Here is a 121,896-nt window from a genome sequence, read left to right on the forward strand (position 1 = left end):
CAAAAAAAAAAAAAGCCCTGTCTATAACCAATGTACATGTCCTCACACGGCTCAGCTGAGTCACCACACCACTCAACACCATGCAATGTACCACACCACTCAATGTACATGTCCTCACGGCTCAGCTGAGCTCTCCCCTCGCTGTGTCACCACACCACTCAACAGGCAGTTGTTCAAATAGTTAAATCAGTAATAACAATAAGAGTTTTATACCCTGCTTTTCTCCTAGGGTTGCCAGCCTCCAGGTGGTGGCTGGAAATTTTCTGTGATTACAACTGATCTTCAGGTGACAGAGATCAGTTCAGCAGAAGGAAATGGTCACTTTGAAAAGTAGACTATGGCATTACACCCCAGGAGAGCCAGTTTGGTGTAGTGGTTAAGTGTGCGGACTCTTATCTGGGAGAACCGGGTTTGATTCCCCACTCCTCCACTTGCACCTGCTGGAATGGCCTTGGGTCAGCCATAGCCCTGGCAGAGGTTGTCCTTGAAAGGGCAGCTGCTGTGAGAGCCCTCTCCAGCCCCACCCACCTCACAGGGTGTCTGTTGTGGGGGAGGAAGGTAAAGGAGATTGTGAGCCGCTCTGAGACTCTTCGGAGTGGAGGGCGGGATATAAATCCAATACATCTTCTTCAATATCTTCATTCATGTCCCTCCTCTCCTCAAACCTCACCCTCCTCAGACTCCACCCCCAAAATCTCCAGGTATTTCCCAACTTGGACCTGGCAACCCTACTTCCTCTACCCCAAGGAGTTTCAGTGTGACTTACAATTGCCTTCTCCCCACAACAGACACCCTGTGAGGTAGGTGGGGCTGAGGGAGCTCTAAGAGAACTGTGACTGACCCAAGGTCACCAAGCTGGTTGTATGTGGAGGAGTGGTGAATCAAACCCAGTTCTCCAGATCAAAGTTTCCTGCTCTTGATCATTACACTGCACTGGCCCTGATGAGCATCCAATGGAGTTACTAGAATAGAAGAAAGAAGTAGTAGTATAGGTTTTTATACACCACTTTTTTCTACCCTAAGGGGTCTCCAAGCGGCTTACAATCGCCATCCCTTCCCTTGTAGTTGGCCTGAGAGAGTTCAGAGAAAATGGTGACTGGCCCTGCAGACTTCATGGGAACAGGAGTTTAGAATCAAACCTCGTTCTCCAGATCAGAGTCTGCCACTCTTAACCATTACTCTTCATCCTATAAGCCAGTTTTCAAAATGCTGTGTTTGAAGAGAGGGAGAAAAATCCTACTGTTCAACATTGGCTGCCCTTGGCTGTGGGCAGGGGGTGGAAGAGGTGATGCAAATCATATCCACAGGTGCTCAAGTAATTTGGTGCTGAATAGAACAACCCAGCAACCAGCTCATGTCTGACCATCACAGTCAAGCAAGGTAACTTCAGCTGTCAAACATATCACCTTGACATTCACTCCTCAGTTAGGATTGGCAGCTCTGAGCTGGGAAATTCCTGGAGATTTGGGGGGTGGAGCCTGGGGGGAGGGGTTGGAAAGGGGAGGGACTTCATAGGGTACAATTGGCTATTCGGTCCAACTTCCAAAGCATTTGTTTCCTCCGGGGGGACTGATCTCTATTACCTGGAGACCAACTGTCGTTCTGGGAGATCTGCAGCCACCACCTGGAGGATGGCAACTGCACGCCTCATTCCTTGCCTGCAGCCTGATTCTCTCTCTTGCAGCTTCCTGTTGCCCTTATAATCCCTTTCTCTGCAGCCAAGCTCTTTTTAAATACTAGTATTCTCTTTAACAGGCTACATTTTTAGGTTTTTTTCCTTTAAAAATTGGCTGGCTGGTTCATATTGTCCCTTGTGCAAGGCCTGTATCATGTTAAAAAAGAGTAAACATGAAGAATAAATCATAGTTATGATTGCATGTCCAATTTTGAAAGTGAACTATAAAAAAACAGTCGTGATGCTTGGTTGTAGAAGTCAGCGTCTTCTTAAACATAATAAATAGGGGACTGTGCTCTTTGGTCCTACCCAATAGCACCCATGTGGGGTTTTGTCTCTTTAAAACCAAGATAAGTAAAGAGCAAAATTAATAATAGCAAAGTAAATAAGTGTAATTGTGCTGATTGGTTTACTATTTTTATTCTTGCATAATGTCTGCTGCCTCTGATGTTCATACTTTGGTTGTCCCTGTTCTGGGTGGTCTCAGAGGACAGCCATGTTGGTCTGCAGCAGAACGGCTAGGTTCAAGTCCAGGAACACTTTTGAGACCAGAAAGAGTTTGGGGGAATACCCCAAAACTAGCTGTTCTGAGTAAGATTGCCAGCCTGGAGATCTCCCACTTTTACAACTGATCTCCAGCTGGCAGCGATAGCTCCCCCGGAGAAAATGGCTGCTTGAAGGGTGGACTCTATGGCATTCTACCATCCTGACGCCCAAGGCTTTTCTGAGCAGGAACTCACAAGAATGCAGTTCTGGCTGACCTGGCACCAGGGGTGTGGCCTAATATGCAAATGAGTTCCTGAAGGGCTTTTTCTACAAAAAAGGCCCGGGGCAAAACAATGGTGATGTCAGGGGATGTGGTCTAATATGCAAATGAGTTCCTGCTGATGCCTCTCCCCAAACCCCGCGCACTCCCAGATCCACCCCCAAAGTCTCCAAGTATGTTCCAACACTGACCTGGTAACCCTAGTTCTGAGTAGTGATTGATCTGTTCTATATTACAAAATAGAAACATTAAGTGTAATTCATGTTGTGCATTCAGTCATGTAGAGTTATGTTTCATTTCAGATTTTTCAGTATGCCTTCACAATTTGTGGTCTATTATTTATTTGATATCTATGCCACCCTCCCTGCAGAGCGGGCTCCAGGTTGTGTGCAACAGTCTAAAACAAAGGAATATATTAAAATACAGTCTACTAATATGCAGAAGTCATGTAATGTCACCAAACCTATATGGCACCATAATGCAAAAATTTCTAACCCTCATTATCAGGGATGGGGTGAGTGAGGAGACAAACTAATGGATCCGAATGAGCCTTTAAGAGGGTTGCCGTCTCTAAGGGCGTTTTCCCACTGACCTTACTCCGGAGCGACGTCCCTCTTCACCGTGCAGCATCTGCGCGGATTTCGCACCAACTGCTCCGCAGAACATGGAAGAGCCGCAAAGTCCCGCGGCTTTTGCGTCGCAAATGTAAACTGGTTTTTGGCGGTTTACATTTGCGACGCAAAAGCCGCGGGACTTTGCGGCTCTTCCGGGTTCTGCGGAGCAGTTGGTGCGAAATCCGCGCAGATGCTGCACGGTGAAGAGGGATGTTGCTCCAGAGTAAGGTCAGTGGGAAAACGTTCTAAGTTGAAAAATCTCAGGGATTCGAGAGGAGAGCGACCTAAACAGGATGCAACACCACAGAGTCAACCCTCGAAAGCAGCCATTTTCTCCAGAGGAACTAATCTCTATTGTCTGGAGATCAGTTGTGATAGCAGGAAATTATCAGGCCCCACCTGGAGGTTGCCAATCCCCATCATGCCGGTAAACTAAGTTCTTCAAGGGTACCCTAAAATCTGCTCCTTGAAGCCGGCCATTTCTCACCGCCCCACGACAGCGGCCATCTTGGGTCAGCAGTCGTGCTGAAACAAAACAGCTAGAAAGAACTAGCGATGCTACCTGAGCATCTCTCCCTCCAGAGTTTGGCTCTCAAGAATAGCAGGCATTCGCCAAGGCTCCCTTCAGCCCCACCCCACCTCCAACAGAGCTTGATGAGGAAGAGTTGTTTTCATCATATTGAAAGGTTACGTTCCTTTACCATCTTAACAGTTCTTCTCCCACCCACCCCCGCCTCCAGGCCTTCCCTCACAATAAACAATAGGCAATGCAGTCCAGAGGAAAATGTGATTCCCTCCCCCCCCCCCCAATTCCAGCCATATGCTGCCTCAATTCCCAATGATAACCATATGGAGGCTCTCTCAAACTTTCTGAGAGCAGGAGGAGGCTGCAAAGAAGGGGGCAATTCCCAGCATTGCCTGCAGCTCAGTCTGAGTGCCTAGAACGTGTCCATGCCCAAAAGCCCCCACTGTGTTGCTAAATCTCACAAGCTACGCGGCGCTGAGGCAGATTTCTTTTATTTATTTACAGCAGTCTTTTTTAAAAAACACAACTTTGTAATGTAAACCCCTCTGACGCTGCAATCCATCAATTTAAAGCTGTTTACAGGACATCCTTTTGGGGCAAAATTATAGAGAGGGCTGTGGCGTCGCAGTTACAGGATTTTCTGGATGATGCTTCCACATTAGATCCGTGCCAGTCCGGCTTCCGCCCGGGCCATGGGACGGAGACAGTTTTGGTCGCCCTCATGGATGACCTCCGGCAACATCTGGATGGAGGCAGCTCGGCGGTATTGCTGTCGTTAGACCTATCGGCTGCGTTCGATATGGTCGACCACCGGCTGCTGACCCACCGCCTCACCAACGCAGGAATCCGGGGACTAGCCTTACAGTGGCTCTCCTCCTTCCTCGAAGGTCGGGGTTAAAGGGTGGCAATTGGAGGAGAGCTGTCCCAGAGACACCTACTTAATTTTGGGGTGCCTCAGGGGACAGTTCTCTCCCCGATGTTGTTTAACATCTACATGCGCCCCCTTGCCCAGATTGCCCGGAGGCATGGGCTGGGTTGCCACCAGTTCGCTGATGACACCCAGCTCTATCTATTGATGGACAGCCGGACTAATGATGTCCCTATAAATCTGGACCAGGCGCTGCAAGCCGTGGCGGGTTGGCTCAGGCTGAGTGGGCTGAAGCTGAATTCAGCGAAGACAGAGGTCTTTTGCGTAGGTCGCGGCGGGCCAGGAGGGGAGATCTCCCTACCAACCTTTGACGGTGCGTCACTGATACCAGTGTGCAGGGTCAAGAGCTTGGGAGTGCTACTGGAGACAATGGAGGCCCAGATAGCTGCCACTGCTAAATCCGCCTTTTTCCACCTTAAGAGGGCGAGGCAGTTGGCCCCCTTCTTGGAACGTAGCGACCTGGCAACTGTGATCCATGCAACCGTCACCTCAAGGCTGGACTACTGTAATGCCCTCTACATGCGGCTGCCCTTATACCAAACGCGGAAACTGCAGCTAGTGCAGAATGCAGCGGCCAGGCTGTTAGTGGGACTACCTCGGTGGGAACATGTACAGCCTAGGCTGCGGGAACTGCACTGGCTGCCAATTGTGTACCAAGTTCGTTATAAGGTGCTGGTTATTACCTTTAAAGCCCTATATGGTCGAGGACCTGCCTACCTTAGGGACCGCCTCTCTCCATATGTTCCTCAGAGAGCACTGAGATCTAGTTCTCAAAATCTTTTAAAAATCCCTGGACCAAGGGAGGCCAGAGTGAAAACGACGAGGGAGCAGGCCTTCTCAACAATGGCTCCCCAATAGTGGAATCAACTACCAGAGGAGGTGCGAGCCCTGCGAGACCTAAATCAGTTTCGCAGGGCTTGCAAAAACGTCGTCTTTCAACTTGCTTTTAAGATGGAACCCGGGTAATGACATCTTGCCATCCTATACATATATTGAACCGTAGCACCTTTTATAATGGTTTTAACTGTTTTATTTAACAATTTATGAATGTAACTTAACTATATTTTAACTGTCTTTTATAATAATGATTATATTTTATTGTAATCATGGTATATACCATGTCCTGTGAGCCGCCCTGAGCCTGCCTTGGCGGGGGAGGGCGGGATATAAAAATAAATTTATTATTATTATTATTATTATTATTATTATTATTATCCTGCATTTAGGGTTGCCAAGTCAAATTCAAGAAATAGGACTTTGGGGGTGGAGCCAGGAGACATTGAGGGTGGAGCCAGGAGCAAGGGGGTGACAAGCACGACTGAACTCTGAAGAGAGTTCTGGCCATCACATTTAAAGGGGCCGCACACCTTTTGAATGCCTTCCCTTCGTTGGAAATAATGCACGATAGGGGCACATTTTGGGGGTCATAGAATTGGACCCCCTGGTCTAACCCTTTTGAAACCTGTAGGGTGTTTTGAGGAGAGGCACTGGATGCTATGCTGAAAATTTGGTGCCTCTACCCCCAAAAATAGCCCCCCAGAGCCCCAGGTACCCGTAGATCAATTTTTCATTATATCCTATGGGAATCGGTCTCCATAGGGAATAATGGAGTACCCAGCAAACATTTCCCCCCCACACTTTCTGATGACATAAAATAAATAAAGTACATAAAAATACATAAAGCCAATAGTTTTAAAATCACAAGTTAGGACTGCTTAAATCAATATGGTTCTGAATAGCACCGTCTTCAGCTGCTTCCTAAAGATCCCAGAGGAAGTGGTTCCATAATCCTGGGTTCCATAATTGCCTCTCCCAAGCCAGTTATGATGCATGGCGAAGCCTCATGGGGAATTAAGTTTGCCAAATACAATTAAAGAAATATCTGGGGATTTGGGGGTGGAGCCAAGAGATGGGGGTGAAGCAAGGAGCAAAGTTGTAGCAAGCATAATTGAACTCCAAAGGGAGTTCTGGCTATCACTTTTAAAGGAACTGCACACCTTTTAAATACCTTCCCTCCATTGGAAATAATGCAGGATAGGGGCACCTTCTTTGGGGGCTTGTAGAATTAGACCCCCTAGTCCAATCTGTTTGAAATTTGGAGAGTGTTTTGAAGAGAGGCATTGGATGCTATGCTGCAAACTTAGTGCCTCTACCTCAAAAAACAGCCCCCTCAGAGCCCCAGTTCTCCATTATACCCTAGGGCCTATAAGGAATCAGTCTCCATAGGTAATAATAGAGCGCCCATCAGACATTTCCCTCACAACCACCCCTACTTTCTGATGACCCTGAAGCAGGGGGAGGGCCTCCAAACCAAGGGATCCCCTGCTCCCACCTGGGGATTAGAACCCAAAGAAAAAACGTGACAAATAATGAATACAATCATAAATTCTCTTGTAATTATTAGTGTATGAAACTTCAAAGTATTTGATTGTCATGATCCATTTCAATAATATTGTAAGGTAAGTACATATAATGCATTTACAAAACGCATCTAAGCACAATTACATCAGAACAAACAGTTTAAAGTGCTTAGTGCTCCAAAGTGTTTGTAGGTTAAAGTGCCTGTGCAGATTTTTCTTCCAAAAGGAATATATCTGAAGATTTACCAATGAGGGACGTCGGGGAATCTTCATATATATTCCTTTTGGAAGAAAAATCTGCACTGGCACTTTGACCTACAAGCACTTTATAGCACTAAGCACTTTAAACTGCTTGTTCTGATGTAATTGTGTTTAGATGCATTTTGTAAATGAATTATATGTACTTACTTTACAATATTATTGAAATGGATCATGACAATCAAATACTTTGAAGTTTCATACACTAATAATTACAAGAGAATTTATGATTGCATTCGTTATTTGTCACGTTTTTTCTTTGGGTTCTCACCCTATTCCGTGATTCTCTTTTGTATTTTTTTTCCCACCTGGGGATTGGCAACCCTATGGGGAATGGGGGCTTCTGGTTCATCAAATGTGCAGGATACTCTACTCCATGGGTGTCAAACTCATTTGTTATGAGGGCCAGATCTGACATAGATCTTGTTGGGCCGGGCCATGTGTGTAGCTATTTAAGATTAGGTAGCAGAGATATAAACTTTATAAAGGACACAGACAAGCACAATTAAATATAATATTTTTTTTAAAAAAAAACTTAAAACATGCTTAAAAGTTAGCACTCATTGGTCTTAAAGGTGCTTTCTTTGTACCTCTCCCATAGGACCCAGGGAACTGGGCAAAGGAAACTCTGGCTCTTTCCTTCCTTCCCCAGGGGACCAGGAGGGGGAGGAGCCTTGGCCAATAGAAGGCAGAGAGGCTTGGCTCAGTAGCTCTGCTGTGCAACTGCGAGAACCTGGCAAAGCAAGTTCTGCTTCCCTCCCTTCCCCAATGGAGGAGCCTCCGCCAATGGAAAAAACAGAGGCTTTACTCTGTATCTTCTGTGCAATTAAACAAGCCTTGCAAAGCAAGCTGTTATGCAGAAGGAAGCAAGAGACAGGGAGAAGGAAGCAGATGACAGCAGTTGTTCCGGGGCCTGATAGGAACCCTCCAGGACCTGATTCTATCCCCAGGCCGCATGTTCAACACCCCTGCTCTACTCTGTTGCCTCCTTGGAGTGACCAAAGCCTGCCACAGCTGGTGGGACCTTTCCCTTCCCCTTGAGCCTTGGAGCAGTCCCACATGGCAGACAGATGACCAGGCAAGCTGCAAAGGAGCTGTCTGGCAGAGCTGGCTTCTGACAGCTGGAGGCAGGCTTGTGGGGAAGGAGATGCCCAATGACATCAGCTGGCCTTGCTACCCATCAGTAGCCCAGCAGCAGCTGGAGGCATCGTCACATAGATAGAGAGGCAAGAGCTGAGTTTGTGCAATCAAATATGGGAAGATGGTTGGAGGGGAAGTGCTCACCCTCTGGCCAATGCAAGTCAACAGAGTTTGCCAGATATTCAGGGGACAGACCACTAAGCTTTTACTGCACCTTCATTGTTATTCAAAGGCCTCCTTTGCCTGTGGGTGGAAACTTGGAGACAAAACTGCTTCAGCAGTGAGCCAGATTGAACTCAGGGAGAGACAGCAGCTGACCTATACAAATATTCATGCATTTTAAGGCTGCCAGCCTCTAGGTGGGGCCTGGGGATCCCCCAGAATCACACCTAATCTTCAGACTAGAGAGATCAGTACCCCCTGGAGGAAATGGCTGATTTGGAGGGTGGACTCTGTGGCATTGTACCCAGGGGTGGAATTCTAGCAGGAGCTCCTTTGCGTATTAGGCCATACACCCCTTGTAAGCTCTTGGAGGATTGGCTACATCAGGGGTGTGTGGCCTAATATGCAAAGGAGCTCCTGCTAGAATTCTACCCCTGATTGTAAGTTCTTGGAGGATTGGCTACATCAGGGGTGTGTGGCCTAATATGCAAAGGAGCTCCTGCTAGAATTCTACCCCTGATTGTAAGTTCTTGGAGGATTGGCTACATCAGGGGTGTGTGGCCTAATATGCAAAGGAGCTGCTGCTAGAATTCTACCCCTGATTGTACCCCACTGAGGTCCCTGTACTTCCCAGGCTCCATCCCCAAATATCCAGAATTTCCCCACCTGGATCTGGCAACCCAACACCCCCAAACCCCAAAGACGACCAGGAAGGATCTGACAATCCTCATGGCCCAAGAATATGGTCACCCAGCCAGCTTCCACGGCAAAGTGGGGGCTCGGATTTCCCAGATCCTCGTCTGAGGCTTTTCCTGGCACAAGTTCAACACTAACCACTGCTCTATGCTGGTTCCTGCTAAATTGACGTGATTTCTTTCCAACAGTTATCTTCACAAGTCGCCACCTCCATGATTCCCAGCTTTATCACGTGTTTCCTGGCTTTAAACCCCTCTCCTTAACTTTAAAAAAATTTTAGCGGCTGATTGAACATCCTTATTGTAAAAGTCAACCAAAGGGAAGAAGAGGGGGTAGCGATTGCTTCTCTTTTGCTTTTGTTTCCAAGTGCTCAGATCAATTCGCGTTGGGCTCAGCCCACAGCCCAGCATCAGCTTACTCAGACAGACGGCCATAGGAACTTGGCAGGGGTCTGCCTGGGTTTGAGAATCAACGTCCTTTTCATACATGAAAGGCCTGAAGAAAAGAGTCTTGTTTTTCAGACAAAGAGCCAGCCAACTTGGTGATTTCATCGGCAGGGCAGGCTGTGTCAAGCTGGCGGGATTCAAACATGTAGGAAATCAGCCTTGGACCTTGTTCAGGAAACAAGGGAGCATGGCAGCACATACCCAGAATGCAAAGCGAGCAGGATAGGAGGCCCGGGAGCAGCATGGCGCTCCAAAGGTTGGTCCCTCGCCCCTGGAGGATGACGCTGGCGGGTGCCTCAAATCGCATTCCTGACTCCCCCACCTCTTCTCAAGAAGCAATCTGATCTGTTCTTTTCTAGATCTGTACAAGAGGCCCACAGAAGGAAAATTCAGACAATCGTATCAGGGGATGAGCCAGTCCACAGCTCAGTAACAGAACATCTGCTTTGCACACAGGTTGTTCCAAGTTCAGTCTCTGGCATTTCCAGTTTACAGGTAGGCAATGTGACAAAAGTCAGTCCAAGACCCACCAGAGTGCTGCGGCCAGTCAGAGTGGATAATAGTAACTTTGACAAGACCAGGGGTTTGACTCCCGAGAAGGCAGCTGCATGTGTTCACTTTCATTTCCATTCATTTGTATCACACCTTTCTTCGCAGTGGGGACCCAATGTGGCTTACATCATTCTCCTCCCCTCCATTTTATCTTCACAACAACCCGGTGAGGTAGGTTAGACAGAGAAAATGTGAGATGTAGTGATAACCATGAGTTTAAATGGGGATCAAACAAGTTCATGGAGAATGGGTCCACCGCATGGTTCCCTCTAAGCTAAGTTAGTGTGAGCTAGCTCAGTTTTCTAGCCTCCAGCTCACACATTTTGGTCTTCACTCAGGTAAAATGGCTCCGGACCAAACTAATGTATGCAGTAGCTCGCAGGGGTCATTTTGTAGGAAAAAAGGTGCAGGAACTCAGTAGCATATCTCATTTGCATATGTCCCAGGATCTGTACGTAGTGGGGAGAGAACTCCCCACTGCATGCAGACCCTGGCTGGAGGTTCAGGAGCTGCGCTCCTGTGAGCTCCTGCTGAATTCAAGCCCAGGTAGCTCACAACTTTAATACCAGGAGCTCACGAAGTAGAATTTTCGTTCACAAGACTCCACAGCTTAGAGGGAACATTGGTCCATTGGTGGCCCTCAGTCATGTTAAGAGGAAGCAACCTTTGAAGAGTAGCGCTGGGGAGTAAGAACAACTTTGGTCTCCATGCATGGCTAATGGTCCTCCTGGGAGCAAAACCCTACATCGGCCATTGTATGAAATAGGATTCTGGACAATTGCTCTGTCTCTGCAACGTTGCTTTGGTTTCTACTTTGAGTGGCAGCTTCTCTCCAGAGTCTCAACCAGAGGAAGTCTTTTCCCCCAAGGCCCTTTAACTGGAGATGCTGGGGATTGAACCTGAGACCTTCTGAATGCAAAGCAGGCACTCTGCTGCTTGAGCCATAGCCCCAGTGGAAACACAGTTAAGGGTGGACTAAGACATCCGAGGCATTGCAATATGGCTGCCAGTATGCATGAGCTGCCTGCATGTATGGAAACCCCACAGCGACCTCCCTTTTCAGAGAAAGGAATCAACCATATGACAAGTGATTTAAAGGTGGAATTCTCTGGCAGAGGATGTAGTGATGGCCACAGGCGCAGACAGCATTAAAGTGAGATTAGACAGATTTATGGCAGATAAGTCTATTAGTGGCTACTCACCATGGTGACTAAAGGGAACCTCCACATTCAGAGGAAGTAAACCTCTGACAACCAGTACTAGGAGGCAACGCTAGAGGAAGGACTTGGCCTCTCTGCTCTCTTCCTGGACCTCCAGAGAAACTGGCCACTGTGGAAGACACAATGTTGGCTCTTGTGAACAAATTAGTTAATTAACATCCAGTTAAATGTGGACTTTCCCAAAATATATCTCAGTAAAGGGGGAAAAATACTTTGGAATGATTGAAATTTTGGAATCTTCATAACTTTGGATTTTGACAAGCTACATCTTGCCAAATATTTTAATGTGTTTTTATAGTTAGGCATTGTAAGCTGCCTTGTAGGTAGATTTATATGAAAAGAAGGGAGGTATGTAAATAAACCAAAATTGAACTTGAAATGTTTGGGTTTTTTTTTTTAATGTTTTTGGAAGCTTTGCCTTTGACATTTCCAGCGAACAAAACTCTACAAGCACAAGTCTTCAGAGCCAATTCACACTGGAGAAAAACCGCTCTTGACTACCCCATGAAATGCATTTTGTGGGAATCCATGGAAACATGCTGTCTCTATTATCATGGTGCCGTCAATAGGTGGAATTCTCATCATGGCAAAGGAAATAGGAGTTGATCTATAGCAGGAGTGGCCAAACTATGGTTCGGGAGCCACATGTGACTCTTTCACACATATTGCGTGGCTTTCAAAGCCCCCGCCACCCTATCAGCCAGCTTGGAGAAAGCATTTGTCTCTTTAAATCACTACCAAGCCAGCTGGTAGTTTGGAGAATGCATTTAAAGTTGCTTTCTTTCCTCCCCCCCAATCTATTTTCCTTCCTTCTCAAACATCTGATGTTCATATCTTGAGGCTCTCAAACATCTGACGTCTATTCTATGTGGCTCTTATGTTAAGCAAATTTGACCATCCCTGATCTAAAGAGTTTAATGTGAAAAAATTAACAGGGTCCTTGTGCAAGAACAAGATGCCAATTTACCAAGCGCACTGTATTTTAGGGAGCTGTGGCATGGTACTTGAGTTACCAACCTCTGTAGTTTTCCTGGAATTACAACTGATCTTCAGGCTACAGAGATTAGCCCCCCTGGAAGAAACAGCGGCTTTGGAGAGTGAACCTCATGGAAGTCCTCAGATGACATCATATCCTCAATGAGTTCCCTCCCCCGCCCAAACTCTGATCTTCCCATGCATTGTCTCTGAAACTCTGGGACAGGGGTGGCCAAACTGTGGCTTGGGAGCCGCATGTGGCTCTTTCACACATATGGTGTGGCTCTTGAAGCCTCCACCACCCCATCGGCCAGCTTGGAGAATGCACTTGTCTCTTTAAATCTCTTTTCCAAGCTGAGCCAGCCAGCAACATTTAAAGTTGCTTTCTTTCCACCTCTCCTCCCTCTTCCCATCTATTTTCCTTCCTTCTTTCCTTCCCTTGTGGCTCTCAAACATTTGATGTTCACAACTTGCGGCTCTTAAACATCTGATGTTTATTCTGTGCGGCTCTTCTGTTAAGTACGTTTGGCCACCCCTGCTCTGGGATGTCCCAAGCTGCCACTGACAAACCAAGTTAATCATGACACTTTGATTAAACCATGAGTCACTGGTATCAGTCTCATGTTCTGTCCCTCTGAAGAAGCAGGTGCCATGTCTATAGAAGAATGGAATGGAGGGATGATGGTTCAGTTGAAAAGTTTTTGCTTTGCATGTTGAAAGTCCCAGGCTCAATCTGTGGCATAAGGGATCTCAGGCAGTAGGAGGTGAGAAAAGCCCCAGAAAGCTACTGCCAGTCAAAGTAGACATGGCTCAGTTAGATGCTCTAATAGACTTTGCATAAGGCAACTATATATATACAATATGCTTCTCTGTACAATCCTTGTACCATCTATATCATCCAGTGGATCACCTGCAGCAAATGCAAAGAAATTCTTCACCTATGTGAGCCAGCCTTTACTCATGCTATTATCACAAACTGGAGCAATTATCTTAATAAAATCCATGATTACGGCATTAAAGTTTTACTGAGGTTTAACAGCTGCATTGGATCTGCTGGATTACATGTTGGTTATTCCTCAGTGAGCGGTCTTCATTTCTTCAGCTGATATTTATTTAACATATAATAAGTGTGTTAGTGAATCTATTAAATGCATATGGGGAGGCTTTAATTTGAAGCATTGCAAAAATAAAATAAGAAAAAAAGGGGGGTGGCTTCTTGATCCACGCAATCCTATTTAAACACCGCCAGGCGCCAAGTCGCTTGACTGCCAAAGCAAACTGTCATATAAACTTTGTGCCAGATGTCCCACATGGGTTTTAGCAAGATTCCAAAGAAAAGAAAGGTCAGAGGAAAACAGTGGAACTGCTCGGTCCCCACAGGCCAACCTGCGTATGCGGACTTTGATGCCATGAAGGAACGTAGCCCACTTCCCCCTCGAGCACTTCCTCCCATACCTCGGGTTTCTTGGTGAACGGAAAGCAGATCATGCAGCAGAACTTTAGGAAAAGACAGTATCAGCCTTCCCCTGCAAAGAGATCTGTCATTGCTAGGGTACCCTCAAATGACTGCACCTAGTATTGACTTAAGTTGAGTCAAACACATGGATGAATTAGGTCAGCAATCTCAGCAGAATACGAGGAAGGGGGCTACACAGGCCTTGTTTTTTTGTAGCAGGAACTCCTTTGCATATTAGGCCACACACCCCTCATGTAGCCAATCCTCCTGGAGCTTGCAGTAGGCCCTGTGCTAAGATCCCTGTAAGCTCTTAGAGGATTGGCTCCATCAGGGGTGTGTGGCCTAATATGCAAAGGAGTTCCTGCTACAAAAAAGCCCTGGGGCTACATATCACTAGCATCGTGTAGATGCCACTGAAAATGGCACTCTGGCGATATCCTAGTGTGGGGCCCCCTGACATTGTGCCCATGGGCACTGCTGACACTTCTCCAGGTGCTCACCAAATATTTTTAGAAGGTGGGTGGGGCCAAATAGATTTTTTTCCCCAGCAAGGCTTCTGATTGGTCATGCGGATTTTTAAAGACATTATGTTGTCTGCTGCTGCTACCACAGCAACAAGGATCTTCACAATGTTACTGAAGCTGCAGCAGCCATTTAATTTAATTTTTGGATTTATATGCTACCTTATCCTGTAAGAGGGCTCAGGGCAGCTTACAACTGTAAAATAAAAACAGGCATTATAAAATCAGGAGCAGCACAATAAACAATCTTACAGACATAGGTGGTAAAACCACCCAAAAGCAGGTGTTAGTGAATCTATTAAATGCATGACATAAACACCATAATGGTGAAATGCTGGGGGAAGCGATGACTTTTCAAAGGATGCCCGCTGGATTAATTAAAAGCCTGGCGAAAGAGCTTCATCTTGCAGGCCCTGTGAAACCTCAATAAGTCCCAAAGGGCCCGGATCTCCAACGGGAGCTCATTCCACCAGGTAGGGGCCCAGACCAAAAAGGCCCTGGCCCTTGTTGAAGCCAGCCAGGCGTCCTTAGGACCAGGGACTATGAGAAGATGCTGAGTAGCAGACCTCAGAACCTGGGGGAGTTCATATGGGGAAAGGTGGTCCCAAAGATATTCAGGCCCCTGACTGTAAAGGGCCTTAAAGGTGAGGACCAACACCTTGAACCAGATCTGGTACTCGAGAGGTAACCAGTGCAGTTTGCGCAGCACCAGATGTATCTGTGCCCACATAGGCCTCGATGCCAACAACCGGGCTGCACCCACTGGAATTTCCAGAATCCAATCAAGGGAAGCCCCACATAGAGTTACTAGTCTAATCTGGAGGTAACTGTTGCATGAATCACTGTGGCTAGATCATGGGAGGTAAGGTAGGGGACCAACTGCCGGGCCAGCCTCAGATGGAAAAAGACAGCCCTTGCAGTGGCGGTGACCTGGGCCTCCATACATAAAGAGGCATCCAGGAATACCTCCAGGCTCTTCACCTCTGTCGAAGGCATCAATTGGGTGTCATCAAAGGGTAGGAGCCTAATCCCACTCCCCACCCACCCTCGACCCAGACACAGGACTTCCGTCTTTGACGGATTCAGTTTCAGCTGGTTCTGACACAACCATTTGTGGCTGGTTCTGCTTCTTGTGGCAGCCATTTTGTGGCTGCTCCCACCACACTATGTCAGAATCCCAAAAGTGTCCACAGGCTCCAAACATTTGGGGACCCCTGTCCTAGCAGATAACTCAATGGCCAACCACTGCTTAGTTTCGGGGATCTGACGATCTCAGGCTAGCCTGCATCATTCAGGTCAGGGTGTTAGAAAATTGTCCTGACCCGGAGTGGCAGTCTAAGGGAAGAGAAGATCCACTAATCCACCCCATTTCTCACAATTAATAAAAACTCCTTTCCCCCAACCCACCTGGTGAAGCCTTGGCTGAATTAAACAAATTAAAAGTGTTAACTGAGGAATCTTAACTCAGTGCATACCCTGACCAGGATGGCCCAGGTTAGATGATCTAAATTAGGACTGTCAGATCCGAGTTGGGAAACTCCTGGAGTGGATTTGGGAGTGGAACCTTGAGGGGGACAGGAACCTCAGTAGGGTACAATGCCATGAGTCCACCCTTCAAAGCATCCCTTTTCTCCAGGAGAACTGATCTCTAGTCTGGAGATGAACTATAATTCCAGGGGATCCCTGGAGAGATCGGCTTCACTAAATTGGTCTTGTCAGTTCTTGGAACCTAAGCAGCAGGGATGGAATTCTAGCAGGAGCTCCTTTGCATATTAGGCCGAACCTCCCTGATGTAGCCAATCCTCCAGAAGCTTACAAAAAAGAGCCTTGTAAACTCTGGGAGGACTGGCTACATCAGGGGTGTGTGGCCTAATATGCAAAGGAGTTCCTGGTAGAAATCCAACCCTGTTAAGCAGGGTCAGTCCTGGTTAGTACTTGGATGAGAAACCACCAAGGAAGTCCAGGTCATGATGTGGCAAGCAGGCGCTGTCAAACCATCTCCGAATGCCTCCTGCCTTGAAAACCCTATGGGGTCGCCGTAATTCAGCTGTGACTTGACGAAGTTTTCCACCCACCACCAACTTGATGAGAGCAACTGCCTGCTCTTGGTTTTGGTTTTGAAAAAAAATCCTTCTGAACTGCTCTAGACACATATATCTTATTGACTGTAGCAATAAAGTCAGGGACTAAACAGATTGAAGAGAGCTTTGGCTGGGTGGAAGGCTTGGCTGAAGGCTTTGCAACCCCCCACAGGAAGACAATCGTGTATCAAAGCCACTGAATGCTTGTGCAATGAGAGCTCTTTTGGCCTCAGTTGCGTGTTTGCAACAGAAACTTGTTAAATTCTTTGCATGCTTTCAAGCCCACCCCCCCCCCCTTCATTGAGAAAAACAAGAGATTTCTTAAGTGCATCGTAGCATGGAACCGGTCAAGGGAAACACAAATGTTTTGCTTCTCCACGGTGCCCGCAGGGTCCAGCGTAGCTGCCTACTTGCTGCATCAGTGGCAAACGCTGAAAACACAAGAGTTGCTTCAAGACAGCACTTGAGGGGGGTCACACAGTTAATAAAATTTGGTGTTGTAGGCAGTGCTCCCTCTAAGCTGAGTTAGCACGAGCTAGCTCACAGATTTTTAGCCTCCAGCTCACACATTTTTGTCTCAGCTCAGGAAGGATGACCCCAGAGCACACTAATTTGTGCAGTAGCTCACAACTTTAATGCCAGGAGCTCACAAAGTAGAATTTTTGCTCACAAGACTCTGCAGCTTCGAAGGAACATTGGTTGTAGGCCTGATTCTCACTTGTGTGGTAAAGCTGAGCTGGGGTTATACCAGTTCAGGCTGCTGGTAGGGACTTTTATGACTGGATGGTTTTCCAAGCAAAATCAAAAGCCCAAGAAAACTAGCACGTCAGGGGTTCTAGCCCAACTTTGCCTTTGACAAGCTAGATTTCTGTGTCAGAACTCAGCACAATTGTGTCTTTGTGACTGACGGGTCAGGGAGACAGATGGCTGTGGTCAGTCCTAGCCTTTAATCTAGGGTGTGTGTGCGCGTGTGTGTGTGTGTGTTAAGTGCTGTCAAGTCACTTGTGACTTTTGGAGACCCTGTGAATGAATGACCTCCCACATGTCATATTGCTAACTATCTTGCTTGGGGATGGGCACAAACTGGAAAAATGTAGTTTGTGTCAGTATGTGGTCAAACCACAAACTGCACCATGAAGCAAACTGGGAGGTTCAGTTATGAGCCAAACCAGTCTGTGGTTCATGGCCCTGCAGATTCCATTGAAAGAGACTGCAGGGCCTTTACAGAACAGCTGATGCTCCACCACCGCTCAGGCAGACCACAGGCCCTTTCAGCAGGGTTTGCAGACTGCAGGCCTTTTCAATGGGGTTCATAGAAAGCCCGAAAAACAGCAAGACGCTCCCCTATTCTCCCTTTCAACTTTCCGCTCTATAGAACCACCATAAACTACCGTAAAGGTTCACAGAAGTTTGTAATTGTAAACCTGACAAGAAGTTCTTTTTGTGGACCATGAACAGGGCAAAATTTGGGACGAATTTTGCTTCATGGTTCAGTTCGTGCCCGTCACTAGTCTTGCTCAGGACTTGCAATCTGAGGGCCGTGGCTTCCTTGATTGAATCAATTCGTTTTATGTTGAGTCTTCCTCCAACTTTTTTTAGCATTATTGTCTTTTCCAGTTACTCTTGTCTAGTTGTCTTCTCAGAATGGGATCAAAGTACAATAGCCTCAGTTTAGTTATTGTTGCTTCTAGGAAGAGTTCAGGTTTGATTTGATCTAGAACCCATCTATTTGTCTTTTTGGCAGTCCACGATATCCATAAAACTCTTTCCCTGTGGCACATTTCAAATGAATCAACTTTCTTCCTATCATCTTTCTTCATTGTCCAAATTTCACACTCATGCATAATAATGGGGAATACTGCATTATGAACTGTTGGTTACCAGCAACACAACCTTAAGGATTTTTTGTGGTTCCTTCATGGCTGCCCTTCCCAATCCCCAGGGGTGGACTTCTAGCAGGAACTCCTTTGCATATTAGGCCACACACCCCTGATGTAGCCAATCCTCCAAGAGCTTACAAGGCTCTTTTTTGTAAGCTCTTGGAGGATTGGCTACAACAGGGGTGTGTGGCCTAATATGCAAAGGAGCTCCTGCTAGAAGTCCACCCCTGCCAATCACAGTCTCCTCCTTATTCTTTGGTTGATGATGGAGACAAAGAATAGAAAATCTTTAACAATTTCAGTTTATTCATCATCAGTTTTAAAGTTGTTCAATTCCCCTGAAGTCATTACTCTAAACCCACTCTTTATTTCCTGTTGGGTTTTGGTATAGCCCTCAACTGGAAGTCAGCGACTTCTTAAGACTTCTTTCTCTGCCAGCTGTCTGAACTACAACCCCACCCCCCTATTTTGATTGTTTTCTGATTTCTGCTCTTCCGTCCACAGTGCAGGTTCCCTTCTGTTGTCGTTTTCAAAGTGTCATTCATTTGTCTGTTTCACAAAGTTTCCATGAGCATGAAGTGGAGAAGAAGAGAACTGCATGTGCTGTCCTGAACTCCTTGGAGCAAGGACAAGATTTTTTTTAAAGCATCAAATAAACTAATTTACATTAATAACACTTACCTCCTACTCCCCAAAGGCAACAATAGGAAGAAAACAGAGCCGGTGGTTTTCCAGGATCAGGGATCAGAAAATTGGGACTCTCCCAGGTAGATGGGACAGTTGAAGCACTCTGCCTCTATGAAAGGAACAAATGCATGAAGTCCAGAACTATTAACAAAAGTGGAATTATCAAAACCAGTAGTCATGCTAGGAAATCCCTGAACAGAGGAACTTGAACTGAATCAAAGGAACAATCCTTGTTGGGAAAATGAATTAATTTTTGGCATAACCCCCAAAAGGGATGGGGGGGAAAGTTCACCTTCTGGCAAATCTGAATTCAACCCTGGAAAAGCAGTGGAGACTGGGAATTTAGGAGTAGTGGTTAAGATGATGCAGTGTTACTCAACTTCTTTCCACAGAAATTGTTGCTGTAAACCTGAAAATCTGGGGTTCAGTTGACATGATTATTTTTTTTCCCTGAGAAATTCTGTAAATCTCTGAGGACTGCGAGGACTTGAAGACAAAAGCTCTGCGTAGACTGCCTAACCAACTAATTGTGCCAGCTCATTAGAGATGATGATGGAGGAAGGGGGGGAGGGGTGGTGGTGGTGGTGGTATTACTGTTCCATCAACCTATTGATTCTGAACAGCTGTTCAATGAGCCATAATAATTGCAAAGAATTTGGTTACAGCCAGAATGACACTTCTTTTGTTTGCCTCTCAGAGACCACATCACCCTAGCAGGGGAGACACAGAGGACAAACCTTCAAGAGGGATAATTAGCTCATTTCTATATTCAGAATCAATACAGAGATCAAGTAGGAGATGACCTATAGTCTCTATTTTCCCACTGGCACACGGGCATGACTTTTCTGAACATGGTTGCTTTACATAACACTCACTGGTCACCGCTGAGAGAGGTCCATTTTGACATCTGGGGATAAAATATTTGGAATGGCTGACTTTTTCATATAATCCAGCATCCTTTGGGAAGGTGGAATTCCAACTGCTGGTAAGGAGCAGGTCTGGACCTCCGAGTGATACTTAAATAAACAAGGTGTTCTTTCTTCTCAATGTGTTCTTTCACTGTATTGAAAGTTGTCTTTTCACTAATAATAATAATAATAATAATAAATTTATTTTTATATCCCGCCCTCCCCCACCAAAGGCGGGCTCAGGGCGGCTTACAGGCATGGCATTCCATGATTCAGATAAAACAATATACACAACAATTTAAATATAATCAGTTACATAAATAATTAAATAAAATAGATAAAATAGATAAAATAGGTGCTATAAATACTATAAGTTATGATGTCCACAAGATGGCTAGGTAACTACACGTCAGTTTAGCCGGGTTCTATTTCAAAGGCAAGCTGGAAAAGAAATGTTTTGCAAGCCCTGAGGAATTGGTTCAGGTCCCGCAGGGCTTGTATCATCTCTGGAAGATGGTTCCACCATCGAGGGGCCATTACGGAGAAGGCTTGCTCCCTGGTAGTCTTCAGTCTAGCCTCTCTTGGCCCAGGGATTGTTAGCAGATTTTGAGAACTGGATCTTAGTGCTCTCTGGGGGATATATGGGGAGAGGCGGTCCCTTAGGTAGGCAGGTCCTCGGCCATATAGGCCTTTAAAGGTAATGACCAGCACTTTATAGCGAACACGGTACACAACCGGCAGCCAGTGCAGATCCCGCAGCCCAGGCCGCACATGTTCCCACCGTGGTAGTCCCACTAGCAGCCTGGCCGCCGCGTTCTGGACTACCTGAAGTTTCCGTGTTTGGTATAAGGGCAGCCCCATGTAGAGGGCATTGCAGTAGTCTAGTCTCGAGGTGACCGTTGCGTGGATCACAGTTGCTAGGTCGCTGCGCTCCAAGAAGGGAGCCAACTGCCTCGCCCTCTTGAGATGGAAGAAGGCGGATCTAGCAGTGGCAGCTATCTGGGCCTCCATTGATAAGGAGGATTCCAGTAGCACTCCCAGGCTCTTGACTTTGCGCACTGGTATCAGTGGCGCACCGTCAAAAGTCGGTAGGGTAATCTCCCCTCCCGGTCCACCGCGGCCCACGCAAAGGACCTCAGTCTTCGCCGGATTCAACTTCAGCCCGCTCAGCCTGAGCCAGTCAGCCACGGCTTGCAACACCCGGTCCAAATTTATAGGGACGTCGCCAGCCCGGCCGTCCATCAGTAGATAGAGCTGAGTGTCATCTGCATATTGATGACAACCCAGCCCATACCTCCGTACAATCTGGGCAAGGGGGCGCATGAAGATGTTAAACAACATCGGGGAGAGAACTGCCCCCTGAGGCACCCCACAATGAAGTGGGTGTCTCTGAGACAGCTCCCCCCCAATTGCCACCCTTTGTCCCCGGCCTTCAAGAAACGAGGAGAGCCACTGTAAGGCTAGCCCCCGAATTCCTGCGTCGGCGAGGCGGCGGGTCAGCAGCCGATGGTCGACCATATCAAACGCAGCCGATAGGTCTAGCAGCAGCAATACTGCCGAGCCCCAGCAGTTGTCGTCGGAGGTCCCCATAGTAAATCATATCTGGAGAGATCTTGAAATAGTGTCGTTTGGAGCCCAACAATTTGTCCCAGGCAATATGAAGACCCTCTGAGAGAGTACCTCTTAAAGTTTTGAGCCTCCCTTTGAGAGTTCTGCTCCAAGCTTGAGCTTCAATGGATTTCAGGCCAAAGCTGGCCCACAATGCAACCCCCAACATACATTTAAGGACCCCAGAAATCAATCACAAAGATTTCTGCAGTGTGTTGTCCAAATTTTCATTAAATGTTTCAATCCAAACAGGTGCTGCATATAAAAGTTGAGTGGCAACTTTAGCCTTAAAAGTGAAGGAGGACAGCAAGAAAGAGCTGGAAAAGAATTGAGTAATAGCACTGACAGAGTTGTTCAACAGCCTAGCAGCTTCTAGATGTGCCTTCTCAGATAGGTTTGATTGAAAACGTCGAGTTAATTAAAAGTTAATTAAAAGTGTCAACCTGCTCCAATTCCTGATCTAATATAGGCCATCTACAGTGATCCTTAGCATCGCTTCCTCTTAAAGGCAACACCTTGGACTAATGCCCAATTATCCATCAGACCTAACCACTCCAAGTCATCGCAGGGCATTTATGTTGGCTAGACTAAACGCGTTTCCCTCCAAAGTTTTACAAGGGAGATATCAGTGAGTCCCTTTAGCCGACAGACTTTGCTCTTGTGGAGCGAATACTCCTGACTCAATCCAGCATATATTGCTTGATTGTTCTTTTTACCATAACCTCCGTAAAGATTTATTTGGCAAGCTTTCTTTTTCTCCAGATTTGTCTATTCTGCCACCCTGTTATTATTTGTTGAGTGATACTGAGGGGGTGGTTAGTGAGGCTGTGGCAAAATTTCTGGCTGACATCCTTAAATTTAATTCTGACCATGTTTGAATGCATCTGTAAGCTCGGTTTTATTTTGATTTTATCTCCAATGTTCAAATTTTTATATTCTGTGTATTTTTATCTGAATCTATTATGCCATTAAAGGTTTGGTATGGTATGGACTGATTAGTAATGTTGTCAGACCAGCCGCTGAACTCCAAGATCCAGCCAGGCCTTGTTCTGACTCAACAGATTCTGCCCCAACTCAACTCGCTCTGTAAGGCTGCCAACACTCAGGTGCTAGTGACAAAATAACTATGACATATCAAGTATACATTCACAAATTGATACAATAAGTCCCTAATTAGACAACACCTTCTGTTGCAATACAAAGTCCAATATAATCCCATTCCTGACAGAATTTGCAGTGGCACATCTTTGGTGCAATCCAAACAATCCAACGCAATGTATCCACTGTGCAAATATCTCAAAATGGAATGGAATGGAAGTTCCCTGGACAGGTCGTCCACCTGTTTCAAATCCTTTTTCAATGAGGAATATTCCAGTTTCACTATAATGATAAAAGTAGATACAACCGACTGCCACAACAATAACATCTAAATGCAACAGATGGTTGAGTTGAAATGAAGAAATACTCACGGAAATAATGCATAACAATTTCTTAAACAATAAATTCCATAGGGACGCTAGGTATCCAAGTCTGCTTTCTCTATGGCGACTAACGCTCACTAATGACTCAAAGCGGTGAATGATACCATTCGCTAAGCGTTAAAAACATTAATCCATTACACCTGAATAATTCATTAAATGACCCACACCTCACATACAGAGTGGAGCAATAAGTACTTAGATCCATTAAATCCATTTCTAACATCTTTACCATCAAAAATAATAGAAAACAATTTCTCACATACAGTATCATGTCTTTACAATTGCTGTCTACACATTCATCCACAACTCATTTATAGCCCAAATAATTTGCGTCAAAAATACAGTTATAAAAAATACAATTATAAAAAACAAGACAAAGCCATACAGTTATTCAACCTATGGGGCACCACAGCATTTAGCTTGTGAATCCAGCGGCATTCTTCCTGAACTCAACCCCCTCTGTAAGGGGTTGCCAACACTCAGGTGGTGGCTAGAGATCTCCTGGGATTACACTGATTTCCAGACTACAGAGATCCGTTCCCATGCAGAAAATGGCTGCTTTGAAGGGCTGACTCTATGGCAGGGGTGGTCAACGGTAGCTCTCCAGATGTTTTTGCCTACAACTCCCATCAGCCCCAGCCAGCATGGCCAGTGGCTGGGGTTGATGAGAGTTGTAGGTAAAAAACATCTGGAGAGCTACTGTTGGCCACCCCTGCTCTACAGCATTACATCTGGCTGAGGCTCTCCCCTCCCCAAACCCTGCCATCCCCAAATCGCCAAGAATTTCCCAACCTGGAGCTGGCAACTGTACACCAACGACATGCTGTCCCCATTGAGACCAGAGAAAATTGGTGACTGCCCTAGAAGCTTTTCTACACATGGCTGGGATGATGTTTACATGACTCACTTGTAGGAGCACAGATTGATTGCAAGTGTTTTCTGTGTGGAACTGGCAAACACATGTTTAGCAGAGAGCCAATTCCATGCTTTGCAAGCAAACCAGGGCTTTTTTTAGCAGGAACGCACAGGAACACAGATCTGGTTGGCTTGGTGTCAGCAGGCGTGGCCTAATATGCAAATAGTTCCTGCTTGTGAAACAATGGGGACATAAGGGGGTTTCGCCTAGTATGAGTTCCTGCTGGGTTCCTGCTGGGGGTTTTTCTACAAAAAAAAAAAAGAAAGCCCTGCAAACAGGTGAACCTAAACAACAATTTTAAATGTCATCCAATGTTGCAGGCTACTGAAAGCTTCTGGAAATATGAAATGCAAATGCATGCTTCCCACAAAGCATATTTTCCCTATTGGCGTATTTTATTGTCACGTATCAGCATAATGTTCTAAAATTCTGATTATTTGAAAATTCAGTGCATACTCAAACTGCTGTGAAATCAAAGACCCCGAAGCCTCAGGAGGTCTTTTCTAGAGAAGCAACTGGGAGAAAAGGTTTAGGGACAAACACTGGCTAAGTTAAAGCCATCTGGCAGTTCTCCCACTCGAGTACCATTGAAATAAATTGAGATCAATGAAAAAAACAGCCCTGACCTGGATGGCCCAGGTTAGCCTGATTTTGTCAGATCTCAGAAGAAGAAGATATTGGATTTATATCCCGCCCTCCACTCCGAAGAGTCTCAGAGCGGCTCACAATCTCCTTTACCTTCCTCCCCCACAACAGACACCCTGTGAGGTGGGTGGGGCTGGAGAGGGCTCTCACAGCAGCTGCCAGAGCTATGGCTGACCCAAGGCCATGCTAGCAGGTGCAAGTGGAGGAGCGGGGAATCAAACCCGGTTCTCCCAGATAAGAGTCCGCACACTTAACCACTACACCAAACTGGTGTAGTCATGGTTGGCCGTAGTCAGTATCTAGGCAGAAGACCACCAAGTAAAGCCAGGTTTACTATGCTAGGGTTGTCAGTTCCCCACCATAGAGTTTTCCCTCAAATTGCTAGAGTGTTCCCGTGCGAAACCATAGAGGGTTTTTTCCCCCTAGAGCATCCTCATGTGTCATAACCAGCGTGATACGTCACTTCCAGATGACGTCATTGCACCCCGGCCACTGCCTGGTGATGGGACTCTGGGGGGGTAGGATCCCCCCTGCAGCCTCCTCCTTGCCAATGGGTTGGGGCCTGTCAAACCAGGAGATTCCTCACCCCCAGTGGGAACTTGGGAGCCCTATACTATGCAGAGGGAGCCAATGGCAAACCATTTCTGTTCACCTCTTGCCTTGTAAACCATATGGGGCCTGGAGATCTGCAGGAATTACAACTGATCTCCAGATAACTGAGATCAGATCCCCTGTAGAAAATGGCAGCTTTGGAGGGTGAAAGATGCATTATACCCCGCTGAAGTCCCTCCCCTCCCGAAACTCCAAATCTCCTGGAATTTCCAGCTCAGAACTGACAACCCTATAATGAATCCTCCATCTGATTAATGTGTGTTTAATTAACCCCCACTTGCTATGCCCCCAAATGGGCACCATCATATTTCTTTTCCATTTGCAGAGGCGTAAAGAGAGCAGTAAAGATGATTTGGAGAAAGCCACACAGGCCAAGCACTTGTGTAAATCTGGCGGGAAGGAACCCAGACATCTTTGTCAGATCCTTGGCAGAATTGCCCTCAGGCTCAAAAAAAAAGGTGGGGATCCCAGATGTAGGAGTTGGAGCATCAGATTAGAATTTGGAACGCCCAGGTTCAAATCCCTTCTGTGCCATGGAAGCTTGCTGGGTGACGGTGGGCCAGCCATTCTCTCTTGGCTCCAACCTATTTCACAGGGCTGCTGTTGAACAATGCAGCTGCCTGGTCCAGCTGCTGCCACTGGTCAGGCTAAAGCATGTGATGTTCATCGCTCCTGCTCTGCAGGCCTTCCTGGCTTCCGTGCAAAGACTTAACGTCACGGAAATCAGAGCTGGAAAAGACTAATAAGATGGAATAGGCGAATATCGCCTTGTCCAGCCACCCCTGGCGGCTGCAGATTCCTTCCTTTATTCAGGATTTTCCTGTGCGGCATCCAGTTTTCATTTGCTCACATCGAGAAGCTTCCATTCACCTCAGTTCCACACTCTGCCAGGCTTCACACCCGAGCAGCCAGCCCATGCTGTGCCTTCGTTTTCTAGAACATCATTAAGTTGTTCTTTTAAAAGCACCCGGAGGACGAATGTGCATGGAAAGGGCGCAACTGAGACATGTGCCTCCCAGACCTCTGGCAAATCCCCATTCCCTTTTCCAAGGACCAATTCACACTACGAATTGGACTCTCCCCAAGGACTCTCCTCAAACCCTCTTCTCCAGAGAGCTGATTCCTGCAGAATTTTTTAAAATTAAGAATAGGAATCTCCAGCCTCAAAAGTGTCCAGCGCAGCTCCCACATACAGGCTGTGATCCCAAGGCCTCCCCTACCAATGGTTGCCAGCTCTGGGTTGGTAAATGCCTGGAGATTATGAGGGTGCAGCCTGGAGAAGACGGGACTTAGGAAGAGCTCTAATACCATACAGTCCTCCTTACAAAGCAGCCATTTTCTCCAGGGGAACTGATCTCTGTAATCCGGAGACCATTTCCTCTGCAACTGGGCAAATGATTCTTCAGCCTTTCTCTCCTGCTGCAGCACAAGCAATGGGAAGTTTCATAAGAGAACATAAGAGAAGCCATGTTGGATCAGGCCAATGGCTCATCCAGTCCAACATTCTGTAATAGTGGCCAAAGCTTAAGTGCCATCTGGAGGTCCACCAGCAGGACCAGAAAACTAGAAGCCCTCTCACTGTTGCCCCCCCACCCCGCACCAAGAATTCAGAGCATCACTACCACAGACACAGGAACATAAGAGAAGCCATGTTGGATCAGGCCAATGGCCCATCCAATCCAACACTCTGCGTCAAATGGTGGCCAAAACTCAGGTGCCATCAGAAGATCCACCAGCAGGGCCAGAACACCAGAGGCCCTGCCACTGTTGCCCCCCAAGCACCAAGAATACAGCACATCACTGCCCCAGACACAGTGGCTAATAAGCACTGATGGACCTCTGCTTCATATGTTTATCCAGTTCCCTCTTGAAGCTGTCTATGCTTGTAGATGCCACCACTTCCTGTGACAGTTTCCACAATAAATGAGAGCACTGAATCTGCATATGATTGGCTCCCATTCCCACCCCCCTCCCCTTAGTCCAGAGAAAATAAAAATCTGGTTTTCTCCAGCCTAAAGAAGGATTCAAGCCAGTCTCCAATGCAATCTCCAAACCAGCACTATGCTCAATCCTGGGGAATCTCCTGCTTTGACAACTGATCTCCAGCGGGCATTGGACCAGGCTGAGGCCCCTCCCCTCCCCTCCCCAAACCCCGCCCTCTCCCAGATCCACCTCCAAAGTCTCCAGATTTTCCAACACAGACCTGGCAACCCTAGGAAAAGTGCCGGAGTTAACCTGCCATCGGTATTAATTCAAACTGGGAGGGCGGGGAGAGGGTTGCCAATGCCAGGCAGGAGATTCTGGGTGATTTGGAGGTGGGATCTGGGGAAGGGAGGGAGCTCAGCAGGGTTGGTGTGATGACAAAGAGTCCACCCTCCAAAGCAGCCACTTTCTCCAGGGGAACTTATCTCTGTAGTTCCGAGATCAGTTGTAATTCTGGGAGATCTCCAGACACCTCCTGAAGCAGTGCCGGATTAAACCCTGTGGAGGCCCCTAGGCAGTCAAAATCTCAGGGGCCCCCTTGCAAATTATCTCAGAGTCGAAGCACCTGCCCTGCCACCCACAGCTCCCACTGCAGCCTGCAGGTACCTTCAAAAAAGCCCCTTTGACAAAGCTGCGGGAGAGAAGCAGAGAGAGGCAAACTTGAAGAAGAATTGCAGATTTATACCCCGCCCTTCTCTCTGAATCAGAGACTCAGAGCGGCTTACAACCTTCTATATCTTCTCCCCCCACAACAGACACCCTGGGAGGTAGGTGGGGCTGAGAGAGCTCTCACAGCAGCTGCCCTTTTAAGGACAACTTCAAAGAGAGCTATGGCTGACCCAAGGCCATTCCAGCAGGTGCAAGTGGAGGAGTGGGAAATCAAACCTGGTTCTCCCAGATAAGAGTCCGCGCTCTTAACCACTACACCAAACTGGCAATGACGCCAGTTGCAGCTGCATCAGGCAAGTTGGGCAAAGAGTGGCAAAGTTGCTGGCTGCATGTGCAGGCGAGGAGGGCTGCCAGCAGGGGAGAAACCAGGGTGGGAGCTGGCCCGGGGCCTCTAAATGCATGGGGGCGCATAGGCCAGTGCCTATTTGGCCTGTTAACCCGACCCTGTCCTGAAGAATTACAACCCTAAGGGAATCATATTTTTGAACCTTCCTTTGCATGTGAATCTCCCTACAAGTAGAAAACTAGCAAAACCAGTACCTTTCTTCCTCAATATGCTAATCCGTGTTTGCTAACAAAAAAAAAAAATTCTTATTGGAGAACATTCAGATACAGCATTGGCCACCTGCAGCCTCAAGTGGTACAGTCCCATCCTAGCACCTCAAGTTTCTACCATGTCCTCCAACTGTATGGGTAGTGCGAGCCCTAGTTTGAAAAGGAATGGGATTCCAGTTTTATGAATTTGGGTGACCTTTTTCCTAAGTGCTTGCAGGCAGTGGAAACATCTGGTTGAACATCTGCTGTGGAACATCTGCTCAGGCCATTGGCTTCAGCCGCTGGAGAATATAATGGTCAGGAGAGAACGGATCTTCTGTTATCTCACAGTGTCCGGATCAGGTACTGGAACAATTGCAACATTTTGCGTGCAATGTGAAAGAACACACAATTTTCTTTGGATGATTATGGGGTAGGAGAGAATAAAATTTCCTATGGGGCATATGATCTGGCTACGCATGGAGAGATGAAGCCAACAAACGTGAAACAACTGCTACTTACTTCTTCTTTTTTTTAAGTCCCAGCTTGCAAGAAGCCAAATGAGTCAAGCTCTCACGACTTTCCTGCAGGAATGTTTGATAGCATAATTCGCCTCGCTGAGATCACAGCCTTGACTGCCGTCGCCTGCTCTTTTGGGGTCCTGTCATCTGCTGGGCTTTTTTGCATCCTCTTGGCGCTGAAGCATGTCTCCATGCCTGCCAGCCTCCATTCCCCAGAGAGCAAGGCCTTCTGTGCTTGGGGAAAACACGTTTCTCTTGTATCCCGATGGGAAGTTGTTTGGCATTTTGTCATTCTTCAAAGAGTTACTTATAGGCTTGCCAAGTCAAATTCAAGAAATATCTGGGGACTTTGGGGGTGGAGCCAGGAGACATTGGAGGTGGAGCCAAGAGCAAGGGTGTGACAAGCATAATTGAACTCCAAGGGAGTTCTGGCCATCACACTTAAAGGGACCACACACCTTTTAAAATGCCTTCCTTTCATAGGAAATAATGGAGGATCAGGGCACCTCCTTTTGGGGCTCATAGAACTGGACCCCCTGGTCCAATCTTTTTGAAACTTGGGGGGGTATTTTAGGGAGAGGCACTAGATGCTATACTGAAAATCTGGTGCCTCTAACTCAAAAAACAGCCCCCCCAGAGCCCCCGATACTTCCAAATCAATTCCCCATTATACCCTATAAGAATCGATCTCCACATAGGGAATAATGAAGTGCCCCGCAGACATTTCCCTCCCCACCCCCCCGTTTCTGGCGACTGTGAAGTGAGAGATCGGCCTCTCTACTCACGAGTTGCTGCCAACTTCTTCAAAGTAACACAGACACGCACCATCCCAAGAGGAAGCCTTTCAATTGGAGACTGAAGCCTCCAGAGGTGGAAAGGCACATGGTGGCTGTGGGGGAGGGGCTTCCCCCCCCCCGGCCAGCTGACTGGGGGCAGGAAGGAGCCTGGGAAAGCTGGAGAACCCCTGCTGGGACCTGTGGATTGGCAAGCCTAGTTACTTAGTAGCTGCAAAAATGGCTCTGCTGCAGCTCTAACTGGCTCCAGAGCAATCCCCTTGTGCAGGGGCTTTTTTTAGCTAAGCCAGGACTCCAGCTCAAAAAATGGTCTCCGGCAGAAGGAAGGCACTAGCCAGCCACGCACTCCGAGACCACACACTCCATCCACTCTGCCACCTCCAGCCTCCAACAGACTTGCAAAAAGAGTGAGAGATGCAGAGCCGGCCCATGAGCATCCCCTCCTGGGAGAAGCTGGGCCTACCGCTGCTTGCTCCGCTGCATGTGACTCTCTCTGACCATGTTGGGAGGAGCAAAACAAGGTCTCTCATTGGGCTGTTTGAGATCACACATTCATGAAATGCAGCTGATGGAATTGTACTGTTCTGTGTAATGGGTTATGTCATTTCTGATTATGTCAGGGAGTGTGGTCTAATATGCAAATGAGTTCCTGCTAGATTTCTCCCCCCCCTTTGCAAAAAAAGCCCTGCCCTTGTCAACTCTAGAGGAGGAATGGTAGGGGCTGCAACCTTATTTAGAGCCATCAGTGACCATAGAGGCAGCCACAGTACCTTTATACTTCGCCATACAGCCAAGTATGGTTGTGACAATGCAGCAAACAACTGGGTAAGGCATTAAATCCTCTTATGCCACAAACTGTAAATTAATTTAAGGTTTGCTTTGTGGCCCATAGACAGGTGTTTGTTGCATCCCTGCATGAGTTCTTGCTCTGGCCTTCCAGGCCAGTTATTCTTATACATCTCTGCATCAGGGGTGACTGGATTATTTGCACACATGAAACTGCCTTATACTGAATCAGACCTCTGGTCATCAAAGTCAGCATTGTCTATCAAATAGCAGGGTTTCAGACAGAGGTCTTTCCCATCACCTACTGCCAGATCTTTTAACTGAAAATGCCAGAAATTGAACCTGGGATCTTCTGCATGCCAAGTGGATGCTCTACCACTGAGCCACAGCCCCTCCTAGCTTCTACTGGGTCATTTCCATAGCAGTGTAGCAAAATGACCTACCTGTGAAGGATGTTGCCTGTTGCATCTCTGAATGAGTAAGTGTTCTAGCTGGCCTGATTTCAGAAAAAAATGCATAGTCACGGGTCAATGTGGAAACATAAGGGAAGGACTTCTCTGCAGGAATTCTTAAAAGGTAGTCTTTTTTTCCAGTTGTAAGGGTAATGTGTACTTCCTTCCGAGAAGAAATGTGCCTCAGTCACAAGATGTTTGTAAATCATCTTCCTGTGTAAGGCAATCCCATTATAACTGCCTACACAAGGCCGGGCCACACACAGCAATTACACCACTTGTTAAGTGATTGTTTCTGTGGGAGAATCTAGAACCTCAGAGTGGCCTCCAAAGATGGCCTTGTTACCACCAACTCTTGCCTAAAAGCATTTTTTTTTTCATTGAAGACTATTCCTACATTCACTGCAGAGTAACAAGCCATCAAATAATGAGACATCAAGGGAGGAATATGCATGTGTCAGTCAGCCACAAACCAATTCAGGCATGCGTTTGCTTATGTAATTAACTAAATAGTGGCCAAACCACTTCTTGGAGACCGAGAACCAACTCCAATTTGCACCTGTCTACCTATTTCCCCACCACAAGACTATGAGCACAAGTCCAATGTTATGTGGGTGCACTGATGAAGCTGTAGCGTCAACCTTCATTGATTTGCATGCACGACATTCTGGATCAGCTTGGGACATCAGTGCTGTCGTATCTTGCTGCATTTTTCAGCAGTGTTATTGCAGTTTTATAGGCATTTTTGCTGCTCTGTCTGCCCACCTTTCAGGCATAGCTGAATGCTGCTATAGTTTAAACATACAGGAGGAGCAAAGCCTCAAAGAAAAGCTAAAGCAAGATAAGATCCACAGAAGAAGATCTTATCTTGCGAAAAGGATCTAGGGGTCTTAGTGGATCATATGCTGAACATGAGTCAACAGTGTGATGCGGTGGCTAAAAAGGCAAATGCAATTTTGGGCTGTCTCAACAGAAGTCTAGTGTCCAGATCACGTGATGTGATGGTATCGCTTTACTCTGCTCTGGTAAGACCTCACCTGGAAGTCTTACCAGAGCAGTTTTGGGCACCACATTTTAAGAAGGATATAGACAAGCTGGAACTGGTCCAGAGGAGGGCGATGAAGATGGTGAGGGGTCTGGAGACCAAGTCCTATGAAGAAAGGTTGAAGGAGCTGGGGATGTTTAGCCTGGAGAGGAGGCGGCTGAGAGGTGATAGAGGATGGTGTGGAATTGTTTTCTGTGGCCCCGGAAGGTAGGACCAGAACAAATGAATTGAAATTAAATCAAAAGAGTTTCCGGCTCAACATTAGGAAGAACTTCCTGACCATTAGAGTGATTCCTCACTGGAACATGCTTCCTTGGGAGGTGATGGGTTCTCCTTCCTTGGAGGTTTTTAAACAGACAGCAATCTGTCTGACAGCAATGAAAATCCTGTGAATTTAGGGGGAAGTGTTGATGAGTTTCCTGCATTGGGCAGGGGGTTGGACTAGATGACCCTAGAGGTCCCTTCTAACTCTATGATTCTAAGAATCAGAGAGCACATGTCAAAGCAATCTTGTCAAAACACTGAGTTTGGTCAGTGCCAACATGAGCAGGGCCACCCCGCCACTGGGCAAACTAGGTGATTGCCTAGGGCGCTGGCCTTCTGAGGGCACTGAGTTGGGTGCCCCCCTTGTGAACAGTGACAACATCAGTTTTGGGGGGGGATGCGACAGAAGTTAGCCTTGCCTAGGGTGCCAGTCTAGGGCTGACTCTGCACATGGGCAACTGCCAGAGACATCAATAGACATCCAAGGAAGAAAGATGGTTATAAAATGAATAAATGAAGTATTTGGTTGCACAGGTCTCAGTTTTGCCTAGCCCTTCCAGATGGTTTCTGCAAAGAACTTGTTCCTTGTTTTAAGCCAAGAAGTCTCTGACTGTGTCCTGCTATTGCTGAAACTTGTGACATGATACAGTTATAATGTTCATAGTTCCACATATGATCTATTTATTGGCTGGAAAGATAGAATAGTAAGACTGCCATCATAAGGCGCTGCAATGCAACATGGTGCCTGAGGATGCCATAGTTACCCTCTTGTTTCTCAAATCCTGGGGCTAAAATGCAGTGTCTTGAGCAGAATCAGAAAATAACAAGGATCATGAGGTCATTCCATACCAGCTGACTAACAAAGAAAAGCACTGAGTTCATCTCAGCTTGGCCTCAGACATGGACTTCCTTATTTCGTGGGTTTGGAAACCTCTTCCTGAAGTTGCGCAGTGAACAAACTTTCTCTCTTTGAAAATGGAAACAAGGCAGCATTTTCTCCCAAAAGCAGAGGGATGATTCCTGGCATTCTACCACTTCCTTGGTGCAACAGGTTCCTCTGAACATACCAGAGTCTTCAGGGTGTGCCTATTCAAAAGCAGCTGCTTCCACCATAGGAAGATGCTTTGTTTGGAACCTCCTAACATCTGGCCCTGACTCCGTAGTAGTCATTTTGTGGTGGTGTCCGCTACCCTTCCTCAAAATTCCAAGTGTCCACAGCCCTAATAAGATCAGAGATCCTTCCTATAAAAATGCGGGGGGGCGGGGCTTAAAGAGGGGCTGTGACTCAGTGGTGTAGAGCAGGGGTGGCCAACGGTAGCTCTCCAGATGTTTTTTGCCTACAACTCCCATCAGCCCCAGCCATCAGCCATGCTGGCTGAGGCTGATGGGGAGTTGCAGGCAAAAAACATCTGGAGAGCTACTGTTGGCCACCCCTGGTGTAGGCAGAGCATTTGTTTTGTATGCAGAAGCTCCCTGACATCTCCAGTTAAAAGGACTAGGCAGTGGGTGATGTGAAAGACCTCTGCCTGAGACCCTGGAGACCTACTGCCAGTCTGAGAAGACAATACTGACCTTGATGGGCCAATGGTCTGATTCAATAAAAGGCAGCTTCACACATGGGTTTATGACAGATTGTAAGGCCCACAGGGCAAACTGCAAACGATGAATAAGTGCAACAGGCTTCTGAGGGGGAGGGGACAAAGTGAAGTGAGACACTATACCATGAAGGTAGACCAGGGTTCCCCATCCTTTTGGAGCCCGTAGGCACTTCTGGAGTTTTGAGAGGTGGTGGAGACACGGCTGCCTCAAAATGGCTGCCACATGAGGCAAAGCCAAATGCAACTTCCTCCTCACAGCTCCTGGGAGGAAAGGAAGCTGGAAGGAGGAATGAAACCACACCCTGACTAGGGGAAGCCCAGTCTTAATTCCCTGCTGTGAAAAACCCTGTCACTTGACTGAGGGCAGCCAATAACAAACTCACCTTTTGATGGCTCCATTCACTTACTGAAAAGTCAGCAGGCAATAGAAATACCAATGGGCAACATTGAGGAAGCCCAAGGTAGACTGTTTTCAAAGCGCTGGTCCGAGCATCAAAAGGCCCCTGCTTCCTAAACATCAGACTACTTGGGTGGGTGAATCCATTATGTGGTTCATGACCTGTGTACAATTGGCTCCAGGTTCAATCTGTGCTATCTGAGAGCCAGTTTGATGTAGTGGTTAAGTGTGTGGACTCTTATGTGGGAGAATGGGGTTTGATTCCCCACTCCTTCACTTGCAGCTGCTGGAATGGCCTTGGGTCAGCCATAGCTCTCGCAGAGCTGTCCTTAAAAGGGCAGCTTCTGGGAGAGCTCTCCCAGCCCCATTCATCACACAGAGTGTCGGGAGGAAGGTAAAAGGAGATTATAAGATGCTTTGAGACTCAGGCTGAGAGTGAATGGTGGGATATAAATCCAGTATCATCTTCTTCATTATCTCTAGTCAAAGAGTTGCAGGTGACTTATTTCTGGGATAGACCTTTCTCTGCATGAGATCTTGCAGAGCAACTGCTAGCCAGAGTCAGAAATGGAGAGTTCGCTGGACCAACGGTCTGATTCGGTCTAAGGCAGCTCCCCGTATTCAAGCCAGCCCTCCTCCCAAAAAGGTCACCTGACCTTCTGCACTGCTGTGGGTTTTATAACGAGATCTAACCTCTCAGTGGCACCAAGCATAAATAGGCAGACTTCTAAATTAGGCTCCATCCGCTGTTTGTAGCCTGAGGAATGCTTAATTCAACCGCACAGACCGCCTCCTGGCCTTCTCATAACCGACATGGGGCATGCATGCACACCAAAGGCAGTCTAGTTCAAGCAGGGGGTGCGAATTCAAGTCTATTTTTTCCTGGTGGGATCAGAAAACAAATTTGAGCTCCCAGCAGACCCTCGGGAGTTCTGTTGTCACCATGAAGGCAAGAAGGCTGGGGGGGGGGGGGGGGCGCGGCGGGAAGCCATCCATGCAGGAATGCACTGGAGCAGTAGTCTCTGCATTTCATCTGAATGGCTTGTAATCTCCTCTCTGGTGGCCAAGGAATGTCAGCCTGGTTGGTGATCATGTTTGGGCAAGCGGCCAGAAGTGGATGACTGCATTACAACTAAAGAGTCCTCCCATACAATGAATCTGAAGTCATCTAAAAGATTTTGGCCTTGTCCATGGGTGTTTTTACATTCAGTTTGATCCGGAGTTTTAGAGTCTTCAAATCACCTGCCACTGTTCCGCTTTAATTATTTTCCTTTCACATTTGTGGATTTGCTCTGCTCATTTTGCGTAGCCAAACTTCTATATTTCTTGCTGAAAGTGTTTCAATTTTTCTTTTTTTTGGGGGGGGGAGGGGTCTCTGATCAGAGGGCAGACAGAATACCAGCGCTTAGTTAAATGTATATGGTTGCTTGGAAATGGTGTCAACACTGCAAAAACAATTCAAATTTAAATTAAAGATGAGGCAAGCAATGATATGTAAAAAATTTCAAGTGCTGTCAGTTCTCATGCAAATTACTGCATCTTGTGGCTTTTGAAGGAGTCTTTTAAAATGCATGAAAACTTCTACAAGTTTGAAATGCTTGTAGAGAAAAGACCTGATAAAAACTAGTTTTGAGAAAAACATTGCAGCAGCACCGGAACTCATCTCAATGAAACAAATGTAGATGCTTCGGGCAGCAACGATGCAAAACAGTTATGAGAACATTAGGTAATGTAAAAGATGAGTTTCCAATGAAGTTATAGTCACAAACTGTCAGTGTAAAAACACCCTATAAAGGGAGGAACATCTCAGCACTGCCTCCCGCATGAACACTAGCCGTTCATATAATACTGGACTAGGGTTGCCAGTCTCCAGGTGGGGACTGCAGATCTCCTGGAATTGCAGCTCATCTCCAGACGACGCAAATCAGTTCCCCTGGAGAAGATGGTAGCTTTGGAGGGGCGGGATCTATGCCATTGTGCCTTGCTGAGCTCCTTTCTCTCTCCAATCCCCTTCCTTCCCGGGCTCCACACACACCCCTTTGGATTACAGCTCAGCTCCAGACTACAGAGAACAGTGCCCCTGGAGAAAATGGAATGGAAGGTGGGGTCTGTGGCATTGTCCCCCAGTAAGATCCCTGCAGGGCCTAGGTGATTGCCTAGGGTGCCGGCCTTCTATGGGCGCCGAATTGGGCATCCCCATGTGACTTAATGATGTTATCAGTGTGGTTAAACTTGCCTAGGGTGCCAAACAGTCTAGGGCTAGCCCTGGATCCCTGTCCTTTCTAAGCTCCATCCCCAAATCTCCAGGAGTTTCCCAACCTGGATCTGGCAGTGCTACCTCCACCACCACACACACACACACACTGGTGTCCAGGGCAATACTCCCTTTAAGCTGTGGAGTCTTGAGAGCAAAAATTCTACTTTGTGAGTGGCACAGAGTGGTAAGGTGCAGTACTGCAGTCCAAGCTCTGCTCACAACCTGAGTTCAATCCCAGCAGAAGCTGGGTTCAGGTAGCCTACTCAAGGTTGACTCAGTTTTCCATTCTTCCGAGGTCAGCAAAATGAGGACCTGGCTTGCTGTGGGGAAAGTGTAGATGACAGGGGAAGGCAATGACAAACCACCCCATAAAAAGTCTGCCGTGAAAACGTCATGATGCAACGTCACCCCAAAGTTGAAAACAACTGGTGCTTGCCCAGGGGACTACCTTTACCTTTTACCTTTAGCATTAAAGTTATGAGCTACTGAGTAAATTAGGTTGCTCTGGGGCTATTTTTCTCATGCTAAGACAAAATGTGTCAGCCAGAGGCTAAAACATGTGAGCTAGCTCACACTAATTCAGCTTAGAGGGAACCCTGGTGTCCAGGGAGTCCCTGGGAACCCTAACATGTGGGTTTATCCAACAGATAGTCTGGGGGGGGGGGAGGGGGCCAACCCAAACTGGGCTCCTTCTTCCAAGGAACAGCTCCAACTTCAACCTGTTATCAAGGGTAGGAACTCCAGACCCCACCTGTGTAAGATCCTGCACCCACCATTTCACAGTGGCAGCTGGGTCAGTGTGGATGTTAAGAATAAAGTTATTGAGATTATAGCTCTGACACGGGGGGGGGGGGAGGGAATCTGTAACCCAAATGCAGCTGAGGCAGCGGTGAGGGGTGGGGTTCTCTCCGAAAGTGGGCATAACTTCAGACTTGTCTCTCCTACAAAAATTATAATGGGCCCCCGACTGTTTATTATTGCACCGGTTGCCACAGAAACGGTGAGAAAAGTAAAGAGATCGGGGATGCAAAAGCAATCATCTGCCTGACCTCTAACCCCACCCCACCCCTCCAACACAGCCCACATAAATAGCAAGGTCAAAAGTTAAGAGCCAACAACATTTCAAAGTGTTGAGAATGGAGCGGAAGAAGAAGATATTGGATTTATATCCCGCCCTCCACTCCGAAGGGTCTCAGAGTGGTTCACAATCTCCTTTGCCTTCCTCCCCCACAACAGACACCCTGTGAGGTGGGTGGGGCTGGAGAGGGCTCTCACAGCAGCTGCCCTTTCAAGGACAACCTCTGCCAGAGCTATGGCTGACCCAAGACCATGCCAGCAGGTGCAAGCGGAGGAGTAGGGAATCAAACCCAGTTCTGCCAGATAAGAGTCCGCACACTTAACCACTACACCAAACTGGCTCTCCAGTTTGAACAGGGCTCGCCATAGAACAGATGCATCTGTCTCTAGAGAAGAGCCATCCCGTTAAGTAGCAGCGGCAAACCTGAGTGTACCTGTATGATAAGATACCTGCATTTCCAGACACTCATTTTTGTCATTAGTAAGTCTCACATTTCAAGGTACATTTGCAGAACTTCAGGTGTCCATCCAAAAAACCCACACTGTGTAAGGAGGTCTTAAGGATCCAGTGGAAAGGAACCTTCATGGCTTTTCGGTGCAGTGGTTAAGTGTGCAGACTCTTACATGGGAGAACTGGGCTTGATTCCCCACTCCTCCACTTGCACCTGCTGGCATGGCCTTGGGTCAGCCATGGCTCTGCAGCACTGTCCTTGAAAGGACAGCTTCTGAGAGAGATCTCTCAGCCCTACCCACCTCAAAGGGTGTCTGTTGGGCAGGAGAGGGGAAGGTAAAGGAGATTGTAAACCGCTCTGACACTCCGAGATTCAGGGTATAGGGTGGAGCATAAATTCTTCTAATTTACGAATTATTCCCAATTTCTTCTGTGTGTGTGGCACTTGCTTGCATGCCTGGCAGTCATGAGGACTTCTGGTGCCCCAAAGTGGGCAAAGACATTTCAGAGAGGTGGCTTGCTATTGCCTGCCTCTGTGTCCTGGCACTGGTATTCCTTAGAGGTCTTTTTTGTAAGTACCTGCCAAGATTGTCCCTGTTTAGCTTCCACAATCTGATGAGATCAGGCATGTCTGGGCTGTCTAGGTCAGGGTGGGCTATTCCCATTTTCTGTTGCGCTTTTTAACCCCACCATTGTCCCTTCTGAGAACTCACGATACTTTATTGGCCATCAAGGCACAGCTGACTTCCAGCTCCCTCTGGCAGAGGTTTGAAGGCCAGAGACATTCAGAAATGGTTTGCCATCCCCTGCCCTGGCCTTCCTTGGAGTTTTCCCATCCAGACACTAACCGACTCTGCTTAGCTTCCGAGTTCTGATAAGATCGAGCCGTCCTGGCCTGTCCCGATCAGGGCTGCGAAATAGATGCATTTTGTAAGAAACCAACTCGCCCTCTGCGTGTTCATGCACACCAGGGCTTTTTTGTAGCAGGAGCTCTTTTGCATAATAGGCCTCACCCCCCTGATGTAGCCAATCCTCCTGGAGCTTACAGTAGGCCCTGTACTAAGAGCCCTCTAAGCTCTTGGAGGATTGGCTGCATCAGGGGTGTGTGGCCTAACATGCAAAGGAGTTCCTGCTACAAAAAAAGCCCTGACGCACACCTCTGTCCCCCAGCTTTTATCCTCACAAATGCCTGTTGGTTGCCCTGTGAAGGACTGGTCCAAAAGTCATTCACTGAGCTTCACAGCTGAGTCAGGATCTGAACACAGATCTTAACAGATGCTGATCCAACATTCTAACCACTATACCACAGGCCCTGCCCCTCTTTTCCCAGCCAGTCTGCACAGAACAATGGATATTTCTCTCCGTGTGTGTCTCTCATACACACCCACAAGCAATTAAAACAAAGTGTGCACTTGATTAATTCCGTGGTCTCCTCTCACTGCCAGCCGTCAAAAATAAGCACCAATGTGTATTTTATTTCCTTTTATTTTGAACAAACTCTCCATTTGGAATAACTGACGCCAAACAACAACTTTCTTCTGCGGGTTGCAAAATTTCATAATTCATCGCAAAGAATTCCAGAACGCTCGGTCAGAGTTATGTTTTTCTGGCTCGGAGGGGACTGTACGCGGCCCATCTCCGCCTCGACCCCACAGCAACCTCAAACGGATTGCGAGAGATGGCAACACACACACGCTAAGGCCCCTGGAGAAATGACACACGATGAATCAAACGGAGGAAAGAACCCCACATATGTTCGAACATTTGGAAGTAATTTCCCTAGCGCTGGGAGGCGGAGATGGATACCGGCTGAGAGAGGCCGGCATTTGAATCCCTGGAATCAGAGAGTTGTCCTTTCCTGGCTAAACTGAGAAATAAGTTCCCTGGAAACCTTCCCACCCTTTCAGCAAAATACGGTACACATGTCCAACCAAGCCGATTGTTGCCTACAAAAGCCATTGCAACAATAGGAGGAGGGTAGGTTTTTATTTCCTGCTTTTCTTTACCTTAAGGAGTCTCAGAGTGGTTTATAAAATCCTTTCCCTCCCTCTCCCCACGACAGGAACCTTTTGTGAGGTCTGCAAGGCTGAGAGAGTTCTGAGAGTACTGTGACTGGCCCAAGGTCACCCAGGTGGCTTCAAGTGGAGGAGAAGTGGGGAATCATAACCCAGCTCTCCAGTCTGCTGTACTACACTGGTTCTTACCACTACACTGGCTGTCAGCATGGTGTAAATAAAGGTGTTAATGTTTACTAATAAATAAAGGGGCTCTTTGGGCAGAAGACTTGACTGCTCCAGCTCCTCTTGGGGGTGCAACGCCCCATGTTCAGCTCCCTTCTTCCCAGTCTGTGGTCTGCAGTTGCTTTTATTATTTATTTATGTACCTCATTTATCATTTGACCTTTTCTCCCCAGCGGGGACCCAAGGGGGCTTACAACATTCTCCTTTCCTCCAGGCCTTGAATTCAGCAGGAGCTCACAGGAGCACAGCTCCTGAACCTTTCTGACAGTTCCCCCTTCTCCTCCCCACCTTGTCCATTGAATAGTAGGTGCAGCTGCATAACAATCCCTGGGTGAGCTCCACCATCTATTTTTCTACAAAACGACCCCTGCTTTCCTCCATCTTATCTTTGCAACAACAACCCTGTGAGGGAGGTTAGGCTGAGAGTGTGCAACCGGCCCAAGGTCACCTGGCAAGCTTCCCATGGCTAAGTGGGGATTTGAGATTTCCCCCCCCCCCTTGGTTGACCACCATGTAGGATCTGAAACTGCTTTGGGCCCATTTTGCCCACTGGCTATGCAGGCTCTCAAGCAAAAGTCTCTCCCAGCCCTGTCATCCCACAAGCTTTCCACTAGAAACACCAGAGATTAGAACCCTCCAAGCTGGAAATACCAGAGATTAGAACCCTCCGTGCAAAGTGTGAGTTCCGCTTCTAAACTATAGCCCCTCATATAATAATAGTAATAATAATAATAAATTTTATTTATATCCCGCCCTCCCCGCTGAAGCAGGCTCAGGGCGGCTAACAGGACATGGTATATACCATGATATTATATAAAACAATTATAAAATACACTTAATAAAGACATTTAAAAAACAGTTACATAAAATTTTAAAACTACAATAAATTAAGGTGCTATATTCAATAGGTATATTCCGATGGCTAGATGTCGCTTTCAGGGTTCCTTATAAGCTTGCAGAAAGAGGGTGGTTTTGCAAGCCCTGCGGAACTGATTAAAGTCCCGCAGGGCTTGCACTTCCTCCGGTAGTTGATTCCACCAGTGGGGGGCCATTACAGAGAAGGCCTGCTCCCTCGTTACTTTCAGTTTGGCCTCCTTTGGTCCAGGGATCCTTGAATGACTTTGGGAGCTAGATCTTAGTGCTCTCTGGGGAACAAGTTATATTATACTAAGGTTGCCAACTCTTGTTTGGGAAATCCTAAGCTATTTGAGATGGTGGCAGGGAAGGGTGGGATTTGGGGAGGGGAGGGCCCTCAGTGGGGTACAATGCCCTAGAGTAGGGGTAGGGGTCCCCAACCCATGGCCTGTTAGCAACCAAGCTGTGGAGCAAGGCAGAGGTGCCGCACGCCCCTTTTGCCTGCCCAGGACCTGGGTGGATGAAAGAGGCAGCGCAGCCTTCTTCCGAAGCACCACCTCTTTTATGCGGCCGGGTCTTGGGCGGGTGGAAGGGGCAGCCCGGCAGCGGCTTTCACCTACCCCATTAACTACCCCATGGGGGGCAGAGACAGGGCGAAGGCGCAGCCTGGGCCGGCAAAAACCCCAGCAGCACCACCACCATCACCAATCCGTGGAAAAATTGTCTTCCACAAAACCGGTCCCTGGTGCCAAAAAAGGTTGGGAGCCACTGCCCTAGAGTCCACCCTCCAATGTAACTGTTTTCTCCAGGGAAACTGAACTCTGTGGACTGGAGATCATCAGCACTTCTGGTCTCCAGGCACCAGCGTTCCCTCTAAGCCAAGTTAGCGTGAGCTAGCTCACAGATTTTTAGCCTCCAGCTCACACGTTTTCGTCTTAGCTCAGGAAGGATGGCCTCAGAGCACAATAGTTTATGCAGCAGCTCACGGCTTCAATGCCAGTAGCTCACAAAGTAGAATTTTTGCTCCCAAGACTCTGCCGCTTCGAGAAAACGTTGCCAGGCACCACCCTACATGATCATACCTATCTATCCAGCACATTTTTGTCATGCTCTTCATCCAAAGGGGTCAGTGCAGCATATGTGGTTCTCCTTTCCCCATTTCTTTTTACAAAAACCCATGAGGCCCGTTAGACTGAGAGGGGGACTGGCCTAAGGTCACCTAGCAGCTTCCCACGGCAGCAGAGTGGGAACCTAGTTGGACTCTCCAATCACAATAAACACTACTTGGCCAGACAATAACTTGGGTAGATCCATCCAGTTCATTTGCCAGTGCAAGAAGAAGGAAGAGGTTGCCTCTGGCCACCAGAAGAATGTCCTGGGTTGCCTCCATCTTGACGTGTAGAGTTACCAGCACAAAGTGGAAGACTTGGGGCTGGGGGGGGGGGACTTCTCCATTGTCTTAATGATGCTGCTAGCAATGCCCTTATGTCACTCCTGGTGTGACCAGCAGTGACATCAGCACGTCTTCAGCAACACTCTAGCATTCAGACAAAACTCTATGGTTAAACTAGAATGCTAGAGCATCACTGACAGTGTGCTGACATCACTTCCTGTCATGCCAGAAGTTGACATCAGTGCATTCGGATGCTGATGATCACCTTTCCCATCTGGTCCCATTTTCCTCCCACTACCCAGCTGAGCAACAACAGCCGCAGATGTTCCTGGGCAAGTTAACTGGCAGGCCAGAAACCCTTTATAAGCTTATCCAAGGGAGACATCTAGTGGACAGCTTCAGCCATGACAGGTATCAAACAGGTGAGCAAAATCTAGGGGGATTGCCAATTACTGTGACTGAATAGTCTTTTTTATTATTAAGCTGGAGTTTTACATAATTATAGCTTGCCGTTTAAACCTAAAATTGATGGTATAGATTTGTGCGATCAAATTGAAGTTCAGGGGTAGAAAGTTTGGTTTGGATCTCAACAGCGTACAGGTGTTACTGAAAGACACAGATACCCAGCTGAGGACAGAGAAACTTACAGTGTGAAGAGAATCAAACATTGTCCCTCTTTTTCCTCCATGTGGAAAATGGCAGAAAGAGTGGAGATAGAGAGCTTTGCAGCATGATTGTGCAAAAGGCAGCTCCACCTACCTAATAGCCTGGATTAGGCTCACCTTGTCCGAATCTGGAAGCTAAGCAGGGTCAGCTGTGGCTAGTACTTGGATGGAGACCACCGACATTCCCTCTAAGCTGCAGAGCCTTGTGAGCAAAAAATCTGCTTTGTGAGCTACTGGCATTAAAGCTGTGAGCTACTGCAAAAATTATTGTGCTCTGGGGTCAATTTCCCTGAGCTAAGACAAAAATGTGTGAGCTGGAGGCTAAAAATCTGCACGCTAGCTCACGCTAACTCAGCTTAGAGGGAACACTGGAGACCACCCAGGAAGACCAGGGTTGCTGTGCAGAAAAAGGCCGTGGCAGCCCACCCCTGCTATCTCTTGCCTTGAAAACCCCAGAGTCAGATGCTGCTTGACAACATGGTTATTACTAATGATCGGTTTCAGTGGAGGGCAGAACCTAAATTTGTGAAGACAAGATCAAGCAAGAGCACAAAAGCAGACAGTAAGGAAGACCACAGTATGGAGTTGCAGAGAAGATGATACTGGATTTATACCTCACCTCTTTCTCTGAATCAGAGACTCAGAGTGGCTTACAATCTCTTATACTTTCCCCCCCCCCAACAGACACCTGTGAAGTGGGTGGGGCTGAGAGGGCTCCCACAGCAGCTGCCCTTTCAAGGACAACTCCTACAAGAGCTATTCCAGCAGCTGCAAGTGGAGGAGTGGGGGAATCAAACCCGGTTCTCCCAGGCAAGAATCCACACTTAACCATTACACCAAACTGGCTCTCGAGAGTACAGTTATACATAATAAACAGCTGAGGTTGAGCGGCAAAGGGATAAGGTGTGAGCAAGGGTCAGAATAGCCAAAACCTGGAAGGGAGGAGGTCTACACGATGACCAAGATGTTTATGGGGAGGTATGTGGAAGAAGTGGAGATTTCTAAAATGCTGGGCTCACTAGAGACTTCAGTGAAGACAAGTAGCTCAGGAGACAGAGAGGGAATGACCTGTCACGTTTTAAGTCTGCCCTTTCTCCAAAGTGTTGCATGTGTTCTGTCTTCGCATCCCCACAACAATCAGGTTACTCTGAGAGTGAGACTAGTCCCCCTGGATAAAATGGCTGCATTGGAAGGTAGATTCTATGGCATTGCACCGAGCTGGGGTCCCTCCCATCCCCAAACCCTTACCTCCCTAGGGTTCATGTCCTGATCTCCAAGAATTTCCCAACTTGAAATTGACAACCCTGAGGAGGGGAGGTATTGGTGAATTTCCTGCATTGTGCAGGGATTGGACTAGATGACCCTGGAGGTCCCTTCCAACTCTAGAGAGCCAGTTTGATGCAGTGGTTAAGTGTGCGGACTCTTATCTGGGAAAGCAGGGTTTGAATCCCCACTCCTCCACATGCACCTGCTGATGTGACCTTGAGTCATTGAGACCTTGATGGCCATCTGACAGCAATGAGGATCCTGTGAATTTAGGGGGAGGTAGTTGTGAGCCCCGTGGTGCAGAATGGTAAAGCTGCAGGCAGTCCTAAGCTCTGCTCAAGACCTGAGTTTGATCCCAGTGGAAGCTGGTTCAGGTAGCCGGCTCTAGGTTGACTCAGCCTTCCATCCTTCTGAGGTCAGTCAAATGAGGACCTAGCTTGCTGGGGGGGGGGGTGTAGCTGATTGGGGAAGGCAATGGCAAACCACCCCATTAAAAAAATCTGCCATGAAAACGTCATAATGTGACGTCACCCCAGAGTCAAGGACGACTGGTGCTTGCACAGGGGACTACCTTTACTTTTTTTATTTGTGAGTTTCCTGCATTGGGTTGGACTAGATGACCCTGGAGGTCCCTTCCAACTCTATGATTCTATGATCTATGAGTCAGTCACAAGTTCTCACAGACCTGTTCCTTTCAAGAGTAGTTTCTGTCAGAGCTCTCTCCACTCCACCTGCCTCACAGGGTGTCTGTTGTGGGGAGGGAAAGGGAATGGAGATTGTGAGCCACTCTGAGACTCCTTTGGATAGTGAAGGACAGGATATAAATCTAATCTCCTCCAGATTCTATTATTTGAAACCAGGTCTTTGTAAGCCTGGTCCAAAATTCTGTCCCCTACACCTCCCCCCTACCCATTTTGATCATGGAAGGTGGCTGCTTGCTGGGTAACATGACAAGAAGCAGGAGAAGGAGGATATGGGGGGCACACAAATGGAGATGCCTTTGGGGGATGGGGTCAGATTAATAAGTACTATATTTCCAGAAACTGAGCTGGAAATTAAAGAGCAAAGTGGTCATAAAACAGGGTTGTGCAAAGAAAGAACACTGAGAGATCTCTGATCCCCTTCCCCTTTCCTGAGGTTATTCAGAGAGAAAGAAATAGATAAACCTACCATACTTGGGAATGATTTGCAATATTAGCAGCAGCTTCTGATAATACCCAGGCCCTGCTTGTTTGACACACAAGTCAGCACAGCCCACCACCTGTAATCTCCTGGCTCCCTGGAGCCTGGACTAATCTTTAGATTTAATGTTTGTCTGTTGCTGGAATCTCAATCTTGGCATAGCAGCCCCTCCCCCCGCTTCCTCCCCCACCCCACAGCAAGCTAAAACATGCTATCAGCCACATGAAGCTCGGGGAAGGGGTGGAAATTCTTTGCTTTTCTAGAAGGCTGCAGGATTTGAGGTGGGGCCTGCACAGCAGCTCTCTTGCCAAAGAAATGGATCAAAATTCATCTCCTTGATCAAGACCTCCAGTTTCCCAGTTTTCTTCTCTAGGAATGCCAGCCTGCAGGTGGGACCTGAAAATCCCCTGGAATTCTAGCTCATCTCCAGACTAGAGAGATCAGTTCTCCTGGAGAAAATGGATGCTTTGTGTGGGGGGGGACTCTATAGCATTGTAGCCCTCTAAAGTCCCTGTCTTCCCCAGGCTCCATCCCCAAATCTGCAAGAGTTTCCCAAACTTGAACTGGCAGTCCTTCCCACTAATCCCACCCCCCACCCAAGGCCAGGGAGATGTGGAAACCCCATTCTGCCCTCAGCCCTTGTTGCATCTTTTTGCCTCCAGAAGGAGGAGGAGGAAGAAAGGAGAAGACTACAGATTTATACCCCACCCTTCTCCCTGAATCAGAGACTCAGAGCGGTTTACAATCTCCTATATCTTCTCTTCTCTGTGAGGTGGGTGGGGCTGAGAGGGCTCTCACGCAGCTGCCCCTTCAAGGACAGCTCCTGCGATAGCTATGGCTGACCCAAGGCCATTCCAGCAGCTGTAAGTGGAGGAGTGGGGAATCAAACCTGGTTCTCCCAGAAAAGAGTCTGCACACTTAACCACTACACCAAGAACCCCTGTGCTCTGGTATAGGACTTCCTGCACAGGTTCTCCCCCACCCCACCCCTAGTTGTGGTGGCCTTAGGGTTGCCAGATTCCAGGTAGGGCCTGGAGATCTCCCACTTTCACCGCTGATCTCCAGAGAGACAGATGGAGAATGAATGAAGAATGATGTCATAGGGAAGCAACAAAAACTCCTAATACCATCTCAGAGTCAGACTCAGGGGGGAACAAATCTTCTCTGTGGAAGCAGCAGTTCCGAGTCTTGGCCCAACCTCTGAACCCTTTGTTTCTTCAGTTATACACACAGCCTAACGTACGACAAGTATAAATCTATGAAAACGAACTGCCTTCTTTGTCTATCCGGTTTTCTGTTGGTAATGCAATAGGCCCAAACGTCTAACAATGCCAAAAGCAAACAAGGAATTTTCTGCCACACTAACCATACTGCCTAAACAGCCCAGGCTAGCCCGATCTTGTCAGAGCCCGGAAGCTAAGCAGAGTTGGCTCCGATTAGTATTTGGACGGGAAACCACTAACTAAGTCCAGGGTTGCTATGCAGATGAAGGTTACAGTAAACTACCTCTGGACCAGTGTTCCCTCTAAGCTGAGTTAGCATGAGCTGACTCACAGATTTTGAGCCTCCATCTTGCGCATTTTTGTCTTAGCTCAGGAAGGATGACCCCAGAGCACAGTAATTTGTGCAGGAGCTCACAACTTAAATGCCAGTAGCTCACAAGACTCTACAGCTTAGAGCAGCGGTGGGGAACCTTTTTTCTGCCGAGGGCTGTATGGATATTTATAACATCATTTGCGGGCCATAAAAAATTATCAACTTGAAAAACGGTGCTCCGCCGAGGGAGAATGATTCAGGCCAGCAAAATTAATGCAAATAATTTTTTTTATTATTTGAAGTCATGTGGAGAGAGCCTAATCTGGCACACACACACACACACACACCCGGCCCGCCGCCCTAGGCAAATGCAAAGATCCAGGGCTTTTTTGTAGAAACAGCCCAACAGGAACGCAGTAGCATATTAGACCACATCTGGGATCATCAAGTGCAAATTGAACTGTGACAGTGACTTTTCCAGGCCCCACAGCAATTCCGGCCAGCCAGCCAGGCCCCAGGGAGGCTGCTGCACAGTACATCTGGGCCCTGTGATCCCTGTCTGGCCCTGGGGAGGCTGCTGCACAGTGCGGCTGGGTCCCACGATCCTCGCTGGCCAGCCAGGCTCCAAGGAGGCTGTCACATGGCTTGGTTTCGGCCCAGCAATCCCCGAGGGCCACTTCAAGTGACCTCGAGGGCCATATATGGCCCTCGGGACAGAGGTTCCCCACCCCTGGCTTAGAGGGAACATGGCTAGTCTGGACATCTCTTGCCTTAAAGACCCCATGTGGGGGTTGCCATAAGCAGTGCCAGCCCCGAACTGTCAGGCACCCTCAGCAAGGCTAACTTGTGACACACATTGATAACGTCACGAGTCATGTGGGAGCACCCAATTCTGCACCCCCAGAAGGCTGGCGCCCTAGGCAATTGCCTAGTGGCAGGGTCGGTCCTGTTCATAGGTCGGTTGGGGCTTCATGGCACTCTTTACCCTTTAACCACTGCCGTGCATCCCACCATGTTTACAAAGTCTGCATTTCTTCTCAGGCAACAGGCCAAACTCTGTGCATTTGGCCATCACATTGCCATTCCTTTCGTGGTGCTACCTCTGATATGCATCGTAAGATAAGGTCACACGCATGACAGGAGAAGAAGGGAAATCATTTCCACAAAGAGGTTACACGAATTCCATCTCTGTGCCAAAAAGGCTTTTAACAATTCTCCCACCTCAAAGGAACGCGGAATAGATGAAATCTGATGAGAGTTAGAGATGGTCTTAAGTGACAGCTCGATCTTGTCCTTCTCTTCTCCTTGGTTGTGAAAAATTCCTCAGTCAAAGGCGACTGAGCTAGCACACCGTTAGCATGGGTATGAGACCTGCCCCTGGTGACCCCAGTTTTTTTTAGGGGGGGGGGACAGCTTTTCTTCCTTCCCAGATTTGAGAATTGCAGCTGGTTTACTTTGCCGCACAAAAATAAAGCAGAAACCATTGGGAAACAAATCTACTGTCTTTCAATAAGAACAAGGAAATCAAATAAAGGTGTGATTGTGACAGTATAATATCTGGCAAAATGTGGCTCCTACTTTGATGACGCTAGCTCAGGGCTGGCCAAACTTACTTAACGTAAGAGCCACATAGAATAAACGTCAGATGTTTGAGAGCCACAAGACATGAATGTCAGATGTTTGAGACCTGCAAGACGAGGGAGGGAGGGAGGGAGGGAGGGAGGGAGGGAGGGAAGGAAGGAAGGAAGGAAGGAAGGAAGGAAGGAAGGAAGGAAGGAAGGAAGGAAGGAAGGAAGGAAGGAAGGAAGGAAGGAAGGAAGGAAGGAAGGAAGGAAGGAAGGAAGGAAGGAAGGAAAGGTGTAAAAAAACAATCTTAACTTTAAAAGCATTCTTCAAGCCACTGACTGGCTTGGCTTGAAGAAGTTATTTAAAGAGACAACTGCCTTCTCCAAGCTCGTCGATGGGGTGGTGGGGGTTTTGAGAGCTGCACAACATGTGTGAAAGATAGGGTTGCCAATCCCCAGGTGGGGGCAGGGGATCCCCGGTTTGGAGGCCCTCCCCCCGCTTCAGGGTTGTCAGTCAGCAGGGGCGGGGGGGGGGGAGAGAAATGTCTTCTGGGAACTTTATTATTCCCTATAGAGATTTATTCCCATAGAAAATCATGGAGAATTGATCCAAGGGTATCTGGGGCTCTGGGGGGGGGCTGTTTTGGGGGGTAGAGGCACTGAATTTTCAGTATAGTATCTAGTGCCTCTCCCCAAAATACCCTCCAAGTTTCAAAAAGATTGGACCAGGGGGTCCAATTTTATGAGCCCCAAAAGAAGGTGCCCCTATCCTTCATTATTTCCTATGGAAAGAAGGAATTGAAAAGGTGTGCCGTCCCTTTAAATGTGATGGCCAGAACTCCCTTGGAGTTCCATTATGCTTGTCACAGCCTTGATCTTGGCTCCACCCCTAATGTCTCCTGGCTCCACCCCAATGTCTCCTGGCTCCACCCCCAAAGTCCCCAGCTATTTCTTGAATTGGACTTGGCAACCCTAGTGAAAGAGCCACATATGACTCCAGAGCCACAGTTTGGCCACCCCTGCTCTATCTTGTAATGGAATCCAGGAGCTAGATTTTGCATACGTAACTTAAATGGCCAAACCTCAGCTTTCTTAAGGGGTTTCCTGCAAACATTTCCTTCCCCTTGAAGTGCTTGGTGCACCATTGCTATTTAGACCCAGCTGAAGCCTGTGAGAAGCACCACTTTGACAGCAGAAGTAATAGGTTTTCCATTTGCCCTTAATTTACCTCTCCGCTTTTACATCTAGCTCTCAAGGACCTCATGGTAGTAACTCAAAGCTCTAATAGGCAGGCTTTACACAGTTCGTTGCCTACGGCTTTCATGGTTAGCCGATGACACTGATTGGAAAGGGGGTTAGGATTTAAGACCTGAGATAAAAGAGTACCAATTAATCAGACTATCCTTTCTTCCCAGCAGCTGACAGCAGCATGTTAATTTCCTGGATGAGGACACCTCCCATGCAGAGATTTTGCAAGGTTTGGAGCAGATTTAGGTCTGCCAGTCTCCAGATGGTGCCTGGAGATCTCCTGAAATTACACTCTCTCCATGCTAGAGAGATCACTTCCCCTGAAGAAAATGGCATCTTTGGAAGGCGGATTCTATGGCATTATATCCTGCTGAGATCCCGCCTCCCCACAAATCAGGGCAGGAAAGGACATTGCTACCTATCCACAGAACTGAAGTGAAAGGGAATGAGTTTCTCAGGGGACACTTTCTGGATGCACAACTCCTGGATTCCTAACGCTGTAAAGCTTTTGTTGCTAGCGTTAAGTTTTGGTAAATGTGTCTTGTTATAACTTCACTGCAAGCCCCATGCCTTGACCACCAAAGCTCTGCCAGAGAAGTATTTCAGCGCTGCTAGCAGAGCCAGGGTTTCTTCATTTCAGCAGAATTTGCCCCATGGGACTTGAAATACAAGTGAGTTCAGCCAGCTAAGAATCAACCAAGAACTAGGGTTGCCAAGTCTAATTCATGAAATATCTGGGGGACTTTGGGGTGGAGCCAGGAGACATTGGGGTGGAGCCAGGAGCAAGGGTGTGACAAGCATAATAGAACTCCAAGGGAGTTCTGGCCATCACATTTCAAGGGATGGCACACCTTTTCAATGCCTTCCTTCCATAGGAAATAATGAAGGATAGGGGCACCTTCTTTGGGGGCTCATAGAATTGGACCCCCTGGTCCAATCTTTTTGAAACTTAGGGAGTATATTGGAGAGAGTCACTGGATGCTATACTGAAAATCTGGTGCCCCTACCTCAAAAAACAGGGCCCCCAGAGCCCCAGATACCCGCAGATCAATTCTCCATTATTTTCTATGGGAATAAGCCTCCTTAGGGAATCATGAGTTCCCAGCAGACATTTCCCTCCCCTCCCCCCCCCCCCCCCCCACCCCCCGCTTTCTGATTACCCTGATTATCCTCCAAACCGGGGGATCCCCTGCCCTCACCTGGGGACTGGCAACCCTACCAAGAACACTTCATTGCAAGAAAAATGTAGTTTCCCCTTAACCATTCATTTTTTTTAAAAAAAAAAAAAAGTCCGTATACCTTTATGCTGCTGCTGTGCTCTATCCCAGACACCCCTAGGGGAAAAAAATCCTTAGTCTACACTTCCTGGCTACCCCAAAACCTGCCTGTTCCTGACCTTGGGTTGCCAACTTCCAGACAGTGGCTGGAGATCTCCTGTTTGGTATAGTGTGCGGCCTCTTATCTGGGAGGACTGGATTTGATTCCCCACTCTTCCACTTGCATCTCTTGGAATGGCCTTTGGTCAGCCATAGCTCTGGCAGAGGTTGTCCTTGAAAGGGCAGCTGCTGGGAGAGCCCTCTCAGCCCCACCCACCTCACAGGGTGTTTGTTGGTGGGGGGTGGAAGGTAAAGGAGATTGTGAGCCGATCTGAGACTCTTCAGAGTGGAGGGCGGGATATAAATCCAATATCATCATCTTCTGGTTACCTGTTCCAGGTTGGGAGATACATGGAGATTTGAAGAACAGAACCTGAGGAGGCTAGGATCTTTTGGAGGGGGGAGATTTCAGTGGGATGTAATGCCAAAGAGTCCAGTCCACCTTCCAAAGCAACCATTTTCTCCCGGGAAACCGACTGCTGTTGCCTGGAGATGAGTTGTAATCCTAAGAGATCTCCAGCCACCATCTGGAGGCTATTTACAACTGATCTCCGGGTGGCAGAGATCAGTTCAACTGGACAAAATATCCACTTTGGAAGGTGGGCTCTATGGCATTATGTGCCACTGAATCCCCAAAACCCTGCTCTCCTCAGGCTCCACCCCCCAAATTTCAGGTATTTCCCAACCCAGAGCTGGCCACTGTTCCAAACTTTCCACCAGACACAGCTCCATGTCTCAGAGGCCACATCGCACCATCCTGTGGCCTTCTGAGCAGGGCTCAGCAGCATCAGTAATCCCCTCCTGCAGTGTCAGGACCGCCATTACTCCAAACCAATTAAAGGGGGCCAGATTGTAATTGGATTTGTCTACGTTTAATTGCTGCGGTATCAGATCGGGGACTTAACTTTATCTAGGATTAGTACAGTTCCCCTGTGCCAATCATAAGGTCTGCCATTTACTTTAGGGGGACGGAGAAGAAAGTGCCAAAGTAGAGGAAAGCTCCAAAGTGTGTGTGGCGGGGGGTGGAGAAAGCCCAGTTCTCCTGGGTTCATTCCAAGCAGCTTAAAGAGTGAGATAGCTGGACTAGAAAGAAATAGGTGCTGTTTCCGTAACACCAGCAGCTACAATGGAAGGACGTTTTTCAAAGTGCCACAGTCCACCAGCCAGCGGGCTTAGACGATTCTTTTATTATTTACCTTGACCAGTTTTTATTTTATTATTTACCTTGACCAGTTCCGCAGGGCCTGCAAGACCGCCTTTTCAGACAAGCCTATGCTGATATCGACTGCTGAGTTGCTAAGAATAAAGAACCGCCATCTATAATACGATCACGGAACTATCTAAACTGGCAGAACCAGCGCCAAACAATTTTATTGCTGCCAGATATATATAATGTAATTTGAATTATGTATTTTAACTTAATCAACTGGTTTTTTTATGTCTAATTTCTTTTTAATTGTTAAATTTAAAGTTTTATCTATTTATGTTAACTGTGTGAAATGTTGTTAGCCGCCCTGAGCCGCCTAGGCGGGGAGGGCGGGATATAAATAAAATCTATTATTATTATTATTATTATTATTATTATTATTATTATTATTTTGCATCTCTCTCAGTTAATTTTCACTGTTCTCATTTTTGTCTCTAATGTGTCCCTTGGGAATGTCTTTTTAAAAACATCAGTGGCTTTCAACTTGGAGAATAAAACCTGGGCTTCTGTGTTGTACCTTTCCTTTGTAAGTATGAATGCACCGAAACACCTTAGGGGCCAAGCTATGCACAGCCAGCTGCTTCATGTGTTGCACTAGGAGAGATTCGCTCTAGACCAGTGGCCTTCAGCCCATGCATTGGGGCCCTCGAGTGGGAGGGGGTCATGCAGCTGCTTTGCTGTTAGCTGTCTGATTGGAAACTCTGGCCAGAGTTACCAACTCCCCAGGTGGCGGCTGGAGATCTCCCGCTATTACAACTGATCTCCAGTGGACAGAGACCAGTTTCCCTGGGGAAAATGGCTTATAATTCACTGAAGCCTCTATTTACATGCACTCTCAGAGAAGCAGCAGTAAGATGAGGCCACTCAGCTGTGGAGAAGCTGCCTAGACTTTTTCTGACACTGGATTTATGCTTCAGTATAACAGACCTCCTGATGACTCAGCTTGTGTTTCATATCCCCAGGGGGGTGTTTTGAGCAGGAACGCACAGGGACGCAATTCTGGCTGGCGTAGTGTCAGGGAGTGTGGCCTAATATGCAAATGAGTTCCTACTGGACCTTTTTCTACCAAAAAGCCCTATGTAAAACTATGGTGATGTCAGGGGTGTGGCCTAATATGCAGATGAGTTCCTGCTGGGCTTTTTCTACCAAAAAAAAAGCCTTGCATATCCCCAACTTTTTTGGTCTCTGCCCAAGCCTGTTCTGGGCTTGATACAGGAAAGAGACTACCTCAGGCGCCTGACATGACTTAAAAGAGTTGGGTCCAGGTTCCAATTCAGGTTCTCGGAGGCCGCACAGAATCTGCTTCAGTTTAGAACGCCAATGCAGAGGGAGAAGTACCCCCTCACACACACATTTTATCACTGCAAAATACAGCCGGGGGAGGGGGGAGTAGTTATTTCCCAATTCTGCTGTGGTGCTCTTTCAGCACAGAGGAGGAAAAGCAGGATGTTGTCCTCGCATTATGGTGGTGTACTGACCCCGACAGGCTCTCGTTTATTTTTTTTAAAAAACCACACAGCTGCTGCAGGGAACTTGGACCCAGCTCTTTAAATATCTAAAAACACTTTAAAGTCTAAATGTGTGGTTTGGCCCTTATTCTCAGAGATAAATAAGCTTCACCAGATGTATGTATCTTGCTTTGTGCACAAGCCAGAAGAGATGGCTGCAAATCGGAGTCTCGATCCTGTGTTCTGTCATGCATGGAACATGTCTGCAGGTTGGCCACAAACAAGAGCAGATCCCCAAACCCCAAGGCATTGTTAGACTCATTTCTGGGGCATGCTAGCTGACCCCACAGAACTGCTTCATTGTGGACAGCAACCACATTACTGATGCATGTTCCAGCCACATGGGGAGCCTACCCAATAAACTGTGTTAGCAAGAACTTGCTTTTAACTTGCACAGAATTTCATTAAACGCAGGAGTTTAAAGTTTGGTTTGGCCCCGCTGTTCCTTTTGGAACACTGGAGGGACAAATGCAGCAACCTGTAACCTTTTGCACTTCAAAAGACATTCATAAGCGCCAGCACAGGCTAGTGGTTAGAGCAGGGGTGGCCAAACTTGCTTAAGAGCCACATAGAATAAACATCAGATGTTGGAGAGCCTCAGACATGAACATCTGACGTTGGAGAAAAGGAAGGAAGGAAAAAAGATGAAGGGCAGGGAGGAGGGAGAGAGAGAAAAAGAAAGAAAGCAACTTTACCTTTATATGCATTGGCTTGGAGAAGTGATTTAAAGAGAGAAATTCCTTCCCCAAGCTGGTTGACAGGGCAGTGGGGGCTTCAAGAGCCACACAATATGTGTGAAAGAGCCACATGTGGCTTCCGAGCCACAGTTTGGCCACCCCTGCTTCAGACCAACCGGGTTACTTACCTGAATCTGCCTCACAGGGTTATTAAGAGGAGAAAAATGTTGTAACCTACTTGGGTCCTCAGCAGGGAGAAAAGCAGCAAATAAATAACAACAGGAGACCCGCACACCCACCCTTTCCGTGAGACACACGATACCAGCAGACGCTCAGGAGTCTGACTGCCTACACATCCAAGACAGCCATACAGTATCTACGCCATTATTTTCTCCTCTCATTCCACAACCACAGTTATGAATCCCTCCCTTCTTCTCCACTGAAACGAAGCCCCTTGTTTATGAGGGAATTCTCTTCATAAACCGTTCTCAACCCACACTTGGCTTCTAGCAGTGGCGTGACATATTCCAGGCCCAAAGATTTCTGTGACAGACTCGGAGTGACTCCTCTAATCCACTGCTGGGAGGCTTAATGGCGGCTTAGTCGGCTAAGGGGCTCAAGCCGACAGGTGGTGTCAGTGAACGGGCAGCAGGCAGAACTGCTGAGCCCAGATTTGAAAGTGAGATGACTTGCAGCCTCTGGGCACTTCTACAGAAAACATTCCAGCTTTTTCCAAACAGCAAAACATTCCAGAGGAAACTAAGGACTATTTGTTGACTAAATTAAAAAGGGGATGGTGCAGTGCCCAGTAGACCCTCTAGCCACCTCCCAGCTTCCTATGAGGAGGCCAGTCTAAGAACTTACTACCAGGACACTTTAAATCTAACAGCAAGGGGGAGGCAAGCTCTTCCACCTTCCCCCAAGGTTGCTGCCACTAGACTGGTATTTTTACAGGGCCCAATCTACCCTGGTTCCCCTGAGGGATTAACAACCGCCAGATAACCAAAAGATGCTTATAGCATTCACACCTTCTTCAGGGTAGGGCTGAGAGGCACTAGTCCCTTTGCAAGCCACTGACACCAAACAAAGGCTAACAAAAACTTATTCTTAACAGCACAGGTATATTCCCAACACCGTATAACAAAATAACAAAAAGCTGTAACAGCTATTTAGTTACCTTGACCCTCAGGCCAATTGTAGAGAGCTAAAAAAGGTTCAGAGTTCCACAGGCACTCCCTTCTGGGATGGTCCGGCCAATACCACCAGCGTTCCAAGAATACTCTTACTGACCCTCAGATCACCACAGCTCCTTGCCTAAGCAAGCAGCCAGAAGACTAAAACTAGGAGGAAAAAATATCCTCTTTTACTAGCCCACCAGCCTCTAATTGGCAATCAAGGCCTGATGCCTTGCAGCTGGTGGCTCCATCCTGGGGCTTACAACAGAAGGTGAGAAATCCTGTCGAACTTATATCAACTTAAAACTTAGTTCTGGCACCACAGATGGATTCCTAGGCAAGAGAAAAATAGTCTATTTGCCATTGCCTATCTATGTGTAGCAACTCTGGACTTCTTCAGTGGCCCCCAAACCAAGTACTACTAACCAGGGCAGACCTTGCTTAGTTTTGGGATCTGACAAGATTTGGCTAGCCTGGGCTATGGTGGTCAGGGAAATAATTTCCTACTCAATGCAAATTGGCCTCCAGCTCTGAAAAGATGACAGCCACATTTCGCTTCTGCCGACTTATGTCCCAACTAGCGCTGTGGCGGGATCTCAGGAACAACTGGCTTTTATATTCTCCAAAGAGAAGCACTCCTCACCAATGTTCCCTCTGAGCTGTGGAGTCTTGTGAGCAAAAATTCTAATTTGTGAGCTACTGGCATTAAAGCTGCATCAATTAGCTTGCTCTGGGAACATTTTTCCTGAGTTAATACAAAAATGTGTGAACCGAGGGCTAAAAAGCTGTGAGCTGGCTCAAATGAACTCAGTTTATAGGGAACACTGCTCCCCATCCCAGTAACCTCTGAGGAATCTTGGGACCATTTTCTGCCCTACTCAATATTAATCCACAGCACCTCCTGGTCTCTATTTTTAAAAGATGACAAGCCCACCATCATTAGGGTTGCCAAGTCGAATTCAAGAAATATCTGGGGACTTTGGGGGTGGAGCCAGGAGCAAGGGTGTGACAAGCAAACTTGAACTCCACAGGGAGTTCTGGCCATCACATTTAAAGGGACAGCACACCTTTTTAAATGCCTTTCTTCCATAGGAAATAATGAAGGATAGGAGCACCTTCTTTGGGGGCTCATAGAATTGGACCCCCTGTTCCAATCGTTTTGAAACTTGGGGAATAAGTCTCTATAGGGAATAATAGAGTTCCCAGCAGACATTTCCCTCCCCTCCCCCCGCTTTCTGATGACCCTGAAGCAAGGAGAGGGCTTCCAAACTAGGGGATCCCCTGCCCCCACCTGGGGATTGGCAACCCTAACCATCATGCCCTGAAATAGTTTACCCCATTTTACACTGAATGTCCAGCCTGATAAAGAACTCTGTGTAACACAAAAGCTTGCTTATTATTTGATAATTGGGGGGGGGGAGTGTTCCTTAAAAAGGTACTGTATTGTTGTTCCTTCTAGGAGTCCCCCCCCCCCATGGAACCACACTTCCAACCCTTTGGTTAAGAATAGTGTAGAACAGGGGTCTCCAACATGGCATACATGGGTGCCACGGCACTCATCAACACCTTTCCTGCCAGCCACCAAGCATTTTAAGAAAGAGCCACATGGGTCTTCTGGTCAACAATTGAAGATCTGATAGGCTGGGCAGATTAAAATAATATTGTTTTAGCAGCAGCTGCCACCATTTTATTCTCTTTCCCTCTTCCTTCCCAGTGCATTTTTCAAATTATCCCTTCTCACCCACCTGGCTTTCTCTGTGTTTGACTTCACCTCCTGCAGCAGCCATCCTGTGTAAGAATTCCAAAAATGTCAACAGGCTCAAAAAGGTTGGGTGTAGAAGATAGAATTTTGACAGGTGGAGATTTTCTTGACTCTGAACCATTGTGATGGGTCAGGCTGCTGCTTCCAGAACTCTCTCTTATGTGCAGTGCCACAATGAAGCCAATACTATAAGACACTGGCCCTGCAAGGTTGCACAAACAGCTCAGAAGGGCCAAGAAACATGCCAGAGGACATCCTGCAGCACTTGCTCACAAGTAGACCTGGTTAGAGGCACATCTATGCATTTATTTTAAAGCCAATTTTTACGGAAAGATTTGGTACTGCGTCAGCTATGTCAAAAAGGACAGTCTTAGCTTTTTTTAAAATTGCATAAGGATACACACCCTCTGCACATACCCATACACTGTGTGTTCCAATATAAACAATATCTCAAATGAGCTGAACAGAGCTCAGCTGTTATATATACAGAGAGAGAGAGAGTTTAATAAATTACATTTATCTGGAGTTGAGCTTTGGGAGAACCTATCACTTATTTACATCCAGAAAAAAAGAATTTAAGTAGGAAAGTGGGTGGTATGGAGGCTGTGCATGTAGAATAAATACTGAAAGAAATCAAAAGTGCTGAGCAGGAGAAATATTCAAGTCTTCTCAGAGGAGTCTTGTTGTGGAAGGAAGGAAGGAAGGAAGGAAGGAAGGAAGGAAGGAAGGAAGGAAGGAAGGAAGGAAGGAAGGAAGGAAGGAAGGAAGGAAGGAAGGAAGGAAGGAAGGAAGGAAGGGAGGGAGGGAGGGAGGGAGGGAGGGAGGGTGGGTGTGGGAGAAAGAAGATAATATACATCTTTTGCGACATGGATTTACATCCCCCCCCCCCCAACCAAAGACCCCTGCAATCCTGATGTTTGGTAGTGGAACTTGTTCACTTGGCGGCATTTTCAATTAATTGTATTAGCATTGCATTATTTGCTTCTTCAATATGACCCATATGTCAACTTACATCACCAGAATGGCTTTAAACAGTGCCTTCCATCCATAACACCATTCTAGCTTTGTGGAGTACTATAATGCCATCTTCTGGGAAAACAGCAGAATACAATTTTGTTTTCTTAATAGCCATTCACATAAATTTTTGGAGAACCCAAACAAGCATTTGTATGCTCAGATCAGAGCAAGGTTCTCTAGTGCAGAAGACTCTCAGACATGCAGAGCTAATGGGCCCATTTAAGATTCTGAGGTAGGGTTGCCAACCTTCAGGTACATCCTAGAGACCTTTCAGAATTACAACTGATCTCCAGATGAAAGATATCCGTCTTCCCCTTGAAAAAATGGCAGCTTTGGAAGGTGGGCGACATCATATACTCTGCTGAACTACTTCTCCTCCAGGGGTCCTCTGGAATTACTGCTTGTCTCCAGACAAGAGATCAGCTTCCCTGGAGAAAATGGATGTTCTGGAGGGTGGGCTCTATGGCATTGTACCCCACTGAGGTCCCTGTCCTCCCCAGGCTCCATTCCCAAATCTCCAGGAGTTTCACAACCCGGATCTGGCAACCCTCCCCTTCCTACCCCCACCAGTGGCCATGGGATACCTCACAACCCTAATCCCCTCCCCCAAACCCTGCCCTCCCCAAGCTCCACTCCCTACTCTTCGGGAAGCTCCCCAAGCTCCACACCCAAAATGGAGTTGGCAACCCTAGACCCCTGCAACGTTCGTAAATTGAAGGAATTCCAGTATTAACATGGTGGCAGCAGCCTTGAGAACTCTACCCTGAGGCACTTTCCCTCCTGAGAGAGTGAAGAATTGTATAAGGAAGAAGTTCCTGAGGAGAAAAACCTGTGGAGGAGAAATACAGCTGGCAGAAGAGCCGCCATCTTCTGACAATGGGCCTTTGATATGGAGTGTTTATGAGACTTCTCCTGCCATGTCTGTAGGAAAAGTGGCTTCTCAGGATGTGTGAACAACACAGACCTCACCAAACGTCCAATGAGACCTACCTGCAGTTTATGAATCAGAACCCACCAACTCTAGAGATTTGCTTCTCTTTTTCATCCTGATTTGGGGACTGCTGAACGTATCTTATTATTCACAGTATGGTTTCAAATTCCGAGTTCTATAGTCATTGTTTCCCCCACTTTTAAGTACAAGCTGTTTGTTCTAAGTGTTCAAATTGTGTAATGGTGCATGATCACTAGAACATAAGAGAAGCCATGTTGGATCAGGCCAACGGCCCATCAAGTCCAACACTCTGTGTCACACAGTGGCAAAAAATTTTATATACACACATACACTGTGGCTAATAGCCACTGATGGACCTGTGCTCCATATTTTTATCTAAACCCTTCTTGAAGATGGCTATACTTGTGGCCGCCACCACCTCCTGTGGCAGTGAATTCCACATGTTAATCACCCTTTGGGTGAAGAAGTACTTCCTTTTATCCGTTTTAACCTGTCTGCTCAGCAATTTCATCGAATGCCCACGAGTTCTTGTATTGTGAGAAAGGGAGAAAAGTACTTCTTTCTCTACTTTCTCCATCCCATGCATTATCTTGTAAACCTCTATCATGTCACCCCGCAGTCGACGTTTCTCCAAGCTAAAGAGTCCCAAGCGTTTCAACCTTTCTTCATAGGGAAAGTGCTCCAGCCCTTTAATCATTCTAGTTGCCCTTCTCTGGACTTTCTCCAATGCTATAATAACTAACCTTGCCCCTTTTAAGGCTAAAAGGATGACATATCTACTATTTTATTTATTTGGCTTATATCCTGCCCTCCCCGCTGAAGCAGGCTCAGGGTGGCTTACATTTTCATAAAATCATTCACATACTATAACAAATGAGAGAGGGTGGAGCCCCAATAAAGGGAAGAGAAGCATGGATCTGCAATCCATCTACCCTGAACTCCTTGGAGAGCTGAAGTCTTTATTATGGGAACAATTAAGAATGCCCTTCCCTCTCTGTGGGTGATTTTGAAGATGTAATTAAATTGCACACAAAAATTCTAAAAACTTCTGCTAAAAGCACCATGTAGTTGTTGTGGGCAACACAGTGAGAAATGTTATTTGGTCATACACACAGGAGTGCAAATAGTAGATGGCGTGCAGGCCTCAGATTCAGCAGGAGCCCACAGGAGCACAGCTCCTAAACCTTTCTGACGGTTCCCCCTCTTCCTCCTCACCTACTTTGTCCATTGAATAGTAGCTGCAGCTGCATAACAATCCCTGGATTAGGAGAGCGAGCAGCCAGGCAGCCACCAAGAGCTTTTCCATACCCCCAGCAGCCCTCATTAACCCTGGAGAAGCCCACACAATCCTTTCTTCACTTCTTAGGTGATTTTGGGCGGCAGGTGGCTTGCTGGCCTTTTGACTGGGGGTGGTGGCCCAGGAGAGCCCCAGGCAAGTGAGGCCTGTTTCATTTGGATTTCTAGCCAGCCCAAGGCCTCACTCACCCGGGGCTCTCTTTTCTTGCATCAGGTTGCTTTTGCCTGGGGGGCAGCATATGCTAATGAGTTGTGCTAATGAGCTTTACCACCTATTGTCAAGCATAAGAACATAAGAACATAAGAGAAGCCATGTTGGATCAGGCCAATGGCCCATCCAGTCCAACACTCTGTGTCACACAGTGGCCAAAAAACCCAGGTGCCATCAGGAGGTCCATCAGTGGGGCCAGGAATTTGGGGGAATGGTAAAATTCCATTGATAATTGATTGTTTTAGGGTCCTCCATAACACTGGTCTGTGAAGTATCTTGGAGGACCAAGGTATGTTAGCTCTGTTATTCTTTCCCCTCCCCCTTCCTGCTTTATTGCTTGCAAAGTAGAAGTAGAGAGAAACGAAACTAACTTGAGAAGAAGCAATCAGCACCTTCCCATACATTCCTGGTAGGGAGTGAGACACATTTGGGGAAAGCAAGGACAGAGTCCTGATAACGCCATGAGAATGTAGACATTTATGATAGTTTATGTGTGAGAGCTATCCCTCGCCCCACCTTTTGGAATCCTTTTGAAGTACGCCTTAAAAGTATTGTATCAATGTATTTGCAGCATTACTCTCAAGAATCTGTTACACTGAAAGTATCGGCTTATCAATAAACGTAGTTTTGTATCAACTTCGACTCGTCATTGAAACCGCATGCTTGACACCTCTTTTTCTACAAAACGACCCCTGATGGTATGAATTGTTGCAACAGAACTAGGGAAACTTATGTACATAAAAAGAGCCCTGTTGGATCAGACTGGTGGTACATCTTGTCCAGCATCGTGTCTCACACAGTGGCCAACCATTTACTCTAGAGGGGCAACAGCAAGGAACAGAGGCTGAGGCTTTCCCCTGATGTTGCCTCCTGGCACTGGGATTCAGGTTTGTTGCCTCTGAATGTGTAGGTTCCCTTAAGTCCCCAGAGTTAGTAACCACTGACAGACCTCCATGAATCTCTCTAGACCTCTATCAGGGCATTATATCTTCAATCCCTTGACTAATAATACCAAGCATAGGGTTTGCCTTTTTCACTGCTGTGGCACATTGGGTTGACGCGTCCACTGGACAATCCACTATGCCAAAAGGGTTTTTTTAGCAGGAATGCAGTTCCGGCTGGGTTGGTGTCAGGGGGTATGGCCTAATATGCAAATGAGTTCCGACTGGGCTTTTTCTACAAAAAAAGTCCTGTGTGAAACAATGGTGATGTCGGAAGGTGTGGCCCATATGTGCAAATGAGTTCCTGCTGGACCCATATGTCTAGCACTCTGTACTTACAGTGCTTCTCCTGTTACCCTTCTACTCGCGTGGGGGCAATCTATCACAACTATGCACTCACTGCAGCCCAGGGATGGGCAGCTTCTGTGCTGTCCCTCCCCTGCACCATATTTCAGATAGCAAAACCAAACAGACATGGTGTTTTTCCAGAGATCAGAAGGCATATATTGCTGTTCCTTAAGTATTTGAAAGGAGGAGGAGGGCAGGGAGCTGTTCCTGCCAGCAACAAAGGATAAGACTCACAATAATGCATTTAAATTACAGGTAGAAAGGTACCGGATGGATATTGAGGGGGGGGAGGATTACAATAAGAGTAGTTCAGCAGTGGAATCGGCTCCCCCTTACTTGAAATCTTCAAGCTGTGACTGAACAATCACTTGTCAGAGATGTATACTGACCCCGCAGTGAGTAGGGGGTTGGACTAGATGGCCTCTCAGAGCCATTTAAACCCCTGCTTTCTGCTCCCCGTCGCTTTCACGGGGAGCAGAAAGCAGGGTTTTAAACTTTACATGGCTTACAAACAATGTTCCCTCTAAACTGCAGAGTCTTGTGAGCCAAAATTCTACTTTTTGAGCTACTGGCATAAAAGTTGTGAGTTGCTGTATAAATTATTGTGCTCTGGGGTCATCCTTCCTGAGTGAAGACAAAAATGTGTGAGCTGGAAGCTAAAAATCTGTGAGCTAGCTCACGCTAACAGCTTAGTGGGAACACTGCTCACAAACCTATACGAACCGGTTCGATTTGTGAACCAGCATATCATTTTGAGTAGGCTTGTGGTTCAGCCGCAAACCAAACTGCAAAAAAAATGCAATTCATGCCCATTCCAAACTGTTTTACCACCAGACTTCATAGCCGAGGGTTTTGTACTTTTCCTCAAAAGGGATCACACCAGTTTTCCATGAAATGCTTTGATAAAATACCACAAACACTTGGTACAAAAATCCGATTTTTTTTTTTTAAAAACACAATCTCCAGATGTATCTATTTCATTCAAACTCTTAACAAAAAGGGAAAATCATGGTGGGTAAATTTCATCCATTCTAGCATATTTACAGGGTTTTGTTTTTGTTTTTTTAAAAAAGAGACAGTATATACATACACGCACACGGGGAAAGAGATGGAGGCAGTTAACTCAAAACAATTTTTCAAAATTTCTTTCTAAAAAAATAGAACAGATAAATTATTTGGGGAAGGAGGAGAACAAGTAACCCTTCCTCTCTCCGCCCTTGTCAATGCTTAATTATCCACAGAAACCGGCATACTGAAACACCCCTTAAACCTTTTAATGAAACACTCTTTTAAAACAAATAAGTACTTCACCTGTTTTGGAAATTGTTCCTTTCTTATCCCTGCATCTGTTCTCAAACCCACAATTTCAACCCAGCTGGAGCTACAGTGGCAGAGACCTGCGCAAGAACATTTCACGCACCTCTCCCGCCCCATTAGAAGAGAAAGCACCACTAGACCAATTGAAAAATCAACCAAAGCAGCCCGGAAAAGGAGTTTGTAACACCTCTGCTTGTCCATCCCTCAACCACCTATATTTTGGAGTTCTTTTAGCCAAGTATTCTCATCAATACTCTTTGTTCCATGAAATGCTTCAGTATGAGAACTCAAATATATATATTTATTTCGGGGTTTGCACACAGCAAGCCCAGAGAGTGAATAACCTTAGCATCCTCCCACCTTGGTCTCTAAACTGAAATGAAAGTTCAGCGTTACACCACTAAAAGCATCCCTGATGACCAGAAAGCAGCTTTTCTACAGCAAGAAGGCACAGCAGAAGGAGATGCCAGAGAATGGCATACATGAGGCTACATATATTAAGGCACATTGTGGCAATGCCAATCTGACCCCCAATGGGTCAGAACACATTCATTCAATTCCTACATTCATGTGCATATTCAGTCTCCACCCTTCCACACACAGAGATCTATCTACCTACCTATCTACCTACCCCTACACACAAAGTATCTACCTATATTATCCTTATATCATATATGGGGACGCAGGGAAAGAAGAGCAGGAATTAAAAGTGCAAACATTGTCTCAGGTCTGTGGTCCACAAAGCCCAGCCCTGTGATGCCTCCCTAACCCTTCACGTGGAGCGAAAGTGTCTAAATGTATCATGTCCGCTGGAACAATGGGAGGAACCCTTGGGGACTACAAATCCCAGCATGCTGTTCTTCACATACAGAAGTATGGTACATTCAAAAATGGAAGGCACAGCTGGAATCTGCTTTCAGACATGTTATGATGTGTTCCCTGGAGAGCCCTCAAGCTTCCATGGCAGCAGGGCTTTTTTCCCAAACAGGAACTCCTTTGCATATTAGGCCACACACCCCTGATGTAGCCAATCCTCCAAGAGCTTACAGGGCTCTTAGTACAAGGCCTACTGTAAACTCCAGGAGGACTGGCTACATCAGGAGGCTGTGGCCTAATAAGCAAAGGAGTTCCTGCTACAATAAAAGCCCTTCACAGCAGGCACTGTTTGAATACTCTCCTTGCTCAAGAGACTGGCAGGATGGAAAGATTCCAGCCTTAGGTATAAAACCCTGGCTTTGCAAAGGGCAACCGAGCCATTTTAACTAAGATCTGTCCTCATTCACAATAGGGCACCTACAGCATTAGCTAAAGGCCATCTGTATGTAACTGCCTGCAAGGGAACATCTCCCACTATTCCGTACTGCAGAGATTTTCAGAACAATTCTCTGCCTCCACAAACAACAGTACTACAGCTAGTTAGGCATGCATGATTCCCACAAATTTCAATGGGACTTAAATAACAGGATCACCATGATCGCATCTTTGGTACTAAACAGGCAAGGATCACCAAGGCATCCTTGGAGACTTCCACAATTGAAAACCCAGCAGGGTATTTGGAATGCTTTATGTCTGCCTTAAGAGCAACAATGATCATGGCTAAAGGCTCTGAACCCTGTGTGGGCACAGGAAGGTGCCAGCTGCAAGTCTCCTCGATCTCCATGGTCTAGCCACAAGCAAATCAGGAATGGAAGAGACCCAATTCCAAGTAATGTTAGTATATAACAAGGAAGGCAAAGTTTAGCAGCGGATGTTAAAGATTTTGTCTAAGAGGGGATCTATGGTGAAGGAACTTCTGAGGCTGCAGAAAGAATCTCTGGACACTGCATTAAAACTGGGAGAGAGCAATAACCAAGAGTCCGTTCGTTCGTTTAACTTTAAAACTGAATGAACGAACGAACTGAACAAATGAACAAGAGTCCATCACCCCTGTTGACGTGTGGTTTATCTCCAGGGATGTGTGTGTTATCTGCAAAGATTTTAAAAAATCGGCACACTTAAAAACAAAACAAAACTTGAAGTACTACAATAATGATGAAAACTTAGTCCTGCTTGAAAAACTACTTTAGCAAAACTGGATGTGCCCATTTAGCCATCCTTGGAAAACCAAGTTACTCAATTGCCCGCTACCCAACAGAAGAAAAAAGATGCACCATTTCCTTTTGACAATTCTGCACATCAACACTTGCAGATTTGGAAAAGGAGACAGAATGTGGACACTCCCTTCCATTTGACCAGTAATTCTGAAAAAAAAAAACCCACACACAATGTAGGTAACAATCACATTCACAGGGTGGAACTCTCTGGGTGTGAAGAGGAAAGCAAACAAAACAGGTCACAGGTGCCAGCTGTACAAGATTAGTCAGAAAACCACAGGGCCATTAACATTCCATCCAGTTTCCAGAAACATACACAGAAGTTGGTTTGTAATAGATGGACACAGCTCTCTTCCATTACATTCCTACTGGACACTGCAGTCTCATCTCAAAAGCACGATCCCCACCAGGCCTGGCCTTGTATGACCCGGGCAGGATCGCTTTGAGGAGTGCCAGCCTCCCCTCCCCTCCCCACCCTGTAGATTCAGACCCACTGGGAAACCAGTTCACATTCAAATAAGATTTGCTCAAACAGTCCTCAAAGACCAAAGGTGTGGAAAGCACTGCCAGGAAGGGGGCAAAAGGCCCAAAAACTGGTGACTCAGCTCACCTGATCAATAAACCCAGACTCATCATTTCTCCCCTCCCCCCCCCAAAAAAAAAATCAGGGAGGGTGCAAACAAGATACGCAGAGTTCTCTTCACATCGTTTAGGATTCTCCACAGCCACCAGCTTGACAATGGCAGACATAGGAAAATCAGATGTGTGAGGATCGTCCCATGGCTACAACCACCTACACCCCTGTGGTCTCTCGGATCCAGTCCCGAAACAGTGCAACCCGGGTGTAGGCTCCAGGCTTGTTCCGTCGGGCACATCCTTCCCCCCAGCTCACCACACCAGCCAAAAACATCTTGTTATTGATCTCGATGCTGGTAAGTGGCCCGCCGGAGTCTCCCTGTAGAAAAGAGAGAGCACAGATTGAAGAGGCCTGCTTATTAACCTTTTATATGCTCCCCGCCTCCCCCTCAGTCCTTATGTAGGTCCATATTTTCTGGTATCAGCCCCAGTACATCATCGTCTGTGTCTCATGCCTATTGTCACCCTTTTGGCTTTTTCTTGGCCAAACCTGGGGCATGCTGTGAAAAAGGTGATCCATCTTCCAAGGAGGGTTACGCGGGTGTAAAGTGCATTCCAGTTGCTTCCAATTTCTGGTGACCCTATGAAATAAACTCCTTCCAGACGTCCTATCGTTAACAGGCTTGGCTCAGCTCTTGTAAACCAAGGGCCATGGCTTCATTGATTGAGTCCATCCATCTCAAGCAGGTGGGGAGTCTGAATTCCTGAATCATAGAGCTGGAAGGGACTTTCAGGGTCATCTAGTCCAACCTCTTGCACAATGCAGGAAACTCACAAATACCTCCCCCTAAATTCACAGGATCCTCATTGCTGTCAGATGACCATCTAGCCTATATTTAAAAACCTCTAAGGAAGGAGAGCCCACCACCTCCCGAGGGAGCCTGTTCCACTGAGGAACCGCTCTAACCGTCAGGAAGTTCTTCCGAATGTTGAACTGGAAACTTTTTTGATTTAATTTCAACCCACTGGTTCTGGTCTTACCTTCTGGGGCCACAGAAAACAATTCCACACCATCCTCTAGATGACAGCCCTTCAAGTACTTGAAGATGGTGATCCTATTACCTCTCAGCCGCCTCCTCTCCAGGCTAAACATGGCCAGCTCCTTCAACTTTTCTTCATAGGAGTTGGTCTCCAGACCCCTCACCATCTTTATTGCCCTCCTCTGAACCCGTTCCAGCTTGTCTAAGGATTCAGCTGGCAAGTAAACTGTGTTTTCCTTTTGCTTTCTATGGCTGCACCCTATCAGACTCCCTCGCTACCTTGGTTGTGTTGTCTATGAATGGAATAAAATTATACTTTTTACTTCTGGCTTTGAGGAATTTTCTCGGTTAACTTTCCCCATAAGCTGGTCGCTTTGAGCTCAAAAAGACCTGAGAAGCCCTTCTTTATCTCACACTGAGGGGAGGAATGATTGACCAAGCTATTCATAAACTAAAAGTCCTCTTGGGGGTGGCAGGGAATAATCAGGAATCTCCCTTGATCCAACAGAACAATTGCATGTAAACAGATGCACAGTGGATTCAGAGGAATGAAGGGAAATTATAACCGATAACCTGGTCCCAAAAGGCAGATGTGGAACAGATGTGAAGAGACAGAAGACGGCAGAAGGGAAGGTGGGACTGAAAAAGTGTGAATTCTCTCAAGAAGTGAGGGGCATTTCTTTAACACGTGCACCGGGAAAAAGGCTTTAATCGAACATAATTTGAGAGTGACAAGGAAAGAGTACAGTTTGGGTGGGTAGCTGCATTAGTCTGTAGCAGCAGAACAAAATTTCAGTCCAGTCGCACTTTAAGGACCAACAAAACATCTCCGAGCATAAGTTTTCATGAGACAAAGCTCACAACGCCAAACACAGGGAAAAAAGAGTAAAGATTATGGTTGCTTTCAATTCAGAGAGGAGAGTTGGTTGGAATGTGTGAATAATGCTGTTCTGTGCAGTTGCAGAGCTTGTTCTTACAAGGTGAGGCCCCCAAAGCTGCAGAAGAGATGAAGAAAAGAGAAATGGCTCGATGCAGCAGCTGCTTTTATTGCACAAACTCTGCTGGCCGGGATGAGAAGTTTACATAAAGACAAGGCAGGGCAGGAACATGTAACAGCAGAGAAGGGAAAGTAAAGAGCTGCAAAACCCATCCAGGCCCCTAAAAGGCCAATGGCTTCTCACACAGAAGCAATCAGTGAAGACAGGGAGCCTTGCTCCTGTGCAGGGCTGGCCCTGCCGCTAGGCAAACTAGGTAGTTACCTAGGGTGCTGGCCTTCTGGGGGTGCCAAATTGGGCACCCCCCCATGTGACTCAGTGACATTATCAGTGCCGGGGGGGGGGGGCAGAAGTTAGCCTTGCCTAGGGTGTCAGACAGTCTAGGGTTGGCCCTGCTCCTGTGTGAGATGCTCAGTAGCTATTAGCCACAGGGTATAGATGGAACCCTCTGTCTGGGGCAGTGATGCTCTGTATTCTTAGTGCTTGGTTGGGGGGGGCAACAGTGGGAGGGCTTCTAGTGTCCTGGCCTCACTAGTGGATCTCCTGATGGCACCTGGGTGACACAGAGTGTTGGACTGGATGGGCCACAGGCCTGATCCAACATGGCTTCTCTTATGTTCACAGCCAAGCCCTTCTTGCTACCAGCATCTCCAAGACTCTTACCTGGCAGGCGTCGATTCCTCCCTCCAGGACCCCAACACATATCATGCGTGGAGTCAGTGGGCTGCTCAACAGTGGCCCACATATAGTCCGGTTGATCACTCGGATTTCTGCCTTCTGCAAAATGTTAGCGCCAGGACCTGCCAAAAACCATAGCAATGAACACATGAGATTCAGTGCAGGGAATTCTCAACTACCTCATCTTTTGAAGGGTTAACACATCATTTTCCCCAGAAGATCCACCAGGGTTTGCGACACTTGAACACCCAGAAATAATGGACCTTATATACTTGGACTTGCAAAATGCTTTTGAAAAGGTATCTCGCTAAAGACTCTTTAAGTTAGCAATCAAAGCATAAGAGGACAGATTAAAAAGTGGTTCAGTAACAGAAGCAAAGAGTAGGAATGAATGGACAGTTCTTGCAAAGGAAGGAAGTGAGAGGTGGGGTCCCACGAGGATCAGTACAGGCACGGGTGATATTTAATTTGTTCATAAATGACAGGGAGTAAGCAGCATAGTAGCCAAATTATTTAGGATGGTGAAGATTAAGGCAGGTCATGAAGAGCTTTAGAGAATCCCTCAGTTGAGTGAATAGGCAACAACATGGCAAAGAGCCAGTCTGGTGTAGTGGTTGTGTGTAGGCTCTTATCTGGGAGAACCAGGTTTGATTCCCCACTCCTTCACTTGAAGCTGCTGGAATGGCCTTGAGTCAGCCACAGCTCTTGCAGGAGTTGTCCTTGAAAGGGCAGCTGCTGTAAGAGCTCTCTCAGCCCCGCCTACCTCACAGGGTGTCTGTTGTAGGGGGGGAAAAAGGTGAAGGAAATTGTGTCCACTCTGAGATTCAGAGTATAGGGCAGGATATAAATCCAATATCATCATCTTCTTCAAATGAAGTTTTAGGTTAGTTAAGTCTAAGGGAATGATACTAGAATTTTTCTAAAAATCTTAACTTCAGCGTAGGCTGATGGTATCTGAAGTGACACAGAGGAAAACAGATCTTGGCATTGTCATGGATAGCTCAGTGAAGACTTAATGTGTAGAAGTGGTGATAAAAAAGGACAAATTCCATTCTGGGGATTATTAAGCAAAGGAACTGAAAACAAACATCGATATAGTAATGCCCCTGAATAGGTCTCATTTGGAATACTATGTGCACTTCTGGTCCCCATATCCCCAAAAGGATACTGCAGAGTGAGAAAAAGCACAGAAAAGCACAACCCAGATCGGTTGTGGAAAGCTTGAAGAACCTGGAGTTTTAGAGAAAAGACAACTGAGGCATGAGAGAGTTTTATAAAATTATGCATAGGATAGAGACATTTCCCCCCCCATCTCACTTAGAACTAGAACTCAGGGGAATGCAATGAAATCAATGGGACAGACAAAAAGAAGGAAGTTAATAACCGCTAACACCGATGGCTTTAAAAGGGGATTAGACAGATTCATGCAGGGCAGGTTCACCACTGACTACTAATCCTGGCTAAATGGAACCTCCACATTCAGGGGCAGTAAACCTCTGAAATCCAGGAGGCAACATAAAAGCAGACCTCTACACCTGCTCTTTGTTGGTCCTCCAGGGCAACTGGTTGGTCACTATGTGGGACAGACCTGATCCAGCAAGGCACCTTTCCTATGCAAAACATACAACCTGATCACAGAATCATAGAGTTGGAAAGGGACCCCCAGGGTCATCTAGTCCAACCCCCTGCACAATGGAGGAAATTCAGAAATTACCTCCCCTTAAGTTCACAGGATCAGCATTGCTGTCAGATGGCCATCTAGCCTCTGTTTAAAAACCTCCAAGGAAGGAGAGCCCACCAGCTCCCAAGGAAGCCTGTTCCACTGAGGAACCGCTCTAATTGTAAGGAAGTTCTTCCTATTGAGCCTGAAACTCTTCTGATTAAATTTCAACCCACTAGTCCTACCTTCTGGGGCAACAGAAAACAATTCTGCACCATCTTCTATATGACAGCCCTTCAAGTACTTGAAGATGGTGATCATATCACAGCCGCCTCCTTATCAGGCTAAACATACCAATCTCCCTCCTTCAATTCAACCTCTGTGTGTCCACACACACACAAAGATTAAAGGGCCATTGCCCTTGACACCAGTGCATCCCCATATATGCCCTGGAGAACATTATGATTTGGCACACAACATCTGCTGACCATCCCTGGTCCGAAGGACGTCCAACTAGCCTCAACCAGGGCTGGAGCCTTTTGGGCCTTGGCCCCAGCCTGGTAGAATCAGCTCTCTTTAGAGATCCAGGTCCTTACTGAATTGTTACGTTTTTGTAGGGCCTGCAAGACGGAGCTATTCCACCAGGCTTCTGGTTGAGGCAGCGGGCGTCCCATTCCATCGGCTGGCCCTATGCTGCAACACCGCCTCTGAAATACTGCTTTTATACTATCTGCTATCTCTCAGTATATTATGATGTACCCATTTGAGCCGCCAAACTGTACTGTTCACTTTTATTGGATTTAATATGTTGTTTTATACTGTTTTTTTAAATGTAGTTATCCACTCTGAGCCCGTTTGGGAAAGGGCAGAATATAAATGATCTAAATAAATAAACATAACTAAATAAATAAGGCCTAGATCAGGGGTGGCCAAACTGTGGCTCGGCAGCCACATGTGGCTCTTTCACACATATTGTGTGGCTCTCAAAGCCCCCACTGCCCCACTGGCTTGGAGAAAGCATTTGTCTCTTTAAATCACCTCTCCAAGCTAAGCCAGCTGTCAGCTTGGAGAATGCATTTAAAGTTAAAGTTGCTTTCTTTCCACATCTCTCTCCCTCCCCCCCCATCTATTTTCCTTCCTTCCAGTTCTCAGACTCTTGTGGCTCTCAGACATCTGACATTTATTCTAAGTGGCTCTTACATTAAGCACGTTTGGCCACCCCTGAACTAGATGCTGTCTCAAGCCTCAGTCTCCAAGGGGGGGGGGCATGGTTTGCAAACAAGTCAGTGGGACAGACAGGCAAACTGTGGGTTTTTCTTCCTGTTTACTCTCCTGTCATTGGCCCTTTGATGTAGACTGACAGATTACAGGGAGACAACTTCCTTCCTTCCATTCTGCCCTCTCACACACACGCTTCTTACACATGAAGCAACGCTACAAGAGGGAAAAGCATACTTGTTATAGGATGCATGTATATGTCAAAGCAAGCAACCTCTTTTTTTTTTTTAAGTATTCCTTTCCATGTGACAGAAATTACTTGAAAAGCACAATGCTCAGTTAAGTAGGGAGATACTGTTATGGCTTCTGCCTTTCATATGACTGGTGATTTTCAGTGTGGCTTCCATATGGTAAGAGTCTTACAGGGCAGCTCCCTTCTTTGCCACAATGGATGCCAGACACTCCTCAAGATCAGCATCCATCCAAGATAGTTTAGATTAGTTCTGTCTCTATCTCTAAGCTTTATGTTTTCTTAGAAGAGAATGTATGCAGTTCCTGAATAAAAAGAGGATAATTAGTCTTGAAACTGATAAGAGGATCTGTGCAGGGCCTTAGCAGGAACTCCTTTGCATATAGGCCACCCAATGTAGCCAATCCTCCTGGAGCTTAAAGAAGGCCCTGTAAGAAGAGCCCTGTAAGCTCTTGGCTACATCAGGGGTGTGTGGCCTAATATGCAAAGGAGTCCCTGTTACAAAAAAAACCAACCCTGGATCTGTAATTTTGTAACTCTGCTAGCTGCGAACAAAAAGCTTCTACTGTGTGTAGCCAAGTTGCTAAGTTTGAGACGGGATACTGGACTAGCTAACCAGTTACTCCCCACCCAGATTTATCTAGCCATAAATTTCATAGACTCATCTATGCAACTATGCCCAAGTTGTAAAATTTCACTACAAAACCAGCAAAACATGGCCCTATATAATGCAGAATTCTACCCTCTCCCACATACTATTGTGTAAAGCAGGCTCTCCCTCCCCAAACTCTATGATTCAGCCTCTCTGGTCAAGCTGCCACACATACCTTCTTCTGCTGTGGCTCCCCATCCAGTCACATGGATGACCTTGCCCACCGGGAATTCGTGTGTGGTATCAGGCAGACATATGGGCTGGACGTACTTGGTGAAGGTGACTGGGCTATCCAGCTCCGCCACAGAAATGTCGTTGTCGTAAATAAAATCATTGAAGTACGGGTGGACGATGATGCGCTTCAGGCCCCGTTTCTGAACATTGGGACTGTCCTTGTTCTGCTGGTCGAGAAGTCCCATGTATATAGTCCATGTCTTGGTTTCAGAGAGACTGCAGAGAGTTGATATAACATTGAAGGAGCACAGCCAGAAACAGGTCTCGGGCAGTCTTTTAGCCACATGGCCATTACAGGATATGGCTCTGAAGTCAGAATTCTGACAGTCCATCCATAATACAAATCCCTAGCCCCTAGGGGCTACACACAATACCCACATAGCATTGAGTGCCATTCAGAACTCAAGAACATGCAGATATGCCTTCTACCACTGACCCATTCAATATACGATTGTCTACACCAGGGGTCCAGGGCCTAGTGAGGCCTACAGGCTCCAGAGAAGCCTGCTTAGGAGTTACTAAAGAAAGCCTACATCTCTCAGGATCTGCTCTGATTGGGTGGCAAGGTTTTGGAGGGAAACTAGCCTAGAGAGGGGAGGGACCTGGAAGGAGAGCATAAAAGGGCCAAGCACAGATAGGGTGTGTTCTCTCTGGGAAAGGCTGCAGGAGAGAAGGCAGCAGGGAGATCCCTTACCCAAGGGGGTGAGTTTGGCATTAGAGCAGGGAATGTCTAGTTAATTGCATCAGGGCTTGTTTATTTGCACCCACCTTTACTGTATATCTAGTTCACTGTTTTTACCCACTTATTGTTTGAGCACTGTAAATAAACTGTTGTTGGGTCTTCACATCTCCTTGGTCACAGTTAAGAGGTATTTACTCATAAGGAAGACAGGGGTGGTTGGGTGCTCTGGGCCCTCCCATGCAGACCCTTACCAGAGTGGTGGCAGCCAGCAGAAGGCCCTCCTAGGCCCCTGCTGTGTGACACATGCCTTCTACCACTGACCCATTCAATACACAATTGTTTACACCAGGGTTCCCCAACTGAGGGCCATGGTGCCCACCAACACCTTTCTTGCTGTCCACTAAATATTTTCAGAAAGCGGGCGAAGCCAGGCGGGGTTTTTGCCCAGCAAGGCTTTTGACTGGTTGTGCAGATTTGTTTTATCTTATTTTTTATTTGATTCGATTTTTAGCCCACCCTTCCCATAGGACAGGCTCAGGGCGGGTTACATCATAAAAACAATCAACAATAAAAGACCAATTTAAATATATAACATCTGAAACTACAGAATGACAACAGACTAAAATGGCAGGTTCTGCCTCACAGACATGGCCTGTTGTCCAGGTCCAGTAGATCTTACAGCACTGGGATGGAATGAAGTGAGGCCGGTAACAAGTGACACCCACGGCCTCAGCTGAAAGCCTGGCGAAAGAGCTTGGTTTTACAGGCCCTGCTGAACTGGAGCAGACCCTGCAGGGCCCAGATCTCCAGGGGGAGCTCATTCCACCAGGCGGTGGCCAGGGCTGAAAAGCAGTTTTAAAAACTGCTTGGGCAGCAGCTGCTATACCACAGCATCCCTACAGGGTTTATTGTAAATACTGATGGCGTGGGATAAGCCACATGTCATCCTTATACAATCAAAGCTAGACACTTCCTCAGTTGTTTTGCCTTAACAAACTTTGGACAGCGGCTGCACACAAAGCTGGTGGCAAAAAAAACCAACAGCCAGGATTTCAGTCAAGGTGGCCCAGTTTTAACTCTGCTCTCTGTTCTCGCCGGAATAATCATGCCTCAGAGATCCATCTCTCCCGGTGCCTAAAGTAATGCTGGGAAGGGGGAGGTTTCCAGGAGCAAACTCTAAGCTAGAAGAGCAAAACCTCAACATGCATTGGACTTTAGAGATAGCAGAAGAAGGCCACAGCTTAGTGGTAGAGCATCTGCTTTGCATACAGAAGGCCCCAGATTCAAGCCCCAGCATCTCCAGTTTTAAAAAACAATCAGGCAGTAGGTGATGTGACAGACCTCTGCCCAAGACCCTGGAAAGCCACTCCTAGCAGCAAACAACAGGTAATATTGATCTAGATCAGAGGTGGCCAAACTGTGGCTCTTTCACACATATTGTGTGGCTCTTGAAGCCTTCACTGCCCTGTCAGCTGGCTTGGAGAAGACATCTCTCTCTTTAAATCACTTCTCCAAGTGCATTGGAGAATACATTTCTTTCCACCTCTCGATCCCACTCCACATCTATTTGCCTTCCTCCCTCCAACATCTGACATTCACATCTTGTGGCTCTCAAACATCTGACATTTATTCTATGCGGCACTTATATTAAGCAAGTTTGGCCACCCCAGATCTAGACAGACCAACAGTCTGTCTTAATAGAAGGAAGCATCATGCATTCAACATACTGCTAAAGCTGAAATGTATAAAGCTCATTTCAAGTGCAGGACTATCTTTCAGCAACTTAATAGCCCTGTAAGGTAAGTAAGTATTTCCCCCAGAGAGCACCTGAAGGCAGGATAATGGCTTGCAGAGTTTGAGATGCAGGGAGGACCTCTTGAGTCATGAATTATTGCCTTAACCGCTAAATATGCCAGCTCCCTATACCAGTTTGCATGAACACCAAATAAAACAGGGAGATAAAAATTATGCTAGAAGAAGCATCATAATGGCCCATAAAATACAAGAGAATCTTTGCATCTACCAACCTGGGAACTTTTGGATCATTAAAGCAGTGCGCTGCTGACACCAGCCACCTCTGTGATATCAAAGAGGCTCCGCAGACGTGACCACTGCTTTTGGTCTGCATGCTGATCTGCCACGGCCACTCGCCCTCCTCAGAATTGGTGCCACCAACAATCCGGGATTTCTTTGAGAAGCTGCGCGTGCCACAGCCTAGAAAAGACCCCAAGAACACAGAGCTTGAGCAAACTTGCCTCCACTGACTCTCTAGTCTAGAGGTTTCCCTTGTCACTCTAAGACCACACCTTACCAAGGCAGTTTCCTTCCCTTACTTTTGCAAATCATTTGATAAGCAAAAAGGATTAAATGAAAGTGCACTGCAAACTGACGTCACATATGGAGCAGAGGTCCATCAGTGGCTATTAGTTTGTTTGTATTTCTGAAGCCACTTGGATGCAGAGGGTACCAAGAACGAGAATTAGACTCGCTTTCCATCTCATCACAAAAAAGCAGTATCTGATTCTTTGTTTCTAAATTACCTCAATCCCCTTTTATCTTCTCAACTAAGAATGTACCTTACTCAAGTTTTCTGAAATGTGAAAGGACGCATAGATTATTTAAATAATATGCTGTATCAGTTAAATGCATTTAATCTGATGACACATTTTTAAAAAGTCTTAAACAAAATCCTAAACTACTTTTTTAAAAAGACACAACTGGTTATTTTAGATTCCCTGGCACTGATCCATATTTTCCAAGATGAATATAAAGCCATTTTCCTGATATAGCCAGCCACCTACTTTCCCACCTTCCCACCATGCAAACACAACATCTAGCACCCTTAACTCACTGCAGTTGTCTTCATCTGAGTTATCACCACAGTCCTGCACCCCATCACACTCTGGGTTCTTCTTGCTCACGCACAGCTTATTCCGGCATTTGTAAGTGTAATCTTGGCAGGGGACTGTGACAACTGGAAGTCAAGCAGGAAGGAAGCAGCTCAGCACCAGACAAGGATTGCATTAGGGTCACATGATGGCATGGATGCTCAGAGAGACTGTTATGGCACAAGGAAGCTGATATGGGAGGCAGCTGTAGCTCAGCAGCAGAACACCTGTTATGCATGCAGAAGGACTCAGGGTTCAGTTCCCAGCATGTCTGGTTAAAAGGATCAGATAGTAAGAGCCAGTTTGGTGAAGTGGTTAAGTATGTGGACTCTTATCTGGGAGAACCGGGTTTGATTCCCCACTCCTCCACTTGCAACTGCTGGAATGGCCTTGGGTAAGCCATAGCTCTTGCAAGAGTTGTCCTTGAAAGGGTAACTTCTGGGAGAGCTCTCTCAGCCCCCACCTACCTCACAGGGTGTTTGTTGTGGGGGAGGAAGGTAAAGGAGATTGTAAGCCGCTCTGAGACTCTGATATTTGGAGTGGAGGGGTATAAATCCAATATCATCATCATGTTCTTCTTTTTAAGCAATAACCACTGCCAGTCAAAAAAGACACTATTGGTCTTGACAGACCAATGCCCTGACTCTGTATAAAAGGCAGCTTCCTGATCCAGTGACAAAGCATCCCCTTTGAACCTGAGCCCTTCTGCAAGTCATCTCCAGCTAGAAGAGTCAAGTTAGCAAGTGATATCAAAACGATCTAGCTGACTTCCTGGAAAGTCATTGCCAATTCGAGTAGACAATACTGCCTTTGGTAGACCACACAGTGAAGTCTTCACCAGGACTCAGTACCATGACTAGAGAAATGTTCCTCTTTTCTCAAACATTTGTTCACCAGGCCTGATGAAGAGTTTTGATAAATTTAAAAGACCAAATGCTGTGCCAAGACTTTTTTGAGCAGGAACGCAGTTCTGGCTGGCTTGGCATCAGGGGGTGTGGTCTAATATGCAAATGAGCTCCTGCTGGGCTTTTTCTACAAAAAAAGCCCTGTGCAAAGCAATGGTGCTCTCAGGGGGTGTGGCCTAATATGCAAATGAATTCCTGCTGTATTTTTTTTCCTACAAAAAAAATCCCTGTGCTGTACTGTACTATTTGGCTAGTCCTAACAGAAAGATATTATGTGAACGGTGTTCTGGGGGTTTTTTGGATTTTACTTTGGAACTGACACAGCTGCTTACAACTCCTCGTTAGTCCACGTGACCAGATGGAGTGTAGATGGATTTTAGGGAAAAGAGAAGTTGAGAAGCAACAGGGTCTCCACTACTTTTAAGCCCCACCCCTCCCCTCCTGATTGGTAGGGAAGGTGGCATAGCTGTACACCACCTCTGGGTTCAAAGACAGTCAGCCAGGGCAGGTGAACAGGGGTTTGTTCCCCTGGGCACTTACCTGAGCTGCATTCCCCTTCATCACTGCCATCGCCACAGTCGTCTCTGCCATCACATTTCTTGGACTCCAAAATGCAATTGCCGTTGTTGCATTTCATGTTATTAGCTGGGCACTCTGACAAAGTGAAGGAGAGAAGAAGCTGTGTATTAGTTGTGCTAAAGAGGACATTTATACTTTGGCCTTTGGAATGGTTGAAACCAGGAGTTTCATCAAAGCCACCCTGCTGCAGAAGGCCCCGACTGCTCTCTGGCACAGGTAGATAACTCACGGCACTGGAGTTCGTCGCTCATGTCCCCACAGTCGTTGACACCATCGCAGACCCAGTATTTCGGCTTGCACCACCCGTTGTTGCATCGGAACTGCTTTGTGGTGCAGTCTGGGGAAGGGGGGGGGGAAGAGAGAGAGAGAGAGAGAGAGAGACTGATTAGGGCAGGGATGTCAAACATGTGGCCCGGGGGCCAAATCCGCCCCCCAGAGGGCTCCTATCAGGCCCCTGAGCAACTGGCTCTTGTCTGCTTCCTTCTGCATCTCCGCTTGCTTTGCCAGGCTCACTCAATCACATAGGAGCTACAGAGGAAAATCTCGATTTTCTCCCTTGGTTGAGGCTCCTCCTCCTCTTCGTCCTCTGGGGAGGGAGGGAAAGAGCCAGAGCTTCCTTTGCCCAGTTCTCTGGATCCCATGAGAAAAATACAAAGAAAGCACCTTTAAGAGCATGAAGTGGTAATGTTTTGAGCATGTTTTATTTTAAGGATGTTTAAAAAAATCGTTAGTCTTGTTTGTCTCTGCTACCTAATCTTAAATAGGTACACATGTGGCTCGGCCCGACACAGCCTGGCCCCAGCCTGACAAGGTCAGATCCAGCCCTCATAACATAAGAGTTTGACACCCCTGGATTAGGGTATCCTTGGGTGCTGTCAGCTTGCAAGCAGTGTTGCAAACAGAGCCTTGAGATGGGCTTTAAAGAGTGATGGGAAAGCTCAGTAAGCCCACAGTACTGAGAGCAGCCTGGCCTGGAAACAGGAATGCAGGAGGGTAAAGGTGGGAGGGCTGAGCAAGCAAGTTCGGCCTCACTTTTAAACCAGCACACAATTCTGAAGTGTCAAGAAGGAGGGGCCCCACCACCACCACAGGCACATAGCTAGCCTAACTCCTGTGTTACATTGTGGACTAGGGAAGCCAGCCTCTGAGGGACCTGGAGATCTCCCAGAATTACAGTTAATCTCCACATTACAGAGATCAGTCCCCCTGGAGAAAATCAAGGCTCTGGAGGGTGGGCTCTGTGGCAATGTATCCCACTGAGGTCCCTGCCCTCCTCAGGCTCCATCCCCAAATCTTCAGGACTTTCCCAAGCTGGATCTGGCAACCCTACCCACCCATCCCCCTCACCAGTGGACAGGGGGCACCTGACAATTCTACTATCATGGGCAGTTGTGAATTTGCTGATACCTTATTGTATGGTATAATTGTTTTAACATGATCCCTTAAAGGGGAAAGTCTTTGTTTTAGTTTCACCTTTTTATTTGTGTTGTGCTGTTGGCTGTTTATGGCCTAGCAGGGTGCTGTGGAGTTATTACACATAACATGGAGGTATTGGTCATAATCCCCTCATAACTTCTAATGTCGCTGTTTCCTTCAGTTCACAATTCGAACCAGGGAAGCTATTAACTGATGTACTTTGTTTATTGTTCGCTTTGTTCTTCCATTCTATTTTAAACTCTTAATGTGCTTTTGTCTATGATATGCCAATAAAGGTTGTCTGCCTGTCTTACAAAAGACAAATATACAAGTTCTCGCCTCTCCTCTCCACATGACCAACACTGGAAAAGAAGAGCGACGGTAGAGGTCACTTACTGCAGTTTGATTCGTCGCTGCCGTCTGTGCAGTCGTTCCAGCCATCACAGTGTCTCTTGAGCTCAATACAACGGCCAGTCTTGCAAGTGAATTGGCCTGGGCAAGCTTCAAGGGGCAAGAGAAGAAAAGGAGAGAGGCAAACCACCTTAAGTGTATTTAGAGAATCAAGCTAGTAAACCTTCTAGGTACATTTTTAAAAGGGGGAGAAAGAAAGAAAAGAATTGTCCTTCCCTAGGGTTGCCAAGTCCTCTGCGGGCTCTGGCGGGGGGGACTTACTGCGCATGTGCTTTGTGCATGTTGCGCAATAACATCACTTGGACATGATGTCATTGCGCTGGCGATGTCACGCACCAGCCGCTCTAGGCATTTCCAGGAAAACTCTATGGTTTCCCGGACGCTCTAGTGATTTGGGAGGGGAAAACTCTATGATACCTATTGTGCCATAGAGTTTTCCCAGAAATGCCTAGAGTGGCCAGTGAGCAACCTCACTGGCACAATGACGTCACATCAGGTTGATGTCATTGCGCCGGCAACATTGGGGGAGGTTCGCCCCGCCGCCCCAATGTGAGCCAGTGTGTTGGTAACCTCCAGGGCAGGAGAACCCCAACCCAGGCCAGGGGTTTGGCAGCCCTATCCTTCCCTCAATCCAGATATAATAATGTCAAAAACTGTTACCATGACTCCTTGCCCCTACTGTTTTCTTTTCCACAGACTAAAAGGGCCAAATGCTTTAGCCTTTTCCTCATGAGGAAGGCGTTCCCTCCCCTTCCACTACAGTTTATATGCAGCACTTCTACTTACGGTCATGAGAATTATACGCCAGGAACTCTGCCAAGAAGCCATTGTCCACAAACGAAAAGTCTGAATGGAAACGGACCACAATTTTGTTGGAGTTGCTCGATACCACAAACATCTTTTTTGACGAACAGTGCCTGCATGGACCACAAAAAGAAAAGGATCAGAAGGCAAGCAAACACCCGAGGGCATGCGGCAGGGTGGGGGCGAGACTAGGAGTAGAAATCCCAGATCACCCTTGAGATTAAAAAAAAAATTCTAAAAGTTTTGAAACCATGGCAAACACAAAGTTTAAATTCAGTGGCACCTTTAAGACCGACAAAGTTTTATTCAAGGAATAAGCTTTTCATCTTAAAGGTGCCACCGAATCCAAACTTTGTTCCAGTGCTTCAGATCGACATGGTTGCCCAGCTGGATCTATCTATCTTCATGGAAAACACAATTTTTCTTTCCCCCCACTTCCCTGGAAAAAATGAAGTGTTTGCTATATTTAGTATCCTACTGGAGGGAAGGTGGGATGCTATACCCCGATTCTGTCACACCTTGGAAACTAAACTGGGTCAGAACTGGAAGGGAGAGCACAACTCGTGAGAAAGGCGATGTCAAGCCACCTCTGCTTCTCACTTGCCATGAAAGCCCCTTGCTGGGGTCACCATGAATTGGCTGTCACTAGATGGCACTTTAGACACACATACAGTATCCTACACTGACTAACCTATTTCATGGAACAAAATTTCATGAAACATAAAATGAATCATTTATTACTCAAGTTAGCGCATGACATTGTATTAACTGTCAAGTTCATGGAATTTAAAAGCATAAACGCCCTACTTTTCTACAAATATGAAATACACAGGAGAGATACGAGCTGCAAACTGTTGTAGCCTATGCTATTTTAGCGCATTTTACTAGTTCCAAAACATTTTTCAATTTTCATATTGAAAAAAAGTCATAAAAAACAGGGGCAGCCATTTCCTCACAATTTCTCTCTATGCCACTACATATCTAGGTCACACCATGGGAGCCACCTCTGAAGGATAGGGTTGCCAACTCCAGGCTGTGAAATTCCTGGATATTTTGGGGGTGGAGCCTGAGGAGGGCAGGGTTTCGGGAAAGTTGGGACCTCAGCAGGGTAAAATATCTAAGAGTCCACCTCCAAAAGCAGCCATTTTCTCCAGGTGAACTGATCTGTCTCCTGGAGATTAACTGTAATAGCCAGAGATCTCCAACCACCACCTGAAGTTGACAACTCTACAGGAGGACAATAGCAACACACCTGTGGCTGAGTCAAACATCTTGCTCATACTATGAATATGAAGAGAGGAAAAGAGGATATCTTGGTCTGCAGCCCGTGGGGGCTCTTAGACCCCCTGAAGGAGATACATCCCTTTCAAAACCTCAGCGGCTCAATGGCTTTATGAAGGAGGCCTACAGGCTACATGTTCCAGCCAAAACTTCTCCAATAAAGTTTCTTTGAAACGCTGTACTACTGGTTCATCTGTATTTTCAAACTGGGTGGTAAAGTACTTTGAAAAAGGGAATTGAGAAATACATCATCACGGTGTTACATAATAGCGTTCTTTCCAAAATGCAATGATAGGGTTTGTTTTTTTTAAAGAGCCTGAAGCGTTACAGTCTTCAAGAGAGGAACCACCTCAGTCAATCACAAATGTTTCCAAATGAGAGGCAACCGCTCTGCAATGTGTAAGTGCTTAAAGTGCACAGTTAGGATCTGGGAAACCCAGGCTCAAGTACCCACTTGGCCACAGAAGCTGGCTCAGTGACTTTGGGCCTGCCACACGCTCTCAGCCTAATCTACCTCACAAGGTTGTTGTGAGAAAAAAGTGTAGGAGAGGAGAATAATATAAGCTGTTTTGGGTTCCCTCAGAGGAGAATGGCAGGTTATAAATGAAATAAATAAAACCTGAAGGTTTTTTAGATCTTCAAAAGACCGCCTCAGTCAGTCACCCAATTACAGGCAAGCAACTACAGTCTCAGCCCAATTATAATATTTTCAGACTGTGATCACTTGAAGTTTCCAAATGGAGTCTTACTTTACATTGTTGACTTCCACATAGTCCTTGGTGCAGGAAACCATTGGGATACCAGGCTCTGTAAGGAAGAAACTGTGGAAACGCACCTTCACATTCTGGTTGCTGGGAACCTAAGAACAATGTTCCAAGGGAGGGGCAGGGGGAAGAAACAGAGAGCTGGGTCATCACAAATGGAGGTTTTTCTGCCATCACACCCTGACGAGTTCAGCAGCAACAATAGTAACCAGCCAATCTTGCTCTACTTCCATTTATTGGGGGTTTTGTGGATTCCCCAGTAAATCAATTGCTTTCACTCCTAGGAATCAATTGCTTTTGTTTGTATTTTGAGTAAAAAATATCATTAATTGTGTTTGCCCATGTCATTTATAAAGTTTATATCTCCAATACCTCACATGTCATTTTGTGGCAGACATTGCCTGGCCCGACAAAGTAACTTTTGTGTCAGATCTGGCCCTCATAACAAATGAGTTTGACACCTCTGCTCTAAGTGGCCTAGACCCCGCATATCTTAAGAGCAGGGATATCAAACTCATTTGTTATGAGGGCCAGATCTGACATAAATAAGACCTTGTTGGGCCGGGCCATGTGTGTTCCTATTTAAGATTAGGTAACAGAGATATGAACTTTATAAAGAACACAGACAAACACAATTAAAGATTTTTTAAAAAAAGTAACATAAACCATGATTAAAACATTAACACTCAGTGGTCTTAAAGGTGCTTTCTGTGTATTTCTCCCATGGAATTCAGGGAACTGGGCAAGGGAAACTCTGGCTCTTTCCTCCCTTCCCCAGGGGATCAGGAGTGGGGGGCTCAGCCAATAGAAGGAAGAGAGGTTTGGCTCAGTAGCTCCGTTGTGCAATTGAGAGAGCCTGGCAAAGCAAGCTCTGCCTCTCCCCCTTTCCTCCCCAAGGGAGAAGCCTCAGCCAATGGAGAAAATAGAGGTTTTGCTCTATAGTTCTTGGGTAATTGAGCAAGCCTTGCAAAGCAACCTGTGATGCAGAAGGGAGCAAGAGAGAGGGAGAAGGAAGCAGATGACAGCCAGTTGCTCGGGGGCCTGATTTGGCCCCTGAGCTGCGTATTTGACATTCCTGTCTTAAGAGGCTAACTTCCCCAGTTTTATAGTAATAATGCAGAATTCTGGTAGGCTCTTACACTGCACCCTAAAGGTCAGCATATACCAGATATTTAATTCCCAGTTTGGCCAGCCAGGGACAGGGCACATGTTTCTACAATCCTGGAGGAACCTCTCTCTAAAACAACTTGCAACGCTTCTGCCATGCACAGATATTGCAAAAATTTGTTTCATTCCTTCATTTATAGTCTGCTTTTCTCTGAGAAACTCAACGCAGATGTGCAAAAGTGCAAGAACTGTTGTTTTTTTAAGGTAGTAATTATCCATGGGGAGAGAAATATGACTGGGAAGACTGAGGTGGGGAGAAAGCATGCAACTGCGAGGGCTGAGGAAGAGGCTAAGCAAGAGGGGAAGAATCTGGAGGGACTTCCCTATCCAATGATTCTTCATGGGTCCCCTGTCTTGATAAAACTAATTCTTGAGAGTCAAGAACATCCCTCCCTGAAGCTCCCAGGTGCAATCAATGGAGCCATCAGAGAGAGGCAAGGAAGCAGGCATGCTTCGCAGCCTCATATCTAAACCCAGTTCAGTAAAAAATCCTTTTCACAAGGAAAAAGTTCAATCCAAAATTATCACGCATATTAGATTCCAATTCCTGTAAGCCTCTTTTAATGGAAAACCAGGGGGGAACATAAGTAAACGACCAACATGAAAGCCAGAAACATTTTTTAAAAAATTAAAGCTGGGGTTCACAGGCTTACACCCAAATGCATTGGGAATGCTTTGCATTGTGTACCTTTGAGGTAAAATTTTACCAGCTTTACAACCCCTCCTTTCCCCTCTTCGGTACTGTCACCATGACTTAGAAGTCAAACCTCCATCTGTAACCTAGCATGGAAAGCTCAAAGATAAAACTAAGAAGCCATGTTTCCTGGCTGCTTACCTCTATGTTCCATGTGCAATTCATATTGGGAGGATAATGGCCTGGGAAATACGGAGTGGTGAAGTTTCCTGATATTCCTCTCAGGGTTCCACCACAGGCTAGAATACGAAGAGGGACAAAAATCAGGCTTATTCGCCTCCAGAACATCCAAGGAAGAAGACAACTGCAGAGGCAGCCTTTAATGAAGCTAATGGAAGTTAAGCTGGCCTCTGGAGGGACCAGATTTGTTTCAAGACACAGAGTGAACCTCAGGAGACTAATTAAATGTAATCTCTTCCCCTCAGGCTTCCCAACATAATTCCTGTCCATCTCTCATTAAGAAGCATCACTGGAGAAGCTGAGAGATGCTGTTTATCACTTGGGTGGGGAGGGGATTTAAGGTTGAAAAATATCTGCCCAAGGTTGTTTCCAATTTAAGCATGTATTTATCTTCAAACAGGAGTTGCTTAGATGCCCCCAGGCCCCAGATTCAGCAGAAGCTCACAGAAGCACAGCTCCTGAACCTTTCTGAGGGTTCCCCCTCTTCCTCCCCACCTACCTTGTCCATTGAATAGTAGGTGCAGCTGCATAACAATCCCTGGATTAGGAGAGCAGGCAGCCAGCCAGCCACCAAGGGCTTTGCTACGCCTCCAGGAGCCCTCATTAACCCCTGCAGAAGCTCGTGCCACCCTTTCTCCACTTCTTATGTGATATTGGATAGGGGGGGCTTGCTGGCCTTTTGACGGGTGGGTGGCTCAGGAGAGCCCCAAGTGAGCAAGGCCTGCTTTGGCTGGCTGGATCTCAAGCTAGCCCAACCAGGCCTCGCTCACCCAGGCCTCTCCTTTCTTGCATCAGGTTGCTTTTGGCTGGGGTGGTGGTGCCTAAAGATGGAGCTGATGTTATGTTAATGAACTCAGGAGAGCCCCAAGCGAGCAAGGCCTGCTTTGGCTGGCTGGATCTCAAGCTAGCCCAACCAGGCCTCGCTCACCCAGGCCTCTCCTTTCTTGCATCGGGTTGCTTTTGGCTGGGGTGGTGGTGCCTAAAGATGGAGCTGATGTTATGTTAATGAACTCCGCCACCTATTTTTCTATAAAATGACCCCTGGATGCCTCCCATTATTCTTGTCCTCTCTCTCCACAATTGGCCCAGCCTTCACCTCCAAAAAAAGAGCAGATAATGAATCGTCTCCTTACTTTGCATCTTTGGCATCTGGAAGAACTCCGCCCTGAAGCCGGGGTTTCGCCCCTCGCTGTTTGTGATCAGCATGACCAGCATCACATTTTGCGAGGAGACGAAGGTCAGGTTGTAGGATAGACTGTAGCTGCCACACAGCCTGGGGAAGAGAGAAGCGCAAAAGAGAGTGAATGCCCCAAATGCTTTTTGCAATTCTTCTTCTACAGATGCTGCAAAAATCAAGGACCCATCTACTAGGGAGACGAATCACAGTTGGGAACAGCCATGCCACTGAGCATGGAAAAGTGATCTCTGTTCACAGCTCAAATTGTTCAAAATCATAATAATAATAATAATAATTTTTATTTATATCCCGCCCTCCCCGCCGAGGCAGGCTCAGGGAGGCATGGATGCCCCCACAAATCCAACCAGTGCTGTACTCTCAGATTTCCAAAGTTGGAAGAATTTGGCACGAGATAATAGTTTTGTAGCTCTCTAGTTAGCAACACATTTTACTGGATGTGTATTTTGAAGATGGAGGTCGAGGTGGAGAAAGGCTGCCCCGAGTACCATGACCAAAACTCTCTTGGATACATATTAAGCTGCTTTTTATTGAATCAGATCATGGGTCCATCATTGTCAGTACTGCCTACTTAAACTTGCAGCAGCCTGCCAGGGTCTCAGGCTGAGGACTTTCATGCTACCTACAGCCTAGCCTTTTTAATGGGAGACACCGGTGATTGAACCTGGGACCTTCTGCATGCAAAACAGAAAGACTTCCATTGACCACAGCCCCTCCCACACTCTTTGAGGCACCTGACTTGCTTAAGAATCACAACTTCCCTACTGTATCTGGCTGAGCTATATAGCCCTGAAGAATGGTGTCAGTTGTGGCTTTATTTCAGAAGAGCTAGACACCTTTGCCTCCAAAGATGAAGCAACACTAAATTTAAAAAATCAGTGCCATTTTCAAATTTGTCTAGAAATCACAGTTCATCTAGTTTATTCTTTTGTTCTGCCTTTCATACTCTCTGCCTCACAAATGCAATGGTGAACCAAGTGCAAAGGGAAATAGAAAAGGGCATTTTTAGCTGCTTTGGCCTCTTTAAAATTCAGCAGCAAGAACTGGGCTGCCTTCTTCCTTTAGTATCACACTGTTGACAAAGGAACTAAAGGACAGATCAGAGGGTGAAGACATTAGAACATCACTTCCTCCAAGAGTGGGAAATTGCTTGGGCAGGGTGTTAGTGTTTGATAACAGTGTCTTTTGTGCAACTGCAGGTATGGCGAGGGTCCCCAACGCCAGTACCCATGGGTACCACAGTGCTTACCAACACCTTTCCTGATGCCCACCATGTCTTTTGGAAAGTGGGCGGGACCAAGAAAGGCTTTGGACCAGCTACTGGAGATTTTTAAAAAAATGTTGTTTCTACAACAGCTGCCAACATAGCACCAAAGTTTTTCACTGTTTGTAAACTGCAGCAACCATTGTTTGGCTGTCTCTGTCTCCTTGGGCAGCCATTTTGTGGTTTGGCCCACTAATCTGTGTCAGAAATCCAAAGGTGTTTGCAAGTTCAAAAAGGTTGAGGACCCTGGTGTGTGGGGTAAAACCTAAATCTCAGTTCAGCCATGACCTTACTGGAAAGCCACAGGTAAGCTACAGATCTCTTATCGTCAGCTCTCTTCAGCGGGGCTGAAGGCGATTCTGCCCTACTTACTCTACAAGTCTAGCTTATGCAAGAAGTGTGCTCCAAAATATGCTTCTGCCGGAAATCTCTAAAGTTAAAATTCAGAGCTATGTCAATAAAACCAGAATCCTGCACCAAGGAAGGTGGGGTGTGAGGACAAAGGTCATAATTCACTATGGGTTACGCTTGTGAATATTTTACATGCGTTTTATAAGTAGCTTGGTTTATTGCTTTCCTGATGAGAACACTCAAGTTCTAAACAGATGGTATGTGGAACATCCTCCATTTCAGGAGAACTTTCAGAATTCTCTCTTCTTTTTTCCACAGTCATTGCAAATTAGAAGATTCTGTCAATCATTTTGGGGAATAAAATCCTGGTACCACATTTTTAGCCCAGGCTAGCCGAATCTTATCAGGTCTCAAAAGCTAAGCAGGATCAGCTCTCATCACTATTTGAGTGGGAGATCACCAAGAAAAACCAGAATTGCTATGTAGAGGCAGGCAACGGTAAACCACCCCTGGACATCTCTTGCCTTGAAAACCCTGTGGGGTTCACCATAAATCACCTGTGATTTGATGGAGGGGAGAGGGTAGGAGAGAGGGGAAGGAGAAAAGCAGGGGGGAGGGGAGGAGAGGAGAGGGGTTCTTTGCAAGTACCTCCCCACCCCCAATATTCAACATAAACTTCACCCCACTCCTGTAACTCCTACTGTTCCACCCCAGCCATTCCTCTCCTCTGGAGTTTTCCAACCAGTGGTGGCCAAATATTTTGGCAACTGTGCCATACATAAAGTACAAAGTGAGAAGCTGGCAAAATTCAAAAGCTTACACCCTGGAAATCTTGTTGGTTGTTAAGGTGTTCCTGGACTTGAATCTTGGTCTTCTATTGCAGACATACTCAGACAGCTAAAGTAGGGGACTGGTGCCACTCTAGTCCTTATAAAACCCCTTGAACCTTAGGGCATCACGTTATCATAACAGTATTGGAGAAACAGGCTACAGGACGGCTGTCACACTGTCACATCTAGGCCACAGCTTTCTCTCAGCCCTCCCTCAGATTGGCCAGCTACATCACAGACTAGTTGTTCTCCACATTTAATCTACTACCGCCAACTAAGCATACATTGTCGTCAAACACCACATCTCTTAACAATCGGGACATAAGTGGTCCCAAATATGGTTCCCACTGGAGCCACATTGCCCATGGACCCCTTTCCTGATGCCTGCTTAGTGTTTTCAGAAGATAGGTGGGGCCAGATGAGGCTTTTCTCCAGCAAGGCTTCTGATTGGCTGTGCAATTTTTATAAAAATGTGCTGTAGTAGCAGCTGCTGCCAATGCAACAAGGCTCTTCACTGTGTGACTGAGGGTGAACTGCAGCAGCCATTTGTGGCTGGTTCTGCCTCCTATGAGAGCCATTTTGTGGCAGGTTCCACCTCCTGCGGCAGCCATTTGTGGCAGGTTCCGCTTCCTGCAGCAGCCATTTGTGGCAAGTTCCGCCTCCTGCGGCAGCCATTTGTGGCTGGTTCTGCCTCCTGTGGCAGCCATTTTGTGGCAGGTTCCGCCTCCTCTGGCAGCCATTTGTGGCAGGTTCCGCTTCCTGCAGCAGCCATTTGTGGCTGGTTCTGCCTCCTATGGCAGCCATTTGTGGCTGGTTCTGCCTCCTGCGGCAGCCATTTATGGCAGGTTCCGCCTCCTGCGGCAGCCATTTGTGGCTGGTTCTGCCTCCTATGGCAGCCATTTTGTGGCAGGTTCCGCCTCCTCTGGCAGCCATTTGTGGCTGGTTCTAATCCTATGGCAGCCATTTGTGGCAGGTTCCACCTCCTGCGGCAGCCATTTTGTGGCTGCATCCACCATACTGTGTCAGAATTCCAAAGGTGCCCACCAGCTCAAAAAGGTTGGGGACCCCGGATTTCTATTGTTATACATTTATGATATTCACATTCTATATACAGATCTCCAGCAATGAGATCCTTGTTCCTATCTGCCATCAGCCAACTTCCTGACATTGTTTGAATCCTTTTGCTATGAGGCTTGGGAGAAAAATCTAGGATCTCATCACCTTGGGCAGGTAGCAGAGCATATAGGATACAAATCTTTTTAAATAAACAAATAATAGAGAGATAGAATCTGGGACCAGTTCTTCGCTAGCCTTTGTCCCGGTCTCGTGCTCCTTTTTCTTGTAGCTCTTCTGCCCGATTTTGCACACGCTGCCACAGAGCCACAACTTGCCCCACCTCATTCCCAAGTTCCCTCTGCCACTTCAAGATCCTGGTTTTCAGAGAATCCTGAAGCCGCGGGGGAACTTGGGAAAGAGGCAAGGCGAGTCACAGCCCTGCAGCAGCATGCGCAAAATCAGATAGAAGAGTCGCAGGAAAAAGGAACACGGAATTGGAACAAAAGCTAGTGAGGAGTCAGTCACTGATTTCATCCTCACAGTGGGCTGTATAAAACAGCTCTTCTCATCTGGCTGTCAGAAGCTATCGCAAGTGGAGAGAAGGGGCTCCTTACTATCCTGGATGCCCCCTCCATTTCCCTCCAACCAGGGCTTTTTTTGAAGCAAGAACTCCTTTGCATATTAGGCCACACCCCTCTGATGTAGCCAATCCTCCAAGAGCTTACAGTAGGCCCTGTACTAAGAGCCCTCTAAGCCCTTGGAGGATTGGCTACATCAGGGGTGTGTGGCCTAATATGCAAAGGAGGTCCTGCTACAAAAAAAGCCCTGCCTCCCACACTTGTTTAGTATGCCCAGGGAGGTCTGGGTCCTGCCCCACTAGCATTAATAGGGAGACAGACTTACCTGACCATCTCGCGGGGTTCCAAGGCACTAAGCGAGTCATACACCACAACTGTGTCACTCCCTGTTTTGCATGGTTCCAGGTCCACCGTCGTGAAGGTCAGGCTGATGACCAAGTCTGCATCTGCTCTCAGCTCCCATTGGCACCGTGCGTTAGACGGATACGGGCTGTTGGGAAATCCTGGTGAGGTGAAGCTGGTGACCAGTCCTTCTTTTGCATGCAAGGCATACTTGCAGCTGCCTACCCAGGAGACGAGGAGGAGAGAAGAGAACGCTAAGACATCTTCGACTCAGTAGCCACCCAACAAAGGAGGAAGGAATGCCCTATTGAAAGCAGTAATGGACTCTGAGATTTGCAGTGAAAACCAGGGCCAGGACCAGGTGTTGGTGGTGGAGGTGGAAAGCGCTGTCAAGTCACAGCCAACTTATGGGGACTCCATAGGGTTTTCAAGGCAAGAGAAGTTCAGAGGAAGTTTGCCATTGCCTGCCTCTGAACATCCCTGGATTTCCTTAGGGGTCTCCCAGCCGGGGTGGAATTCTAGCAGAAGCTCCTTTGCATATTAGGCCACATGCCTCTGATGTAGCCAATCCTCCAACAGCTTACAAGGCTCTTTTTTGTAAGCTCTTGGAGGATTGGCTACATCAGGGGTGTGTGGCCTCATATGCAAAGGAGCTCCTGCTAGAATTCCACCCCTGCTCCCATCCAAATATTAGCCAGGGTCAACCCTGCTTAGCTTCTGAGATCAAACAAGACCGGGCTAGCCTGGGCCATCCAGGTCAGGAGAGAGAAATCAAAGCGAGAGCTTCTCCACCGTTTCAGGATGCAAAGAATTCAGCAGAACTGCGCTTTAGGAATTTTTGTCCTCAATTTCAGTGCTAGGGGAAGTGTATTGGGTGGCTGCTGTTTAAAAATATTAGTACTTCCCCCCTCTGATGGATGGACACCACCACTCCAACGGACAGAAGGAACACACCCCACTGTTTACTGGGTGTGCCCTTATTTTTTTAGGGGGAGGGGTTGCTATTGCTCTTAAAAAGCATCTACATTCTACTTACTGTCCCGGGAAGCCTTAATTGTGTCAGGATTGGTAGCTACGAGAGAGAGAGAGAGAGAATAAGCCATTACTAACATGTTGATTTCATCTACATCATGTAGGGGAATCCCACACAGTCAAAATACTTTGTAAACAAACCGAATGCAAAGGGTGACGTATAGCTACTTCTCTTTCCTTTTTACACTAGTCTGTGAAAAACCCAGCCAACACACTCAGCAGAAGCAAGGGAGTCAGCGTGACTCTAATCTACAAATATTTCACTATCAGAGCTTTCCCCCTCATTCATCCAACAGCTATTAACAATGTTAAGTCAGACAATCCCCTCCCACCTCCTTAGTTAGCAACTTTACTAGATGAAGATTTTGAACAAGGAGGTTGGTGGGTCAGGATTCCAGCCACAGCTTCCCAAACTTGTGCAGCCAAAACCTATCCCCTCTCCTGCTTCTTAACAGAAGACCAGGTGGTAACCAGTCAGATCCTGCCAGTTGCCAATTCCTATTTATTTCAGGTGAACCCTCAATAACTATACTTGATGAGGTTTCATTCCACATTAATGGGTGCAGCTCTAGTGAAAAGCTCACTGCAGCAGTGAAACCCAGTGCATCCCCCCCTGATATGCTTTTTGGCTCCCACCTGAATTTCCCCCAAAGCAAAGAGCCACACCTGGATTTCTTCCACTTCACCAGAACAAGAGACACATCAGAAGACCCCAGGAATCATCACCTTTGGGTCTGTAGGGAGCCCCCATTTGGTAACAGCTGCTCTCACTATGGGGTTATGATTGACTTGGAACCACCCAACATTCTAAGGCTGCCAGCCTACAGGTGAGGCCTGGAGATCTCCTATTAACAACTAATCTCCAGACTACAAAGTTCAATTTCCCTGGACAAAATTGCTGCTTTGGAGAGTGGACTCTATGGTATTATACCTTGTTGAGGTTCTTCTCCCCACCCCCAATCCTGTCCTTCCTAGGCTCCAAACCTAAAATCTCCCAGTATTTATAGAATCAGAGTTGGAAGGGACCTCCAGGGTCATCTAGTCCAATCTCTTGCACAATGCAGGAAACTCACAAATAACTCCTTAACATAACATAAATAATCTTTTAGCTGCCACAATGTCTTTTTTTTCCATTTGCTGCAACTCAATGAACCCTCTTGAATTTTCAAACATAAAACAAACGCCATAAAAACTGAACAGAATTGATCTTCAATGCAGCATGATTTCCACATTCATCTCCAATAAATCCCATATAATTAGCGTTCTTGTTTGCTATTGGTACTCTCTAATTTATACTGGTATTGTTAAAACAATCAGAAAGGAGAAGAGACGACCACCAAACTAAACCAATTTTAATTTCCTGCTATCTTTTTCAGATCCAACGCGGTGTAACTGAGAACGTCAGCACTTGCACAAAGGATACACAGGTTCAAATCTTCACTCAGCTTTCTCAGCCTAGCCTCTCTCAAAGGATTGTGATCATCCAGGAAAACCATGCAGACAAATCCCAGATGTAAAACGTGATTAACGAAAGATCTTGTCTTCCAAAGGGCTGAAAAGAAACACAGCCCCGAGCAGTGTCTCTGGACAAAGCCTCAAATTTTGTTAATAAAATCCATCTCTCCAAGGGTTTTTGTGATCAAGGAAGAAAGCACCCAAGGGACCATTCATTACAGCAGATGGCAAAATCTTTGCTATAATTATCCGGAGCAAAAGAAATACACGACAGAACAAGCCTGCGGGTTCTGAACTGTAAAACTTACAAGACTGACTAGTTTTTGATGTGTTTTTTTTAAGGGGGGGGCAGAATAGACTCAGATTCATTAAGTCTGGAGAATCAATGTGGCCATATCTTTTGGCCTTTTCCTTCCACAGAATGTCCGTTATTGGACAATACACTACCTGTAAGTTCCTATTTCAGGGTCAAGCAATCAGCTCTGAGAAACTGTAAGAGTCACACCCTCATGCTAACAATATACAACCTGGAATTACACAAGATAATGAGGAAACATCTTCTCTCCCATTTAAATGTTCCCCCTGGCTAAAATGTTTATTTCATGCACATCATCAGAAATCTCCCACACTTCTCAAGATCCATAAGCTGCAGGATTTGGCTTCCTACAAAACTTTTATTTTAAAAATACTAACAGTTTATAGATCTAATGATGGGTGATGGAAAATGCTGGAAATCACTTGAATGACCTAGAAGATCACATAGAAGATCATATTCAGCCTCGACTTCCTCTGTCCTTCATTTCCCTTCCCCCATTGTGGTCTGCACCATTTCCACAGAAACAAAAGATTTTGAATTAGAGAATAACTGTGAACAAAATCCATTTTGCACTACTTATTCTGAACAGATATTTTGAATCCATCAGCCACTCCAATCCCTATCACCTCAAGGGTTGCTTCAAATGGAAAGAAAGGAACCTCTGGGGCTGGTTTTAAATCTAAGGGCCAACCAGAAGAACTTCCGGGAGATCAGCCAGGAAGCATCCGATGACCAACACTTTTCCTTTACAAATAGCGCTCTCCCTACCCACCTTCCTTGACCAACCAGTCTTGGCAATTCTGCCTGATATATCGTGGAGAGCTTTAGAGCTTTCTGTACTGCATAGTTATTTTTAACTCTTAAGTAAAAAGCCTTTGCTTTAGTTTCACATTGCACATGTTTAGGGTTGCCAAGTCTCTCCACTGTGATTCCTAGAGCATCACACTGGGGACGCTCTAGGATTTGTAATAAAACTCTATGGTACAATAGAGTTTTATCTCAAATCCTAGAGCGTTCCTGGCACAATGATGTCACTTCCAGGTGACATCATCGTGTCAGGGATGGTGCATGGCGACAGGGCTCTTCAGGGGCAGGGATCTCTCCGGTGGCCTGCTGCTTGCCAGCAGGTTGGGGCCCTCCAGAGATCTCCCGCCCCTGGCAGGAGCTTGGCAGCCCTAGTTATGTTGTTTGTTACAGTTGGTTATGATCCAGCAGGGGGCAGACATGGCCTTGGCCTCTGTTCCAATAAAGTTCAGAACTATTTTGGTACTGAATGCTGTATTGGAATTATTACACTGCCCTTCTGTAAAAGTTAGGAATCAAAGTATGGATGAGATTTTGCCCTCCAAATTGCAGCCGAAGCTGGATATAGGAAGTCATGCTTCAATTCATCAATTCCTAATGGATGGATAACTCTGCCTCCCTGCAAGAAATTCGCCTCTTATTTGCTACTGCCAATTATATACATTTTGCCTGGCTCCTCTCCCTAGCTAGGCCAAGACGGAGGAGATGGATGGAGAGGGGATGTATAAAGGTGGGAAAAAAACTCACAGAAAGCAACGATTGTATCGACTCTCAAATCAGGGTTTCTCAACTTGTGCATCTGTGCTTGATTCGACGCCTGGATGTTTGCCATGGCCTTGTCAAGGGCATCTGCTTGAAGTTTAGGTACACTGAACTCTGACCAGTAGTAAGCAATAATGCTGCCCTCGCTGCATGGAGGAAAACAAGTTGGCAGATAAGTTAGAGCTGGGGCCAAACACTAGACAGAAGTCACCCAACAGAGTGAGACAGAGTTGCCAACCTCCAGATCGGGGCTGGAGATCTGGGATAACAGCTGATCTCCAGACCACACAGAACAGTTCCCCTGGAGAAAGCGCCTGTTTGGAAAGGTGGACTCTATGGCATTATGCCCCACACTGAGATCCCTCCCCAAACCCTGCCCTTCCTAGACGCCACCCCCAAAATCTCCAAGCGTTTCCTAAGTGGGAGTTGGCAAACCTAAGTGGAACCCATCTTCCACTATATTTTAATATATTTTTCTCCTAAAGGCAAACAATATGTATGTTACATATTAGAAGTAAATTAGTTGGATGGGAATAACTTCTAAGAAAGAAATGCCCTCTTTTTGGCCCAGGCTTATAACAATAGAGTGATTAACAGACATTCTCACATTTTGACATATTACTGCTTTATTGTTTTCTCATGCTCATGCTACCCAGATCAATTTGTTAACTTTACTATTCTGCCCTTTACTAATCTGTACCCTTTTGTATTGTAAACCAGCTGTATGTAGGTCTGCTCACTGTACCTGATTCCTTGTCTGATGAAGTGTGCTTAGAGCACACAAAAGCTTACATTCTGAATAAAACTCGGTTGTCTTAAAGGTGAAACTTGACTCCTACTTTGTTCTAAGTGGAACAGGCACTTACTGGGCAGCAAAGCACCAAATCTATGATGATCAGTTATGACGGAGCACAGTAGCGTCTGCAATTTTCTTAAGTTAGCGTGGTTTTTGAGAACAAGGGCAGGAATCACGTTTGGTCTCTGAAGAGGTCAGGCACACAACTATTAAGGGCCATTTGCTCCTTTGCTCCCTTCCAGTTTTCATTTACTCCACTAACAGTTTACACCACTAACATTCTACCCACTTCAACAGACCTCAGGAATGCATTACCCACCTGAATGAGGTGATCACTGTTTCCTTGTGGAACTGGCCAACATCTGGATTATTTTTATAGATATCTATAATCTATTTTGGAGAAAAAAGGAAATTTAAAAAAAAATGGAAATCAGATCAACATCTAGAAAATTCAGGTGTTAGAAGGGATAGGACCATTCTGACTGTACAGATTTTTGTGTGTGTATCAGTTGCAGGGGTGTTACAAATGCGCTCTGTAATACTAGACTGCAACATCCACATTGTATATGCACCCATCAGTATTCTGACCTTCTCACAACTAACACAGAAGATGTTACTTAAAATATTTGTACCAAATAGGTACCCTTGGGGCAGCTAACAATCAAGAGTAGTTTTTACATCCCCGCCACAGGTATTTTAAAAGTTTTATATCTATATTTTTAATTGTGTTTTCAGTTTGGTGCGGTGGTTAGAATGTTGGAATAGGATCCGGGACACCCAGACTCAAATCCCTACTCTGTCATGGAAGCTGAGTGATTTTGGGCCAGTCACAAACATTCAGCCTAACCTACCTCACAGGGTTGTTGGGAGGATAAAATGGAGGACAGGAGAATGATGTAAGCCACCTTTGATCAAGCAAAAGAACAAACAAACAGAGCTTTTCTGATTAGTGCCTGGAACAAACTGAAAGCTAGTGCAATTAAAGAAAAAGTGCAGCCATATTGTCCAGGGTGGCTGCATTCTGGACCAACTGCAGTACCAAAGGATCCTTGAAAGGAAACCCCATGTAGAGTGTGTTGCAGTAATCCAGTCATTAAAGCGTGCATAACGAAGGCCAGACCTCCACTGTCTAGGAAATGGCACAGCAGCTGTACCAGCCAGCAAGACGGTGGCTCAGCGGTAGAGCATCTGCTTGGTAAGCAGAAGGCCCCAGGTTCAATCCCCGGCATCTCCAAAAAAGGGTCCAGGCAAATAGGTGTGAAAAACCTCAGCTTGAGACCCTGGAGAGCCGCTGCCAGTCTGAGAAGACAATACTGACTTTGATGGACCAAAGGTCTGATTCAGTATAAGGCAGCTTCATATGTTCATATATGTTCATAAGCCTGTGTTTGAAGGGAAAGCGGAACCCCATCCAACACAGGTAACATGCTTATGTCCAGACTACCTATGTTTCCAATGTCCACCTTGTCTGAATTAGGCTTTGGCTTGTTTGTCATCCATCAGTTCATCACTGGTTTCAGGCACTGGGCCGAACCTTCTGCTTCCACCTCCACCACCCATCTCCCTCCTGAGGATTTGATGACAATGAAAAGAACTGAGGGTCATCACCATACTGAAGACACTTCAGCCTTATTCTCTGGAAATTCACACAAATGTCAAATATCCAGTGGGGAGTGGGAACTTATCACAGATGTCCAAGGCCACCCAACCTTTCTGAGTCTATGGCCACCTTTGTAATTCTGACACAGGATGGTGGGCGCCATGGCACCCACTAGTACCTTCCCTGATGCCTACAAAGTGTTTTTAGAAAGTGAGCAGGGCCAGGCAGAGGCTTGTGCCCAGCAGGACTTCTGATTGGCTGTGCACTTTAAAAAACATCCTGTCAAACAGCACTTCTGCCCAGTTGCAAGAGTTGCTGTAAGAGTTATGCATCACCTCGGTCCCTGACATTTTGAGGTAGGTTCTGTCTCGTGGGACAGCCATTTTACTGCCGGCTGACCATCAAGAGTCAGAATTCCTGTGGTGCCTAAAGGTTCTAAAAAACTGGGTACCCTGGTCTAAATTCATCCAGTATTTTGTTTCCCACAGCTGCCCTTCAGATGCCTCAGGAAGCCCACAGCCTTTCCCTACTATTTCCTCACTCAGTACCACATGTGGGACAGACCTCCTGGTGTACAGCCAACACCAACCAGAGTTGGCAACAGCGTCCCAGGCAAACCAAGCTGTATAAGGCAGACTGCTCGGTTTACGTCAATTCTGATATCCACTACAACACAGCTGGGGGGTGGGCTTGTGCTGCAATCCATGTGCTCCCCTGTAGCTCTGCCTGAGGAGTTCAGAAATCCTTACCATCTTCTTTACTTTCCCGGCAAGGGTAGCAAATTCTGAGGAGCTGGAGTTCTCAAGAGCGTCTATGAAGCGAGAGCCAGTGAGCCTCAGGTGGCCGTTGTACAGTTTCTGCACAGGGGCATTCTTGTCTGAAAGAACCCAAGAAGAAGACATGAAAACGTTGAATAGAACATGACCTACACTGCAGGGCTAGAAGAGGCTCCATCTCTCAGGCTGAGCTTCAGAAAACGAGCACTGCCTATTTCCATCCTACAAGCAGTTAACTGAAGCTTAAACGAGGCATTCTCAACAAATCCAAAAGGGATGGACCTCATACAATTTAATTACCTTCAGGCTGAGTCCCGCGCTTTTGGGTCTACTTTTCCAAAAGATCTTCTAAGCAGAACCACTGAGCATTCTAGCATGTCATTTTTTCATCCCTAATATCTGCATAGCTCTAACAAAGGCGATCCAGAACCCTACTTACATGTCTCTCTCACTGTAAAAAGAACCCTTCAAACACATAGCTCTGTTTTCTCACATTCAGCCCATATTACTTTTGCCTTTGCTTCTACTTGTGAGCAAAGGTTCTGCTGATTTAGGTTCTCTCCTAGTTCTTTCGCTATTTAAAAAGGAACCTACTCAGATAAGAACATAAGAGAAGCCATGTTGGATCAGGCCAACGGCCCATCAACGGCCCAACACTCTGTGTCACACAGTGGCAAAAATTTTTATATACACACATACACTGTGGCTAATAGCCACCGATGGACCTGTGCTCCATATTTCTATCTAAACCCCTCTTGAAGGTGGCCATACTTGTGGCCGCCACCACCTCCTGTGGCAGTGAATTCCACATGTTAATCACCCTTTGGGTGAAGAAGTACTTCCTTTTATCCGTTTTAACCTGTCTGCTCAGCAATTTCATCGAATGCCCACGAGTTCTCGTATTGTGAGAAAGGGAGAAAAGTACTTCTTTCTCTACTTTCTCCATCCCATGCATTATCTTGTAAACCTCTATCATGTCACCCCGCAGTCGACGTTTCTCCAAGCTAAAGAGTCCCAAGCGTTTCAACCTTTCTTCATAGGGAAAGTGCTCCAGCCCTTTAATCATTCTAGTTGCCCTTCTCTGGACTTTCTCCAATGCTATAATATCCTTTTTGAGGTGCGGCGACCAGAACTGCACACAGTACTCCAAATGAGACCGCACCATCGATTTATACAGGGGCATTATGATACTGGCTGATTTGTTTTCAATTCCCTTCCTAATAATTCCCAGCATGGCGTTGGCCTTTTTTATTGCAAACGCACACTGTCTTGACATTTTCAGTGAGTTATCTACCACGACCCCAAGATCTCTCTCTTGGTCAGTCTCTGCCAGTTCACACCCCATCAACTTGTATTTGTAGCTGGGATTCTTGGCCCCAATGTGCATTACTTTGCACTTGGCCACATTGAACTGCATCTGCCACGTTGACGCCCACTCACCCAGCCTCAACAGATCCCTTTGGAGTTCCTCACAATCCTCTCTGGTTCTCACCACCCTGAACAATTTAGTGCCATCCGCAAACTTGGCCACTTCACTGCTCACTCCCAACTCTAAATCATTTATGAACAAGTTAAAGAGCATGGGACCCAGTACCGAGCCCTGCGGCACCCCACTGCTTACCGTCCTCCACTGCGAAGACTGCCCATTTATACTGTCAGAACACAAAGACGCTGAGACCATCATCAGATTGATCAATTGCATATCCTTCAGCAATTCACAGAAGGAAAAAGGGACACGCTTTCCAAACACTCCTCACTGGAAGGAGCACTACTGTATAATTTTTCCCCTTCCTTATTGGCAGATCAGCCCCAAAATATAGCCATTCAGGGCCACCTATTGCTACAGTCTCCCACCACTTACATTTGAAGTGCCAGACCAGGAATCCCACCAATAAGGAGACAGCCAGGCAGACCACAACGATGCCTGCCATCATCATATACCACTTTGGGTCACGCTTCTCCAGCTTCTTGGCATTCATGGTGGGGAGGAACTCCACACCTTCTTCCAAACCATTCATGTCCTAGAAGTGACAGGGAGAGAAGAGACACAATCAGGCTACAGTACATATTCTTTTACTCATTTACATTCACCTGAGACTCAAGGCGGATTACTCAGAGTAAGTCAAGCACTATCAACGGGATAGGTCGTCCAATGAACAGTGCAAAAATAGTTGGATGCAGAAGACAAGAGAGAGAGAGAGATGGCTGCCAACCTCCAGGCAGGCCTTGAAGTTCTCCCAGGATTACAACTGCTCTCTATTTCCCCATCTTTGGAGGGAAGACTTTGATTGCACATCATAGTTACTAAGAGAAACTGAAGCCCTAGAATAGCAAGACATACCTTGTGAGCTTCCTCCCTTTCCCAGGCCCTGCCCTGAAACTCCAGGATTTTCCACACTGTAAAGGGGAATTCTAAGCTCTGGAGAGCCCCACCTATGTGAAAGATCCTCAGAACCTAAGTCCCTTGGATCCTAAGACCTGGGCATTGGAACTAGGGTTGCCAGCTTCCAAGTGGGGCCCAGAGATCTCCTGGAAGTACAAGTGATCTCCAGACTGCAGAGATCAGTTCTCCTGGAGCTTTGGAGGGTGGACTCTATGGCAGCACATCCCACGGACGTCGGACTCTATGGCAGCACTTCCATGGACGTCGGACTCTATGGCAGCACATCCCACGGACGTCGGACTCTATGGCAGCACATCCCACGGACGTCGGACTCTATGGCAGCACATCCCACGGACGTCGGACTCTATGGCAGCACATCCCATGTACGTCGGACTCTATGGCAGCACATCCCACGGACGTCCCTCCTGTCCCCAAGATCTCCATGAATTTCACAATTCGGAGTCGGCAACACAACAGGAACTCACCTCAAGAACAATCCCATCACAGGACTCAGATGATTTCCTATCTTGGAGAGTCTACCATCTGTTAATCATACAGAGCCAGTCCTTGAGCTGACAACGCCCCCATCCCATGTTCCCTCTAAGCTGAGTGAGTGCGAGCTAGCTCAGTTTTCTAGCTTCCTGCTCACACATTTTTGTCTTAGCTCAGGAAAAATGGCTCCAGACCAAACTAATTTATGCAGTAGAGCTCACCACTGTAATGCCAGTAACTCCCAAAGTAGAATTTTTGCTCACAAGCTTAGAGGGAGTATTGCAGTACTTGGCTTGAGGGCTACACTCCCGCAATCAAGAAAGACAGCTGCTCCTGCATTCACAACTTCTTACAGGATCAAGGCCCTAAAGGCACCGGATGTTGGATTAACTGTTTTTGGATGACTGGATGATTATAGGATGCAGTATTGAACAGTTTTAATGCATTTTTTTCCAGATAAAAAGGAATTTTATTGAACAAATAATTTCATTACAGTCAACATTAAAAATATATCAGATTATGATACACGGGATTTTGCGGTAAAATATCATTATTCATAAGATACGTCATGCATTTTAATATGATTTTAATCATACTATGTATGTGTTTCTGAGGTAAGCCGCCCTGAGCCCTGCTTCTAGGGAAGGGAGGCCTAGTGTAAAAATTTTTTTTAAAAGCCCTGGCCTTATTCATATCCCACTCAGAGGAAAGCACACACACAGACACACACAGCATGAAAGCATCATTTCTTGTTCGTTCCTGGTGTTCAGCCATCTGAGGTAAACCTCTCCTGTACATGGATGGCAGTTCCATTCAGCTATCATGGTTAATCGCAGCCAACAGGCCTTCCTTCCATTGATTTGTCAGACTCTTTACGGGAAAGTCTGTGGTGCAAAAGATGGAACCCGCCCATCGAACTATTCCCTCCGCTGAAGCCCTAATGCTAACAAAGAGAGAAGAAGAAACAAGACATAACTGGCAGATAGGGAAGCCAGAGAACAAACAAATATTAGTATGTTATTGTTCAACATCTCATCTATGAGAGGCTCTGTTCTCTCTGACTGCAAGCTATCAGAGCCTTTTCCATAGCCATCCAAACTAGCAGCTGTTTCCGTAAGGCCATACCCTTGATTTGAGACAGTATGAAGAAGAATTTCGTTTAAACACATGTGATTCCCACCCTACCCCTAGAATTACAAGAAGAGGAAGAGTTCTTGCCATCTGCTTTCCTATAGGGGAAGTTGTCTGTACACCAGACAGATGATCCTGTTTTAGCAACATTCACATGAAGATGACAGCAGAACAGTACTGAGTCTGTGTGTCTGGCCCTCACTTAGAGGGCAATTCCTGGGATGACAGCAGCACTCACTGGAGCCATCAGGCTCACAGAAACTGCAGCAGAAGAAGTGTTCCTGGAGTACCAACCAGCTCTTGCCGTTTCTCATGCAACCCAACCCTGTATCCAGAAACAGTCAGGAAGGATTGGGGTGAAAGTCATTTGGAAGCGGGAACCAAGGCTTTCAATAAGAAAGGAGGACCGAAATAAAGTAGTAAATACAAGCTGGCACTAGAATATCACTATAGCGATGTACCATCCTGTGATTGCTTCACACATCCACACAGCAAAAGTCAGCTCCAAAGAGTGGATAAAAAGTACTCAGATCTCCACTCCTACTTGTGTCCGACAAAGGGAGCTTTGACTCTTGAAAGCCGATACTCCGAAAACCTTGCTGGTCTCTAAGCTGGACTGGAATCTAGCCACCACAATAAATGTATCAAGATAAACACAGTGCTCTCTTAAAAAACAGATCCAGAGAGGAAGCTGTCTTGAAAATTAGAAACACAGAAACAGAAGATATCCTGCCCTCCACTCCAAATCTGAGTCTCAGAGTGACTCACAATCTCTTTTACCTTCCTCCCCCACAACAGATACACTGTGAGGTGGGTGGGGCTGAGAGAGATCTGACAGAAGTTGCCCTTTCAAGGACAGCTCTGCAAGAGCTATGGCTGACTCAAGGCCATTCCAGCAGCTGCAAGTGGAGGAGTGGGGAATCAAACCTGGTTCTCCCAGATTAGAGTCTGCACACTTAGCTACTACACCAGGGGTGGCCAAACTTGCTTAACATAACAGCCACAGAGAATAAATATCAGATGTTTGAGAGCTGCAATATATGAATGTGAGAGGGAGGGAGATAGGGGAGGGAGGTGGAGGTGGAAAGAAAGCAAACTTAACTTTAAATGTGTTCTCCAATCCCCCAAATCAGCTGGCTTTGCTTGAAGAAAAAATTTAAAGAGACAAATGCCTTCTCCAAGCTGGTCAATGGGGCTGTGGGGACTTCAAGAGGCACACAACATGTGTGAAAGTGCCACATGTGGCTCCCGAGTCGCAGTTTGGCTACCCCTGTACTACACCAAACTGGCTCTCCCAGAGCTGGGAGGGGGTCATCTAGCCCAACCCCCAGCACAAAGCCAGCAATTCACAGCTACCTCCCTCACTTACCCCTCCTCAATATTCTAACATCACCATATGACTGCAGTAGGTCTCATGCAAAGCTCAGCTCTTCTTTTAAAAGGACTACTTCCCAACGGGAAACAGAAATAGATTACCTCTCCCCTTTGCTCATCAGGATGCAGAAACTCGGAGAGAGAAGTCAGCGTCAGAAACATACACACATGACCAAAAACCGCTGAGAAACTCAAGCCTTGCTCACACTCTTGCAGAGTTTCAGGAACACTCCATTTCCTGCAGAGAACAACACCCCTGCCTCCCTCGGACTGCCGGCACTCATCACCAACCCCACCCACACACTGTGGAGCAGATCACACCACTATCAGGTCACACCCCACGCATTAGATTCTTTTGGGGATCAAGTGTGCCCAGGTACGGTAACAGAGTTTGGTCTGTAAAGGCAGCCTGTTTGTGCAGCTCTAGGAAAGAGAAAAGTTGTATGTTTGCCTTGTCAGTGTAAGAAAAAGGCTCATAGACTATCGCAACCACAATTACCAATACTAATTTATACTATATGCAAAATTTTCTGATTTACTTAATACCAACAATCTTCAATTATTTTTCACACAATTACAATCAAGTTCATTTTGAAGTCCGTCACACACTACTATGGGTCACTGTATTTCAAAGAGTTCTGGTAAACTGGGACAACAGTCCTTATATGATATAAACTCTTTTGAGTCTCACCAACTGATGAATATTGTATAAATCACAAATCCTTTCAAGAGGAAATCGATCCAAGCTTCAGTAGCACTCCTCCTAGCAAAAAAAAAATCCTTCAAAGACTGTCACGTAGACTTATACATTTCAAAGGAAGGTGCTATAAATTCTTAGTCCTGGCCAACGAACCCATCAACGTGTAGTCCATTTCCCACAGTTTATCCAGGATGGGATCAACATTTAGTTAACACCCATCATCGGCTGAAAATTCACTGCAAAGATTCCCACACAGACTTTCCAAAGGCTTTTTTTCTTATACTGTTCAGTCTATCATTGCAATTCTCCCAATTGTGTGGTGGTCTGTTTGCCTTGTGGCAGACACATGATGTAGCAATGTAAGGCCAGCAACAGACTTCTAAGAAAAAGATATTGACCAATGTCACACTAGACCTTTAATCCTTGTTTAGCCCTGTCTCCAAGCTGACATTCTACGCTAAAATCATAGAGTCATAGAGTTGGTTTCTCTGATTCTAGTATAGAATGTCAGTTGGGGACAGGGCTAAACTAGGATTAAAGGTCTAGTGTGAAATTGGTCATTGATGCCTTTTAGAGGACAGCTCTCTCTTTCCATACTAGGAATCACCTCTTGGCATAGTACTTTCAAGGATGAACACAGATGCTGAGCTCTTTCTATTAGTGCTCGACACACAATGCTACTTCTCCTTCTCTATATGGAAGAGCTGCTGTAGGGTAGTCAGTTGTTAGAGTGTCAGACAGCTATCTGAGAGATCCAGGTTCGAGTTCCCACTCTGGCACAAAACTCACTGGGTGACACTGGGCCAGTCACACTCTCAGCCAAACTTATGTTGCAAGGGTGCTGCAATAATAAAAGGGGGACGGGAGCAGTGTACACACTGCCTGGAGCTAGACAGAGGAAGGACAGCATAACGTTGCACTAGTCTGGTTGGGTTGCTGGGGGACCCACTCTCCAATGAACCTGTCACTTCTCTGGACGTCTTTGCTTTGCCCATTAACAGGGCTTTTTTGGTAGCAGGAACTCCTTTGCATATAAAGCCACACACTCCTGATGTAGCCAATCCTCCAAGAGCTTACTGGGCTCTTCGTACACAGCCTACTGTAAGCTCCAGGAGGATTGGCTACATCAGGGGTGTGTGACCTAATATGCAAAGGAGTTCCTGCTACAAAAAAGCTCTGCACATTAATATTCCCAATAAGAATCAAGTTTAAGTACTCATTTGCTCACAGCCATGCCTTGCTCCTCTGGCGTTCCCTATCATCTCCCATATCGCCTCCCACATCATCCTCCCTATTGTTGATTCAGGTTATAAACTCCTCGGAGGCAGAGACCCAAATGTACTTTGCTTATGAACTTTGCTCATGAACTTCTGCCAAAGCATCGCACGCACAAACGCTGCTGTTATTTATCCAGACAGATCTTACTCAAGGGTTTTGTTTTCAGCTGCACCGTCTGCCGTTTGAGACAACGTGCTTAACTTGGAGCCAAACCAGGATTTACCCCTTAAATTAAGCACTGCTATGCAAGATGGCCAACACCAGCTGGGTTCTGGCGGCTATGAATGCAAAGCCTGAGGCTGCTGAAAAGCCACAACCAAGATTATGCATGGGATGGAGAAAGTAGAGAAAGAAGTACTTTTCTCCCTTTCTCACAATACAAGAACTCGTGGGCATTCGATGAAATTGCTGAGCAGACAGGTTAAAACGGATAAAAGGAAGTACTTCTTCACCCAAAGGGTGATTAACATGTGGAATTCACTGCCACAGGAGGTGGTGGCTGCCACAAGTATAGCCACCTTCAAGAGGGGTTTAGATAAAAATATGGAGCACAGGTCCATCAGTGGCTATTAGCCACAGTGTGTGTGTGTATATAAAAATTTTTGCCACTGTGTGACACAGAGTGTTGGACTGGATGGGCCATTGGCCTGATCCAACATGGCTTCTCTTATGTTCTTATGTTCTTAACCAGCAGAATGCTTCACAGCAGCCTGACTGAATTCAAGCAGCTTTATAACAACTGGGCAATTGTTGAGTTGCCAGTTCCAGGTTGGGAAGTTCCTGGAGATTTAGGGGCAGAGCTTTAGGGGAGCGTAGGGACCTCACTAGAGGACGAATGCCAATAACATGAGCTAAAAGGTGTCTTATTTCTGATAGGACCAGCTGATGCACCTATCATGGAACTTCCATAGTGTGGTAACGAATAAACAGGATGTCTCTTGCCTTGAAAGTCCTGCAGGGCCACCATAAGTCAGCCATGACTTGCCATCATTTTTCACCATCACCAGCTAAGTGCTGGAGAGTCTCATATCAGTAAAGAAGCAGAAGAGGGCCGGAGTAGAACAGTGCTAGCATCCTATGGCAGGACTGGGCTCCTGTCAACCCCAAGAACTACTGCAGGACTTGAATATTTGAAGGTGTGTGCCCCCCCACACACACACACACCTGCATATGGGCGGCGGCAGCATCTCCTTGATGCTGAATCTGTGGGACATCTGATAGGATCAGGCATCTCTGATCTAACACCTGCGCCTCTATGCGTGTACAAAATGATTTGTTCAAATGAACCCAGATTTTGCCTCTCCTATGGTGAAAGGGCTGAAGTATTTGGGGGGAATGGGCAACAAGAAGCCCTGGATACCCTACGCATCCCAAGCTAAAGGGGCTATATCTAATTGGAACATCAAACTGGAACACCACACATGCATTTGATATATGGTCAAAACAACATAGTGAATGCACACAAAAGCTTGCACCCTGAATAAAACTTTGTTGGATTTAGAGTTGCCACTGGACTCAGACTTTGTTCTACTTTGCCTATACACCACTTTGGTCTCTCCTGAGGACCCGAAGTGGCTTACATCGTTCTCTTCTCCTTTATCCTCACAACCACTCTGTGAGGTAGGTTAGACTGAAGAGTGGTGAGTGCCCCAAGGTCACCCAGCAAGCCTTCCCGGCAAAGTGGAGATTTGAACTCAGGTTACCCACCAGACTGTAGTCTGACATTCAAACTGCTCCTCCACACTGTACTCAAGAGATAACAATCTACCAGGAGACGCAAGGCAGCATCAAAGGCTCCCTCATTACTTAAAATTTTATGTACTTAAAAAAGAAAGAGGCCTATGAAAAGCTGGGCAGTTCCAGCCTTCTGCCTTCCAAATAATCCTGCAAAGTAAGCTAAGGACTAGCAACTGAGCAAGGCCCACAAAAGTTTCACAGGAGGTTAAAGCTTCCCTTCTCTAAGCCCACAGCCTCCAATCTTTCCTTCTGCTCCCTTCTGCCTCCAACACAGAATGACTCCATGCAGTTGCGTAACCTGCAATCTGGTTCCTTCTGACCTGGCTCACGACTCTCCCTGTCATGACTCAGCCTGTGCAAGCAGTACACAGTGGGAACACATGTCCAAGTTAGGGCATATGTGGATTAGCCGGTCAGTAAAAGTGGTTCCCGCCAACTCAGAGGTTGACCGGAAAGAGGCACGCTGTTCTTTGCTTCCTCCGCACACTCTGGATTGCATTGGCTTCAGCAACACGCAAGGCCATCTGGAGCTCCCAATACCTTAGTGGGCTGGTGGACCATTAAAGGCAGCTTAACCATTGCTGGAACCAAGTGTGGAATTCTAGCAGGAGCTCCTTTGCATATTAGACCACACACCCTAATGTAGCCAATCTTCCAAGAGCTTACAAAAAAGACCCTTGTAAGCTCTTGGAGGATTGGCTGCATCAGGGGTGTGTGGCCTAATATGCAAAGGAGTTTCTCCTAGAATTCCACCCCTGGCTGGAACCAGGGCTTTTTTTTTTTAGCAGGAACGCACAGGAATGCAGTTCCGGATGGCTTGGTGCCAGGGGGCGTGGCCTAATATGCAAAGGAGTTCCTGCTGGGATTTTCTCCAAAAAAAAATCCCAGCTGGAACCATTACAGGCAGTCACAATTTTTTTTTTAAACGTGATCAATGTGATCAAAGAACAACATCAAGTGGAGAAGATCTAACCAGCTTTTCCACTCAGTCTCAACTGTCAGGGTAGCTAACCTCCAGGTGGTACTTGGAGATCTCCCACTATCACAATAATAGTAGCACAAGATAGTACACAGCTGAAAGGAAACAAATCCAAAAGTTTATATTTCACTGAAAAACGTACCATTCCAAGACACTTCAGTGTATGCATTTTTCATATGGGAGCTAGAGCCAGTTCAAACCAGTACATTCAACCAGATGCTAAAGCCTTCTGGAGTTTGCTGGCCTGCAACCCTCTACAATATATTAGGCAAGCTGTTCTTTAGGTGGCCATTAGCTCTTATTTACTTAATTATATTTTTATTTTTAATGTTGAGCCTGCCCTTCTTTTTACAGCAATTTTACCTCAAAACACTTAAGGGTCCTGAATTCAATGCCTCTTAGAATTTACTGGCAATTGCCCTATGCGCAAGACTGAAATGGCTGCTGTGGAGGGTGCAGTCCAGGCCATTACACCCTGCTGAGGTCCTCCCCTCCCCAGACTCTGCCCTCTCCAGACCCCACCCCCAAATCTCCAGGTATTTCCTAAGGAGAAGTTGGCAACCCTATCTATATTCAAGGTCTGCAACACCCAGTAATGCTGTGTGCGAGCGAACAGGCCACTGCAAATCCACATAGCACTTTTTATTGCTTGACACCATCCTCAATACTATGCTCCCCCATAGAGTCTATTCTCACATTCAGCTGGCTGTAATCCAGTGCACAGCAAGCAAGCAATATTCATGAACATGCGGACTGGGCAAAAGTGTCAAATACTGAGAGATGCATGCATGAACCAGCCTGTGACCATTCTCCAATGAAAAAACAGGGACAGGGAGAAAAACTAAACAACCCGAAAACACCAGCTATCTCCCTTGTATAATGAAAACAAAGTACTAATATCAGTAGCTCTGGAGAGCTATTAGCCCAGCAGGAAGTATGTACCACTGAGTCGTGAATATTATAGAGGCTGTAAGGCTCCAGAGATAAGAAATATTTAAATAATTTTTTTTGAAGCTGACATAAGATTTAGAGAGCCTCAGAGTAAAGGCTTAAGTTATTCATATGTGCATCTCTTGACAAAGATACAGGAAATATAACAATCGGAATTCTTTTGAGAAAATATTTTATGCACAGTTGGAGAATATATTTATGTCACCTTTGAGTGTTTTACAAGTCTTTACATATTCCTTGGAAGTCTGGAACTGTAATGGAACTTGGTGGTTTGATTTATGTTATTCTGGATATTGTATTTATTGGCAACAGTGTGTATGTTACAACATTTTGAATTTTTCTCTTAAGTAATAGTAGTGTTTTGTGTATTATTTATGGGCTGGTGATATTAGTACATTGTTTTCTTTATACAAGGGAGATATCCGGCGTTTTCTGGCTGTGACCATTATCCAGCAATCACAACCATACACAGGGCCCAGAACTGGTTTTGTGGTGCAGCAGATGTGGCACATCTGGACTACCAGAACAGCTTTCAGCATGCTGTGCCATATTCATTCAATTCAGTCTACACTGTCCAGCTTTACGATAACAGAAAAGATAGCCTGGCAGGCATCAAAGAACCACCAGAGATTTAGGAGGTTCAAAGAAAAGGTGAGAAGGAGGTCAGGAGACTTGCCCTGCCTCAAGAAGCAAGCTCTGGTTTGATGAGCAACCCTGTGGCATATTTATTGCATATATGTATGTAAGTAATGGAACAGTCTGCTCCTCCCCTAATATCTGTGTGATTTAGTTTGGTCCTATCGGTTGGAGCTCTTGTTTCAGTTTCCAGTTTTGTACGCTAGGTGAAATTGCTGGTTGTCGGAGTTGTCTCCTTGCAAATAAATGGCTGATGTTTCAAGCCAGCTTGTCTTTGCTGAATGGATCTGAGAAGGGGTGGCTGAGTGAGGGAACCTACAGCCAAAGGGGGACATTACACCCTAATCAGGGGCAAGGAGAACACTGAGGGAAGGAGTCTGGCGGAGGAGAAAAAGCCACAGCAAGCGACAGAAAACCATCCGGATGCAGACAGCCACTTCCTACACATCACAAATCTGATGGTGCTTGTGAAATCACTTACGAGCAATGCCCTATCAGAATTTCCATATGCCGACTGTCAACCCATTCCATGGAAGCAGAAAGCGAAAGAGAAATAGAGCAGAACATAAGGATGGTACCAAGAGGGTGTAGGGATTGCTGAGGGGTGTTTAGAGTTCAGTTTTCATCTCAGCAGTCAACTTCTTTGACAGCCCCATAACCAAAACCTCTGTGGAATCTTGGAGCTCGATCTGATGCAAAACCAGGGTTCAAATCCCCTCTGTGCAACAAAGCTCAATGGAAGACCTCGCACCAGTCACTCGGCCTCATCTATTCTACAAGGTTGTTGTGAGGATAAAGCAAGGAAAGTGGGGGGGAAACTCATGTGCATGTCCTCTAATCATTGGAAGGGAAGGAGAAGTTACACGAGACATAAACCCTGTGTTGAAAGCTTGCAATGAGGTGTGCATGGGGAGCTGTTGTGGAAAGTGCCATCAAGTTGCAGGAGACTTAGGGACCCCACAGGATTTCAAGGTAAGAGATGAACTGAGGTAGTTTGTCTGCCTCTGCGTTACAACCCTAGACTTCCTAGGTGGTCTCCCATCCAAATACTAGCCAGGTTCAACCCACTTAGCTTCTGAGATCTAACAAAGATCAGGCTAGACTGAACTATCCAGGTCAGGGTGGGATGGAGAAAGGGAATAGTGAACATAATACATTTGTTTTAACAGAGAGATCATGTACAGGAAAAGAACAGGAAAGTTCAATACCGCTGCTATTCTAAGGGTGCTGTAAGTGCCTAAAAATTAGAAGCATTTCTCCCCAATAACTTGCCCTACAAGCATGTAGGTGTACCCCTATGTTTGATCAATATTTTTTGCCCCTATCTAAAAAAAGGAAAAGGAAAGGTACCCTGTGCAAGCACCAGTTGTTTCCAACTCTGTGGTGATGTCGCTTTCACTACGTTTTCACTGCAGACTTTTTTACAGGGTGGTTTGCCATTGCCTTCCCCAGTCTTTTACACTTTCCCCCCAGCAAGCTGGGTACTCATTTGACCGACCTCGGAAGGATGGAAGGCTGAGTCAACCTCGAGCCGGCTACCTGAAAACCCAGCTTCCGCCAGGGATTGAACTCAGGTCATGAGAAGAGCTTAGGACTGCAGTACCGCAGCTTTAGCGCTCTGTGCCACAGGACTCTAAGAAAAAACACCTGTTTAAAATGGCTTTCCAAACATCGCCCACAATTTGCTCCTTGGTTTTCATGAATTACCCCCTAGTCTTTTGCCCCCAATGTAAGTAACTATCAGGAGAAGAAGAGTGGATTGGATTTCTACCCCACCTTTCACTCAGAGTCTCAGAGCAGCTTACAATCCCCTTTCCTTTCCCCACCCCACAACAGGCACCCTGTGTGGTAGGTGAGGCTGAGAGAGCGCCGAGAGAACTGCTCTGTTAGAATTACGACTGACCCAAGATCACTCCAGCACTTGCATGTGGAGAAGTGGGGGATCAAACCCAGTTCTCCCAGATAAGAGTCCCCTCACTTAACCACTACACTAAACTGCCTCTCAGCACATCAGAAGCAGCACATTAAAAGTAGTGGCCTAAAGGGACATTATCAAATACTGGGCAACAGCCTGCTCACAGCTTGTGGGTCAGTCGCACATTATACATCAAATCCAGGTTTACAATGGAACGTACAGTTAACTGTCCCCATGGCCAGCAGATAACTGTACTGATGTGTGCCATACTGTTTAATATAATAATAATACTTTTTATTTGTATCCTGCCCTCCCCGCCAAGGCAGGCTCAGGGCGGCTCACAACATACGAATATAATATACAATAAAACCATACATAGTAATTACAATTATAATTATAAAATCAACATTAAATCATTAACAACTTACATTAAAATTAACATTGTGGTGCTATAACTTAGGTCTTTAGTAAAATTCAGTGATTAAAACATGTCCAGCGAAACTTTCTTGACTCGGCATTAGGTGAAGGCTATTTTGAAGAGGTAGGTTTAATTGCATCAAGGGAGACAATGGAGAATAAGCCGCCGCCACCACCACCCTATGGCTGTTCTTCGAGTACAGATTACACATCAATCAGCAGATTAAACCTCCTGCAACCCTTCCTGTCTAATCGCATCCACCTACTTTTTACATTTTATGGTGTAGACCTCAAATATGTCAATGAAGAAAGGTGATAGGGAGAAAGTTGATTCATTTGAAATGGGGTGTCAGAGAAGGATTTTACAGATACCCTGGACCCGGGATGGCCAAACTGTGGCTCAGACTCTTTCACCCATATTGTGTGGCTCTCAAGGCCCCCACTGCCCTGTTGGCCAGTCTGGAAAATGAATTTAAAGTTAAAATTGCTTTTTTGCCACCTCTCCCATCGATTATCCTTCCTTCCCTCCCTCAAACATCTGACGTTCATGTCTTGTAGCTCTCAAACATCTGATGATTATTCTGCGTGGCTCTTATGATAAGCAGGTTTGGCCACCCCTGCCCTGGAATGTCAAAAAAGACAAATAACGAGGTTCTAGATCAAATCAAGCCTGAACTCTCCCTAGAAGCTAAAATCCCTAAACTGAGGCTATCATACTTTGGTCACATCATGAGAAGACAAGACTCACTGGAGAAGACAATCATGCTAGGAAAAGAGAAAGGCCCAACATGAGATTAACTCAGTCACAAAAGCCATGGGGGCCCTCAGCTTGCAAGACTGGAGCAAGGCTGTTAACAGCAGGACATTTTGGAGGGCATTAATTCAGAGGGTCAGCAGCTCTGTGGTGCAGTCCGAGCTCTGCTCACGACTTGAGTTCGATCCCGGCAGAAGCTGGGTTCCGGTAGCCGGCTCGAGGTTGACTCAGCCTTCCATCCCTCCGAGGTCAGTAAAATGGGTACCCAGCTTGCTGGGGGGAAGTGTAGATGACAATGGCAAATCACTCCATTAAAAAAGTCTGCCATGAAACCATCGTAATGTGACATCACCCCAGAGTCAGAAACGACTGGTGCTTGCATAGGGTCGTTTTAATTCATAGGGTCACCATAAATCAGAAGTGATTTGACAGCACTTAACAAAAAAACAGCTTTTCTACATGCATAGTACGGTAGCACTGTAAAAATAATTCACGAAGTTACTTTGATAAATTATTAGGGACTGTGGCCTATATTACAGTGTACATGCTGTAAGTTGGATCCTACTATGTAATTTTGCTTCATTAGATATCTCATGTTAACAGTTTGCTTTGTGTCCATTCTGGTTGCTGTTTTATTTCTGGTTGTCTCTACAGCCCAAATCCAATTTAAGTGTTTACTGACTGTCCCATTCTATTGATCGATTGACTCGCTCTGTGCAATCCATTTTGAGTCCTAGTGAAAAAGGCAGACTATAAACCATGTAAATAAACCCACACTTCAAATACTTATGGACGTCTCTACCACCAGCAAGTGCATTGCTGATGCCAAGTTACCAATCCCCTTTGGTTCTTTCTGCAGGAGTAACTCCCGAGACAGGATGTAAAATTCACAAACAATTTCCAAACAAGAATTCTACTTGCACAGTCCTGAATTGTTTGAAAATAACCCAACTCAAACACAACTTGTTTCTTAGCAAACTGGACTTGATAGAGCCATGAATCTCCTCCCCACCAACCATCTAGATCAGGGATGGCCAACGGTAGCTCTCTAGATGTTTTTGCCTACAACTCCCATCAGCCCCAGCCAGCATGGCTAATGGCTGGGGCTGATGGGAGTTGTAGGCAAAAAATATCTGGAGAGCTACCGTTGGCTACCCCTGATCTAGATGAGCAGAGCCACAGGCAGCCAACTTAACTGATTAACAAGAAAGGATGCATCACGTGGGGGGGGGGGTGGCATGGCTCAATGGTACAGCACCTGTTTGGCCTGTAGAAAGTCCAAGGTTCAACCCCCAACATCTCCAGTTAAAAGGATTAGGTGGTATGTGATGTGAAAGACCTCTGCCTAAAACCCTGGAGAGCTGCTGCCAGTCTGAGTAAACAATACTGACTTGTGATGGACCAAGGGTTTGATTCAGTATAAGGCAGCCTCATGTATAACCCTACTCCCGTACCAATACATGATGCAGGCCAGCAAAGTTTCTGCATCATCTCTGATCTTAATTTCAAAGAACTTCCTTCTCAAGCTTCTAGACAACCAACAGCAGATATACTGTGTTTCAGAGACTGGGACATTCCCAGCTCTGTTATGACTGATTATACTTACAACCTACCTCTCTTTCTTTATGGAACTTAAAGAAGCACGTATGAGGCGGGACTGAGATTCCACAAGGTGGATGTGCCACACACCATTCAGTCATACCCAGAAACCTCTGAAGAAGGACATGCCTTCAAGTCCCAACTGACTCATGGTAACTCCATTCACAGGGTATTCCAGGCAAGAAATGAGCAAAGGTGGTTTCGCAATTGCCTTCCTCCATGCAGCAACCCCTATCTTCCCTGGTGGTCTCCCATCTAAGTACCAACTGTGGCTGACCCTGCTTAGCTTCCAAGTTCTAGAGAGCTATTCACTCTGCTAGCCGTCAGGGGCGTAGCCAGGATTTCCTGTTGGGGAGGCCCACAGCAGGATTTCTTGTTTGGGGGAGCTGAGGGGCCACCTAGTTCGGCAGCCCTGGGCTCTCAGCACTGTATGCTGCCTTGAGTTTCAAAAGCTAACCTCCCTTCACTTGGGCAATCACAGCAGCTCCGCTCCCCCCACCCCTTTCTTATGTCCCCCTCTCTGAGAGAGACAGAGACCTCTTGACTCTCCCCCCCTCCTTTTGCTCTGCACTCTGGGTTAGGGAAGGGGAGAGACAAAAGCAAAAAGCCCAGCAACAATGCTACTACTTGTTCAGAGTGGCGGTGAGCAAAGGGAACAGATTGGGGGCCCTCCAATGGAGGGGCCATACAGTTGGAAGGGGGGTTTGAAAGGATGGGCCTGGCCCCCACTGTAGCTATGGGCCTGCTAGCGTGCCTCCACACTGAGTCCCGAAGTTGAGTCTGGAACAATTATGCTCTTCAAAATCAACACCCAGATTTCCAGTTTGGTGCAGTGGTTAAGTGTGCGGACTCTTATCTGGGAGAACCGGGTTTGATTCCCCACTCCTCCACTTGCAGATGCTGCAATGGCCTTGGGTCAGCCATAGCTCTGGCAGAGGTTGTCCTTGAAAGGGCAGCTGCTGTGAGAGCCCTCTCCAGCCCCACCCACCTCACAGGGTGTCTGTTGTGGGGGAGGAAGGTAAAGGAGATTGTGAGCCGCTCTGAGACTCTTCGGAGTGGAGGGCGGGATATAAATCCAATATCTTCTTCTTCTTCAAAAAGAGCATCTCCTTGTCCTCATTAGGGATGAAGAAAAGCTCTGCAGCCAAAGCTGATGGTGGCAAATCCAGCTTCTTCAGGATTAATGCTTGGATGCCTTCCTCCAATTGCCAGAGGTGAAAGGTTGCAGCAGCTGTAACTTCATCAGAGCTTGCTGGTAAATCACTTTGGTGGTGGCAGCTACTCCTCAAAGCGGCCCTCTAACGGGTGGCCAGCAGCCTCAACAAGCATTCTCAGGATCATACAGATGACTAAAAGGTTAAGGAGAATATTCGGCTCTTGTTGGAGAAATCTGACCTCGAAACCACAATGCATGAAACAACAGAAATGAATTTATATGAAAAAATAGGAAGAGATCTAACCCAATAAAGAACAGCCACAAGGCTGGATTGAAAATGTTGATTTTATTGGAGTCCTCTTCACTAAAATCAACATTTTCAATCCTCGCTTTTCTTTACAATCTTTATAACCAAGGATAACTCTATGACTTGCCTAACCAGATGTTTAATGAGGGCTAGTACAATGCATCCTGCGTTTGCATTCTGGGTGTGCTCATGATGGGGAGGGGCTAAACAGAGGCTGGACTACTTTCCTGGGTGAGGCACACTGAGGAACAAAGCAACTGGATGTCCCATTCCACAGAAGTAAGAAGTCAAAGGATTTCACAGAAAACATTCCAGATAAAGACATAACCTGCAATGCTCTGTGTGGTGAGTCAGGGAATAGAGAATCAGGGAATTTCCCTTTCTGGCATCAGAAATAGAACATAGAGAGTCAGGGAATTTCTCGTTCAGCGCTTGACGGCTGTCACAACCACACTTGGCAAGCTCCTATGGCAAACTCTGAGACTCCTTTGGGTAGTGAAGGGTGGGGTATAAATCCAGTCTCTTCTTCTTCTGCCTTGCAGCTGCAATATGAAACGCTGAACAACCTTGCAGGGTTGTTGTGAAGTTTATACTGGTGACATATGCAGCATGCCCTGGAAAATGTTGCAGAAATGCTGTTATGAAATAACACGGCCTTGGAAATAACTTCTTGCCCCTACCCGGCCGTAAAGCTACTAGCGTATTGAACCAGCCCTGACCTGGATAGCTTAGTCTGCTCTCCTCCGATCTCAGAAGCTAAGCAGGGTTGGCCCTGGTTAGTACTTGGAGGGAGACCACCAAGGAAGTCCAGAGACTACCAGAGGCAGGCAATGCAAACCACCCCTAGAAGAGAGTGGAGAGCCAGTTTGGTGCAGTGGTTAAGTGTACAGACTCTAATCTGGAAGAACCGGGTTTGATTCCCCACTCCTCCACTTGCACCTGCTGAAATGGCCTTGGGTCAGCCATAGCTCTGGCAGAGGTTGTCCTTGAAAGGGCAGCTGCTGTGAGAGCCCTCTCCAGCCCCACCCACCTCACAGGGTGTCTGTTGTGGGGGAGGAAGGTAAAGGAGATTGTGAGACGCTCTAAGACTCTTCGGAGTGGAGGGCGGCATATAAATCCAATATCTTCTTCTTCTTCTTAGAAGGCTCTTGCCTTGAAAACCCTACAGGTTTGCCAAGTAAGCCATGACTTGACAGCACTTTCTGCCACCATACTGAAACCAGAAAAGGGGAAAGAAATAGAGTTTACTCAGCACTGCTTAACACAGGGCAACACCAAAACAAGGGAGACCACCAAACTATGCAGTTTGCCACGGAGGGAAAGGGCTTGCCATAATGTGACTGACCCTCGCCCCAGACAAGGCCACGTTATCAACACAGAGCAAAGCTGACTTTACCCAAGACATTGCTATCAAATTCCATCTCTACGCAAAAACCGGAGTCTTGAATCAGATATTCCTTCAAAGCAAGCGGCTGACATCCTGCACTGATTCCCCTCCACCATAGAAAGAAGACTAGGAGACGCAGAAGAAATAGTGTCAAACAATCTATCTGTGCAGGTTCTCTTATACAGGTTGAATACTTTATTTCCCTTTACTGTAGCACAGAAAGAACTTATTGTTTTCTAAGGTGAAATGGCCCAGTATGGGGTCTTTGTCGTAAAAGTGGGGTAGTTAACAGTAAGAGGAGAGAAAGCCAAAACTGCAATAAGGGTTATACAAAACTATTCAGCCCTTCACCACCCATATGGGAGCTTAGTGTACAGAAATTAGATATGTGATGTGAGATTCTTCTTATGGCAAGATTGCCCTTCCTTATTCAGACACCCCGTTATCTACAATCAAACCCTTTTCTGCAGAGCTGAGATGGGAATCCAATCCCATGCAGCACATGTGTCTCGAGAAACTTCTTATCCTGGATGGAACTTCGGTTGCCCAAGTGCCCAGTCCACTCTGCTGGGAACCATGCAAACTTTACAGAAGGGGCAGTGGGAGACCACTCCCATCCCCATTTAGAAAGAAGTTCTTTTGCCTCCACACTTTGGAACAGGGGCGTTGAACTCATTTGTCACGAGGGCCAGAGTTGACATAAATGAGATCTCTTCGGGCCAGGCCATGTGTGTCATAAAATGTAATGCCAGGTAGCAGAGAGATAAACTTTATAAAGGACACAAGCATAATTAAAGGTTTTTAAAAACTTAAAATAAAACATACGTAGTTAAAATAAAACACAGAGTCAATGGTCTTAATGGTGCTTTGCTGTATCTCTTCCGTGCGATCCAGGGAACTGGGCAAAGGAAGCTCTGGCTCTTTCCTTCCTTTCCCAGAGGACCAGGAGGGGAAGGAGCCTCAGCCACAGAAGGAAGAGAGGCTTGGCTCAGTAGCTCTCCTTGCGATTGAGAGAGCCTGGCAAAGCAAGTTATCCCTTTCCTAGGAAGGAGCCTCAGCCAATGAAGAAAACAGAGGCTTTGCTCTGTTGCTCTTGTGCAATTGAGCAAGCTTGGCAAAGCAAACTGTGACATAGAATGAAGCAAGAGACAGGGAGAAGGAAGCAGATGACAGCTAGCTGCTCAGGGGTCTGATAGGAACACTCTGGGGCCTGATTCAACCCCCGGGACACATATTTGACACCCCTGCTTTAAAACTATGGTTCCCATGAGCACCATGGCACCCACTGATGTCTTTCCTGGGTCCCACTTGCTTCCGGAGCCTGAGAGATAAAATTCAAATAGTTTTGAATGAAAAAGGGAGCTTTGATAGGAAAAAATCTGCATACCTAATAGTTGTTTTAGAAGATTTATAGCATGTACACCTTTAATAATAAAGAAGTCAAAGCCCTTTCTGGCATCAGCAGTTTGCAACTTACTTTGCAACCAAAAGAGAAGAATAAAAGGGGTATAAATCTGCAATTCTTCTTTTTCTTAAAGACTTTAGCAGCATGCTTTTTAAGAACACTGTGGGCTTAAACCAGGTTTTAATTAAAAATCAAGGGTTTTTTAATTACATTAATTTTAATTGAAGAAAACCTACACTCTTCCACATAATAATAAGGCCTGTCTGTGACCTCACCCACAGAGAGGCAAATATCTAGATTCTGACCGTGGACTTATGATTACCCGCTCAACTGGAAAGTCTACTTCCATAGGAACCAAGGCCCTTGAAGTTAACAAGAGGAAGGCAGATTAACCCTTACACACAGGCACAACAAAAAGGACACCGCAGGAAGAAAGAAATCCTCGGGAAGATTAGCCTTGAATTTCAAGGAACGGCAATTTAAGGCACCACAAATAGAGATCGAGCTGAAAGGTTAACAAGTTTTGATTTTTTTTTTAAACCACTTTATAAAAACAACATCCTTTTCGGAAACTATCAACAGCCATTGAAGATCTGCTTCAAAATCCAGCAGCCACCAAATCTGTTTACGATCAAAAGAACCCAGCTAATTTGCGACCAATGAAAGGTGGTGCACCCCAGAACCACCTGCCCCCCAAAACTACTTTTGGTGTTGCAGAACATGTTGGGAAGCAGTACATGATCTAGAAGTGACACTCTGGATCCCTTCACAATAAGACTTCCCTTAAATAACTAGCCATGTGAGCTCAATATATTCATTTTGCTACCTTATCCCCCAGCCACAAAAAACCTCACTTAAATGCACTATGTTTTGTTCTGCTTCTGGGAGAAGATACACAGGTTCAGAAATTGGCAAGCCTTCAGGGAAAGGATTCCAAAGCTGAGAGACAGCCACTGAGAATGGGCCCTTCTAAAAGCCACTGCTGAACTGACCATGCACATGTGGTATTACCCAGGAGTGCTTCCCATGGATAAAGTTGTGGAACTTAGGTGGCACCTGGGTGCTTTAGGGCATTATGGATAATCACCAAAGCCTTCTAAGCCATGCAGACATAGCACCAGTTTTCAGAGAATTCCTCGAATGCACGGCCAACAACATAAGACAAGCCATGTTGGAGCAGGCCAATGGCCCATTCAGTCCAACACTCTGTGCCACACAACAGCCAAAACCCAGGTGTCATCAGAAGGTCTACCAGAGGCCAAAACTCCAGAGGCCCTCCCAAGCACCAAGAATTCAGAGCATCACTGCCCAAACATAGGAACATAAGAGAAGCCATGGGGATTCGGGGGTGAAGCCTGGGAAGAGAGGGGTCTGGGGAGAAGAGGAACCTCAAACTGGATATATAACACCATAGAGTCCACCCTCCAAAACAGACATTTTCTGACCTATGTAGCAGCCTTGAGATCACTTCTAATTCTGGGAGATCTCCAGGCTTCAGCTAGAAGTTGGCAACGCTGGGAGCACGAGCTCTTAAGTTGTACCCCAGCTGCCTACAAAGCACTGCAGAGATTGCTCCAGCATTCTGCATATTCAGACCTTCTAAAACAAAATCCCATCCCCCGTTCGACTTGGCATATTTTCACTATCAAGGCAAACAAAGCCCTGAACTTGATAGCAGGCTTAACCCAATCCTCAGTACTTCCGCCATAATCTAAACAATGCTTCCTTAGGAGTAAGATCCACTGAATTTAGTGGGTCTTGCTTCTCAGTAGGGGCAGGCTATGAAAAAGCACACTAAGGGCACAAAACTATAACTTATCAAGCTTACAGGTTTTTAGTATGCCTTGGCTGCAATCAGACACACTAAATCCACTTTCAAAGCACTTTCCAAATGAATTTTCCTGTGTGAACTGGAAACATTCAGTTGGAAAGTGGATTGAAAGTGCATTATTTAGTGTGTCTGATCGCGGCCCTTATGTCATATTCTTGATCGGATGAAGGCTGCAGGTTTGGCTAGAGTTCGATTCTTTCTCAGCACCTCTCTTACGACTTTATCGCATTTATAACCGAGTTATGTCAAAATACTCCCGGTCTTTGGCATCCACGTTGAATATTACACAAGGGAAAAAAAAAAGAAGCGGCCCAAGGAGATCTGGGGTACCGATTCGCCCCCGACTTCCTGTGAGCTCGGGCCGCCTTCCCTTTGAAAGCCCGACTCGGGGGCGGCGGAAAAAGTTCAGCCTTCCACCCCAGCCCAAGCACTTACCTCTTTTTTGTTGCTGTATTTCAGGCCGGACCCCATGCCTTGCGCCCCCGCCGGGGGTTTGTAATGGCTCATTTTCCCGTCGTTGGTGAGTCGATAATCCTTCATGTTGTGATCTGCCTCCCCTTTTGGGGAGGGAGGGAGAAGAACAAGTAATTTTAAAAAGTTCTCAAAAGGTTTGCTTTTGCCTCCCTCGGGCGCTGCTGCTGCCGCAAAAGCGTGCCGGCTCCTTCCTGCTCTCTCCACCGGCCAGCGAAACCTTTAAGCCTCCATGGCCGGCGCAAAACCCTCCAGGCGACAGAAACTCCCCGAGGCACTCGGGCAACAACAGGAGGCGAGTCGAAGCGTCGCGGGATCCCTGGCGGCTCGCCCTCGCCGGCCTCCTCCTCCGCATCCGGTCCCCAAACGCGACTCCCCCGAGCCCCGGCTGGGTTCTTTCGGCGAAGGTGGCGGCGACCGAAGCTTCCTTCTGCGCCTCTTTCCACGGCCAGGGAACCAGTTTCAAGGGCGGGGCGGCGGCAGGGCTGGGGGGGGGGGTGCGCGTGCACGAGCTCACCTGGCGGGGCCCCGCCCTCCCGGCAGGTGAAAGGTGCAGGGATTGTTGGCCGTCTCGGCTTGAGTTTCGCCCGCACGGAAAAAGGAACCCGGTTGGCGCCGGCCCCCCTGGCGCAACAGAGACTCCCCCCCCCCCCGAGATTTCAAGAAAACACCCTGCTGCTTAGCAAAAAGTTTGTGTTTTTTTTTACAGCCCGTAGTAATGCATTGCAGCGCGGCTGTGACGCAGCTGGTGCGTAAAAGGGTAGAAGGGCTGATTCCCCCAATTCCAAGTACTGAGAAATTAGGGTTGCCGACTCCGCGTAGGGGAATTCCTGGAGGAGGAGGAGCTCAGGAAGGGTGGGAGGGAAAAGGGCCTCTGCGGAGTATAATGCTATATTCTCCAAGGGAAACCAATCTCTAGGCTGGAGAGTCATTGCAATTCCAGACGTTTACCAGCCGTGGGTTGCCAAATCCTATTCAAGAAATATCTGGG

The 121,896-nt window shown here is 46.6% G+C and overlaps 1 protein-coding gene across 1 annotated transcript; it reads right to left on the bottom strand.

Moving 5' to 3' along the window:
• Positions 1 to 63,281: 63,281 nt before the first annotated feature.
• Positions 63,282 to 121,194, bottom strand: ST14 (ST14 transmembrane serine protease matriptase). Its single transcript, XM_060251187.1, has 19 exons — positions 120,870 to 121,194; positions 99,864 to 100,023; positions 97,976 to 98,103; positions 95,946 to 96,016; positions 94,816 to 94,976; positions 91,498 to 91,533; positions 90,445 to 90,682; positions 85,979 to 86,118; positions 84,807 to 84,904; positions 82,790 to 82,899; positions 80,742 to 80,872; positions 79,941 to 80,045; positions 78,358 to 78,465; positions 78,090 to 78,203; positions 76,608 to 76,730; positions 75,784 to 75,970; positions 73,016 to 73,290; positions 69,046 to 69,182; positions 63,282 to 66,726 (listed from the first exon to the last, which is right to left on the bottom strand). Exons 1-19 carry the CDS (start codon positions 120,972 to 120,974, stop codon positions 66,565 to 66,567), a joined length of 2,589 nt encoding a protein of 862 aa, XP_060107170.1. The 5' UTR covers positions 120,975 to 121,194; the 3' UTR covers positions 63,282 to 66,564.
• Between the last annotated feature and the right edge of the window lie 702 nt (positions 121,195 to 121,896).

The sequence above is a fragment of the Heteronotia binoei genome, chromosome 12, assembly GCF_032191835.1.
Source record: "Heteronotia binoei isolate CCM8104 ecotype False Entrance Well chromosome 12, APGP_CSIRO_Hbin_v1, whole genome shotgun sequence".
Lineage (NCBI taxonomy): Eukaryota > Metazoa > Chordata > Lepidosauria > Squamata > Gekkonidae > Heteronotia > Heteronotia binoei.

Coding starts and splice junctions, on each gene's coding strand:
- ST14 (XM_060251187.1), bottom strand. CDS start 120,974: ATGAAGGATTATCGACTCACCAACGACGGGAAAATGAGCCATTACAAA. Junction 80,873..82,789: donor GTGGAAGTCAACAATGTAAA/GTAAGACTCCAT, acceptor TGGTCCATGCAG/GCACTGTTCGTCAAAAAAGA. Junction 69,183..73,015: donor GGGAGCCACAGCAGAAGAAG/GTATGTGTGGCA, acceptor GGTTTTTGGCAG/GTCCTGGCGCTAACATTTTG.